Here is a 135,150-nt window from a genome sequence, read left to right on the forward strand (position 1 = left end):
ATTTCTTCAACACCGGACGCATCTACTTTAGTTCTCACCTGCTCTCGTAAGGGTCTGAATTCTGGTACTCAGATTTCCTCACTCCTGTTTAGCCAAGGAGCCTGTCCGAAGGGTTTCTTTTCCTTTAAACAGCATGTCCGAGCAAGCGTAGCCAAATCCACCAGGATCATTTCTTCTTCACGCGAGTTTGACTCAGTGCAACATGGAATGCCCAAAAGCAGATAAAAATTAACTGAAATAATTCAGTGTGAGGTGGGTAACTGAGTCCTGTGTGATAGGAGCTATTTCACTTTTTTATCCATCCACAAAGTCAAGAGGAGATGAGGCTCTCTACCACTGAAATGAGAGGGGGAGCTTTGTTTAGGAGGCTGCTGGTTAAAAGGCCGGTTGCGTTACCCAGCTCTAGCTCGTGCCCAGTGCTCCCAGCCCACAGGACTCCTCCACAGGGACCTTTTCAGAGCTTTCATCTACCACCCTTTAAAAGTTCTCCTGTTCCTTTAGGAGGCTGTCCAATGCTTGGCATTAAATGGGCAGGAGTTTTTGCATGTTTGGCATTTTTAGACCGCCAAAATGTGGCTTAAATCTTAGCACTTCTGCCAGAAATTCAGCCTGGAAATTCTAAGCCTTCTGCCAAAACGACACGCAAAGCCATAGATGAACCCGCTGCTGGCTCAAGTCTCACTGGGTATGAGTTAGCCATGATGGGCATCCTTCCCTCATGTGGGGCCCACCCCGAGCAAGCTTCCCTCTGTTTTTCCTCCGTTTTTCCTCCGATATGCTGAGAGAAAGCATATGTACATGGAACCTGACGGACCGGCTCTGCGTGGTTTGGCGTGGGACCTCTGTGGGCTTTCACCCTGGAGCTGCTGGCTGGTTTTGCAGTACTTGGCGCTGCCTCCTTGCCTTGCCTCTGCTCTATCCCACCTCTCACAAAGTTTCCGCTGCTGATCATCCCCTGCCTCTCCCCACATGCCCTTCCTGGCTACCTTCATCCAAAACCTTGCTCCCCGTTGCCAAATAAAACTGCTCATTCTCACCTGCCCGACATCCACCTCTCCCCTTTCTCTTCCCCACTCAGTGAAGTCTTTTGATCCTGCAGTTCCACCCTAAACTTCCCCTGGTCTCCCTTTCTGCTGGGATGCAGTGAGTGACAGGAGCAACAGCGTTGCGTGCCGGCGGCGCCGTTATACGGAAGGGAAAGATAAATATTGCTGTTGCATGTTCACTCAACTACTTCTGTGCACACGGGTTATTTCCTGTAAGGTTTCTCGCAGATGCTGATCTTGGAGCTCTTGGGTTTGAAAAAACAAACAAACCCCAGCTTTGAAGCCCATAGAAAAATATCACGTGGGCTTTGGGAAAAGGGGGAAAAAAAAAAAAAAAAAAGAAAAAGAAAAGGAAAGAAAAAAAAGAAAGAGGCCAGATGTCGGGCCTGCAGCATCCCTTGCAGTGGGCCTTTCCAGTACTAAAGCGAACGCGTTTGGTTTGGACGGGGGTGGTGGAAGGTGTCCTTGCTGTGACAGCCGCAGGAGCAGGATGGGATAAAGGCTGGCAGGGATGTGCGGGTGTGTGCGAGTGTCACTGCCCTCTGCCGATAGACTCTGGCAGGCACAGACGTGTCTTTAGGGATTTTTCAGGGCGTTTTTTCCCCAGCTGAAGGCACAAGGCACAGACTTGCCTCTCGCTGAGGAAAGCCCCCCCCCCCCCCCCCTCGATCACCACCATGAGGTGGCTCATCTGTCACCTTTCAAAATTCAAAGCTTGAGCCAGCCCTGAACTTCCCTCACCCCGTGTCCCCTGTGTCCCTTCCTCTGCGGGGTAGCCCTGGCACGTCCCTTCTTGGCCGCAGAAGCCAGGCAGACCTTCTGGCTTTGTGTGGTTCCCCACAGGGCTTGCTTCAGTGTGAAAATCCACAGTCCCTGGCTGCCAAAAACGCTTCCCCCAGCTCCTTTCCCTTTGCTCCGTGCATCCGTCTCGGAAACCGCTGAGAAAAAAACATTCTTGGTTTTCCCTGTCTGTCGCTGCCCGTGCTTTGGCCTGTCCCTCCCTCTCCTGCTCTGCATGGCTGGAAGGACAGGGACATCTCAGCCTTTGCTGAAGCTACAGCCTCCTTGTCCCCACCGTCCCGGTCACAGGGCAGCCATTTCTTTTTGATTCCTGCTCTGAATTCTCCCTTACTTCAATCTCACCTCAGGAAAGTCACTTTTTGGATGACTCGCAAGGGTCTGTTGCAATTGTTTTGAGTGTCTTTTCCTTGAGCTAGCACAGCTGCTCGCCATGCTGGGGTCCAGGTTGCCAGAGCCAATATTTGTCCCGTGCACAGGGTGCTGCTCCAGCAGCCCAGGAGGGACGTGCAGCAATCCGGAGCGGAGTCATCCTCTCCTATCCACAGGCCGATCCCAACTCTCATCTATTACACAATGTTAATTTACTCTTTGCTACAGCCGAATCGCTTTACAGCTGGAAAGAAAAGTCTGGAAGTATTTACTTGACTATTCCAGTGACATTCCTTGGGGTATTTTCACAACATATCCCTCCTCTCCTTGCCTTTGGTCAATATTCCACTAACCAGCTCGATCCATTTAAAATGCTCAAGGAGAAAGCACGAGGAAGCAAAGGAGCCTGCACAGGTATTTACCGAATATCAGTGTAAAGTTCAGTGTTTCTTTGCATCTTCGATTACAGAAATACCAGCTCAAGCAAGAGAGATGTCACCTGCCCTACCTGCTAGCCCCACACTCGAAACCCTTCCGTGCAGACTTCAAATATTGACATGTGATGTGTGCTGGAATTGCACGCTGGGGATGATTTCCTGAAGAAACCCACAAATAACTTCTGAATGATGACCAAACCGAGAAAATTGGGATTGGTTCATGGGCAATTCATGAATAGAAAAAGAGATTAAATTAGCTGAATGAAGTGTTCATTATGCATTATTCAGCCAGCTGTACTAATTAGTGCCTTAAGGACTGTTCCTGTTCCCACTGCAGCCAACTCCAAAACTCCTTTTGATTTCAGTGGGAGCAGGACAGAGCGCTCGGAGAATGGGCCTGGTGCCTGCTTCCTCAGCAATGCCTTTTTTTTTTCTTTTACTATTGCTTATTGATTCCAACTTTTTGTGTCTTCTGCTAAAAGGGCTCCTTCTAAAATGTCCTGCGTGATGATCAGTTAATCACAGGAGAAGAGACAGACCATCAGTCCCAGGGTGTGTGGCATATGCCCGATGTGTTCTCCGAAGGGGAAGGTTCTTCATATGTCTTCTTTTGCTTTGCTTTTACCCAGACTAAGTGGTACCAAGGAGCACAGAAGCTCAAAAGCCCTTTGGAAAACAGGGATCAATCCAGAAATGTCGCTAGGGCAGAAGGTGCACGAATTGCATGCTTGCACTCTGAGCCCAGAACTTGCAGCTGGGCATGTATTTTTTTTTGTTGTTTTTCTGCATAAGGATAATGTTTGTGATGTTTCTTTCCCACCAAAAAGTTCTTACAGCACAGTTTTGCTCGGAATGTGGCAATGTTAGAAGAAGACAGCAGTTCCAACCGGTGCACGTGCCTCTGTCAGAGCTGCCTCGTACGAGACTTCACCTCAACAGCAGACTGCTTTGTCCTGCTTTCAGATTTAGAACACGGGATACTGTCTGCATCGGCCTCTCCATCAGACCACTTGTGTTAGTGACCAGAACAACGTGCTTTATGACTTGCTTTTCTTACCATGGGCAAGCCAACACCTTCAGGAGAAACAAAACCTGATCCTGATGTTGCTCATGAGAGACCGCAATGTCATTCTGCTTCCTATTTTACTCTGGGTTGCAAAGCAAATCGATTTGGAGAGGCACAAGTGCAGACCATCACCTACATAACCTTTCTGGGTGGTGGTGAGGCCAGGGAGAACCCAGAGTGACGTCCAGATCCCAGGTTGAACTCGTAGGGATCACATTTAAATGAATTACCCCAGTCTTTCTGCAAAGCCCTTCTGTCCCCCCAGCCCGAGGCAGAGGTGTCTTCACTGGGGACTGTGCAGAGAATTGCTGGCCAGAGAGCAGCTTCCCGTTTACACGTAGACAAGTGTTTTGCCTGGATTTTGCCCAAGCCCATCCCTGTTGCAACAGGCCTCTTTTCTCTCCCAGTTCTTTTGATCCCTCGGCCAGCAGCAGCAATGCAGCTCCACGGTGCTGCTGGTGGGCTTCCGCCGCAACCTGACCCAACCGAGGTGGAGCTGTTGGTGGGTTTCCTTCCCAGCAGCTCGGGGAAATTGCCTGCCGGGGAGAGAGCAGAGGATGTGCCACCAGCTCAGCCTGGAGGAATCTCCACAGCCCCACTCTTTGGGCTTCGCTCCACAGACTGCCTAAAATGGATATAAAGGAGCCTCAGAGTGGAATTTATTTTCTTCCTAAGATATCCTTAAAATAACAAACACCAGAAAGCTGGTGACACGCGGTACATCTGTTTGAATAACATGGACCTTCTGTCTGTAATAGAGGAAACTCCAAATAACTCTTTGATTTGTGTTTCCTTTCTTCTCCTTCCTCATCTCCTCCTCCTCACTACTGTATACAAATCTGTTCTGCAAGCTGAAAACCACCACTTCTCTCTCCCCTGACAAGCTTGTTTTTATGCCATGTGATAGTTATTTAATTTCCTCTTTGCTTCTAACACAGCTAATATTTATCTTTTCCTTATGGGATTGCGTCGTTGTTTATATGCTAATGTCAAGGGGTAAGGACAGCACTTCTTTAGATCCAGCAGACCAAATTCCTGCCCTCTGACTGCATCTCGTGGAATAGCATCTTCCCCTGCCGGCGGTCCCAGAGCAGCCAACGGTCCCAGTTCAGAAAAGCAATTAGGATTAAAATATGTGTTTAAAGTTCGCATGCATACAAGTCCTTTGCTAAACAGGGACGCTCTCCAAAGCGGAGCCACTGGAGTCACTGGGATGGCAGGCAAGGTTCAATATGCAGAAGGCTGTTAAAATCTGGCCCAGCATTAGCTGCTTAATTGCTTCCCCAGAAGCAGCGAGGCTGGGGAACACAATGGCTAATGGCCGTTTCTCCTCCTTTTTTTAAAAGGCGACCGTTTAAACACAGAGTTTAAACACCGGTAAAACGGCGAATGCACCAACGTTTCCAACAACTCCACTGAAATCAATACGACCCTTAGAAAAGGCAGGATCTTACCAGGCGGTGTGGTTTGTCGGTTTTCCTTTGTTCAAAGCTACGCTCTAAACCGAGTTAGGAACCATCTTTTCCTCATTAAATTTGTTTCCTTTCAGCGCTGATCCTTTCACTTCATTACCACATGCAATTTTTTAAAGCCCTCATAGCTAATATCACAACTATAGATCTAGGGTTTATTTATAGCCCTAAACTCCGCAGAGAGCTGTGTGTCTTGTTGCTGTGGAAACTGGGATTCTAAAAGTAAAAGGATTTTAAAGGGATTGTAGAAGGGACCTGCTGAATTTGAGTACTAGCTTTTACTTCCAGAGGTCTGCGTTCAACTTGCGCCTTAAACTTACTGGTAAAATACATCCAAGGGTCTCAGCTAGCCCTCAGGGGATACTGGTCCTCTGGGCTTTTCTATGATCTGGCACTTTGCAGCCTGGTTTTTGCTCTCTGTGGTGAGACAAAAGGTGCACGGGTAGCTACAGGGGTGTTAAACTCTTGGTGTCAGCAGTTTTGCTTTTTTCTTTCACTTTTATTGTTTTTTTGGGAGCCTTTTGCCAAGGGACCGACCACCTTACGCGCTTTGCAGACCTGCTGTGGCTAACCCAGAGCTTTGAGACCGGCATGGATCGGTGTTTCCTGGAAATTAGATTTTACTGTATTAAACAGTTATTTAAATGATTTTATTTTCCTCTGGGTATAGTGTGTCAAGAACGGGAGTGTGGTTGATGGGCTGGGTCCTACTTATACTCTGCATCCTCTGCTGGCAGGTCAGCAATGGGCAGACCCGTCCTTGGCAGAAATGCCACGCTTTACTTGGGGAAAGGCTCTCGCTGAGCCACCCAAGGAAAAGCCAGTCCTTCCCCACGGTCCCTCTAGGGATCCTCAGACCGAAGCCAAGCTCCTGCATGAGATGCCAAGAGCCGGCAAGGTGTCGCCCCCTCCGCCTGGCCGGGGGCTGCGGGAGGCCGCCGGATCATCGCAGGAACGCTGTGCTTGCCACCACCCAGGCTTTTCCCGTGCCTCTAAATGCCAAGTGTCCCCCACCACCCGGGGACAAATCATGGAAGAGCTCTGCCAAGGGGCTGCGTGCAGGACTTCTCTGGCTATGGGTGTCACTTTCTAGCAAGAGCTAAGCTTTAAAAAAAAATGTATAATTCCAGCAGTAATTCTGTTTACGAACTGGGTCCAGAGCCAAGTCTAACCTGGGCAGAGATTTGAGAGGCTTCCAGGCTGCCGAGCTTGGAAAAATATCCCGGAAAATGCCACCCTATCGATGTGGCCAAGGCAGAGGAGAAGGAAAGGGAAGGACAGGCAATGTAACATGGCTAGCCTACTGCCATGTGTCTTAAATTCACGAACAAGGCACAAATGTCAGAGCTGATTAGCTATTGCCTTGCATTTCCATAAGTAAAGCAGCAATCCCTGTGCACGCTGGCTTCCAGGGCCTGGACGGGGGGATTACCAGGCAGCCTCTCCTTCCCCAGAGCAGCCTTGACATTTGTTCAGCACATTCTCCCGGTCGGTGCTGGCACGGGGTGTATCGTGCCTGGCTAGAAGTGATTACCGTGATATTAGATTAAAAATAGAAATGCAGGAGCCAAGATTCACAGGCCTAGGGAATGGTAATTCAGTGACTTATCTTTTCCATTAGAGGGTGCCAGGAACCTACTGTTGCTGCAGACCCCAGAAATCGTGGAAAACGTGACTTTGTCCTGTACATTTTGGGACCAGGCAAATCCATGCCCGTTTTGGGCACCCAATCCTCCTCCTGCCCAACCAGACCAACTAAAGTAACTTCACTGCCGTGCTGAAATGCCGACGGGGAAGAGTTGATGTGGCAGCTGTAAATCAAAAGCACATTGGCAGGTGACAGCCCGCAGCAAACTCGATGAGATGAAGCCCTCCTCACGCTGCTGCGTGTGAACAGGAGCATCGGCCGGGGATGAGAGGGGTCTTTACTGGGCTTCATGTGATCCTGATGGGACTCAGATGAAGTCTGGCGTCCCCCACTTCAAACTGCCCCGATATAGGGTGGACTTGCAAAGAGCTGGCTTTGCTCAGCCTAGAAACAAGGGTTGTTAGGCTCAAAACACAGACCTGCAGGGTTGCGGCGTCACTTCGGATGCTTGTAAGAAAAAGGGGTGACGGACACTTGTCGGGGGTGGCCCCTGCGTCATCAGTCCCTTCTCAGAAAAGGGGAAACCTTCCTGCAGTCCTTCCCAGCCCTTCAACTGTGAAACGTCAGGGGTCTCTCCTGGCTCTCATCTGCACAGTGGGTGTTTTACGGGGCAGAGGTGTGTTTGTGACTGTGGAGAGCGTGGGATCTCGACACTGCCAAGGGATTCTGGGCACTATTTGAATGCGGATAGGAAATCCTCATAAACCCCCCAAGTATTAACCACAAAAAAGTGAAAGGACAGGTGGTACCCAGCAGTATTTTAACCCTTTCGTGGCTGGAGGGGTGTGCACAGCTCTCCAGCTCTCAAAATGCAGTGTGTTTGACCACCGAAACAACCAACGGGACTTGGTCTCCACTTCTCAACACAGGTATTGCTAAATTATTAGCCACTACCGTCTACAGGGTTGAAAAATTACAATCCAAAGAAATCAGGAGATGAGTCTTAACAGCATGAGATTAAAAATACAAGACAAATTTTCAAAAAAGGAAAGCAACTCGGTCCTTCCAATTTAGGCTTTTGAAAAGAAATGCTGACTTTGGGAAAGAGCATGGCAGAGCTGGCTGACAGACTCTTTTTTGGATTTGAACCTTCGGAAAAGCAACTCCAACATCTATAGTCTTGTGGAAGAAGCGCTAGTGAAACTACTCAGATCAGTCGGGCACTCCCAGCAGCGTGGAGGTGCCGGTCACTGATGGAAAGAGCTGAGATGGCCACACATGGCACACTGGTACCTGTGTTTGTGCCTGGTGCAGCTGCAGGGGTGCACAGCGCTGCTAACACACGGAAAAAGCAAAATGAAGCCTTGGATTAGGAGTTATCTTTGTCCTTGACCCGCCTCTGCGTTGATTCATGGTGCAATACTGGGCAGATCCATCCCCGTGCCTCGCTTTCCCCATCTGCCTGTCCAGTGCAGTGCTCTTCTGGAGCATGTGGCTTTCTGGTGGGCAAGTTAACGAGGGGATAGGAACGTTTTTGGGGTCGGTGGCTGGAAAGCGATAGGTAACAGCAGTGAGGGGAAGGGAGAGGTGTCTAGATCCCAAAGCCCAACGCTGCTTGGCTCTGTGTCACACACTGACACGTTTTCCTATGGACTTCACCCAACGTGGCTTAGGGTTTGGAGCCGTGTGCTCCTGTCCCAAGCCACAGTGGGTGACTGGGAGCAGGTGGGATGAAGGGACAACCCTGAGCCCCACCAGCAAGACTGATCTGTGCTTTCCTGCCCAGGATTTCGGCATAAAGCAGGAGCAGCAGTGTCTTGACCAGGTGGGTGAGGGCTACGTCAGCAGTCAGCACACAGCCGGTTTTTCTCCCGAGCTCTGGGAGGAAGCTGGTCCTTCTGGACCCAAAAGTTAGCGTCATGTGCCGGCAATTATTTCTAGCTGACAGACAGAAAAAAACAGGGGTCATAAAGGAGCAAGTGACTTGTCTGAGACAGAAGTTTTGCAGTAAAACCGTGCTTGCCCAAGTGCTGGTGTTTGCTGAGGCCATCCTCTCGGTCGTGGTGGTTTCCCTGGTGTCGCAAGGATGGAAACTGTGGTTCACAGGCGATCCACGTGGAGCTTGGGCAGACCTCCGTGGGCAGCCTGTCTCCGGCTGCTCCCTTGCTGCTGTGGCCAAGGAGCAAGAAGAAACCCCGCACCCAAGTCTCCAGTCCCTCTCGTACCTCTGAAGCACTCTGATTTCATGGGACGGGAATAGCAAATTGCCGGGCTGCAATCACATCCTCGTGGAAAGAGCCGCTGAAGGGTGGTGTCATCTTGCATTGCTGGAGCGTCTTTCTTCCCAAAACGATCCCGAAGCATTTTGTGGAGTAAATATAAACCAGAGGTATTTGGGGAGGAGCATGGGGTGGGACTTGGAGCGGCACAGCTCAGCAGTTTAGGAGAGGAAGGGAAAATACTCACGACATCTGACTACGTCGGAGGGAGCGCAGGCCGGCAGAGTGTACAGTACAGCAATTGGCAAATCTGGGGCTTGGCCAAGAAAATAAACATAGGAAATACTTGAGACTGATGAAAACCATGGGCAGCCTGCTCTTGTTTAAAGAGGTCTTTTTGGGACACCGGAACAGACGCCTGTTGCAGACGGAGCGAGATCCCAGCCCTGTTCAAACTCATGGCGAAACCTTCATTGACTTCAGCTGGGCCAGGATTTCATTTCAGGTGGTTTTGGGTTTTCCCAGGATGTGATTTCCCTTTTTTTTTGGGACACGCCTCTCTGCCACCCTCTGCCCAGCAGAGAAAGCAGGCTGTTGAAATTTTGGAGGTTTGTACACAGATTTAGGGACAGATCCTGTATGGGGCTGAGTGCTGCCAGCAGGTCAGTAGGAGCAAAGGATGCTCTGCAGCCCTCCAGAGCCGTGAGCAAGCCTGTACGATCAATACGTTCAGAGCCGAACACCAAAACTGAGTGCTCAGTGCAGCTCTGGGAATCAGTTGGGTGCCTGCATGTGGCTTGAAAGCCAGTTTCTTCCAAATTTTCACTTTCAACAAATAACTTGGAGGCTTTTCACTCCAGAATTTGACTTGGGCCCCGTACTTTAAAAATTCAGACCCCTGTGTGTGTTCTTCAGTTTCCTAATGAAGATGGCAGGCCCTGGGACGTTCAAGACAAGTGAGAAATCGAAGCAGGTATTCGTTTGGCACCGACTCTCGGTCTGAGACCTTCTCCAGAATTAACCATCCAGAATTCACAGGCTCTTGGAAATCCTGGTGACTTCAATCACGAAGGAAGTTTGGAGGAAAGGGTCAAGTATTAACTGGTAATTATGAGCAGAGGGTAAAGGAGGAGCTTGGGGTGGTGGCGAGAGCAGCATTTCTAGGAGATTGTATTCCTGGCTGAAAATGAAACTGGGTAAGAAGTGAATGAGATGCAGGACAGGGAAGGTAGCATCCAGCTCCGCTCCTTTCGGGAAACCATTCATCCTGTTGTGTCTGGGATGAGCAGTGGAGTTTCAGTCCAAATCCAAACGTTCCCCAACTTCAGAAGAGTTCCCAGCTGGGATTTATCAGCACCGCGTGCTCCTGGGATCCTCTGCTTCGGCCGGACCAAGGTGTGCATTCCATCGCAGTGAAAATTCAAATACCCCTTTTCTTCTTCATCCCTGCTGCCTCCCGTGCTTTGTGCCTGGCGTGCCTCTTGACAGTGACAGCTGAGTTAATCTGGTGGTTTAGAATTCTCGTGGCTTGATTTCTAAACGTCTCGCTGTTCTAGGGTGACGTTCCCTTATCCCTCGCCCTTTCTTTTCCTCCTGGATTATCCCATGTTAATAGGTACCATGTAATACAGTCTGTTGTTAACTACTCCCGAATCCTGCTTACTGATTCCTTAAGCAGATCTTGAAACCCCGTGAATCTGGCTTTGAGTTTTGTGGAGGTTTGTTTCGTGCTTTGCCTTTTTTTTTTTTAATTTTTTTTTTAAACACAACGCATGAAATGTGTAGGATAGCTTTCTATGGCTTTTGGGAAGTAAAGGAGTTTTGTATGTTTAGACAGTCTAGACATGCTGTTCCAGACTGCAGAGCGTATCTGCTTAAATCCCCTACAAAACAGGCTGTAAGAAAGAAACCTTGTTTGAAAAACTACATCAAATATGGAATAAATCCTTCCATAGCTGTTTATCTACTCAGAAAAAAGGATCCTTGAACACCTTTGCATGGCAGTATTTCCTAAGAATATGAGTAATGTCAACTTTCTTACATCTCTGCGTCTTCTTGCTTCAATGAAAGACATTTCTTCTTTGCTATGAATTATAAATCTCTATTGCTACAGTCCAAACAATTCTGGGAACTACTGCTACTGGCTTTCTGAGCACAGGAAAATAGACTGTCCTTAGTATTTCCAGTGCTCAAAGAGTTTCCAAACATTCTTTATTCACACAGAAATTTGTACATCAGCATTGCCATTAAACTGAAAACGTGATCCCTTCTTTCTAATCGGGTGCCAAACTACTTCGTTACTTGGTTGATTCCTGAACATCCACGGTTTTAAGCTTAATGTTTGGCTTCACTGAGGCTGGCAAGTGGCAGGTGATCCTGCGGGGAGATCAACCCTGCCTAAAAATCCCAGGGTCGGAGCTTGCAACAGGAGCGGCTGGGCCGATGCACGACGCGCTGCAGAGCACCGCGAATCTTCTGTCCTCCTGAAAACAAGGAAGGAGCCTTACTTCTTCCATCAATCCCAACCCAGGGCTTCAGAAGTGGCACCTTTTCCAAAGGGGCAGAGCAGAGGAGCGAGTGTTTCTTTCTGACCGTGACTGTGTGACAGCAGTGGTACTGCCTTTCTGTGTCACCTTTCCCAAAATGTGTCGTGGGTCCCTGCCTCAGTTTCCCCATTGGCAAAATCAGATATTGGTGTTCAGTCCGTTGGGAGCTTGAGGGAAAAAAAAAAAAAAAAAGAAAAAAAAAAAGAAAGCCATTTTGGCCAATACTTGCAACCCTCAGCTCCAGAAGTCCTGGAGTTCTTATGGGAGCTTTCCAAATCAAAAAAAAAAAGGTGACTTTCTGTGGCTGTTAAGAAAACCTGGAAAAAAACAAGCTCTTTCCAGAAAACACCCCAGGTGTCCCCAAAACAAACAAAAAAACTCCACTGAGTTGTATATTTTTATAAATCTCACGCAGGTTGAAGCCTGTCTCAAGACTGAGGTGGGACGGCGGGACCAGACGTGGCTTTTGCTTTTAGGTTTGGCAAAGCTTTGGGACGTAACCCCTCCCGGGAGGGCAAGCTGACGAGCCCCGCGTTAGCCCCTCTGGCCCTTTCCAGCATCAGCGGGCAGGAGCAGCCTTGGCACGTGGCAGTGATGAAGATGGCAACCAGCATGCCAAGTCGTTTGCTGAAGCAGGTTTCTTCTCCTCACATTATGTCAGCCGCATTTCCTGACAAAACCAGCAGGAACACGCGGGTGACAGATGTCCCTTAATTATCGGCAGCGTTCCCGCTCCTTGGTCTCAGACATAAAATTCAGAGGCTTGAAATAAAGGCCGTGGTTTGTTTGGTTAAGACGGGCTACCTCGGTTTTATTTACAAGCATCTTTCAGCTCTGGAAAAGGAGTCACCTTGGGTTTTCTGCTGTGCCAAGGGGTACGCCAGCCCTCCGTGAGAGCGGTGGGCAGACTAGCGGGGTGGAAAACACGGGGAGAGGTGGGTGGCTGGGGAAGCCAAGTCCCTTCAAATAAATTCTGTCGTATTGGCGATTGCAGGGGTTTGCCACCTGGGAGGAGAAGGGCAAAGCGGGACCACTCTGCATGGCAGGCTGTGTCTTGCAGAGCGGTGAGCGTGAGAAGGATCTGGGTGTGCTCACGAACAAGCGGCTCGACACACATTTACTGTAGGGCGATCCAGTAAAATAAAAGGGTAAATGAGACATCTTGGGGGGAAATCACATTGTTTTCCCTCGGCTTTATTTTTCAGCTTCCAAGATCGCAGTGGGCAAAAGCTATCTCTGTCCTTCAGCAAACATCACAGAGGGATGGAGGGAGGGAAGGAGGATGAGATGCCACCAACTGCAGAGCCATGTACGGCTCCTTTTCTCCTCATATGGCCTTTGCTTTGCAGGCCTTTGCACAGGATAGCGGGTTGATTTTACTGAAAACCCTTGCTGGGTATGTTCCACAGCACATAGGAACTCAAATCTGGTCATCATCCACCTCCCAATTTAGCTAAACCTGCAGCAACGTGGTTTTGCCCCCAGCCTGAAGGCCAAATGACCTGTATTACCTGCTCATCTCTCATTGTCCCTACTGCAAAATACCTTGTGCACGCCTCTGCCTCCTCTGCACCAGTCTCCACTCGTTTGTCCCTTCCAGCTGACTGCAGCCCTAGTCCTTTGCTCCTGAAAACACACCAAACACCAGTGCTCGGAGAACGTCTCTGCCTGCCTGCCTGCGGTTCCCACACTCCCCAGCTCCTTCCTTCAGGCTGCCTGATGGGTGCTGGGGAGAAGATAGGCCTGGGGGAAAAGATCCATCTGGCCACAAGGAAGAAAACATCCTAACATGTTTCATGCTCCCAGCATTGCGAATCTTCCCTCCCATGTGCTCAGTTGATCAGGATCAGCTTCTTTGCTGCTGTTTTTGTGCCTCTTGATTTCCACACGGAAACTGGCTCTATTTTTACCCAGCTAAAGCTGATTAGATTTGCAGTAATTGGCAGGATAAAGAGACACATACTGTATGCAGCAGGTTAATGCGATACATTCAGTGGCCAGTAAATGCACTTAGCCCATGTGCAGCACAAAGAAGACAATCGAGGTAATTTATTGTACTCATGCCTGTAACATGCCCATTAGCCATCCCCGTCCTTCCTCTCTCTGCAAACCCGTTTCCCCTCCGAGACAATGAGGGTTATTGCAGAATGCAAAACATTTCGTCGTTTTCTCCTAAGCTCTTCACCAACCGGTATTAAGCCCAAGGACACGCAGGAGTTTCTCTTTCTGGTTAACCCAGGTCTTGACTTTTGTTGACCCGTGAGAGCTTATTAGCAGTGAAGCAGCCGCATATTAAAAAAGAAAAATGCTACTTACAACTCGAAGGCTGACCTCCTTCAAGTAACGCAATTTCCAACCATTTCAATCACTTTCATAAGCTACAATCTATCGGAAGATTAGCAGTAGTCCTGCTTGCTGCAATGTCATTCTGTTCGTTAATTGGTTTTTGGGGTAATTTAGCTAGAGACCAAGTAGATAAGAGAAAACTTGGGGACAACATCAGGTGATTGTCTACTCCTGGAATTCAATTAACTGGGGGAGGAAATGAGCGGGAAGTGAAAATGAAAATCATTCCAAAGCTGACGGTTTCAGTCTAACGTCGTTAGACCTCGGCAATACTCTGGCTGCTGTGCTTGGTGGTGGCGGCAAGGTGGTGGCCCTACCACCCGTTCAAGCCCAGGAGAGACACGCAAGGCGAGCCATCCTCAAAAAAGTTACGAGCCAGGGCGGGAGCTGCCCTGTTTATTTAAAAACACCCCTAGCGAGTCTGATCCCAGAGGGCTTCCCATCCTCTCCGGCTGCTGCAGCAGGACCCCACAGCAGCCTGAGGGTTTCGAGCCGCTGACTCCTACCCCTGCGGCCAGAGATGTGTTTTCTGGTGAGCCCTACTGCGCAGAGCTCAGAGTTGGATATAGAGAATAAAACCTTCCTCTTTCTTCTTCTTGCCCAACTCCTGTGATCCCCAGCATTTAGCTCCTCTGCGTATGCTGGTGCCACAGGCGGGATATTCAGACCACCTCAGTCCTTACCAAAGCGGCTCCCCTGCGATGCTTCCGGACACGGGCTTGCCCGACGCTCGCTCGCTGTTTACAGCTTTGAGCCCTCTCAGTTATGCAGTTTTAATCTATTTAATGCAAGCCCTGTTGATTTTGTATTGTTTCCCGATCAATCCGCCGCGTGGGACCCAGCCAAGGGCTGTGCGGAAAGCGAAGGATATTGCATCGCAGTGATTATCTCTCTCTAACACCCTTGTCACCTCATCGGTGAAAGACGGCGAGCTCACCGCGGCCTATTTCCCTCAAACGCCCGTTTGCCATTCATTGCACCACCCTCTTTTAATTCCCTATCAAGTTCAGCGTTAGTGGTTCCGTTAATTGTCCAAGATCCCTCCCCGGCTTAAAGGCTTACGATCAGCGGTGTCCTGTTCACCCCTTCGAGCGTGGGCACGGCGCTGGCTTTTTCCCAGTCCTCCAGTACTTTCAACGACTGTTCCAAGACCTATTGAAAATCACCATCAACTATCCAGACAGCTCCTTGGCCACCTCCTTTACCACTCATGCAAGTGATTCAGATCTGCTGGTTTAAAAATATGGAGCCCCATCAGCTTGCGGTTCAGCATACCTCTTGGAAACTGTTTCATGAGCACGTTGTCTTTTTTCCACCGGATTCCAGGAAGAAACCTGTGCTGAGCGTTGCTGCCTTTTCTATGATACTGATAAACCTCCCATTGCTGTGTAGGATTGGCCCCCTGCTAATGCAAGGCTCCTTTTCTTGAAAATCTTGGAAAATATCCTCCTGTCTTTAATTTCCCCAGCTTCTGAGGTCTATTAATTACAACAAGTTTCCCTTTTCTTCTTTTTGTGTGTTTATATTTTCTGTGTTAGTCTTGGCAGCTCTTTCACTTCCTTTCCAAGCCACGTTGGCTTTTCTAACAAAGATTTCTGTCCGCGTTGCTGCTTTTGGGGTAAAATATGCTTAAAGGCTTCTCCCTTTTCAACACATTTTTCTTGTGAAGCCTTTCTCCAAATTGATCTGACTTGTAATTATTTTCTGCTTTGTGGAACAGGACCTTTTAAAGTGGCAAGTGTATATATATTACTGCTTTGAGCTTTACCTCGTTTGCACGCAACAAATGTAATCAAGCCACGATCGCTTATGCCTAGTACAGTGAGAAATTCATCTTCACCTGCCAGGGAGAGGTTGAATGTGGAATTCCCTCATGTTGGAGGCAATATTTTTCACATTAGGAGATTATATATTTTTTTTTTTTTTTTCCTCCTGAAATTCTAAGGATATTTTAAGACTGGCAGCTCAGGACCTCCAGCATCCATCACTCGGTCTGAAGTCCCCAGTGATCACAAGATTTTTATTAGATATTATGGATGTGGCTGCTTCAAGAAGCAGATTGTGCTGAGTCTCTGCTGCAGCGTGGCAGTCTGCTGCAGACCCTTCTTGCTTCATTATTTCCTGAGATACTGATCCAGAAACACTCTGGATGATTTATTTCTGTGTTGTTAATGACTCGGAAACAGCCTGGGACCACCAGTGCTGGGGAGAAGGAGATACCTGCTCCCAAACCAATCCCAGGGGGATGCCGCTCAGGATCAGCAGATCAAGACCATTTGAGATGGAGGTCAGCTGAGCTCTACAGCTCCACCACGGATGGCCTCACCCTGGGAAAACACACTCCCTACGCCACTTGAACAACCTGGTATTTAGTTCCACATTTAGCTGCCTTTCTCCTTTCTTTCCCTGTGAAACCAGGGGGGATTTCTTTTAAGATCTCCTTGATGTGCTTCCCCTTCAGCACCACTCAGGCATCCCTAGGAGCTGCCTGCAATTTGTGAGGTCCTGCAAAGCCCTGCTGCTAGCGCCAAAAAAACATCCTCCCCCGTGGATGGTGGCCCACTGAGCTGAGGAGCCTTCAGATCACACCTCATGGCTGGGCTCCTCCTCTCCCCAGCCTCTGTTGTGCTTCGCAGGATCCAATTCCCAGAAAAAAAAAAAAAAAAAAAAAAAAAGCTGCCCACCTTCCTGGGATGCTGGAGATGTTTTTCTGGGCAGCTTTATTTTAGAGATACACCCCGCCGTTCTCACGCTGAGGAGGCAGCAGCAGCATGGATTCCTCCAGCAGCATGGATTCCTCCAGCTAATCCTTTCCCTCCCTTTGCTCTGCGGCAGGTGGTTTTCTTTCTTGAGCGTAGCCAAACTCCCCAGCAGGTTTTCTGCGAAGGCTGGATCTCCCCGATGCCCTGCACTTGTCTTTCTGAACCACGTTGTACATCAAAACCCGTTGCCTGCCTCCCCGTCCCTCCCTGACCTGCTCCGCTGGGCTGCATCCTGCTCTTTGCGGGGCCAAGGGCAGGATGGGATCCACTGGAGATCTGCGCCTTTCCACCAGCCCGTTTGTCTGCAATGCGCACCAGGAATAGGCAGGTGCTAATTTTATTCTCTATATTTTGCATCTCTCCCGCTGCCCAATGCTATTTTGTCTTCCCCCATCCCTGCTCAGTTACTTATCATGAGCTGATTTGCTTTTTGTTGTGTTTTTTCATCAATATTCTTTTATCCCAAATGTCGTCTCACTCCCCTCATCCAGGCAGGCGCCACGTTATTCAAAAATAAACTCGACAGCGCTATTTAACGCCGTCTGTACCCTTTGGGGAAGCGTCTCCAGTTAGCCAACTCTACTGGAGCAATCCCGCTGTGGTTTAAGGGAAGGTTTAGGTGTTTAAGGGAAGCCTAGCTCCGGCCCTGGCATGGCAGCATCTGCAGAGGTCAACCTGGCACTCGCCGGCGGGAAGAGCATCCTCCAGGGGGAAAAGCCCACTGGTATTCAGGGTTGCTGTGAAATCTAATCTGGGATTCCCTCTCCCTCAGCCTCTCGCGCATCAGCGTCATCGAGGAAATACGAACTGGTCTGGAAAGGACTCCCCAAGGCAGCAAGGACTGCAGATGATTGGGGCGTGAGTTTTTGTTTTAAACGAAACCCTGACCTTTGGATAAAGTCTGGGAAAACCAGATTTATTCGGGGATGGGCTCGGGGACAGCAGTGTGGCTGTGTCGTGGTCGGCCACTGGGCCACGATCACCTTGGGGTCTGTGGTTGTCCATCCAGCCCATCATCATTCCCACCATCTTCTTTATTTGGCTGCCAACGTGGCTTTTGGCAATTTTCGGAGCCTCCTGAAGCCCATCTAATAACCAAGATGGCCCTTTCTGACCAAACCCTCCACTCGAGCCACGGAGCAGCAAGACAGGCTACGGGCACACCCCGAAACCTAAATCAGGTCATGAACAGAAGAGGGAACACGTGGCTGCATTTGTAGCGTAGAAACTGCCCACTCGTCAAGACACAAAGGTGCTGTTCCCAAATTAATACTCATTTGAAAACCCCGCACCACCCTGCGCTAGCGCTTGTCACTAGTAAATCTCATTCTTCTCTCTGCTTCCTCCACAGATTGTTATTACTGATTGCTTTTTCACTATTTTAAACACTTATTTCGTCAGGGGCAGCATCCCGCCTTGGCCAGAAGTGTATTGCCCCTTGGTGCGTGCACAGGCACTAGCCTCCGGTCTCTGTGCCCCATCAAACCCCACAGAAGGACGAGCTGGCCACTAATTAATGTGCCAATTAACATGTAAAACCAGTGTAACTGTGTAAAGCCACCGAGACAACAACAGAAGGGGGCTGGAATTTCTTTTTTGCTCTGCCAAAATTTTTATCCGTATTTAAGCAACTTCAGTTGTAGTGTTTTTCTTGGAAAGTTTGGGGGTTTCCACCCAAAGTCTCTCTCCGTGAAAAAACAGGAGTTTGCAGTTGCCAAAAAATGCAGTACCTGAAGCGTGGGATTTTTAGGGAAAAAAAGCAACACCACCACCACCCCCCCCCCCGATGTATAATGAGTACAGTTCTTGCCTTCACAAAGAACTTGGTGTAGTTTGAACTGAAATTTTCAACTGAAAAAAATGCTTCAGTGGGAAAATTTCCACCCACTCTAGTTGCATCCCTCCCCTCCTGCTCTGAGAGAGAGGAGGGTTATCTTCCAGACGAGGGTGGTGATGTGTTCCAGTGGATGGACAAGAAAATGCACCGCTACAGAAAAAACACCTGAGTGGGGACATGCAGTCTGAAACTTCCTACTAGGTGGGCAACCGAGGCAGGTACCGAGCGTAACTGTCCCTTCCAGCGGGGATGCACGTCCCTAAATCCCATGGCTTTCCATCGCCAGGGTTTATTCAGCTCATTTTTTCCCTTGGAGTCCCAGCTGAGCCGGGTCTCAAATCCGAGTCGCTAGTCCTGGCTCAAAGGGAGCACTCCAGTAACGCCGGTGGTGATGGCAGGATGCAAACACGAGCTGGTGTGCCCGGAGATTTTCTGGAAGAACTGTGTTTTCATACATTGCCCAGATTTTGCTTTATAGGCACTTGAGAGCATCTTTCGAATTTTCCTTAAACAGAGCTCCTCCTTTAATACTTGTGTATTAATACACTTGTGTGTCAATACGAATATACATACAGATGCGTGCACACAGACCCACACAGACACCCCGATGCTGCAAATATTTGGCACGCTTAGAAACGAGGCCCAGGACCCCGTGTGCTCCGGAGGCACGAAGCGAGCCGTCACCACTGCCTGGGGAGGATTTCACATCTTCAGCAATCCCGGGGGAAAAGAAAACAAAACCAAAACCAACCCCAAATAACAATCTGTGGACAGCACTGGCGAGGGCCTTCTGCTGGTTTGCCCCTTCCCGATGGATAGGAAGGACCGCGGTGAGATGCTGTGTGTTGCAGGGAGGGGACGGAGGTGCGCAGCAGCCCAGCCGGGAGGGGATACAGCCCGGACCGCTGCCATCAACCCCGAGCGACAGCACGGCCTTTTCATGAATAAATAATTTCTGTTGCAGTCGCAGCGTTGCCGGACCCGGCGCGGAGCAAAGATCCGCCCGGAGACTTGGCGTTGGCGGCGCCGAACGAGGCGTTTGGCCCTTTTCCCATCGTTTCCCACCCACCTGCAAAGGGGGACCCCCTGGGTCTGGCAGGGGACGGCCACCCCTCGTCACCTCGAAGAGTGACGGGAGCAGTGGGGGGGGGGGTGGGGGTGGGGTAGTGGTGGGGAGGAGGGAGGAAGGGATAAATAAAAATCGGGGAGCATCCCGGAGCTGCGGCGAGGTGACGGGGGGCTGCGGGGGGCTGCGGCCTTGCTGGGGAGGGAGGTAAAGGCGACGCAGTTCCTGTCTCTTTAAATCCACCCTGAGCCAGGAGCCGGGGAGATGAGGCAGAGCAGAAAGCCCAGGATCATTAATAAGCAGGATTTATCCCCGTAGGGAGCCGGGAAGGAGGGGGGAAGGCCGTGGGGAGAGCGGGGCGAGCCAAGGCCCTCTGTCCCCCCCTCCCCTCCTCCGACCCTCACCCCGGCATCCAACCTCCCTCCGAACATCCTCCGGCCAAGATGCGGGATCCGCTGGGCGAGGCGAGCGGGTCCCCCCGGGAGTGAGGTTTGCTGGGGGCGGAGGAGGAGGAGGAAGAGGAGGAGGAGGAGGGGTGTGTGTGTGTGTGTGTGTGTGTGTGTCTGGGGAGGGGAGGTGAGGGGCGGCGGTGGGGGGCGGGGGGGAGAGAGGATAACGGAGGCGATGGCGCGTTTTTAGGGCCAGGGGTGCGTTGCGCCTTTGCGAGGGCCGGAGCGGGAGAAGCTGAGGGAGCGGAGGGCGGCGGAGGCACCGCATTGCTGCTGAGCCGCCCGTCCTCCCGCCCGCCGCCGCCGCCGCCGCCGCCGCGCCCGGCCCCGCCATGCCGCCGCGCCCGCCGCTCCCCCCGGCCCTGCGCCGGAGCCAGCCCGGGCGGCCGGGCAGCCCCAGCTCGGGGGCGCAGCGGGGGCTCTGAGGCGGCCTCCTCCCCCCGCCGGGCTGCGGAGCGCTGCTTCGCTCTCATTTTTTTTTTTTTTTTTTTTTTTTTTCCCCTTTTCTTGGCATTTGGCCTCTTTCCCCCCCCCCCCCCCCCCCCCCCCCCCCCACCCCCGTTCCCTGCCTTGGATGGTTTTTAGGTGGAGTCGTTTGCACCAAAACCCAATAGCTGCTGCTGTTCTTGCTGCTATTTTTTTTTTTTTTTTTTTTTTTTTTTTTAATGATACTGTTTCCACAGCAGGGGAAGAGAGAACTGATCCTCAACATACTCCCAGAGAATGAATAATCACAAGAAACTGGCTTAAGCAGCTCCCTGGATCTGGTGCATGATACGATTGAGTTCGATTTGATTTGATTTTTGAAATTTTTTTTTTTTTTTTTTTTCCCCAAGTCATCGCTCGCATTTTATTTTCTGCGTTTCTTCTTCTTCTTCTTCTTCTTTTTTTTTTTTTTTTCACCTTTTGGGGGATTTGCAAACCGAATTACATGCATGTCCAGTGGGGGAAGGTTTAATTTTGACGATGGAGGGTCGTACTGTGGAGGCTGGGAGGACGGAAAGGCTCATGGCCACGGAATCTGTACCGGCCCGAAGGGTCAAGGTGAATATTCGGGCTCCTGGAGTCACGGCTTTGAGGTGCTGGGGGTCTACACTTGGCCCAGCGGCAACACTTACCAGGGCACCTGGGCGCAGGGCAAGCGCCATGGCATTGGCATGGAGAGCAAGGGGAAGTGGGTGTACAAAGGAGAGTGGACCCATGGATTTAAGGGACGGTACGGGGTCCGAGAATGCACTGGAAACGGGGCCAAGTATGAAGGCACCTGGAGCAATGGATTACAGGATGGCTACGGGACAGAGACCTACTCGGATGGAGGTAAGTGCTGCATTGATACCTTCCCGGCTGGGGTGGGCGGTGGTATGGGGGGTACAAACCTCTGAACCCTGGTTTTGGGCTGGGGTCTGTGAGTTTGCAACCTGCTGGCTTGGAGCAAGGGATGCTCGTGCCCCGCAGGAGATGAAGAACCAGCCCGGTGTGGCATCAGCCCAGCTCTTTGCCACAGGTAGCCCCATATGTTCAGCGGGTCTCTGAGCACCGGGTCCTCCCCCCCCCCCCCCCTCCCCCCCCCGTTACTGTCCTCGACCAGGCTTTTTGGGGAGGGGAGCCAGCTGCGCTGGTAGGGGGGACGCCCAGCTCTCGCCCAGGGGGGTGGCAGGACGGGGTGGGCCAAGCCCTCGGCAGACGACCCAAGTTGCACATGGGATTCGCAGTTCAGACTGCACCACTGGAACCTGTAGGATTGGCATCGAAGCAACCCGGGGCAGAGGGGAGGCGAGTGTGCTGGGGAGGAGGGGAGCCAGGGCAGATGGGTGCAGCTCTGGCGCTGCAAATGCTCCCAGCGAGGGGCTGGGGTCTTTGCCCGCCCTGCAGCCCCTCCAAACGCAGCCCCGCGCTTAATAATACCAGGGAAAAGACTTTAATTCAGACAAGAGTCTTACATTCCTAGTTTACGGCTTAATGCTTAGCGTAGGGGCTCAGAGGGATCACCAAAGCTATTCTCTGCCGTCAACACGGCTTAACGAGATGTGGAGGGGAAACTGGGATTAAATAAAAAACAAGAAAACCCAATTGGAGCCATCAAAAAAAAAAAAGAAATTGCTGGCCTAACAAGCTTTAAGGCCGAACTAGAAGAAACAGCTGGTGCTGTGCTGTAAGTGGCTGTATCATCCTCCCTCATGTTTTGTGGCTACTTCCATCTCAGTTGCCACCATAATACAAGCCAGGCCTACCTGCCGGCAGCCGGGGGCATTCGGCAGCGCTGCCCCAGTGTTTTGCTGGCAAATATGTCCATCTAAAGCAGGTTCTATTTTTTTGGGGGGGGGGTGGGTGTGTTTTGGTTTGTTTTTTTTGTTATTGTTTTTTTTTTTTTAAGAGGTTATCGTTTTCCAGGACTGCTACGTTAAGGAAATTGCAGCGTTGATGAGCTCCATCACAGCCTTCCTGAAAGGTGCTGCAAGACCTTACTCTAGAAAACCCAGTTTGCTGCTTTGTGATTATACAGGGAGGCAAGATTAAACGTTACCTGCAGCTGCTCTTTTATGCTCTTGAAGGGAGAGGTGGAACGATCTCTTGATTTTTAATGATCATTTTATGCTGGTGGCTTTTTCCTAAAGGAAAATATAGCTGCAACCTTTTGTTTCAGCTGCCTGGAATAATGCTGGGGTCTGAGCTGGAATCTGCCGAGTGTGTGTTTGCAAGCCATCGATAAATCCCAGCAGTCTTTCAGTTGAGAATAAACCTTGGTCAGAGAATAATCACGGTCTCCCATGTTCAAAGTGGTCAGGAGGGGATGTGTGTGTGTGTGGGGGGGGTGTTTTCTGCGTGTTCCCAACGTGGATGCCATCGCCCTGCTCCCCTCCTGGCACTCAGCCCCTGCTGGGGAGCTTTGCAGGAAGGCAGGCAGAAGTCTTGACAAACTACAGGTCTCCGAGGGCTGGGTGTTGCAGGGCTGGCCCTGTCCCCGGGCACGCATGTGCCCCCACCCCGGCACGCTTCCCTGTCCACTGCAGCGCAGCAGCTCTTTGGGAAATCTGGGGAGCATCTCCCAGTCGGGGTGGCTGGTTTTCACCGTTTCTGAGAACCTACCAGAAGGAAAGAGCTTTCTCTTCCATCTTGTCTGGCCAGCCTGGCCGCTCAGGGTTTGAGGGCTGAAAAGCTGTATCGCGTGCTTGGCATTTTAGGAGGAGGTGAGAGGATGAGGAGGAGGCAAGGGCAGGGTTTGGAGCACAACGGTCCCCCCCCCAAGGGACTCTGCAAACTGTCCTAGGAGGAGGGGACGGCCATGGTGGGGGAATGCAGAGTGATGGTACCTGTAGCCAAGCCCATCCCGCTGCCGGGAGCAGGGACAGGCCACGCACACCCCGACCAGGCTCCCCCACACCAGTTTTCCCCCCCTCCCATTTCGGTTGGGCAGTCACCACGGAGTGACTGAACCCACCTGAAATTGTGCTTTCACCAACTGGGTTGCAGGTACCCAAAGGCCGCGGCCCTTTCCCAGTTTACCCGTCTCCATTTTGGGTGAAAACCACCAAAGTTGGGCGTCTCCAGCCTTTTGGACTCCGAACCTTAATGAACTTTGTGCGTTTGGATACAAGGAGCTGGTGTGTGCAGGAGCTCTGCTGGAAGGGTGGCTGCGTAGCTATGGCACAGGGGAGGCAACTGTTGGGAAGGATGTTTCTCATTAATCTATTCAAGTTATTACCTTCATCAAACTGAAGTATCCTAGAATCCTCGCCCCAGCATCTGTCACTTGCCACCCACAGATAAATATTCATCCCTTGCATATTTTTTTTTCTTTTTTAGCACATCAACCAAAGCTAGGGGATGGGTCCCTAAATGCGCAGCGAGGCTCAGGAAGCGAGATGCCCCAGAATTCATGGGTTTCACTCCCGATTTTACCATTTCCTTGCACAACAGCGGGGAAGGGCAAATCTCGACGTTCCACCAACCGCTGCCAGCGCTGTCTGGGGGAGCGATATTTTGCTGGGACTGATGAGCCCGTGTTGATGCGCTGGGCGTAGACGTAGGGTCCACGGCGCCACCAAGCCCCCTGGCTCTGCTCACCACCCCGGGGGTACCGTCCCCTCCTCCCCACGCCGGGTGCTCACGCCCGCCACGCGCACACGCATGCACGCTTCTCCCACATGCAGCTTGCAGATCTCACACCTCCCACGCGGACACACTCATCGCCATGCACACACGCCTCTCCTCCCCACGCCGAGACGCCGCTTCGCCCCTCCGCTCGCATACCCACACGCACGTGGCCTGCCCCCAGCCCGGCGCCAGCGCTCCCTGACCCCTGCGCACGCCGGGTGGATGCAAACTGTGCGCCCCGAGCCGTGCGGATACGTGTCCATCCACGCAAACCGATTGCACGGAGCCCAGAGAAGCATCTACAGCCTCGCTGTTCCCCTAGAAGCCCAAACTTTGCCAAATCTCCCTGGCGTTGCTGCACGCCTGGCCCACGGGTCCTGCACCTGCGGCACGCGCGTGCACTCACTCGGACACCCCCCCCCCCCCCCCCCGACCACGATACTGCTGACATGTCCTTATCTTTCTGCCAAAAATCCCTGCTACCTCCTGCCTCCATCCCGAAGCACCCTGATATTACATAAACCAGGCTGCTGGGGATTGCTACGGTCGGGTGCTGGAGTTGCACCACTCGTTTGCTGGGCCTGATTCAGCCCAGCTCCAGAGCCAGGAGCAGGATCGCTCCCTTGATTCAGGCAAAAGGAGCTGCATCCACCTGGATCAGCACCGGCGTGAGCCGAGGCCGCTGCCGTCGTGGTAGAACCTCTCTGGAGCAGAGGGTTGGAGATCTCCTCTCGTTGGAGACCTCCCGAGCAGGTCTGGACATCAGGAGGCATCTCAGCAGATTCCTGCCTTTCTGTAACTCCTCGGATGCTTTGGAAATACTCCGTGATTTTACCCTGGGGACAGTTTGGGTGGTGACTGCAGGCTTGCCACGGACACCCTAGGGCTGTGCCTTGGGTTTGGGGTTTGCTGCTGAAACCGTGGTTGTGGAGGTGGATGAGATGGGGTGGATGAAGGAAGCCCCAAATCTGCTTTTGCCCCTTCCGTCCTTGCCAAAGCTGTTTTTCTCTTCCCTTCACCTCTCCCCAGCTGAACATTTGGGATCTGAGGCCGGACAATGGCTTGGGGAGGGGATCAGCCCCTCTCCCCAGTCCCCGCTGCCTGGCCAGCCCTTGGGGAATGGCTCGCAGTGGTTCCCTGGGCTGGAGGTGTCCACAGTGCCTTGGGGCCGTGCCAGGTCCCTCCTGCTGTCACCCCCTTGCCCCATCCTGGGTGCCCACGTGCTCCACACAGACTCGTTTCTCAGGAGGGCTACCCCAAAACGGACGGGTGGTCGCATCGCGGTGTTCATCTTGTGTAATCCTCCGTGCCCACTCACCTAAATGAATCATCCCTTTGATAGGTGAGTGAAATATAATTAGTGTTTTCATTGTTAGCACCGTGTGAGTAGGCAAGTGGGTTTTTCTTGGCCCGGGCTGGGAAATTTTTGTGCTTTGCGAGCAATGGCGAGAGGGAAGCGGCGTGGTGGGAGCTGCTGGTGTGGGCTCACTCACAGCCTGTCCTGCCTGGGCAGGAGCCTCGGCAGCTCCGTGCCCCACTTTCCCCACCTCTGTGGTGGCACCGGTGGCACCTCCAGCCGCTCTCTTAGCAGGTGCACCAGGAGCTGCCAACCAACCGGCTTTGAAAGGGTCGAGGAGATGAAAAACGTGAAATATTTTGCAAAAGCAGACCCCTCGCCAGCCTAAAGGGTCGCTCCAGGGGGAAGGACTGGGGATGCTGGGGAGGGGGGGACCTGCCTGCCCTGGAAGGGGCTGCAGCCCCCTCGCCTGAGCTGAGAAGTGGTTTTGGATGAACCACCGCCGGCCAGTGCCGCTGAGGGCAGCGGCGTCGCCGAGGGCTGCCTCGTGCCTCTCTCCACACCGGGGTTTTTCATGGGTTCCTCTACAGCTGCAGGGAACCAGCTAGCGAGGGCAAATTTCCGTGCGATCTATTCATAGCACGGATGTCAGAATTACCTTAAAAGTATCAGCTCTCGTCTTATTTTGCTGCCGGGAAGGAATTGTTGATGCACTTTAAATAGTGGGCGGAAACAAGCAAATGCAAGTGCGCCCTGATCCTCGATCCTCCCGGTTCCTGCAGGATCCAGACACGGCTGTAGCTGGTCCCAACGACCCCCTAAGAACCTGACAATTAAAGAAAAAAGCTGTGAACTTTGTTTATGAAGCATTTCTCTGTTTAGATTCGGTACAGAAGATGCTTGCAGTGCGACAGTGGTTATAGGAGAGCAATGACTGAAACATCAGGACCCAACGGATGTAGAAAAATGAATCAAAATACTAAATGAAGATTCTGACCAGCATCATTAAAAATAAATGATATGAACTCATGGTAATTACTTATCTCCCTGGAACATGCTGCTTAGTTTCAGGTACAGCTCAGGACAGAGGAAGAAGGATTGTGACCCCGGGGAAAAGTGCAAGAGACAGAAATTGCCAGACAGGCTTAGACCCTCGCTCCATCTTCTCGAGTATTTTACCCAGCGCGTGATGCTCCAGGGGACGGTGTAGGGCCCCAACCTTGGGGCGATCTGACCCCCTAACACACCTCTCCCTGACCCATACTAGAGGGTGACCCAAGACCTGAAGCACAGTTTTAATACCCTTTCACTGGGGATGCTGGGGTGCGTTTCTCATGGCTTTTAATGCAAATCTCAGGATATTTGCATGTGATTTGATATCCCATGGGGCTCCTCGTGGTTGGGTGACATCTGCTCCTGTAGCTGAACGTTTTTTTTTTTTTCGTTGAAGCTCCAGCTTGTGGAATCATGTGATTTTGCAAGATTTTCAGCTTCATTTTTGAAGCGAGGTTTCCATCCAGACTATTGCAGAAAAGTCATTCTTACAGGCTCGGAAACCAGCAGACAAGAGCTAAAAATGCCTTCTGTTAAAAAATGCCGTGATTTTAAAATGAACCTGATTAATTTTGAATGCTTTGAGCCAGGTAATGCTGATATAGATGGATGATCTGAACGTAGGCGTGATTTGAAGATACAGAAGCCAGGCAAGGAGGGGTTGGTGATGGTCTTATAGGGGGCAACACTGTGGTTTAGCATCTGCCTTGTGAGGTTGGGCAGGTTGTGCCTGTTTGGGGTCTGGCTCTGGCATTGATGGAAATCCTGACCAAGAAAGGATTTTTTTTTGCAGGAGTTTGCAATAGTTACAGGAGACTCTTGATGCTAGTTTGCCCCTGCAATAAGCTGTTTAATTTACAATTAAAGTATTTGTCAACAAAAAGGGGGAGCGTGGAGAAAAAAAAACGAGACTTGAATGGCAAGTGTTTATATTTTGGGGTTTGATATTGGCTTTTCAAAGACAGATTCTGGCCTTTGAATCAAAAATCCTTAAAAATGGCAATGGATGCATGAGCACTCCCTTAGAACAGCCACTCCATTCCCAAAATTATTCCCTGAAGAGGTTCCACTTACTCTTTGCATACAGCAGAGCATCATGAATTTTCATGAATGAGTGAACAGCCAGAGCGAGGTCCCTAAGTCTGCAGATATTTGCACCAAGGTGGTCACCATAAAGATACGATTTCCCACTCAGGGCATCACTTTGGGTCTGCGAGATGTTTCCCTGGCCTGAATAAGGGACTGATCATTCGTTTCACAGGGAAGAAATAAACGCTGCTCTCGCCTCGTCCCATCCTGTGCCATCCCTGCTGCTGCTGCAGCTTCGTATCCCAAATCCACGGTGAGCTCAGCCTCATCCCATGCAGCTCAGCATCTCCCACACCTCGCGAGGGATGCGCCCCACTCCCCCCTACCCCAAAACCCAGCGCCGTTTGTGAGCGCTGCAGAGCGAGCCCTTACTCTCATGAGCTCTGCTGAGAAATGGGGTGAGATCAGAGAGTTTGTGATGAGGATTAGAGCGCCGGAGGATTAACGGGCTAAGCATTAGCCCGATTTCACTCTGCTTTGTGAGAGGAGCACATTAGCCGTAATAAAGGTGCTGAGCCACACGTTAATGTGTTTCGCACCCCTTGTGCTAAACCTCGTCCCGGTTTTGGCCCCAGGCGGGGGCTGAACCTGCAGGGATTCAGCTGCCCTGGGCAAAACTATGGGCCCTGTTTCGCCAGGGGATGGTGCTCCCTTGACTTTCCCTGGCTCCGGTGAGCCCAGCGCTTCCCACCCCCAGAAATTTCTTTCTTTGGTTCTTTCCTTTTGAAAAACTGCACTTCCCCTGACTCCAGGACCTGGCGCTTTAGGAAAAATCGGGACTGGCTGGAGACGCATTACGAGCCCCATCAGAATTAGCGGTGCTGAGATTTGGTTGTCGTTACAACGGTTTGAAGCATTTCTCCGAATGCTGGCTGGAAAAGGCAATTACTCAATTACTAACGAACGCCAACAGGCTCGGGGGAGCAGGAGGTACAGGAGCGATGAGAGAGAAGAGGGAGGGGATGCTCAGGATGGACTTGCGCAGGATTTTCCTGCACGCAGTGGCGAGCAAATTGAGCTTTTCCCCCCCCCTCGGAAGCCATTGTCAGGAGAGCCCAAACCGAGTCGTGGTTCTGGGGGGATGGTGCTCTCCCAGATGTGATCCGAGCTGAATTGCTGTATGTGATTTTTCTGGAGTGGCTTCTGCTTAATATTATGAGGACAGATATTGATCACTGGCCAGTCCCTGTGGAAAATGGCTTAATTCCTGCAGCTGGGGTTATCTTCAGCAGTAGGACATCAGCTTCGGGGCTTTGCCCCGGGCCCTGCCCTGCCGTAGGTTTGCTGAAGGCCGTGCAAAGCCGCTTCGTGCCCGCGGCACAAGGAGGCACGCCCCTCGTTTTGTTGGAGGAGCTCTTCCTCCATCTCGCTCCGTGCCTCGGTTTCCCATCTCTGAAGTGCAAATATCAGCAGTCTTTGTGATACCATGACGCACATCAGTGTTTGCCGGCGAGGGACGTAGCTTCATTCTGCTGCTCTCCCGATTGCAAAGCATCTTTGGGGCAGGCACGGCGGCGATGAGAATGTAAAGGACTCCCCATGTTTTGGGTGGAGCTCGTATCCCCAGGATGAGCCTTCTCCCCACGTGTGACCCTGCCTTTCAGATGATTTTTCCCTATGGAGAACGGCTGAGCAACCTCTGTTCTGTGGTATTTCAGCCAGAGTTACTGTATGTTGTTATTTGCAGAGGAGGAGGCAGATTTCCCTGGCTGTGGCGTGAGGCTGTGTAAATCCGTCTCCTCTCTCCAGCCCCCACCTCTTGCTCCTGCAGAGGTGCTCAGCGAGGCGCTGGCTCTGCCGGGGCCAGCCCTGCGCCCATCTCTGCCTGCTTGCAGAGTGATCTCCTACGGTATATCATCCAAACCCAACCACCCCACTGTTTTGTTTCCTTAGAGGGAAGGTCCCTGCCGTTTAGCTTTAAAAAGTGCGAGCTAACCATGCTCAGATGAGCTGCAGACTCGGGATGATGTATTATTTGTTGAGCCCCAGCAACAGACCTAATGCTACCCAGCACCCAGGCAGTAGCAAAGCAGCCGGTGACAGCCCTGCTCTAGTCCTCTCCTTCTTCCCTCTCCTCTCTGCTCTGCCTTTCTCCCTTCTCCTTTCCCTCTTCCCCTTCTCTCCTCCATGGATGCCTAGACCTCACTGTGCCCATCGTGTATGCATGTATCCAGCCTCTCATTAGGCAATATGACTAACATCCATCACGTGTTCGTGCCTGCAGATTGTATTTGCATACTCAGAAATCCATACTTTCTTTCTTCCCCTGTGTAAGCAGTTACCAGAGCATATTTTTGGCAAATTAGCAGCCCCAGCAGAAGCCTCTGACTGTGTTTTTAGCCTGACTTGCTGGTGGTCGGAGGCACGGAGAGCCTTGGCAGGGCTGCGGGGAGGTAATTTGCCGCCGATTGCACACATGCACCATCACCGATTCCCAGCTTTCACAGTGGGCAGTGCAGGGGGCAAGTCCTAGCCCTCCGTATCAGGCCTGTGTGGGATTTAGGTGAGCGTTTGGGGGGTGACTGCTGCTCTCCAGCCGGCAGCTGGGGACAGGGCAGGGGATGCAAGTCACCGAGCGCAACGCCTTGTCCTGCTGCCAGGAGTGGTAGTGCAGGAAGGACGGCTCGGGGGATGTCTTGGCGGCAAACGTGCACCCATGTGCATGCTCGAGAGGGCACATACATGCAGGCAGCGTGTTTGGGGGGCACGTTTTTACCAGCAAGGTCTCCTAGTTGCTGGACATCAGCCGGGGTGGCCAACGAGGATGTCCCCATCATCACACCGTCAGGGCTGAGGCTGAATCTGCATCCTCCAGTCCTCTCTTTTCTCTCACACATCCTCTGTTTGGGATAGATGCTTCTGAGGTGCCCAACATGATTTGTGCATGAATCCTCCCTGGGCCTTTGATATCGAATAGCTGGAAAGTGATGTCTGTAAAACTTGCTCCTTCTGTTGTAATTCAAGAGACTGGCCTAATTATTGCCACTGGACGTCTTTAATTCATACGCTGCAGAGTTCGGAGATAAGAGGGGGAGACAGAGCAGACCAGGAAGGATCCTTTGCAAGATAAACTAGCAATTTGCGAGGCCTAATTACTTCAGCTTGGTTTGGAAAAGTGGATGGGCACTTCGGGCAACTCGGACCTCCTTCCCAAATTTCGCTGAGTGGCGAAAGCGAGCTGGGAGGTTTGGATCACTGCCGCGGCCGAGCGCAGTCGCCGTAACAGGTGGATCTGGCTGTGCTTCAAGGATGGGACAGAGGCTACAGAGAAACCTGCCCTTTGAAGCCTGCTGCTCCCATGTTCTGTGAAAGCCTGGGCAGCTGCGCCCGTGTCGCTGATTATTTTAGCTAACCTGGAAATACCTTGTATTGACCCGTGACGTTGGGTTATCTGTGGGGGTTTTTTTAACTCAGTGTTAGTGATGGGTAAGGAATATTTTTCTAAGCATTTGACTTTTTCCAAGGTCACGTTGTGATAATAACAACGTATGTGTCCACGGGCCTCAAAATGCTTTACAACATCCTAAATAACGGCTTGAATTTCTCCGTACGAGAAACTGAAGCGGAGCAAGGCGGGGCAGGTCTGTGCAGACCTCCCTGTGTGCTTTACCCTGTGTGCCTGCCAAGGGCTTCGTCCTGCAGGACACGGAACCAGCTGTCTCGGTTCGGGAAAAGCCCGTGAGCAGCCTTCGGTCCATAAAGCTTGCGCTTAATGGTGTTCCTGGACTGGAGCCAGAGGGCTCAGCAGCCTGCAAAATGCCAAATCCTTGGGTTCGGGGAGATGGAGGAAAGAAATGCAGCCATTCCAACCCAAAAATCCTGACTTCTGTCTTCTTCCAACACCATGGTGAAGAGCAACCGGGTTTATATCCAAGTGCGTGATCCCACCTTGGGCCAAGGAAACCCCCACGTGCGTTGCTGGGCTGTGAGCACCCTTGGGGCTTCCCCCCAGTATCGTTCAAAATCCACCTATTGCTCCGGCGTGCCCTAAGGGAACTCCTGGTGCCGTGTATTTGTCTGAAAGCTGGACTCCCCTGGGCATCCTTGTTGGTCTTTGCCATCTCGCCGTAAGCAGGAGAGGACTGTGGGCGCCAGGCAGCCCCTCAGCTCGGGGCAGCTTTCCACCCTCTGGCATTTCTCACCTTCCCCTGCTGACTGCAATGCTGTAGGCCACCTGTGTCTGGGCCAGAAAGCCCATTTTCTAGATGTTTCAGGTCTTCTTTCCCTCTCCATCGCTCTCTTATGTGCAAAAGGCACGTGGTATGGAGCCAAATGCCGTCAATGAAGTGACTCTTCTTCTTGACCAAGGTTTCAGCCCGGTGTGCGGCGTGTGGGGAGAGCAAGCCATGAGCTGGTTGCCTCTTCCCAGCCGTGGTGAAGACCTCATCTGCAAGAGCGAGCGGCTCCCTCCGTGGTCCTGGGGCCTGCAAGCACCCACGCGAGCCCCACCACAGCAGCTGTACCCTGGGGAGATGAGCTGGAGATGGAGCTGGGTCTCCTCCTTCCCTGCTCCCCAGGAAAATCCCCAAAAACCCTTTGGCAAAGCCAAGGAGATGAACGGAAACCCGTCAGTCTTCCTGGTGTCTGCAATGCCTCAGATCCTCCTGGAGCACTTCACAAGTAGGAGCTAATTAGTCTGCCCGACACCCGGCTGAATTGCTGGAGTGCCGCTGCGTTGTCCCTGTTTCCAGCACCGTGTCACCGCCAGCTTTGCACAGGGTCCCGCTCACCTCCACGTTCCTGCAAGGTGCGAACCAGGGCGACCCCTGATTTCGGGGATTTTGGCATTATGAGGACAACAGGAGCGTCCCTGCAGACTCTCTGCTCCCTTCCCAGAATGAATTTTAGCTTCCTGAGCCAAATGCTGAGAAAGCGCTGAATAACTGCAACAAATTAGATTACTTTTTTGGTGCTTGTCGTTTCTCAAAACATATGATCTTCTGCTGGAGCATCAGGAACGATGCTTTGGAAGCCAGTGCTTTCTGCACTGCTTTCCCGCTTTCTGCTTTCAGCCTGGCTGGCTCCGGCCAAGGATGGGGCTCCGCACGGTCCTCAAGGCAATGGCAATTCCTGCAGGAATTTTAAAAGCCATTTGGAAACCACCCAGCTTTGCTCCAAGGGGAGCGAGCCAAAAAAAACCCCACCCTGGGCTTAAGAACACAAGTGAAAGTGGCCAACAACCACCTTGCCCATTTTCTTCTCTCCGTCCTCCCATCCCATCCCAGCTTTCCTCATCTTTCTCGCCAGCCCGTTCCCTTTCTCAGTCTCCATCTGCTGTTTCCGAAAGAGGAATATTCTCGCCAATCCATCTCTCAGGATGACTTCAGTTATTTTCTCCCAGCCTCAGGTTATGCCCTTTCCTTATCTCTGCTCCGTACATGTGCACGTGTGTGGCCACATCCCCACCCTTCTTGGCATCACCTTTATCTTGGCCAAATCCTGCTGGAGCGATTATACCAGGAGTCAAGAAATCTCCCCCAGAGTGAGAGCACAACATGCTTATGACTTTGCTGTAAAATTCCCATTCCCAGGGCAGAATCAGTCCCTCTTTTCAGCAGGATCGTGGTGGTGGCCGAGGTTTCTTGGCTTGGGTGTCCAGTGCTCTCCTATCATGCATCTGCTCTTGTCCACGGCTTCCACCCAGCCCTAGCCCTGGCTGCACAGCTCGGCTGCCTGCACGATGCTGCCCTGACCGCGTAATGGATGCTGCGTTTTTCCCGATGCAATCACTCCATTAATCTCATGCAATTAATGCTTCGGGAAGCATTTTGCAAATATTGATAGTAAGGAAAGAGCTACAACGCAGAAATGGCTCCTGCTTCGGTTATATTACCATGGTAAGTCACAAATTACCTAGCTCGGGAGGGTTTTCTTTCCGTGTCCCAGACTTTCTCGGCTGCTCTTCGTCCTATTTGCCCGGTGCAAAAGGATCGCATAGAAGTGGAATGGATATTTGTGGCATCTCGCAGGCATTTGTAAGAGTGACCTGCATGGCTGCAGGGAAGAGGTTGACACGTTTTCCTCCCCAGCTATTCTCCTCCATCGCGGTGGCTTTGTCTCTTTTCCACCGAGGTCCTTGGCTCGGGCAACGCAATAAGCGTGTGGTCAGGATTGCAGCAGCGTTGGCTTGCTCCCCGCTTCCCAGCGGAGGCGTGTTCCCCTCTTGCACACAGTTGAAGAGGGCATCTGCTCTTCTGCCCTGACCCTGGGAGGTGCTCAGCTCTCTGCAGCTGCGCTGGAGTCCTTGAGGATCTCCGTTCAGCACCTCAGCAGAGCAGCCTGGGGGCCTTTTGCGTCAGACCTGCTCGTCCTGTTACACCCAGCCCCATCCTGAAGTCCCCACGGCACGGGCTGCGCATTGCACGCTCCCTTTCCAGCTCCCTGAATCCAAGAAAACTCCCTAACACCTCAGTGTTATCCAGCAGGGATCCTTTATCGCGGCGCCGGGCAGCACGGGGGGTGGCTCCTTCCATCCCTGCGCGCCCAAGCGTCGGGATTCTTGCCTGATATTTACAGCTTTCATGTTTATTCATTACATTTCTAAGAAAAGGCTGGGTTATTCTAATTATTTCCAGGAATTCATGAACATAAGTTCCTCCCATAGTCCTGCCTCAGTCCGCCCAAGTTACGCCCCCATCGGGGGTCCTTGGTGGTCGTTGGGGATGAAGGTCTGAGTCTTCCTCAGGGTTGAACTTTTGAACTTGTCCTGTGGCTCATGCCCTGCACCATCCTGGGGCTTTTCCAGTTCACAGAACCAGCTCTTGCTCGCTGCCCTCCCTGTCTCTCCTGCTCAATCCTGTGTGTTCCTTGAGCCCCACAGCCTGACTGGAGGATCCCACCTGGTGACCTTCGCTTGCCGGATTCTGCTGCATTCTTATCTTCAAAGCGTGTGTTAGGCAGCAATGGAGAGATGCATAAGGGTTGGTACAAATCAGCCTTCCTCCTTATCTCTAAGGGCTGGTCAGCAGTTCTTTTCTAAAATCTAGTTTTCTAAAATCTAGTTTTCTAAAGGCTAGTTAGCCATTCTTTATTACATCCCTAGCTCTGAAACAGCTAGAGCCGGTCCATCCTGGCACGTAAAGCGGAAAATCATAAAATCCTTTTTCCTCTGCAGGGAGGAAGAGTCTCCTGGCTCCTGGTGAGATTAAACTTTGTGTGTGTATCTGCAAATGTTAGGGGGCAGAGGTTAAGCTGAGCAGTGCAAGGGGAGGAGGTGACAGTGCTTAGCAATGCAGATCAGATGGCTCTGAGACCTTCCAGTACTCGTGGCCAAATCCTGGGATATTTAGGGGTTTAAAACGTAATGAAGTCAGACGAAGGAAGGAGCGCTCTTTGGGTGAGGAAGGATGGATGAACTCAGCTCCTTGGAAGGAAGCTCTTTGATCTACTGGAGGCCGTGAAGGTGGCCAGGTGTCTTGGTGGCCACCAAGGGGAGGTGACCGTGCCCTCCTAGGCAATCCCCAGAGGCAACCCACGCTGCTGCCTCCAGCAGGGAAGCCATCAGGAGAGAAACAACACCCATGAAAGCAGACTCGAGGTTTGGGGTTTAGTCTCTGCTGGGAGTCGCTCCCTGACGCTGGGAGGGGAGAAGCAGGGTGAGCTGGGTGAGCTCCTCAAGTCCTTGCGTCCTCCGCCTAGAAAAATCAGCCTTGCCAAGGAGATGCAGAGATTGTTCCTGGCAGCCGTGCAATTCTAGGAGTAGGTTTTAAGGCCACGCCAAGATGACAGCTTCCCGGGCACCTCTGCCTTGCCGGAGACACGCACAGGCGCTCGCTGCAGCTGTAACCTGCTGTGACCGATTTGCCGCCTCTGCTCCGGCTGAGGCGCGCTGTCACGCCTGCTCCGAGAGCGCTTTGTTCTGCTCTTTGCCGCTGCCTCTGGTTTTCAGCAAAGGGCCGCGCTTGCTTGACGGTGCTTCGGTTTAATCTGCTTGGGGTTGGGTTGGTTTTGGTTTGTTTTTTTTTTCCAGCTGCAGATTTGCTAGGAGACGGGGAGGTCAAGGGACCAGGGAATGAGTCAAGGGATTCAGCCAAGGGAAAGGGAGTCCAGGACTTGGGCAGGGCAGGCTCTGATGGATCTCATGCAGGACTTTTTTCTCCCTGCCCCCTTGCCCACACTGCCATCTTTCCCCGAAACCCATTGAATCCATCCCTAGGGGATAACAGGAGGCTGAACACGGAGCGAGGACACCCCAAGCCATCTTGGAAATCCCTCTCACCCAGCTGCTGCCCATCAGCCCCAGTAGGTTGTCCTGCCAGGACGCTCTGGGAAGGAGCCAGAACAAGGAGCAAGATGGTGCCAGGGGGTGGACGGGTGGCTTGGTGGGCTCTCCCCTGCCACAGGCACCATTCCGTTGTGCCACTGGGCACGGCGAGGGGAGCCGTGGGTGCACAGCGTCGGTTGTTGCCTGTTCTTGGAGACCCCAAAGTGGGCTGCAGCGGGGCAAGCCAGGCTCACGGCCCAAACCCAACCACAGGACAGGTCTGATGTCTCCTCTGAGCTATTTGCCAGCCATCTTGGTGGTTGTCCCCCATTCTTCTCCCCACTGGCGCTGCCACCACCTCCTCTCCCTGCCCCGCCGGTGCCTGCCGTAATCTCGGCGCTCTGCCTCCCTCCCTGCTGCTAATCCTCTAAACCCTCGGTAAAGCCTGCCCGCCTGACCCTGCCTCTACGTGTCCCTTCTCCAAGGCAGTCTTCGGGGGGTCCCCCAGCTTGGGGCTGGCATTTTTTGGGGGTGCACAAGGCTGTCACCCAGATCATGTAGCACCTCTAGGGGTTGCTTGCGTTGGAGCGCCAGGAAGGATGCCCGAGCCCTGGGGTATTTGTGCAAAGCGCTGGCAGCTGTTAGATAAGACAGCTGACCCAATACACCCCAAAATGTGCCCAGGTGCTGGTTTCACGCTCTCGGGAAGCAGTTTCCGTGCTCAGTGCGAGCTGCTTCAGCCCGTCCCCATCTCCAGGGCTGCCACTGAGCCCCAGGAACTGGGCGGTGGAAACCCCCAAGGGATTCCTGGGGGTAGGATCGGGAGGAGGAGTGAAACAGAGCAAAAGGATGCGTGGCTGTAGGGTTGGCATCGCTCCTTGCAGCGTGAGCGGGGTTTATCTGGGCTGGGGCTGGCCAGCACGGCCCATTTTAATAATCCTTTCCGCTGGGCTGTTGGAAAATGTTGAGAGGGAAAGCGCCGCAGCGAGACGGGTAGGTCTCAGGGAATTTTTGCAGCCGAAAGGTGGACCCGGCAGGTTGCTCATGTCTACGAATCACGGCCTGGTTGCTAAGGGCGAAGAGCATCTTGTGCAGAGCGGGGCTGGAAAGTCTCTGTCAGCCTGAGCCGGCGGTAACCATCCGGGCTGTCTTCACCGGGGCCGTTTCGTTTGATTCTCGCAGGGTTCAGTGTTTCAGCAAGTCTATTTTAAGCCTCCCTTTGGCGTGCGGGAGCGGGGCTGGCACAAAGGGAGGCCCCGATGCTGCAAGGTGCTGCCTGCGCCCCTCCCAGTGTGCAGCCCTGCTCTTTGCATCGCTGACCTGGGACGGGAGGCAGCAGGGGCAGCCCGGGACTGGGACCAACCGCAGCATCCCAGCAGCACCAGTGCCAGGCAAGGAGCCGTCCTCAGGCTCATCAGTCCGCCCCGTGAGGGCTTAGGCGGGTGGTGAATCACTGCATCTCGAGCTAGTCCAGAAAAGATTAAGCCGACCTAAGAATAAAAACAAGCCCTGCAGTTCAACCGGCTGGGATAAAACGCAGAAGCGTGCCAATCACCGAGCTGCAGGAGGGGAAGGGATTACAAACCCCGGGCAGATTACCGCCGCGCGTTTCGGTGCACGGGTCAGGCGTTACGCTCCGGTTGTGCTTCCCGGGCTGGATGGGTTTCTTGTGCCTCCGTTCCCAGTGCTGTGGCGAGGTCCTGTATGTGTTTTGTCCCACTAACGACCAGTGAGGCAACTCCAGTAAGTGCCCACACCAATGCAGGAGTTCAAACAGGGGCACAGACGAGAATAACCAAATGGATCTCTCCCCCGTGAGGCCTTTATTTCTATAGAGCCGCTCCCTTCCGCTACGCGCCGGATGAAAGGCGCTGTGTACATAAATAAATGCCTTGTGATATACCATCCGCTTTGATGGCTGCCAGCAGCACGGACGGGATCCGAGTCTGCTCCCGGATAACGATTCCCCTACCCCGTCACCCTCCTCCCTTCCCTTTCAAATTAGGGGTTGTTCAAAGGGGCAGTTCCTCGAAGCATCGCTCCCCGCGCACGGGTGCCTTGGCCGGTTTCTGATATTTCCGTGCCACAGCTGGAGTGCATGCCTGCAATCCAACCAAGGGGTTATTTTTTCCTCCCATGACGTGACGTTACAATCCTTGTCACCGAGATGGGACTGGGATCCAGCGCTGCGTTTTGCTGTTCCCGCTAACGAAGGGCTCGCGAAGGAGCCCGATGCTCTTAACGGTCCACAGGATGCCGTGCCCTGAAACCCCTCTTTGCTTTTGTCTCCTCTTCCCAGGGACGTACCAGGGCCAGTGGGTCGGAGGGATGCGCCAGGGTTACGGCGTCCGGCAGAGCGTTCCCTACGGCATGGCTGCGGTTATCAGGTCACCCCTGAGGACGTCCATCAACTCCCTGCGCAGCGAGCACACCAACGGCACGGCGCTGCACCCCGACTCCTCGCCGGCGGTGGCCAGCAGCCCCGCCGTCTCCCGGGGTGGCTTCGTCCTCATGGCCCACAGCGACGCCGAGATCCTCAAGAGCAAGAAGAAGGGCATCTTCCGGCGGTCGCTGCTGAGCGGGCTCAAGCTCCGTAAGTCCGAGTCCAAGAGCTCCTTGGCCAGCCAGCGGAGCAAGCAGAGCTCTTTCCGGAGCGAAGCCGGGATGAGCACGGTCAGCTCCACCGCCAGCGACATCAACTCCACCATCAGCCTGGGCGAGGGCGAAGCCGAGCTCTCCGTCATCGAAGACGACATCGACGCCACCACCACCGAGATCTACGTCGGCGAGTGGAAGAACGACAAGCGGTCGGGCTTCGGGGTGAGCCAGCGCTCGGATGGACTGAAGTACGAGGGAGAATGGGCCAACAACAAGCGCCACGGCTATGGCTGCATGACCTTCCCCGACGGCACCAAGGAGGAGGGCAAGTACAAGCAGAACATCCTGGTCAGCGGCAAGAGGAAGAACCTCATCCCGCTGCGGGCCAGCAAGATCCGCGAGAAGGTGGATCGGGCCGTGGAGGCGGCCGAGCGGGCGGCCACCATCGCCAAGCAGAAAGCGGAGATCGCGGCGTCCAGGTAAGGTGGTCCCCGTCCCGACGTGGCACCTCGGCGGGGGTCCCCGATGGCTGCGGTTTGGTGGGAAGAGTGGGGTGAGACTTCTGTGTGGTAGCAGGTGCTCGAGGGGGTGGTTGTTTCAGGGAAGCTGCTGGAGTCAGGCAAGCGCTGCGGTGGGTGTCAGCCGTTGGTGCTATCTGGACCCCAACGCAGGAGTGGGCAGCATCCTGGAAAGCCAAGCCACTGGGCTTGCCCAAGCCTCATGGGTGGTGTTCAAAATGGGGTGGATCCGAGCTGAATTGGCCCTCTGCTAACTCCGAGGGGGCTGTGGGTGCACGGCCTTCCCGAAACCAGCCAGCGAGGCCATGCAGGGTCACCCAGAGTGGAGCATTCGCTGCAGCCTGGGCGGGGGGTGTGGTTGCACCGTGGTGGGACTACGCTTGTGGGTCATGGTGTGGGGCTCACGGGCTGATAGCTGTCACTTAGGAGGTACTGGGTTATCTACCCTGTTTCTCTCTAGCTTCTTTGAGGAGCAGGATGATACCCTTAGCAGAAGAGGTCCTGAGATGCTGTTTGCCCGTATCCTCTGTCTGACTTATAGCCAAGAGGAACCATCCCAGGGTTGGCCTGTGCTGGGAGGATTCCCAGCTATTTCTGTTCCCAAAAGAGGTTTTGAGTGGAAAAGCAGTCGAATCGCTGGCTGCAGCTGATGCTCGGGGAGGGTTTGCCCTGCCTGAGGCTTTCCTAGAAAGCAGCAGATCTGGGTACCCAAATAATCCCTACAAGCCTCAAGAAGCCCCCACTCCCCGAGCTGGCTGTGGCCATCATGGAACTGCTCAGTGATGTAGAGCAGGGACCTGGTCAGGCTGAAAACCAGCAGGAGGGAGCAGGGGGAAAGGGGTCATGTCTAATTTAGGTTGAAATAGGGTCCAGCTCCCAGCTCAAAGCCAGGCCCAACTCAAACCTCCTTGTAGCTGGCTCCCAAAATGTGCCTGGAGCTTCATGGCTTGCAGCGAGCCCCCAGACAAGAGGTGAGCTGAGGAGGAAAGGCTCCTCTGCTGAATTTGGGGCTCTTCGTATCACTTTTTAGGGTTGGTTTAATAGAGCATGGTCATTCCTTTCTGGTTTCTGAGCAAGCGCCACAGATAGCGGCCAGGCTGGGGGAAAAGGGCTGGGGTTAGGAGAAAAACCCAGGTACCTCCTCAGTCGCCTGTGCTGGATTAATTGCTGGGTCTGGATCATTTGTATGCAGAGTCACACTTGAAATCTTTATCAGCACGTCTGCCGATGACTTACCTGCAATGTGAATGAGACTCCCAGGCCTGCTTTGGGAGCATATTTGGGCTTGATGATGTTTTTGAGCTGATGTTGTACCAAGTTGTTGTCAAAGCTCGGGGGAAAAAAAAAAAATTAAAAAAAATCCCGCTGGATTGCCAGGTAGGAAACAGACTGCAGAGCGGCGGAAAGACCAGATCTTTCCCTGTGATCTGGGGATGTGAATGCCTCGATACAAAGGCCTCAGTCTTGGAAATGTGGAGCTCTAGTCTGGGTCTGAGAACATGAGCATCCTCTGTCCCCCTGTTATAATGGTCCTGGGAAGCCATGAGAGTGGGAGTTGGAAGAGATATGACCCCCTCACGTTGGAAATGCTTAATGAGCTCTTGGCATATAATGTTCCACCTTCTAATTATGAGAGAGGAGAAGGAAAAAAATCAAATCAGATGGGAATGCCAGGGCATGAATACCTTCCTCCCCTGTACTGGCTGGAGTAACGCGGTCCCGAGCTCTGCTGGAGAGCAGCAGCAGTGCCGGGAGGAGGATGCAGCCCGTGGCCATGCGTGTGCATGGAGGAGGAGAAAAGCTGTGGGATTTGGGGACCACCCTGAGGACCCCTTTAATCATCAGGGAAGGTGCAAATGAATAGGAGTGCGTGGCTTCGAGGTTACTCCATCAGAGACCGAACCTGGTCCCGCCAGAAAATGCTCCGGGAGCAGCCTGACATCTCCATCCTACAGCTCAGCTTCCTCCATTTGTGCTCGGTCTTGACTAGGCTGTTCTGGACAAGACACACGGGGAAGAAAGCAAGCGCCGGGAACGAGGGGCTTATGGCACAGCCATTGCCTCCGGTGCACGAGGGCTCTGGGGCGTTGAAAAGCCCGTTATCGATCGGCTGCACAGCCCGTCTCTCACCGCCTCAGCCGGGGGCAGGCAGGCTCCGACGTGCCGCGCGCTGCGCATTAGCGCCGGGTTACCAACCGCCAGCGACAACCGTCCCGGCAGTGTTTGCTGCCCGTGTTAATGGTTTATGTGGAGATGCCAAAACCCCTCAACGAAGAGCCAAACTGTTCGGCTGCGGCTGGGCGGGAGCGCCGGATTTAGGCTTTGCTGGAGACGCGGGGCGGGTGGGATTAGGCGGGCGGAGAGGCTCAGCGCCGAGGTCTTGGAGGGTGTCTTGGGTTTGTAATTCGGCTGTGCGCAGGAGAGGCCCCAGGACCTCTTCATGCAAGCAGGGAGAGCTGCTTTGTCTGAAACCCGTGACCCTTCAGCTCGAGCTTTTCCCCTTTGCGAGGGTTTTTTGCCGAGACAGCCTCCCCAGCGTGCAGAACCGGAGGAGAGCAAGGTTTTGCAAACTTAGAACCGCCTAGAAAGGCTTTCATACAGCCCGGTTAGTTTTAAAGCTTCTGAATAAATAAACACTCCCCTGCAGTGCCCACACCAAATTGCAGCGTCCAAACGGAAAGAAACGCACGAAATAGGCGGTGGGTGCCTTGGCAGAGGAATCCTGATGCTCATTTCGGTGGCTTTGGGGCTCGGGGGTGCAATATCCCCCATCTAATACCAACGTGAGCTCTGGCTTACCAGCACGTGGGGATTTTATAACAGCACTGGGGTGGGGGGGTGTGTGTGTGTGTGTGTGTGTATTCTCTTCTGTCTAATAATACGGCTGAGTTCACTCTGCAGCCTTTCCCTTGGTGGGGGAAAATATGTGCCCACCCACGTATTTCATTAAATTTGTAAGAATTCAGTATTTTTGAAAACTCTACCGCTCTGTCAGATTTGGTTGGAATTGGCCAACACGTTCAAAAGTTATTAGTGTGGGAGTGATGGCATATAGATATATAAACAGCACAATCACATAAGTAAGCCCCATTTCCTGAGGAAAGTAGGCTAAAAACATAGTGTACTGAAGACAAGTAAATTGGATTCTTAAAGTTGTTTTAGTCTGAACAGAGTACAATGTTATCAGTGACACGGAAAAGTAAGCTCATTTAAGGAATACTTTTTAGATTCAGTAGATCATTCTCCTAAATTTTCTTTGATGCAATTAAAATGAATAACACTTTCTTTCCTCTTATACCTCCTGCTCGCTGAAGTAGTTTGGTTAGAGTCAGTGGGCGAGCAGGGCTACGAATCAGGTCGGAAAAACGGCTGTTGGTATCAACTATCGGTTTTCCGAGGTAGCCAGGGAGCGAGCCCTTTTTCAGCCTGTTTAAAATGAAGGTGCTGAGTGTCCTCTTTGTGCTGTGGGGAGCTTCGTTCCCCTCTTGTGTCAGCCAAGAGCCATCACTCTTTCTGCTGCTACCCCAGAAGGATGAAGGATGCCCCGGAGACACCGGCTCCCGTCTCGTTAGTGATAACGTTCATACCTGAGGCAAATTGTCCATGAGCGCTGGTGTGTCATGGTCAACTGAAATATAATAGCCAGGCAAGAGACCTGGGCCAGAAAGCTCTTCCTCACCCCTTGGCTTTCGGCACAGCCGCTGGCCATGGAGGATAGATGCACGTGGAGCATCACGGGGAGCTCAGGACCAACTCCAGCTCTCAGCGAGGGTTGGTGGTAGCTTTAATGCCAGGCAGACAGACCCCAGTTCTCTCCAGAGTTTCCTTCTGCTACCACAATTCAAGGTTTTGTAATTAGTGGCTGGACTACTTATGAGAGGAGAGGCCATCACCGGTGCGAGGGATACGAGTCCCAGAGACGGGCGGCGTTTGGCCAGCACTCGGCTCCTCTCCAGCGCAAGCTTCGTGGGGCCCCCTTGTTCAGCACCTTAAATAACAGCTCCTCGGAGCAGCCGATCCCTAGCACCCCGGAGGGGATGCTGTTCTCAGGTTAGTCCTAAGTAATGCACTTCCAGGCTTAATTATACCCAAGCCATTCACCAGCGATGAGAAAAATATAATTAAGCTCAGTAGTCTCAGGAGGAGTCGGGCTACGAATTAGCACAGTGTCATTCCACTTCAGAGGGGGAAACTGGAGGAAAAAAATAAGGAAAAAAAGGAAGGAAATAACAACAACCTGGCAGCGGGGACGGGTAAAGGAAGATGTTTGGACTCCGCACGGATGCTCCTCCAGGATGCTGCAGTGAGGGCGAAGCATCCGTCCGCGTTTGACGTACAACGGGGAGCAGGAAAGCAAGAAAAGCCCCGGAGAGCTGACCAGCAAAGTGCAAAAGGTTGCTTGAACCAAACAGGTATTTTCTTCAGAAAAAATGGAAACGCAGCCCAGGCAAAAACCCCGCAGAAAAGAATAGATTCTGCAGTTCTGATCCCAAACATTTGAAGTTGCGGTAATGTCACTACCGGCAGTACGCCGAGCCATGATAATGCTGCTTAATGCTCGCTCAGGCCTGTGCCTGCAGCTTTGCAATTGTACTGAGCTGCGTTTGATTTAAGGTTTCTGCTGCCTTTTCTGACGCCGGGGGGAGGTGGCTGCGGGGCTCCTGCATTAGTCTCGCCCTAATCCCCGCCTCGTGCTGCCGGCGGGGCTTTCGCTGCGGATGGAGAGCAGGGAGGAGGAGGAGGAGGAGGAGGAGGGATGTGGGTTAAGGGGAACGCTGTGGCCCCCAAAGGGTTGTGTGTGCGTCCCCTTCCTCGGGTCGGGATGAGCGGGCAGCGGATTGAAGCCAAAACGGGGTCACAGCTGAACTGGCCGCGGGGATGGGGCTGAGCGAATGCATCAGGGATCAGCCCACGCGTGTCGGGGCCTCCCGCCGCCTCGTCCAGCCCCAATTTGGGCACCTCTGGGTCCGGGGAGGGTGCACCTACTTATGGCCCCTTGGAGAAGCGCTGCCTCTTTCCCCGCTGAGGCCATGCAAGGCAGCTGGAGGTTGGGGCTGTGCAGGAGTCCCCTCTGCCCATTAGGGGGGGGACTGGTGGGGGTTCGCTGACGGCATCACCTGGTACCCGCTGGGTCTGGTGCGGGGAGAGCGTGCACCCTCCATCCCAGCCTTTCCATCCTTTCCATGAGGGGAGCAAAGAGACAGGGTGGAAAACACAGAGGGGAGGGATGGAGGTGACTCAAAGGCTGAGATCAGCTTGGGGCAGGGGGTCATCCTCTTTACGGCAGCATTTTCTTTTTCCTCCCTGCCCTCTTTCCCCTCAAACAGCCCCTGCGCAACGCAGCGAGGAGCAAAGCCCGGGGGCTGGCAGCCTCCAACAGGCTTTACCATGGACGGGGAGCTGAGCTGCGCTGCGGCAGGACTTTCCCTCCTGCCAGCTCCTTCCCTCTGCCCCCTCCCTCCCTCCCCTCCTCCTGCCCGGGCACAAGCTCCTGCGTGTTGACAGGGGTCAGGCGATACCGCAGTGGCAGAGATTAGGATCGGCTTTTATTCCTCCCGTTCGTGTGTCACTGTCAGCCGGGATGACACGGGTACCTCTGACTCACAGCCAGCACCATTTCCACCTCTAGTCCAGGACACTCCGGGAGGAGCAGGTCCCCGGATGGCAGCCCAGAGCATCGCATCCTTGCCGGCTCTGGCGGGATCTGCCGTCTGCACCGTGACTGTTTAAGTCCTCTTCCAATTTAATAACTTCCTGCTCAGACAGGACTTACAGCCTTAAGCCCTTTTGCGGCCGTGTCAAAAGTCAGCGCTCGCTGGCACGCTCGCGCAGGGCCAGCTCGGCGTGTCCCCAACTGCCACCGGGCTGCGGTGGTGGAAGGGCGCATCCGTGCCCGGTCATGAACGGGCTGGAAAATTAAGTGCCTTTCATAGGAATGGTGCTTTACAAAGTCATCCAACTGGAAAAAAAAAAAACCTCAGCAGGGTCTTCTTTAGCTTCTAGGAGAGCAGCTCAGCGTGGGTTTCACCAGCCCCTCTCCGTTCATTGCTCTCCCAACCTTCCACCGCAACTGCCGGTCCCGTCTCAGCAGCTCCCACTGCCTTCCCTCTCCGCTGAGCCAAATATGAGCTAAAACACCCCAGTTCCGTGGCCTAGGTGCACCATCGATGTACCATCGTTTCCAACATTGCAAGGTCATGATGAAATAACATGGGCAGAGCGGAGATGTTGGATTTGCCGTGCTCCCAGCCGGCTCTGTCCTCCTCCCCACGCTCCTTGGAGAAGATCTCCGAAATCCGTGCGGTCCTGGCAGACACGGTTTGTGTCACGGCCGTCCCACAGCTGAAGGGGACGGTTTTGCCGTAGAGTGAAGCAGGAGAGGGGTCTTGGGATGTGGGAGGAAGCCAAACCCCCAGCGGCAGAGCCGGGATGGGAGAGCTTTGCCGGTGCCGGAGCGCGATGTGCCGGTGCCTGCTCCGCGGTCGCTTTTGCAGCGGGACCAGATGGAAACGGGCAGGGATGGCACCGGCTGGCAGCGAGGCAGGAAGGATGGGAGGGTGATTCACGCCTGGCAGCCGCCACTTCCACGGGAAGGGGCTGCCCCGGAGAGCTGGGCAGGAGGTGGGGAGCAGCGCGGGGGGCTGAAGAGGAGCCTGCCTCCTCCTCCTCCTCCTCTCTGGCGTCACACAGCAGCCCGTTGCAGCCCAGATCATCTGCCTGGTTTCTAATCCAAGCCTTTTACCAGCTCAGTGCATGGGCTGAGCGGCCGGCACTGCTGTCCTGCTGGGGCTGGCCCCGCTGCAGACCCAGCCCTGCTCGGGAGATGATTTCAGCCCCCCCCGCCTGAGCTGTGTTAGATCCCCCCAACTAACACAGCAACCTCCTGCCTGCCCTGACCGCCTGCCAGCCCCCGGGCTTTGCTCCTCGCTGCGTTGCGCAGGGGCTGTTTGAGGGGAAAGAGGGCAGGGAGGAAAAAGAAAATGCTGCCGTAAAGAGGATGACCCCCTGCCCCAAGCTGATCTCAGCCTTTGAGTCACCTCCATCCCTCCCCTCTGTGTTTTCCACCCTGTCTCTTTGCTCCCCTCATGGAAAGGATGGAAAGGCTGGGATGGAGGGTGCACGCTCTCCCCGCACCAGACCCAGCGGGTGCCGTCAGCGAACCCCCTTCAGTCCCCCCCTAATGGGCAGGGGGGACTCCTGCACAGCCCCAACCTCCAGCTGCCTTGCATGGCCTCAGCGGGGAAAGGGGCAGCGCTTCTCCAAGGGGAAGAGGGAATGACGTGAAGAAGAGGATGGTGAAGCCTCTTTATCTCCGTGCTACAGCCAGCGGGGAGGTGGGGAATCGGGGTGCTGTCGCCCGCTAGCTTTTGGGTGGGGAAGTTTCATCGGGGCGGGAGGGGGAAAGAAAAAAGCCAACAACAGCAACCAAAAGCCGGCCCCTGATTTTTCTTTCTGCTGCTTTTCCTATTCAACGAGCAGAAACTGCAGCGTTGCTTTTCTCAGCGATCTCCGGGAGGGAAGGGAGAGATCCTCCCCCAGCCTGCGCAGCTGCCTGGCAGGCGGGCTGGCTCGCAGCCCCGTCGCTCTCCTCCATCCTCATCCTCACCCTCCGCAGGGTACAAGGAGGTTGGTGGGGGTACAGACAAACTGGCAGCCAGGCCCAAGGCCTAGGTGTGGGGGATGCCGACTGTAGCATCCCAGCCCCCTGCCACCTTGTCCCGCCACCCTAACCCCCCCGCCCCCTCCGGCTGTGTTGGTGGGCGCTGCGGTGCTGGGTCCCTGCCCGCTCCGGTGCTGCATTCCAGTGATGCTGCCCACCAAAGCTTTGATAGCAGAGGGGAGCCAAGAGGAAGGTTGGGGGTCCCTACGCTATGGCTACGCTGCTTTCCCATCTCGGGAGAGAGGCCTGACTGCTTTTTTCCTCTCCCAGCTCCCGTTTTGGGTTTCCTGGCACGCGTTCCTCCGGCTGCTCTGCTCCCGCCCCAGCCACCCACCCCCCCGCTTCCCTCCAACAATACCCCCAACACCCCCATACTCCTATTCCCCCCCACCCCTTGAAGCCCCTTTCTCCCTGGAGAGAGGCAAAAGCGATATCAGGAGCCCAAATGAGATGAAAACGCAGAGCTGGGCAAAAATATCGAGTATTTTCCTTGCTGATGTTCATGAGCATCGCGTCCCCCCCCGCAGCTGGAGATTGGGATGCTGCTGGGGGGGGGACTGGCACTGCTGTGGGGGGGAGCGCAGCGGCTGGGCTGGGGTCTCCTGGTCCCTCGGTTCTCTTGCAGGCGGTTTGAAAAGCCTCAAGCAATGAGGTTTCTGTTGCCTCCTCCACGCAGGACAAATGACAAGCTGTCCTGGCTTCCTAATCCAGGAAATTAAAGGATTTGACCATAGACCCTGCTAAGCGAATTTCCCCCCTGAAAATCCCAGGGGGATTTAACCCATGGATCCGACCGATTATCCCTTTAAAGTTGTGACTAAGAAAGGTCCCAATTCTTCAGGGTGCTGAGCACCCTAAAATCTCGTCGCGGCAGCGGTGTGGCCATGCCTGGTGTTCGGGCAAGACCTCCTTTGCCATTTTATCCCACCTCCGCCGCCCCTTTTCGCTGCCAGCTGGCACAGCAGAGCCTTGCTGCAACCGTGGCCCGAATCCGCCCCGTCCCATCCCCGTGGGTCACCCTCCAGGGACGTGGCACGTTGTTTGGGGACTGTTGGTCTTCCTGGTTCGGCGTCGGGAGCAGCCCACATGGGAGACAGGCTGGATGCACCCCTGTGGGAGCCGGGTGGGCTCCGTGCCGGCAGCGCCGATGCCCGTTTGTGGATGGGATGGCGGAAGGGAGCAGGGGACCAGGCCCTATAGCTTTGCTGAATTCATCCTGCCGAATTAAAGCCCGTCTGGTATCCCTCTCCGAAGCGAAACCTGCTGGCAATGGTGATCCCAAGCAAGGCTGGGTCAGTGGCACCCTGCCTTGAGGCGTCCTCCTCAGCCTCGACGGCTCGATGATGCCGCCCTGCACCCTGAGCAGCAGTTCCTCGGGGTCAGACTCCCTTATGGAGAAGAAATCGGTTTGTGGGCTCAAAGCTGGACACGGGGGTTGTCCCACCGCCCCTCCGCTGCCAGGCGGCCACGGCCGGTCCCCACCCAACATGATGAGATACCTGGGGAGCTTCAAACAGCCGTGGTAGATGGCAGCTCTTCCCCAACTCTTTGGTCCAGGGGACAAACCCTCCGGGAAAGCAGTGGCAGAGATGAGAGCCAGGGATGAGGCGCTTTTCCAAGGGGAGAGGCAGGACTGGGGCAGGGGCTGGTAGCCCACCTGAGTCATATAAATGGCCTCTCTGGGGAAACAGGCTGCAGCCTTCTCTCCGCTCTCTGGCTGTGTCTCTCTGTCTGATCTGTCTCTCATCACCATAGCATGGAGGTGAAGCATAAATAATTAAAAGCCCAAATTCTCTCTTGGCAGAGCTGGCCTCTGAGTCCCTTCCCCTGTTGTGCTGCTGGCTGCTTAAGTGGAAATTTTCACGGGCTTTGCCTCGGAGGCAGCAAACCCGGGGCTGTCTGCTGGCCTCGGGCACGTCAGCGTTTGGGGACCAGAAAGGGCACCCACTGCCCCAGCGGGTCCCCAGCGGCAGCATCCCATCCGGGGTTTCCCGTGGGATGCTTGGGGTGCGCTGGGACAAGCTGGGTGCAGGCAGGCAGTGGGGCTGAGCGGGCAAACCCCACTGCAGACCCAGCAGCTCCTGCGTGGCCCTCCCCACCTTGAGAATGCCTCATGAGCAGTGGGGCTGTTTGGGGGCGCAGGCTGGCTTTTGGGCTCCTGGGTGCTCAAAACCCCCCAGGCGACAGGGAGGAGAAAGCCATGCAGGCTGCGGGGATGGGGAAAGTGGCTCCTTCTGATGGGGGGGGAGCTCTGAAGTTTGAAGCAGGCAGGAGCTGCTCGGTGATGCGGCAACTGGGGTGATACGTATTTTTTTCCCTCCCTGTCCCCACAGTCAGCAGGGCTGCGGCCAGCACCGGCACCACAGAGGGGTCTGCGCACCCCTGTTTGGCCACCCAGGGCTGAGCACAGCTCTGGAGGTACCCCCAGCCCCTACGGGAGCTGCGGAGGGTGTGGGGAACCGGGTGACATGTGCCACAGGGCCGGGTCAGCCCCAGGCAGCACTCAAAATGATGAGAAATTTCACCAAACCCTCCTGTCCCTTCCATCCCCCCACCATGGGGACCGGAGCTGCCGAGACCGGTGGCAGCAGCCTGGCACTAAACACGTTTCTGCAGCATTTTAGCGTCTGATATTGTTTTCAGTAGGGCTGATTTGGTGGGTACTGAGATTTCTGTGCGGGTCTACGTCCAACCAAACTCTGTGCTCAGTGGCAGTCGGGGATGGCGGTACCCTGAGGCTGGGGCACAGCCAAGCAAGGTCCTCGTCCCCACTCGGCACCTTCCGGGATGGCGCTGAGCAATGGGGTTAAGGGGGTGCTCTCAGTGACACGCTTTCCTCGGGGAGCATTTTTGCTCTGGGTTGGCATTTTCTCGTCATTCCTGGGGGTTGCTGGTGTGCAGACGCGGGAGCTGGATGAGGCACTGGGGGATGGAGACGCTGCTGCTGTGTCCCGCCCGTGGCTGTCTCCAACCAGCTGTGCTGGGTCCAGTCGCCCCTCGCAGCAGAAAGAAGCTTCCCCATTATCCTTACTAGGTCCATCCTGGCAAGAGGTGCACAGAGCAGTGCCCACCTCCAGCCTCTTGCTCCGCGTGGGGAACCAGCCTCCTCCCAGCTGTGTGGAGCAAGACACTTGCTTTCCAAGCATCTCTTAGGGCCCTGGTGGTAGAAGTGCATTTTTCCATCACTCAGAGGATCAGACCGTTTTAACCCACCCTTTAGACCCCTGTCACGTCACCCAGAAGAGAGTCCTCTCTTCTACCCCGCAGGGCTGGAGGTGGCAGAGAAGTCCCAGAGGGTGAGGCTGGATATCAACCACCTCTCCTCTGACAGCTGGAGAGCATCCGTCAGTGCTCCTCAGGCCATTTCAGCTCCGTGTCTTGGCCTGAGTCCAGACTGTGCTGGAACTAAAATATTAAGTTCAGTTAAAGGAGTTTGTCGTTGACTCCGGATGAGGGTTTTCTGCAGTTTGCTCTGAACCGGGGTGGGTTTTGCTGGTGGGTGTTGGGTGGTTCAAACGGTGCGTGGCCAGAGGTACGTCATGGATCGTTCCTGTCCATCACCAGGGGAAAGGAGGACCGTGAGCTCAACGTTACGCTGCCTCTTTTGGGATTTTGTGGCTCCAACAGGAGGAAAAAAGAAAAAAAAAAAAAAAAAAGAGCCTGGAAAGTTCACTTGCCAAATATCTGTTTTGCTTGAGGTGACCAAAACTTGTGAAACTGCCAGAGCGTTTCGGCCAAAACCTGAACAGGGTGAAGGGTCAGGAAAGGAAAAAAAAAAAAAAAGACTTTTCCTTGCGGTTCTGTTGTGTTTTGCTGCAGAATTTGGTTTGACTTCTTCTTTTTTAGGCATCGAAATAAAAATCAAATGGACAGATCTCCTTTGCTTGCCTGCCACCGCCTCCCTCACCTAGAGGTTTTTTTGCTTGAACTCCTCCAAGTCTCTTATTCTGAGCACTTTTCCCAAGGCTGTAGGGGAAAGCCCCTAACGATTCCCAAAGGGCTGGGCTGGGCCAACGGCTTCTCAAAGGGATTTGAGGGCTTCCCTGGAGGCAGACCGGAGGCTCCCTCAGCTCCCTCTGCCCATGGCCTGCTTGAGTTTTTCTCTCTGTGCTGCATTTTGCACCTTTGGCGTTGAGGTTTCCACCCTACTCTTCGTCCCGTGCGTGGCATCAGCCAAGCGAGGAGGTCAGTGTGAAGGACGGGGGGAAATGGGCTGTTTTGGGGAGCCTCCTGGTGATTAAGGCCAGGGTGGGATGCTGACGGTCCACCGAATCCTCTCCCTTTTGACCTCCAGCCTGGGGCAGGTCACGGCAGGAGCTGGTGTTGACACCAACCCAGGCTTTTTCTCACAACCTTCATCCATCCTGCAGAGGCTGCTCCAAATTTGCAGTTGGAGCGGGGGTGATCGTATCCCAACCACATCTCTCCCCTCCTCTCCTCGCTAAATCCAGGAGGATGGGCAGAGTTACACCAAGCCACTTATCCAGACCCACCATGGTCAAGCCTCCCACCAAAAAACTACCGTTTTCTCCTGGCCTAACGAACAGCGACGGGCTCGCGAGGGCGGCTCGGTGCTGCCTTCGGAGCCAGCTTTGCCCGGCAACAGGGCGATGCAACCGGAATGCAGGATCCAGCCTGGAGTCATTACCGTCAGCAGCATGTACAGCCAAACTCAACGCTACACATGTCCAAGCAGGCTGAGTTATGGCTGCTCGGGGAGCTGTAACTTGGCCTGTTGTGCATTTCAAAATCTCCACCCGAATGCGGCATTGATGTCGGGCTTCGCTGCCGCTCTGGTTTCTGCATTTCATACAGCCAGTACAGCTCTGCAGTGTGCGGATGATCCAGCGCTGCCCGGGTTCCTCGGAGATTTTGCGCCTTCGCTGGCTTTTTCTTGGGTTTTTTTTCTTCTTCTTTTTGTTTTTTTTTGGGTTTTGGTTTTTTTTTTGATTTGCCGAGGGTTGTGAATGATTTCTTCCAACCCGTTTCGCCTCCTGCCTGGAAGTGGCAGGCTCGTTGGTAACGCGCTATTTCTTTTTCCACGGGGTTAGAGGAGCGTTTGTGGCGTGGTGGCGCCTTTGGGACACGCGCGTGGAGGGCTGTCTGCTGGCGCTCTGCGAGAGCGGGGGATGAAGAGCGGGGCGTCAGCGTTTCCCATTCCCTTCGTGTACGTTTTCCATTATGTACATGACGATTATCCAATAAAACCATGGAAACCTGCCCCGTCCGAAGCACGACGGCTGGGAAGCAGGCAGCATCCCCCCTGCTCACTCCTTTCCCTTCCTTGAAGCTCACTCATCCCAAACCCTGCTCCGGACGGGTTCCTGCAGGTTTTGCATCACCGCCCATCGCTTTCCCGAAGATGCCAACGCTCCCGGCCTCGCTGCAATCCTCTCGTGCCTTCCCCAGTTTAGAACAAAAAGGGAAACTCCATCCCCGGAGCTAGAGTTCGTTCTTGCCGCCTCCGTGTCCGATTTGGGAGAGGGGACTGCCCCGAGCTCAGCTACCCCCCAGGGGCAGCTCCCTGCCCAAACGCTGCCCGTCGCTGCCGTGTTTGACCCAGCAAAGTGCCAGCTCTGGAATGAGACCAAACCTGTCTCCCTTGGGCAGTTGGGCTGGGACAGCGGTGGGGATGATGGCATCGAAGCTGTTCTTCTTCCTCGGCCAAGCCCGGCTCCAGCGCGCGGGTCTGGGCTGGCAGGCGCCGGAGCACCGGGACGGGCAGGTGCCGCCTGGCCGCGTCGCTCACCCGCATCCTCCGTAGCTTCGTTCCGAGTGACAGATGGCAGGAGATGAGCCTCCCTCTCCAGATGTTAATTATCTCGTGAGCTGTAAATAACATCTCGGGGCAGCTCGCGCATCGTCTCCGCTGCGAAAGACCCATCAGTTTGGGGCAAAAACATTAAAAGGGAAGAAACCCACCGGGAGGGAAATACGCGGGTCTGCCTGGCTTGGCCTATTCTGCGTGTCCCTTGGCCGGAGGGAGATGCTGGCAGCGTCCTGGCTAAGGGTGGTGGATGTGCCTCTGGGTACCAGCTCCACCTGGCCCAGCCCTTTGAAGTCGATGGGGTTTGATTTTCGTGTGGCAGGGCTGGCACTGGATAAAAATAAACAAATCCGAGCAGCTCCATGACCGATTTGGGCTGACGGCAACAAGGCGAGCTGGAGAGGATCGTGGTGTTACGGCCCTTTGGCTGCTCTCATCCTTCTCCACCCCAGCTCAGGGTCCCGGGGGACACACGGGGATGGGAGACGGTCACGATGCAACTCGCTGCCTGCTGTGGGCTGTGGTTTGGGCCATGTTTCTCCCAGGATTTTGGGGATGTGACATTGGATCGGGGCCCATCCGTGTCCCCCAGCTCACCTGTTCCATGTTGTGAATTCGGTTCGCCAGCAAAACCCATTTTGTCTACTCAAAGGCAAGGCACAGGACAGAAGGACGCAGCCTGGGATATTTTTTTTTTCCCCCTTACTCGGATGAAAAAAAGGTATTTCAGTGGAAAATGGCAAATGACGCCTTGGTGAATTCTCTCTCCGTTTGTAAGCTCCAAAAATATGAAGGTAGAGAAGAATCTGGCACAGGTGCCTGGAGCAACGAGCTAAACGGGAACTGGCTCCATCCCCGTTTCCATGAATTTCGGAGACCTCATGCATGCCATGCCCCAGCCAGGACACGGGCGCCTGCTCTCGGCAAGGTCTCCCAGCTGGCTTGGGAATGGTTTCCCCCGGTAACGTTACATTTCCCAGTGTAAAACCACAGGGAAACTCAAATTGAGGCTTTTCACCACAACATTTTCCACACTTCTCTGTGTTTTACTTCCTTGGGCAATAACGAGCACATGCATCGAGGTATTTTTTTTTCGGGATTAAAGGGTTTGACTATTTTATTCTTTTAAATTCAGAACTTTTCTCTTGAAATGTGACTTTCAGAGTGATTTTTTTCAGGGTCTGCCATAACCATTCTCTGCCCTCCCAGCCACCCCCAACCCTTCCCTCTTGCTGTCTCACTGATGGGAGGTTTCCTGCTCCTCCGCCCGGTGCTCATTGCTCCCTGCCGGTGCGCAGAGCTCAGGCAGGGGTGGTCCATCCTCCCACCCCAAAATCTCCATCCAGAGTCTGGCAGCGGGCGCGGGGAAGCCAGGCTTTCTTTTTGCTATGCACAGCACCTGCTTTCTGTCTGGCTGCAGAGAGCCAGAGCAGACGGTTTTGGCTGCATTACGTCATGTCAGAGGTCACATTAGCGGCTTTTTTTTTGATTAAGAATTCCAGCGGGGGGGGGGGGGGGGAGGGGGGAGGAAAAAGCAGACGGAGGAAGCGGGCAAGGCAAATAGGCTGGTGATAAGCAGGTAAATGGGAATTTATGCACAGATAGCTAATTGGTGTGTCTAATATTCCACCCCCTGAGTACTAGCACTGTATTACTGCCTTCACAAATCACTCAAGGCAAGCCTAGTGCAATAACAACCAAGCCAGGAGAGCTGTGAAAAGAGTCGAGCTGGAATTAAGAGTGGGTTTTACCGGGGCAATAAATGCCAGATAGGGAAAATAACAAACAGGTTGTTAATTGCTGCCATCTCCCCGCTCCCTGAAGGAAACGTCTAGACAGAGCCCGGCCCTGGGTCGCGCCTACCCCGGCCCTCGCAGTCAGGTTATTGCGCCGGTCTCTTGGGGCCAGAGGGATGCTGGGTGCGGGATGCTGTGCCCGGCGAAGGCTGCCCAGCCCGCAGCCCGTGCCAGGGGCAAAGGGAGGCAGGACAGGCGCTGCAGCCTTCCCCGGCTCTGCCCGACATCAGAGATGCTCCCGCAGAGGTAGAAGCCAGACAGTCTGCAGCGGCTATTAATAATTCAGGCCCAATTTGTCCCATCTAGGAGAGCATGAAGACCAGCCAAGCCTCCCCTCCTTGCAGGCAGGGTTTGAGACGCTGCCCTGAGCAGGCAGAGCCTTTTTCCACCTCCCCGTCCCTCCCCGGTGCTGGTTGCAGCTATCGATCCCACGCCGGCAGGGTCGGGAGCTGGAAATGCCTCTCCCTCGCTGCGGGGTGTGGAGCGATCGGATGGCCTCGGGGGAGGCTTGCGTCAGCGCTCCCCTTCTCCCCTCGGCTCTGGGGTCCCGTTACCGGCATCGATCACTCGGGGACTTTTGCTTTGTGTTTCTTGGTGCATCTCAGCTTGATGCAATGAGGGCCGGATCCTGCTCTCCACGGTGCCAGCGGGAGCGTAAAATAACCCCCGGTGAGTCGACACAGTTGAGGGACTCATGCTCATGCAAGCCTGGTTTTTGCACGTGGGGTGGTTGGACTGAAAAGCTCATTTTCCCTGCCCCGTCCGGCCACCCCTTCCCAGGACAGGGAGCAGCAAAGAGCTCCGCCAGCCAGAGAGCCAAGCGCCGAGTCTTAAATGCTCCCTCTGAAATTCTTCCCCAAGTATTTTCTTGCAGCTAGGGTATGTTTTAATTGAGTTTTGCCATTTGAAAAATACATGAACCTCTGTAATGGAGGGAGATAACGTTCCTCCTATAGGAAGATAAAGATGCATTTAAAAAAATTAAAAAAAAAAAAAAACCAACCCAAAAAGCTGCCTGATTACATATTGACCCGCGAGACAAAGTGAATCCGATGGAGCCAGCCTGGCCCCTTAGGAAAACTTGAGGCTGTTCATTATGCCCCAGGATGAGCTCACTGGCTGGTTAACTCCATCCTGGCCACTCGTGAGTGCCTGCGAGCCGGCAGCGCTCCTCTGCTGAAGTGGGGCCCTCAGCGAAGACGGCACGTGGCGGGATTGCGTGTTTGCCACGAAAATATGGACCGCAGGGTTTTAGCCTCTCATACGGTAGGAGGAATTTAAAAAGCTGCACGGAAGAAGCCTTTAATAATAGTTTTAATAATTTTCTTTTGATCTCGGCTTTCTGACTTCATTTCTAAGCTCCATTTCTAAGTGTCCATCACTCCAGCCCCTCCATCTGAGCTAAGAAATGGAAAACAAGCGGGAGAAGACAGCAAACCCCTTTGTAGTTACCAGGAGCTTGGGGTTTTTTTGAGCCCCCTTGCAAGAGGGTTGATTTGTAAGGTGTACAAACAAGGCAGAAAAGATTAAACCCTGGTAGACCTGTTGAAATCAGCCCGGTACTGAGCAAAGTTGTTAGGGCTTGTTGGAATCTTGTGTGCGCTCCTGTCGAGGACTATCTGGAGAGCTCAGGAGAGGTTTCCATCAGCTCTCGGCGTGGGATGGAGGAGGGCTGGGGATCTCCATCCCTGCTGCAGGATCCTGACAATAAAGCAGCAGTTTCATACTTCCCTGTCCAGCCTAAATTCCGCTGAGGAGGGGCTCCTTCGGCCAAGCTTTGAGTTCACAGGAGCATCCGAGGAGCAAGGAGTTTGCTTGCCAAAGAACAGAAATCCCCCAGCAAGAGTTGCCATGTGGATTCTGGAAAACAGACCTTCTTTTCCGGAAATCTTGCCTGTATGATGCTTTTTTTTTTTCACGTTTAAACCGTGAATAATGCGGATTTCCCCCTGCATCCAGCACACAGCTTCCTTGGGCCCCAGACATACTTTTGGTCAAAGAGTCTGTTACCTCTTTTTATGGAAGAAGAGCCTGTTTCTCCTACGGGAGTGCAAGAAGAACAGGGAACAAGGATAGCGAGTCCCTCATCTGGTTCCACCTCCCCCTTTGCACTACCACTGCGCTCAGAGAAACTTGGACGGAGGTGAAGGACTCAGAAACGAAACAGGTTTCTTACGGCACCGGGTGCCATCACTGCAATTCCAGGGTTGGTGCTTACGACTCCCGAACAGACCCGTCTCCATCCAGGAATGTTTCTGGTGGTCTGTAAACTTGCTCTGATTTCCAGCCTAATTTTTAAGCAGTTTGTCCCCCTTGTTCTCCTGCCAAAGCAGTCCGTTAACCTAAACGTCACTCAAGCCTTGCTTGCTTTTAATTTTGCTTCGTTTCTTCCTGAGATCATCGGGTGCCACAGATTTTGCTGAGAGTTCACCCCAGTTTTGGCTAAACTGTCCCCAGGCATCGGATTTACTGCAGAAGCTCCTTGCACAAGCAAAGCCAGCCCAGAGTCGCTGTTGGCATTCCTAAAAAGCCAAGTTCTTCCTTTCCAATCAGTTTATTCCTGCTTCTTATAGATTAACCGGAGCTGATAAACTTGGCATTACGAACCACTCGCAGGTATTATCCCTTCTCCTGTCAGTCCTGGCCAAATCACAAGAGATCTGCAAAGATTTACAGAAATCTGTCGGGTTGCGATTTTTCCCTGCCTCCTGCCAGCTCTTCTTGCCAGTTTGACCACTTGCCCAGTCATCCTCCGAGAAGAGTGAGTCAGCTTGGCAAAAAAATTAATAAATAAAATATCCCAAGCCCGTCCCAGCGTGGACTCCCCGCCCCAACCCAACCCAGACCCTTGAGTCTCACGAGCTGTAGACCACCTCCACCGTCACCCTTGTGGCACTTCCCAGTCCCGTGCTTGCCGAAACACCCTCCCGTTGAACACCAGTTGAACACCAGTTCAACTTGGATGGTGAAATGCGATTTAGAGGCTGTAGCCATCCTCAGAACTCGCTCTGCACTTGGGTGTGCTCGTGTTCAGAGAGCTCCGGCTGTCTCCATCACCCCGCGATGTGTCGCTCCTTCCCTGCTCGTCCATCGATGGCAGGAGAAGCCCAGCTGAGCACCTTCCAGCAGATGTGCCACTTTGAATCAGCTCAGACAAGACGAGAGGGGCACCGTGCTCTCGCGAACAACAGCTTTTGTCCAGTGGGCTCGTTACGGGATGGGGGACACCACGGGAGGTAACGAAGGAGAGACGCAGGGGGATCTGTTTGATTCCTCCGACCCCTGAGCATCCCCAACCTCCTCCTCCAGCTGGGATGAACCCACAGCGAAGGATCCAGCCTTATTTTGACTGTAGTTTCCAGGATGGCACCTCCATCTGGGAAAGATCTATGGCAGCGCTTACACGAGGAGGAGAAGAGGGGTTAGATCGGGCCCCATCTATGTGTCGGGGAGAAAGACCCACTTTGCAAGGAAATAAACTCAAGCAATTAACGGGGGAATTAGCGCACGCTACGAGCAGCAGGCATGTATAGAGGAGACAGCTGTTAAATTTAGTATGTGACAAAGTCATGCGAACACTAACAGGATTACTTGCATTTATTTGGGAATACTTATGTATTTTATTATGCAACGTATAGATCACCATAATTCTGCTTTTCACTCCGACGGCGCCGCTCCTCCAAGCATCTTAGAGAGCATTACAAACAATTAAGCCTGCCTGCGCCTCTGCGCCGCGCTCGGCGTTAGATCCGCTTTGCGGGCATTGAGTATATTTTAGATCGGAGGTGGCTTAATTAATGTGATTGATTGATTGATTTTTAACTCTTCCTGGGCCAAAGCCCCGAGCCGCTGCTCTTCCTCGGCTAATCGTGGAGCCCACGGGGATGAACTAGTCCGCAAGTCGCTGGAGGGAGTTTTCCAGGGATGGAAATCCATCCGTCCCCCAGCGATGGTGATTTCGACCCATCTGGGTGAAAAAAAGGGGAGGGTGGTGAATACTGGAGAGGAAAGTACGGCTTGGGTGGTGGCTCCACGTATGCTCTTCCAGCGTAATGTCCCGCTCTGCAGACGCCTTCCCGTGTCCCCAGGACCCTTGGAAGTGGCACAAGCTGCTTTTCAGCGCTTCCAGCCTCCTTCCCTGGCAAGAAGTGACGGATAACTGCCTCCAGTTGCATCTCCAGGGAGGAGTTTAGGGAGGCAGCGCGTAATCCTGCCTGCTGAGTGTGGTCCAGACACTCTCAGACATTATTAATCCTCTGTATCAGGCCAGCGGGGACACAGCCTGCGCTATAAATGCGCTGCAGTGTGGGAGGGACAGTCCCTTCCCCAAACAGTTTTCAGTCCAAGGAGATGACGGAGGAATAGATGGATGGAGGATGTTTGGGAGCCGACATCCAGACCAGTGAGAAGCTCCCGTGGAAGATGCCAGCCGTTTTAACAACCTCAGAGAGTCAGCGTCTTCATTTTAAGCCTCAGGTGGCACCGTCCTTGGCACTGGGGGGGGGGTGTTTAATCGGCGGGTCTGACGCCCCAGCCTTTCCCACTGACCACCTTTGTGCCGAAGAGGGGGGCAGTTTGCGCCTCCTCCCCCAGCAGTTTGCTGCGGCTCCTGCTAAGAGCATCGCTGCTCCTCCCAAAAGAGCTGAAAACTGGGAATACCTGCCAGGGGATGGGACTGTAACATGCTTGTCCACTCCTCCGACCCTGCTTGAGTGTTGAGCAGAGTGAGCACTGGTCCCAGGGCGGGTAAAAAACCATTTAAAACCAATTTTTGGCTGCGTCGGTCATGGAGGACCTGCGGGACCTGCAAGAGCATCGCGGCAGCCCCTCCACCACCTTCGATAGCGCCGGGAGAACAGGTCGTATCCGCTGCCTTGGCTACTCCAAAGCAGCCAATTTACATAAATAAAGCACTGATTAGAGCAAAGACGACTCGTCAGCACTTGAAAACAAGTGACAGGTCGGCTCCAGGAGCGGGGACCAGGCGTCTCGCCGGGGCTCAAGGAGGTGACAGCACACAGACGCACGCGCACCCGCTTTCGTATCCCCGGGTTGTGCTGCACGATGCAACGCCAGGCACATTACTAGCCCTATTTTCCATTTATAGGAGCCTGTCAGCAATGGCACTCCTCTCCGAGCAGATGTCGAAAAATTAGAGGGAATTCAGAGAGCGGCAGGAAAAAAAAAAAAAAAAGATTAAAGGAGATGGAGGGCCTGATTTTGGAGGGAAAAGAAATCAGCTGAGCTATTTATAACGCTGCCTGCACCGGGGTGGGGAGGAACAGGCATTCTGTTTTTTTTTAAAGAAGTGCCTCGATAGCTCGGGAAAGGGGAAGGGGGCAACCAGCCTCCGGGGGATGCTCGCAGGGGCGCTGCGGAGGGGCTGTGTGAGCGGGTGTAAGGCCTGAGCGATGGGGTGAAATACCACAAAAACCCCCAATTGTTTGGGGAGTCGCTGGTAACGGGTGAGTGCAGGGGACAGACGCTCATCCAGCGTGACATTAAAAAAGCCCCGATGAAGGTGCGTTGAGGGGTGGTACCGATGGCCAGACCCCGCTCCTACCTCTGCTCTCGGTGGCAAACCGTGCTGGTATTTACAGCCAGCGTTTTAGGCAAAACGTGGTGGCAGGGGTGGAAATCTTCCCTTTTTCATCCAAAAGCAAATGGTTTTGGTTTAAAAAAAAAAAAAATCCCACCGGCTTTAAACTCCGGCCTTCAGCCCCAGAGGCTCGGGGGAGATGCACGCAGAGGTTGCTGCAGCCTTCTGCTGGGCTGGGGTCCCCCGCAGAGGGATGCGTGATGGAGGGGACCAGCCTGCTTCGGGGTGATGCACCCCCAGGGGAACAAAGCATCCTGCCTCTATTTCCAAATTGCCTCGGTGATTTGAAAGCAGTTCATGACCCTGTTGTCAATATAACACCCCCCCCCCCCCCCATTCCCCAACGAGCCGCACCTCCCGGCGGCGGCTCCTCCGTCGCAGCCGAAGCGGGGGGGTCAGAGCAAAGGGGTTCCGTGGAGGCAATTTGGGTTTCTCCGTGCCTTGGTCTGCCGGGGGGGAAGCTGCCTAACGCCGCCCTTGTCTCTCTGGTTGCCTTGCAGGACCTCTCACTCCAGGGCCAAGGCGGAGGCGGCTGTGACGGCGGCGCAGAAAGCTCAGGAGGAAGCGCGGATCGCCAGGATCACTGCCAAAGAGTTTTCGCCTTCCTTCCAGCACAGGGAAAACGGTCAGTGCGTGCCGCCGTGCCGGCCGGCCCCGCGGACACAGCTGTCACCCCCTGCCACTCTCTGCCCCGCTCAGACCCGCAGAGACCCACAACTGCCAAAAATGAGCCCCGTGGCGAGGCTCGGTCTGTGCCCGCAGCTCCTGGTCCTCACCGGGACTCTTGGGGTGGGAAACTGCCCCGTAACACCAGTTTTCGGGGGTTGTAGTGCAAGGCTTTCGATATTCAACGCTTCCACCCTGTGCTGTCCTGTCCTTACAGGGATCTCCTCTTTTCACACCAAAACACCCCCTTTTTTTTTAATTCGTAGTCCCTGATGGTTGCACAGAAAAAACCCAAGAAGAGCTCTGGAAGCAGAATGCAAGCACAAGTGATCCCAGAGGCAATCACTGGTTTCGTTCCCATGGCTTTTGTGGTTCAGGATTTCTTTTGAACGCTCAGGCTCGCTGAGCTGGGGCAGCGCGCGTTGGTACCTCACCCTTCACCTGGGCGTGCAAATCCGTCGCGTGTGCGTGCAGAGGTGTGGGGGGAAATGCACGTTTGAGGTTTGCTCTTCCTTCTCTCCATCATCTTCGACGTTTCTTGCTGGTTTGGCCAAATTTTGTGCTCGTTGACAAGAGGCTTAGGCTCAAGGGAGGAGAAAGCCGAAGCGAAGCCGCAGTTGGGCAGGGGGCTGCAGCCGGTGGGCACACGGGGAGGGTTCTCCCCACGAAGGCTGCGCCTGTCCAGGAGCGAGAGGGGCTGCTGTGAGTGGGAGTGGAAAGCTCCAGGTCCTCACAGCGATAATTAACATAGTAATTAATATATGTGAACGGTTTTATTCAAAAGTTTTCCTGCGCCGAACCCTCATTAGGAGGCATCTATCATTATTTTCTCCCCCTTCCAGCTCTCTAACTGAAGATTACTCATTCGGCTTAATTGCTCCAGGCGCTGGTGCCGGTGACTCACGTCGCCGGTGCCATTCCCCAAGGCCAGGGAAAAGGGATCGTTGCATCTTTTGGACCAGCCAGCCCATGCCCGAGTCCTCACTGAACCACGGCGCGGAGGCTGCGGGGGCAGCCGGGAGCAGCCGGGGGCATCCCACGGCTCGGCAGCCATGAGCCAGACGGGGTTTGAGGTCTGGCCCCAGCCGTGACCCTGCCCGAGCTGGGGTGGGGCACGTCGCAACCCCCCCGTCCGAGACACGGCCGCGTGCCGGTGGGCATTTTGGGGGCCGGAGCATGCCGAGCCCCTCGCAGCCGAGCCCTGCGCAGCTCCCCGCTCGCTGGAAGAAGGCAACAGCCCCGTTCAAACACCCCTCAGCATTTCTCCTCCTGCAGAGGTCCAATTTGTATGTCAGAGATCTGAGCTTTTTCGCAGGGCTGCGTGGTCCCAGGGGCTTCTTCAGCCCTGAGATATTCCTCATCTCCATTTCCTCTTGCCAAGAGACTTTGCTGTTTTAAATCACCCCTTGAAAAGATATTTTTAGGTAATGCATTTTTTACTAGCTCTAGACGGGGACATGGTGCTTGACTTGTGTTGGGGCTTGTGTTTCTGGTGCTCACGTCTGGGTGGGTTGTGTGTGAGTGAAGGGCGGGGAGGGGGGGAAGGAGTTTCCACTTAGAGCACATTAAAAAACAAACACACCATCCGAGATGTGTCGGGAAACCTGGGAGCGCCCGCGGACCAAGTCAGGCAGATAATAGCTGCGAGCAGCTACGTCACCCCACAGAGCCCGTCACCTCAGGCCAGGGGGGGCGGCGGGCTGGGGCAAGCGGCAGCAGGGACGGGGCGAGCTGTTGCCACGCTGCAGGGCATCGCAGGGGCTGTACGGGCCCACCTTGCACAGCGCTGCAGGCGCTGCGTGCTGCCCCCCCTTGCACGGCGTCGTGGGTGCTGGGTGTGCCCCCCGTGCACGGCGTCGTGGGTGCTGGGTGTGCTCCCCTTGCACAGTGTTGTGGGTGCTGGGTGTGCTCCCCTTGCACAGCGTTGTGGGTGCTGGGTGTGCTCCCCTTGCACAGCATTGTGGGTGCTGGGTGTGCCCCCTTTGCACAGCGTCGTGGATGCTGGACGTGCCCCCCTTGCACAGCATCGTGGGTGCTGGATGTGCCCCCCTTGCACAGTGTTGTGGGTGCTGGGTATGTGTCCCTTGCACAGCGTCATGGGTGCTGGATGTGCTCCCCTTGCACAGCATCGTGGGTGCTGGGTGTGCCCCCCTTGCACGGCGTCATGGGTGCTGGATGTGCCCCCCTTGCACAGCATCGTGGGTGCTGGGTGTGCCCCCCTTGCACGGCGTCGTGGGTGCTGGGTGTGCCCCCTTTGCACAGCGTCGTGGATGCTGGACGTGCCCCCCTTGCACAGCATCGTGGGTGCTGGATGTGCCCCCCTTGCACGGTGTTGTGGGTGCTGGGTGTGCCCCCCTTGCACAGCGTCATGGGTGCTGGATGTGCCCCCCTTGCACGGTGTTGTGGGTGCTGGGTATGTGTCCCTTGCACAGCGCCGTGGGTGCTGGGTGTGCCCCCCTTGCACAGTGTTATGGGTGCTGGGTGTGCCCCCCTTGCACAGCATCGTGGGTGCTGGACGTGCCCCCCTTGCACAGCATCATGGGTGCTGGATGTGCCCCCCTTGCACAGCGTCATGGGTGCTGGATGTGCCCCCCTTGCAAGGTTTGTGACTGCTGGGTGTGCCCCCCCCCCCTTGCACAGCATCATGGGGGCTGGATGTGCCCCCCCTTGCAAGGTCTGTGGATGCTGGGTACCACCCACCTTCACAGCACCACAGGGGGGTTCATGCCCACCTCACCATCAGCCCCACAAGCATCCTGGCCCCCCAGATCACCCCCGCAGCACAGCCCCTCTTCCAACAGACAGAGGCTCCAGCAACCCCAGGCACACCGTAGCAGTGCTGCAATTTACCTGGAAAAACCCCAAATTATCCCGACTCCGTGCCCTGCATCACCCTTTCCACTGTGGTTTTCCATCTCTGTCTGCTGGGGGGGATCTTCCACGTCCCCTGCAGTTGTGCCTCCCCGGTTCCTGGCTCTGGCCATGGCTACCAGTGGGATCGTGGACGGTGCCCACGGGCTGGACGCGGTGCCGGTGAAGTGACTGCTCCAAGGTGACGGCAGCGCTTTGGTGGCACAGGCAGGAGCTCAGCACCGCTGCCGAATCCCGTCCGTGGGGGTCCTCAGGGGCTCCGCAGCGCCCGGGGCCACACGTTTGGCTTTGAAGATGCCGCGACTGCGCACGGCTGCCTCAATCCCGCTGGAAATCCAGATTTGGTGCTCCGCATCCTCCTTCGCGCTCTCACAACCGTTCTTCCAGGAACATCACGTGCTCCCCAACTAATTTTAGCTCAAAATAATTGTTGCACATCCTCGGGTATCGAAAGCCGGCAAGACGGCACCGTGCATCTGTCGAGTTCCTCCGCAAGGAAATGCCTGCGTCCCCACGGGGGAACAGGGCTGGAGGGCAGCTGTGCCCCAGCACCGCTGGCCCCTGCTCCTCCGTGAGCCCCAACCAGGGGCTGCCAAACTCAGGGGATTAACCCATGGAGAGGCAGAATCAGCTCCGCTTGTTGTAGGTCTGGGTGGGGAAGATTGAGGACGAGAGGGTGCTTAATAACGGGGTCCCTGGTGTGGGTCTCCAGGGTGAGGATGCTGGAGCATCACTGGGCTTTCTTGCCTCCGCCGTGGGGCTCGAGGGAGCAGGGCAGGTTGGGGTTGGTGCCGAGGTGCAGGAGCAGCGGGTGGAGTGAGGCTGTGGCTGGTTGTGCCGTTGGGGATCGGCTTCAGGGTCGTCGGAGCTGGTGGGAAGCTCTCAAATCCCTTCAACTCCGGGAAGAGCCCTGGAGACCTAAATCGGGGAAGATTGGTCAAAGCCTGAGACAAACAGGGACACCCCAAGTCTTGGCTTGACAGCTTTCTCATACGAAGCCATTTGTTCCCTCCCTGCCTCAGTTTCCCATCTGTGACATATGAGGGTGTCTGGAATGGGAACGTCAGAACAACAGCCACAAAAGTCAGTCTGTGTTCTTCCCCAGAGACAGTTATTCTGTGTGAAAACGGAGGGGGTGAACTCCACCTTTCTCCTTCACAACAATTTCCCACCAACACGAGGATTGCTCGGGGGGCCCCCGATAAAGCCCAGGAGGTTCAGTCTCTCATAGACAAACAGGGACACAGGGAACGAACTAAGACTGAACTATCTGAGCACTGTCCCCAAACATAAACGGAATTTTCTGTGGCAAATCATACCAAAAAAAAAAATTGACGGTCATTAGAAGATAATTTCCCATCGAGAAATTGCTTCGGTAGGAAATTTCCAAGCAGCCTCGTTACTGTTTACCTCCCCTGCAAGTGCCTCGTTGGGGACGTCCGTCCCCACACTCCCGGCATCCTCCACGTGTCTCCAGACCACGGCGCGGTGGGACGCGGGGACGGCTGCGGGCGAAGGCAAATCCCGGCGGCAGCAGCTCCCCAAGAAGATGCGATAGAGAAAATTACTCAGCAGAAGTGGCGAGATTAGAGCAGGCGCTTCAGAGCATTTATTTTTAAAGCACGGTAAGAAATTGAGTTCTTCCTTTTTGAGGCTCGTTTCTTGTCTAGCCATAGCAATTGCAATTAGATGCGTTTCAGGGGCATTAGGCAGTTAATATATTTATCAAATTATTCACGTAATTTAGCATGGCTTTAGCTGGGAACAACTGTGCCTTGAGAGGGTAAAATGAGAATTAACCACTATTAGCTTGCACCCCCTTGAAGTAATTTGGCGTTTCATCAGTGATTAATAAGTTGCAGGTTTGTCTAAATGTCCCGACGTGTTTTCCTTGCCGGCTGGTCCCCTCCAGCAGAAGACACTCAGCCATTCTTGGAGTCGCTGTCCCCAGGGAGACGCTGTCCGGGGTGTGCTCTGGGCTCGGAGGGAATGGAGTGCGTTCAGCACGATGGAATACGGGTGGTGGTGTGTGTTGTGCCCACGGAACCCCGAACATGGTACCTTGCTCCTGCCTAAACGCGTGAGGCACGACCACCCATCTGCTCTCCACCGTGTCCAGCGAGGGAGGGCCGAGTGGGGACGTGCCCGTGCCCTCCTCGTCTCTGCAGGGCAGGAAAGCGATTCCAGAGGTGGTTTGGGGGGGGGGGGGGGGGTGTGTGTTTTCTTAACAGGAGGCTTGCACATCTGCCCAAACGAGACCATCTCCCTGTGAAAAGGGGGGATTCCCCTTCTGTACCGCGCAGCCGCAAAGCCAAAGCGTTTCCCATCCAGGGAGGGGTGCGAAGGGTGTCGGGCGTGAGCACAGGGCACGGGCTGCAGCTCGGGTTTCCCCTCTCACGCTTGCAGGCCGGGAACCGCTGGAAAAAGGTGGGCAGAGGGATGCCCCAATGTCCACGGACTGGGACATAACCCCCCCCACTGTGCAGGAACGGTGCCGGGGAGCGAGGCAGGCTGCTTTCGAGCGGGCAGGGCAAGCGGGGCCGCAGGCAGAGCGCAGGCAGGGCCCCAGCGCCCCCTCCCCTGCCTGCACGGGGCTCCCGGCAGCTCTGGGTCAGAAGTGGCTTCCCCGCATCGCTGGGGCTGCAAAACTACCGCAAGTCCTTTTCCTCCATGTCCTCCAGGCGTGTCGCCAAGCAAGCAGGGTGCCCGCCGGCGGCAGAGCCGGGTGCTAAAGGAGCAGCTGCCCTTGAGCCTGTGGAAATGAGAGCCACGGTGGTGCCGGGTGGTTTCTACAAGGGTTGGTAGCCCTTTGGGCGAACAGCAGCGGGGAAGCACAAGCCTCGCGCAGGATGCCTCGGTCTTGACAACGCCGGCAGCTGATGCCAAACCATTGCTCGTGCTGGGCTGCTCTGGGGCTTCTGGGGGTGATAGCAGGTCTGGTGTAAAACCAACGATGCCTTTTCTCTTGCTCTGGCAGCAGAAGCTGTTTGTTGTGCCACGCTGCCCTGATCGTGCCCCGTGATTCCCCTGCAGCCCAACGCTCTCAGCCCCGTTCTTTGACGTGAAAAACCTGGTGGGTGCCCACAGAATGGAAATAATCCTGTTGCCTTTCTCTCTCCCTCTCTCTTTTTCTCTTAACAACTCCACAAAAAAAAGGGCTCGAATGCCAGAGACCGAAGCGCCAGAACTCGAGCGACGACATTGAGGTCCTCTCCACCGGGACACCTCTCCAACAAGAGAGCCCCGAGCTGTACCGCAAAGGGACCACCCCGTCCGACCTGACTCCCGACGACAGCCCCCTGCAGAGCTTCCCTGCCAGTCCCTCCTCCACGCCGCCCCTGGGTCCTTCCTGCAGGAACAAGAGCGCTCACTTCTCCAGGCAGGTCTCGGTGGACGAAGAGAGGGGTGGGGAGATCCAGATGTTGCTGGAGGGACGCGGTGGGGATTACTTGCGACCCAACAGCTGGAGCGAAGAGAAGGTCGGCGGGACTCGCGGCGTGAGAAGCGGGACGCTGCGCAGCGGTCAGCTGGGGTCAGCCTCCATCCCTGAAGACTACAGAGGTCGGAGCGGAGGACACAAACATTCGGCCTCCAACCACAAGCAAAGAGAGAGGTGGACAGATTCCCCAGCCACGGTTTCATGGACTTCCCACCACAGGTCCCACAACCACAGCTCAGGGAGCTCCAAACTGCTTGAGCTAGACGAGGAGAAGATGAGCAACTACGAGATGGAGATGAAGCCCCTCATGAGGATGGATTCTTATATGCAAGAGATTCACACCCAAAAAAGACACTATAGCAAAGGAGGACCCTGCAGGAGCATGGCTGACGACCACCGCGGGGAAGACCGGGGCTTCGGGGTTCAGAGACTGAGGTCTAAGTCCCAGAACAAAGAGAATTTCAGGCCAGCTTCCTCTGCCGAGCCCACGGTGCAGAAACTGGAAAACCTGAGATTCGGGGACAAAGCTGAACCTCGGCTACTAAGGTGGGACTTAACCTTCTCCCCGCCACAGAAATCCTTACCTGTTGCACTAGAATCTGAAGAGGACAATGGGGATGCGCTCAAATCCAGTACGGTAAGTAGGCGAAATGGTGTGTTGAAATCTGGCCCAGACACCCGGTGCAGAGCTCTTGGGGTGCCGCAGCGGAGCGGAAAGGGGGGGGGGCGCTCTGCCAGCAGAGGTGACCCCCGAATTACCGCGGCTTTGGGCCTTGAGTTCCTCCCTTCTCCCATCCTGCGTAACGGCACGTGCTGGAAGTCGGTGGGGGGTTTTCCCTGCAGGGAGAACGGCGGGTTTTTCGCTGGAGGATGGGAGCAGCACGTTGGAGTTTGCTTTGCGACCCAGGCCCGGGGCCAGCGATAAAAATCCGTTCTTGCTGGGATTTTGAGCGTTCACCTGGTGGAAGAAGGTGCGGGAGCAGGCAAGGTGCTGGTGACGCTGGCTTGTGGTTCGGTTGTGGCGGGGCCCATCAGCGCTTGCCTCATCGGGGCGTTGGCGTCACCCCGCTGCGTGATGGCGCTGGAGCGGTGGCCTCGTCACCACGTTGAGCCGGGTGGAGGAGGGAACCGTGGTCACGGAGCAGGGGACGTCACGAAGGGGTTGCGCTCCTGAGGTGACCGCTGCCCAGGTTTTCCCGACGCGATGCGGCTCGGCTGTCGCGGTGCGTGGGTGCCGCTGAGCCAGGAGGGGGTACGAGCACTTCGGGGGGGGGTGGGATGCGATGCAAAAGGGTCTTCACGAACTGCAGACAAGGGGATGCAATTCAGGAAGGTTGCCCAGGCAGGGAAAGGAATGGGCGAGTACGGCAGCGGCAGTGGGCCAGCCGGGAGCTTCGCAGCTCGGGGTGGTACAGCAGATGACAGCCGAGCATCAGGCAGTACTACTGTGAAGAGCACAAGCATCTTGCAAAGCTTGTGGGACTGGGAGGATAACCCCTCGTGAGATATCCAGTCCCGGGCTCCTCGTTTTGGGAGAGACAAGGACACGTTGGGCGTTAGTAACTGGCTGCTGGGAAGAGCTGGAGGTGTTCAGGCTAGAGGAGAGGGGACAGAGCGATCTTCAAACACATAAACCAGCTGCTGCAAAGTGGAAGGGAATAATCTGGTCTCGATGAACAGAATTAAGGGGCTTAAATTCAAGCATTAGAGGCAGTGGTTAGCCATTAGCCGTTACTGGTGAGTCGAGGGCTGGAGTAAATTGCTTGGGGAGGCCGCCGTGGCTGGGAGGGAGGAGGTTGTGTAAGACCTGGTTGGACATCTGCAGCTCAGCTGTAACTTGGACAGAGCTGAACCGGCTTTGGGAAAAGGCTGAGCTGTCTCATTTCCCAGGTCCTTTCCAGCCCTGGTTTTTATCATTCACAGACTTGCCACTGAGAGCAGCTCCCTCACTTGTTCTCCCCGTTGGTTTGGCATGGCTAGGACAGGTGATGGGGGTCTGACGGGAGCAGCGGGGAAGCCACTAAAGCCCCAAATTGCCCCTTGTCGGGTCAGGGCCAAACACAGGGCAAGGCTGGAGGGGTCCCATGCTGCTGGATGTCCCACAGCCAGAGAAACCGAACATCTGTAACTCTCAGGTGGCGACATTTCAAGCTGTGGCAGAAGAAAAGAGCTAAATCTCCCTGTCAGGGCAGCAGGAGAGGATGCTTGGTTGGTTGGGATCGTGAAACTGAAACGACGTTTGTCAGTCGCACCGAAAGTTTGGGCTAGAGGCATCGTGGTGTGTAACGTGCGATTACCGCTGCCAAACCTCCAGCATCCCCGCTCCCCCAGCCGCCTGCCGACAGCTCTGCCGGGACAGCGAAGGTGTCGGCACCTGCGGCCATGGGGTGAGAGCGAAGGGGCGGGAGAGAGGAGGGAGCGGTGGCCCCTGCAGCCCATGAGCAGCCGGGATGCAGGAAGGACGAAACGACAGCTCTGCCACCGTTTCCCCGCGGTGGCTGGGGAGAGATCACCCCCCCCACACACACACACACACACACACACAGAGCCCTGTAGCTTTCTGGCTTCCTCGTCATCTCGTAAGCTCCGGCGCAGGCTCGAAAGCACCCACGCGGAGTTTAGGAAGAGCTGAACGCAGGGTGTTTGCTGGTGGACGGCACCGTAGGACACATCTTGCCAGTCCAGAATAAAAAAAAAAAAAAGAAAAGAAAGAGAGCGAGCCCCAAGCGAAGCCAGCCCCGAGCACGCAGCACTGAGCAAACAAGCGGGCGCCGAGGCCGGACGGGGCTGTCCGTACCTGCTAGCGCGGATGCCGGTGAAGCGCTAGAGACATGACAGGCAGCATTAGGGGCCTGACAGGCTTTCAGAGAGGAAGAGCAGCAGCAGTAATCGCACGGACATCAACCCTGTTGAAGTCTGTGGCGCTCGCAGATGGTCCGGCACCTCTGAGAACGTGACCTCCCGCGGCGGCGGGGAGCTGGGAGAGACGCGGGTCGCAGAGGAGGAACGAAACCACCGTTTCTCCCCCCCCCCCCCCGGCCCTTGCCGTTCCTCAGGGAGGTCGCCGGCGTCTCTTCCCCCACCCAGCCCGAGCCAGACGCGCTGCCGAGGCTCCCACCGCGCAGGCAGACCCAAGCCTGCACGTCAGGGCCGTCGCACGTCAACCTCCCGCCCGGGGAGGAGGGCTTGAGCTGCAGCGCTGGGGGTAAACAGCCACTCATGCAACGCAGCGTCAACGGCTGCTTCGAGGGCATCCTGGGCGATAAGGAAGGGGCGCAGCCTGCAGGGAGAGGCGCACAGCCGAGCCATTAGGATGCACATCCTACTTTTTAAGCGCCGTAGCTGTGAAGCAGCATGTTCGGTTTTCTCACATTCATAACCGAGGGTGGAACAGATGGCGAAGGTTTGGGAGGAAGCTAATGTAATACAGAGGAAGAGATAATATGTGGATTTAAATAACCTACGATGCCAGCAACAATTTGTTCTAGCAAGAATTGCACTGTGCTAGCAGGGTTTTGTTCCAGTGGCCTGGCAGGGAGGGGGGCGGTCGGGCAGCAGCAGGGGAAGGAGGTGTAGGAGAGGCACGGGAGGTGCAGCGGTTTGTGTCCCAGCCTCCCGCCTAACGCCGTGACCTTGCCTGCGCCGGCCCTCGGGGATCTCAAAGCCTTTTGAACTTCGGCGAGCATAGCGAGTCCCCGAGGAAGAGGAGGGGAAGGCCAAGGGGGAAGGATTTATCCCACCGTCCCCACGGCCACCTCCCTCTGCGCACAAGGCACTCGCACTGCTTAGTCCTGCAAAAAAAAAAAACCCACCCAACCCCTGCTGCGTCCTGCTCAGGCTCCCGAGGTTTTCACACAGAATTAAGGCTCCGGCTCACGCCAGCCTGAAACCCCCCTCACCCTCCCGAGGCCCAGCAGCTCGCCTCCGGCGCGCAGGCGAACCGCAGCTCCCGGGAAAGGCCGGCGGCGGCGGCGCACGCGTGGTGCGTGCCCACGCCGTTTGGGCTGGCGTGCCAGCCTGCTTCCCTGGGATCCACAGCGCTGCCATCTGTGAGGCTGCTCCCTGCAAAGGGCATTTCTCATCTCCCAGGCAGCTGGGCTCTTTCGGAAAGGTGCCTGCCGATGAACGGGGAAGGATGCCGTGAGCCGAGTAGGGCTGTTTTCGCCCTACCCGGCGTACCCCTGCGCGGAACTGAGGTCACCCTCGCAGGTTAGCTTGGTTTAAAAATAATCTGCCATCAGCCAGCTCTGCGCAGGCCATCAGCGAGCCCGGTGGGTTGGCTCTGCGTCCGAGTGCCAGCTCCAGCTTTGAGAGCAAGCGCACCTCTGGCAGCGCTCGCCGGAATGCGATGGGGATGCAGGTCTTGCAAAAACGCAGTCTTAAAATTATCACTTCTCTCCCCACACCTCTTGATTTCTGCCTTAGAAATGAGGCTGGAACAGCTCCAGGGAGCGGGGGGGGGTCCCTTGGTGTCCAACCTCTTGCTGTGTGTGCCCGGGTGGGGATGCAGACCTCTGTCGAGGAGTCAGACGGAGAGGTTGCTCTGTGAGCTGCAGGAACTTTGGTCTTCTCAGTCATTTTTCACCAGTCCTTTAGAAAGAGGCTCCCAGAACCCCCCTTCATCGGGGCTGCACATTAGCAATTGAAAGTTGCTCTTGTAAAGGTCATTTCTTGAGGCCACCGCTCAATAACATTGATGAAATTCGGCGCTGCTTGGTGTTCGCTATCAGGGGACTTTGGGGTTTCAGGGTCATCGAGCTGGCACTACAGTCATACAAACGCTTTAAAATTACATTTAAAGCCACCTGATCTTTCTGTGTCTCTGTGTGCACTGACCCCTGCCCGCACAGAACAAACTCCCATCAATTGTCATCATTCGGGCAGATGAAAACGGAAGCCAACGCACCAGGACGGGTGTCGGTGTTGTCAGATTAAGGGACTTTCATGAACGTCACCAGCCTTTCTGGCCTTAAAGGCCCACGAGGCACAAAGCTCAAGCCTGTGCCTGAACGCTTCACAGGTTCCTAGAGCCTTTGAGAAGGTCTAAAACAGGAAAGGAAAAAAGGAATTGTTGAGACACTGGAAAGGGAAAGAGGGTTTCTAAAATGCCAGCAACGCTTTTATCCGTCAGCACAAAACACATCACATTTTTAGGGTTGGGGGGAAAAAAAAGAATACATCTCCTTTTCTGCAGGTGCCGAACATCTGCAGCTTCTAAAAGGGAAAAGAAGTGGTCTAGGCACAGAGGTCCCCAGCATGCCTGCGAGGAGGGCCAGTGTTCAGGCACGAACGGAGCCTGATTCATCTGCCTGTCCTCATTTAGCAGGAGCAATCACGGACATTTAGAGGAAGACTTCTAGGGACACGTCGTGGTGTCACTGAAGGCACCCTGGAGATGTGAGTAGGCTCAAGACGCGGCCCTTTAAAATCAGCTCATCCCGAAAGCCTGACAGGAGGGCAGCAGCCAAAAAAAAACCCGCCCCAGCCACCCCTGACATTTTCTTCCATTGTCACGTCTGTCGGATAAAATCGCAGTGGTCGCCGCCGTTGGCTAACGGTACTGCAAACAAAGCAGGGGAAAACCGTTGCGGCAAACGGAGTTTGCAAGGCATCTGCTGGGCGAGGGGTCTCAGAGAGACCCCCCTGGCACCCCCCCCGGGGAGGCAGGGAGGGATTCCAGCCGCTGCAGCATCTTCCTCGCCTGCTTTCTGCGCGAGGGGCGTAGTTGCCATCAAGATATTCTGAGCAGGTTGCTGCTGTCGCTGGGGAAAGCGAGGAGGAGGCAGCCAATCTGCAGGCAGCGCCGGGCTCTGCCGGAGCGTGCCGTGCCGCCGGAGCTGGGGCTGAAGGAGGGGACCAGGGCAGGGGGGCTTAGCCCAGGCTCCCATGGAGGGGGGGCTGGAGAGCGGCGACTTGCCCCAGAAAGGGCACCTCCCTGCCCATGTGGGCGATGGATGCTCCTTTTTTCCAGCAGCTGTGGGGTTATTCTTGAAGGGATTGACCTGGAGGTGGAGAGTTTTCACACGCCTTTATCTCCTAAAAGGAGGTAAAAATAACAGCTGGCCCTTTCTGCTGTCCCAAACGGGCACCCACTGTTTGGTGAAGCTTCACCTGCATCTCAGACCGGGCTCGAGGCCGTGCACGGAGATGCTCCCATCCATCTGGGGGCTTCTCTGTCGTCAGCCTCCTTGGGACTAAACCCTGTGGCTTATCCCTGTGGTTCTCTCAGTCTTCCCCCTTCAGCTTTTCCCATTATTTTCTTTTCCCCGTCGGGAGCCTTCTCCACGTCTCCCTACACAGGCGTGTCTGGGTTTTCCTTCTTTCTCTCATCTCAGGTTCAAATCCCAAGCAAACAGTTTGGGGGTTGTCTCTTTAAAAAACAAATAATAATCGGAAACTGTTCTTCTTCTCATCTCTTTCATGTGCTGACATCACAGGCATGACTTGTAACAACGGGAGGTAAATAACGTTCAGAGAGAAACGTGGTGTTTAACTCGACAGGGTCCTTTTAAAAGCCTTTTACTCTCAGGGGCCCTTTGATGTACCCAAAGAGAGCACCTCGCTGGCTTGGCTCCTGTCAGCCTGGATTCATTTTAGGGTTTTGAGCCCAACTCCACATCTTCTTCTAGCTTTGCAAAAGTTGGGGTCAGACGCTGGCTTTTGACCGCACGAGAACCAAAAATTCTTAAAAACACCCATAGAGCTCCAAACCTGCAGCTCACTCCCGGCTACGCAGGCACCTGTAACGTGAGGCCTGAACCAGAGGCGACAAAACAGTTCATGAAGAGCCACCATCGCGGGATAAACCCCCCGCCGTCGCTTTAGCCACGTTTTTTTTCTGCAGAAGCAGGTTTTTCCATACCACCCCGCTCAGCTGCAGGCTGGTGCCGGTTCCTCTCACACGGGGCACGTTCAGCATCTCCTGGGCTCCCTTCCTGGAGTCGCGGGAGATGCTGTAATCCGCTGGAGAAAGCAAAGCGAATCCCTTACGTTTCTTTTGCTAAATGCTCCTTAACCGTTTCACAGCAGCCTGTTCCTGGCAATTATGTGACAATTCAGCACAAATGTCACGGAGCTGCTAAGTTTTCAGCACTTTCCGCAGTGCTGAGGCTGGAAAACAATGCATATATATTTTTTGCTGAGCCAAGTCCTTAGTAATTACAGTTAATAGATCCCAGGGGGATTCCTAGGTAACCTGCACTATGGTTTCCATGGCAGAGAGGCCGCGCTTGTGCCCTGCGATAACAGATAATAATGGATTGTTAATGCTTAAATTAATTATGCTACAATCGTATTTGTAAACCAGCTGCCCCCTGTATTCCCAGTAAGACTCTTGAGTTGCTACACAACAGTTAGGGGATAAAAACAAACAAGACGGAGGGGGAGAAATGGCGGCGCTCGGCTGCAGTGTGCCAAAACCCACGGGCTGGAAGAAACCTTCCCTCGTTACAGCTGCCATTACCCCTGTGCCACAACAAGGGTTTATTCACAGTTCCGTGTTCCCATGGGTTTGGGGTTCCAGCTCTCCAGGCTTTGGAGGAAATCTTAAAAGTCCCTGGAGACTCTCCACGTTGACACAGAAGGGCCCTTTCGCCTAGCTCACCCCGGTGTACGTTGCCCATCCTTGGCAGATGTTTTCCTCTCCTGTGAAGGAGCCCAGGGACCTTATTATAAAAGAAATAAAACCAAAAATCCCAGCCCCAGAGCGGCCGTGTTTTGCTGATGAAATTTGCCATCACCCAGCGTGCGGGATGATGCTCAGAGCTTGATTTCATTTTTTCCTTTCCTGGAGCCAGGCTGGTAACCGTTCCGGGTGGAATTCATCTCACGTCACTCGGTCTACAGACAGCCTAGGTGGTTAGCGCAGGCTAGATGTCTAACGTTTAGACAGCTAAAATTGGGTGAGAGGACGCTGCCAACTGGCGTCTGCTTCCCAGTAAAGCAGGTTCTGGACTTGCGGGCCCTGTGCTGGGAGGCAGCACGGCATTTCGCAGCGGAGCCCCGTCTCCTGAATGACAGGCAGGGTAGCTGAAACAAATCTCCGCAGTTCCTCATGGCCTGCTTGAGCACTACTATTTCAGGGCTAAAGAGAGTGTTGTAGCTTTAAAAAAAAAGATAAAAAAGCAAAGCTTTGCGGGCTGCTTCTTGCTGTCTTTGCCACGCAAACCTCAGGCTCGGGAAATCAGCTCGACTTCTGGCTTTCTAGCACCCCAGAGCCTGCGATGCCGCTGGCCTCGGGGATTTCTTTGGGCTTTTCTAAGTCTCAAGAGGGCCAAAGATGAGATAAAGCCCCATTGAGCTACTACAGCAACCTGCGAAGTTGCAAATCAAGGGCTACGTCTCTTCTTCCGAAAGGTGGGTGGCTCGCGATAGAGGGCCAGCACGTGGCGTGAGGAGTTGTAAGAGCCGCTTGTTCCAAAATGCTGGCTGTGGCTGCACTAAAAGGGAGTTCACTGCCCTATTGCCAGGCTGGGGTCAGCAAAACATCTCTTCCAAAGCACAAACCCAGAAGTGATTCATCTTCTGCCTGGGCACCGAGCAGGAATCATTTCTTAGAAACAGATGAGACATATCCCCAGACATCCTTGCTATCAAAGGGGAGCGGGGCAAGTGTCTCCTCTGAGCAGGGGTTAAGGCACAAAGACCTTACAAGTCAGAAATAAGCCAGACTTGCGTTTAGAAGTGCAGCAGGATTCGTAATTGGAGCTAAACCAGAAGCTTCAGCGTCGCAAAGCTGCTTATCCGCCAGCTGCCGCAGGCAGGACTCCAGCCCCTGCCAAGATACGCCGGCGTCTCACCAGGGGGGGAGAGCGGTACCTGCACTTGCTGCGTGGAGAGCCCTGCCTGGAGTTCGCACAGGGAAGAGGGCGTTCAAAAGAGGGAACTGTAAAAAGGAAGTAGAATTTATAGGTCGTCAGACAGTCGGATTTGAGCTGTTCAGCTTGCGGAGCCCCCTCCCCTCCTCGGTCACCCTATTTCTGGGATGCTTTTGCTGGCAAACGTGGAAGACCCCGCATCTGCCCGTGGCAAAGGAAGCATTTTCTCCTGCCTCTGCGTGGAAGAGGGGATGCAAGGCGCAGAGAGGCGCAGACTGAACTGGGGAGCTGAGCAAAACATTCGTGCACGGGAATCCAGTCGCTGCTGATGCAAGCGGGTAGAGGCACGTTGACACCCCCCCGCCCCACCCCACCCCCATTTTTCAAGATGAGGGCACGACTTTGACGCACTGGTGTGTAAATGAAGGGTGCGCTCCCTCCCTGGACACCATCCCCCCAGCATCCTTTGAACCCAAGTCCCAAAGGGTTGTGATTTCAGTCAGTCCAACAGGTCCATCCCAAAGCGTTCGTGTCTGTGAGGGTAAAGCTCAAACTCCAGGGAATTAAGAGGCAGCCAGGCCTGCTCTGTGCCTTTTGTCGGGGAGGTGAAAGCAGCCTCCAGCTTGTCCTGGGCTCACATCAGCTGGCGTACAACTTTGCCTCCTTCGTGGTAGCAGAGCGATCGAGTAGTCTGAGCAGAGCAGGGCCAGAAATGGTGGCTGCTGCTTCGGCAGGGGCCATCAAACGGCGAGTGGACCGAGGCTAATGCGGTTAAGTCCTCCCCTGGCTGCGAGGTGGAGGGAACCAAATGGATTTTGTGTCTCTGTGGTGCCCTGCCAACAGAAACAATGACAGTGATAATCACTTGCAATCTGTTATTATATTAACACGAGCTCAAAAATCGTAAAACCCAGTAATCTTTTGAAATGAAGCTAAACCCCCCCCCCCCCCCCAATGTAAATAACACACCGCACCGCAGCGCTTGGCAGCGGCGAGGCCGGAGGAGTGGCAGCGGGGGGGGTGGGGGTGGGTTGTTGGGGTTTGGGGTTTTTTTTTTTGCTTTTGAAAGGCTTTGCGTGGTGCAGGCGGAGAGATTTTCTGGAAGCAGTCAGGCGTGGATACCTGCCTGCCAGGAGAGGCTCTCCGCAATCCCTCCGTTTGGTTGGCTTCCTTTGACCCTGTTGCTAAGCTACAAATATGCCTTTCCAGCAAGCTCCAGCATCCTCGCTCCCACCCACTCCCAAATGCGAACTGAATCAGCCTGCTCCGAAGAGAAACGATCTCTGGCCAGCAAGGAGCTTTTTTCCCCCCCCCCTTTTTTTTACCCTTTTTTTCTTTCTTTTTTTTTATTCCCAGCAGCTCTGCAGAAGGGCTTGCTTAGAAAGGGCACCCACCCCTGCCCCATGCCAACCCAACAGCCCTGGGAGCTTTGTTACGGGGACAGGAGCGCAGAGAAAAGCATTTGTACCATTCCAGGCGATTAAAGCTGGCACAGCTCCGTTGCAGCAAGAATAGACGAGGGTACCAGCTCCTCCGAGAAATAGCTACCACCTACCTGCACACACGCTTGCTCACCCTGATGCCAGCCACGTTAACACTTTAGGACAGCAAACGCTTTACGGCAGGGAGGAGGAGGCAGGGTGGATGGTTTTGTGACCGGTCTTCTGCAGAAAGAGGCGTCGGAGGGTTGTCCGCAGCCCCGACGCCGAGTGGCCTCTTCTTGTCATTCCTGGGATGCTAAAAGGGTCCAGCAGCCACATCCTCATCGGGTCCCACACAAGTCACCCGGGGGCTGCCTGTGGGCTCAGGGCTGGATGCTTCTGGGCAGCGCTTCAACCCAGCCTCCGGTGGGTGTCTGACACGGGCCAGCTGCGACGTGGGTTGCTGCGATGGTTTCCAGAGAGTCCCCAGGAGCTTAATTTGGTCCGTACAAACCTCAGGAAAGGTTGTTAGAGCTTTCCCAAAATGGTGCCTTAACACAGACCGCCATACGCTGGCCTGCCGTGTGCCGTTACCAGAATACCTGTACAAGCAACCATGTTGATTAGGGAATGGCCTTTGAAGACTCCTCCAAACCATCCCCCAACAACTCTATGACCCAATACAACGGTTTTTGGGGTTTTTTTGGGGTGTTTTTTTCCTTTTCATTGACCACCTCAGGTAAGCCACCGGTTGTAGTTATTCTTTTAGGGCCAGATTTCCCATATGCACGACACGGGAGAGTCCATGGGCAACGGCTACCTTGATCGATGGGCCCCGTGGGTGTGCAGCCGGGTGCCTGCTTGGCAGACGCTGGGTCCAGAGCTCGCCTTGGGACTTATTCAGGCTAATTTGTGCCATTTGTGCTCCTGCAGGGCAGTAAACGGGCTCTGCCCCAAGACTTGCAGGTATACGTGTCTATTGAGGCAAACAGATGGGAAGTAAGTGTGGAAGTGGCTCAGAAAAGCAGGGGTCCAGCAGCTTTGCTCTCACCCAGGTGTAAGAAGGACAGTGCTACTAGGGATGCTGTGGACTCCAAGAATGCCTTGGGCTATGGGTCGGTGTGGGGAGGGAGCAAAGGGGCTCCTGGCAGCGCCCAGTTCATTTCTGTCGGTGAAACAGGAGGAGGAGGATTTTGGCTGCCTTGCCAGAATCAAGCGGTGGCCTTAGGAGGACATTGTGCTTCGATGAAAGACCTAGGGGGGACCTGCTTATTGCCACAGGGGCGGAGGCGAGAGCATCATAGAATCATAGCGTGGTTTGGGTGGGAAGGGAGCTCACAGAGCACCTAGTCCAACCCCCCTGCCATGGGCAGGGACACCTCTCACCAGACCAGGTTGCTCAAGGCTCCATCCACCCTGGTCTTGAGCACTGCCAGGGATGGAGCATCCACAGCTCCCTTAGGCAACCTGTTCCAGTGTCTCACCACCCTCAGGGTGAAGAGCTTCTTCCTTGTATCTAGTCTAAACCCGCCCTCTCCCAGCTTCCAGCCATCACCCCTCGTCCTGTCACTGCAGACCCTTGTAAAACCAGATAGATCTGGCTTTAGCCCCTGCTTCGGCTGTTTGCTCACCTCCAAGGGGGAGATCTTTATTCCCACCTGCCTCACGAAGGCAGCAGCCTGCAAAAGCTCAGCGAGGGTTGCCAGGCGCTTTGGGATCGTTTGCTGGAGGGTGTAAATCTGCTCTCTGGGGTCGGCAGAGCTGCCAGCCCTGAGGCATCCCGGAGCCAGCGCAGCACCCGACCCCTGCACGAGGCAACCTTAGACAGACTTCTAACGCACCTTCTAACTCCTCTCCTTCTCTTTCTCTTCCAGGGCTCAGCTCCTATCCTCGTAGTCATGGTGATCTTACTAAATATTGGAGTCGCCATTTTGTTTATTAACTTTTTCATCTAATTCAAGACTGTCTTGTTTGCAAAAATAACAGTTACATGTATGAATGGGGGGAAAAAAAAAAAACAACAACCAACCAAACAACAACAACAAAAAGGGAAAAAAAAAAATCATAACTCGAACTGTCCTACGACAATTTCCAAGTCTTTTCACAGAAGAACAACAAACGATCGAGTCTCACTCACAGTTTGCCTTTTTTCCTGGGTAATGTTTTTTGGATTTTAGCCAAAATTCTTTGCTTGTATAACACTATGCTGTGTGGCATGGCAAAATGCTATCAACACTCTGCCCCCCCAACACTGGAAAGGATGAGAAGGAATCCCAACAAAATAAAAACCTCATTTTCCCTTCCCCTCACCCCCCCCAAAATATATTCGTAACGACAGTAATGAACCCCAAAATGGAGACGAGATGAGGGGACCGTGGGGAGATTTTGTTTGAAGTATGTACGGGTCCTGGGATGCTCCAGGCTGAGTTTCCCAGGGAAATCCACAACAGCTTTAATGATAAAGTAAATGGGAGAGAAAAGCAAAATCAGGCTTTGCTTCCTTCTCCTTTTGCAAACGGAGAAACGTTGCTGTAAGAAGAAGGAGAGGAGGAGCGCGGGGAAGGCATGAACCCTGTCTAGAGGGGAAAGGTGGGAGAAGGGCAACGGGCCCCGTTTTGTTATTTGTTTTTACAACAAACCAACGATTGGTGTTTTGCTAAATTTCTTGGGGCGGCAGTGGGGGGGAGGAATCGGGAACACAAGGTGTGAGCAGCAGCCCCACCACCCTCCTGCCTTCACTCCTCCTCCCCAGGCTGCTCCCCAACGTGGCAAGGCTGGAAAACCCACCCAGTGCTACTTTAAATGCACAGCCCGTTTCTCCTGGGTAAAAATGGGTACCCGGATTGCCCCCCCCCCAAAAAAAAAACTCGCAGGCACCTTCAGCCACACAAATCGAGTAGCTGCTGGTCATCGTGCCGCGCTCGCCAACGCACGAGGAGCATCCCATCCCAAACGCGCGCGCCGGGGAGCAGACTGGTGGGGAGGGACCGGGGCGGGGGGGGGGGGGGGGGGGGGGAGAGGGCTCAATTCTGATCCATTTAGGGTAACAATAAAACAAAAATCAAGGAAAATAAGCTAAAACTGGTTTTCAAAGGCATCTGGGGAGGAGCGCTGGAGCATGTCCCAGAGAGGAGGGAGAGGGTGGTGGGTTTGTCTCTTACATCTTGCTGTGGACTGTTTCAGACATCATGCTTGGGCTCTGAGCATGTAGTATTTTGCACTTTGTAATGCAGGATGTATATTCCAGCTTCCAACATGTCCCTGTAAAAAAAGAAAAAAAAAAAAAAAAAAAAAAAAAGGAAAAAAAAGGAAAAAAAAAAAAAGAAAAACAAAAAACCAAACATCGTTGGCAATGGCAGCCTCTAAGGATGTATTCTTTTCTTTTCTTTTTTTTTAAATGTCACTTGATTTGTTGGTTTCTACCATCTTTGTAATATGCCTGCCTCGATTTTCTCCCCTCCCCTGTCCCCACGGATAATATGCATACTCATTAAAGATGCCGTATCCCTGTTCTGAGCTGTTATGGTCCCAATCACGAGAGCGTGGTCGTAGCGCAATGGCTTGGAAATGGCTGACGTTCCCCTCGCTTTCCCGAACTGACGGGACCGTTTCCTCCCCTTCCCCCGCCGCCTTTCCCCGCGGTGGAGATCGGCTTTGCCGGTGATCCACCACCGCCAGGTTACGGTTCAAGTGGCTTCGTTGGGATTTGGTACGTCCAAGGGACCAAATTCCACCCTCAGTTCTACCCGCTGCAGCGCCGTTCAACAGGAGAAGGGGTGCGAGTGTGGCAGCACCCCGAGGGTGGGATGAACCCCGTATACAGGTATATTTGGGGTGGGGGGGTGGGGGGGGGAAGGAGGGGAAAAAAAAATCTTCCTGAACATTTCACATACAGAGTTGTTGGGTACAGCCCTGACTTGTGGACTCAGCTTTGCTTTGCTTCTGTTTTAGCTGTCTCTCTGCTACCTTTTCAGCAGATTTCTTATTACACTGCACTGGATTGCTATATTTTTAACCAGAAATAAACTAAGGATTAGAGCATGTGCCAGTTAAATTCAGTTCTTTTCCTTACATGGTCTTATTCCCTCCTGTCGCAGTTTTTCTTCCTCTTTTTCTTCCTTTCCCTTTTCAGGCAGAGGGCTATGGGTGGACAGGGTAAATGATAACTGAAGGCAGCGAGACCCCAGCAACTTTTAATTTCAGTTTCCGCAGGAACTGTCCATCGTCTTCGTACCTCTTCCCTTTTTTTTTTGGTTTCGTTTCTCCTTTGGGGTCCTTAGTCATCTTTTTCTTTTTTTTTTTTTTCACTCTTGAATGCCTGCTGCATACTTGAAATGAACCAAATAACGACACGCCGTGATTGCGGCCCTCGGAACTCATCCACGTGGTTTGGCATTCTGGTTGCAACCCTTTGTAAAGGCTCTCAAGGGGTGGTTTTTTTTTTTTTTTTTGGACATTCAAGTGGGTGACACAAAGGTCACGCCAGGAGCAGGTTAAACAGTCACGTGCAAACACGGTACGATATTTGGATATATATCAAAGAGCACAAAAATGCCTCTCGTTATCCATCAAATAAAAGCAGTAGTGATTTCGTGACTAGCTTTTTCACACTGCTGACCGACTAGTTATTCCTGCCCTTGCCCACCTACCAGCAGCTATGTATAAACACAAATGCAACTCGGATTTTGCACCTCTTTGTTCCACGGGACAAAACCTCAGTCAAGCTGAGGTTTGTTCAGTATGGAAGATACCCGGAGACTGATACTAATTGGCTCCCAAACCACGTGTTTCAAAATAACGATACCTTTATTAATCACAGGGAGCTGAGCGATTTGTCTTAGTTCTGGGCTTTTCACATTTGCCCAGGGCCAGAAATATTCTTGAGAAGTAGCCCAGAGAGAGAGGTAATTCAGTATATTTTCCTGTCTTATGGGCCCAACATTCATGCCTATCTACCTAAGGCACATTAAAATGTCTGTCACCGTGGCATATAAATCTATGTAAATTGTCTGTACCTGCTGTTTTATGTCCACGCTGACAGATGCATGGGAACAGCTGAAGGTCTGGATCATTTTTTTTAAGGCTGCAATGGTGTTTTGATGTTCCTACAGTGGAACAAGCAGCACCTAAAACCCAGGGAGGGGCTGGGGCTCGAGGAACCAGCCCACCACCTCCTGCCATCGCAGCAAAGCCATTGGGAAAAGGGGCACGGGTCCCTCCCCGGGGATACCCAGCTCCTCCGGCCGGACCCCACCTGTACGAGGGATGGGCTGGGTTGCCATCACAAGGGAGGAACACAAAAATCCTCCGCCTGCTCGTGCCACGTCAGCTTCTCACCAGCCCATCTGGCGTCTGGTTTGCTTGTACCCGAGACCCAGATTCTCCAGGCGGGCTGGGACTCTCCAGGGCGTGATCTTTCAGAGATACTGAGCTGTTGCAGCATCAATTTACCTTGTGCGGAGTTATGAAGTACGGCTGGGGGAAAAAAAAAATATTAAAAAAAAATCCAGACTGCAACAGAAGGGGAGGGGCGAGAGGAGAAACAATGTCATCTCGCTGATGAAGGTCTTAATTGAAACCCAAGGACTAATTGCATGGCCTGACAGGCTTTGGCAAGTGAAGGGAGGATTGAAAAGTAGGAATTTTTAAGAACTGTCGTAGGGTGAGGTTGGCTCCAGAGCTTGGTGCTAAAGCAGAACGGAGCAGAGGCCGGGCTGGATCTCCTGCCCGTGCTGCGCAGCTTTGCTGCACCGGGGGGGCAAGCGTTCGCACAGAAGACAGGCCTTGCAGACTCTTGACGTGGTGGCAAGCTTTTCCTGGCGTAGGGAGAGGGGTCAACTCCTGGCACAGCCCTTAAATGACCTGCATCAGTCGTGCTGTTGCCTATCACCGACCTTCACCTCAAGGCTTCTTGCCCAGCTCTGCGCTGAGCCCAAGGCTTGCGCCGCTGCTGCAGCCAGCCCCAAGCACAGCAAGCACTAGATAACAAGCCTTTGAATAACAGATCCCCCCAGGACTATGCTTCCCTCAGAGGCATTTCAAGCTCTTGAGTTCCTTTTATTGGTCTGTTGCAACTAATATTAACCCGCAGGCACTTAGCTCCAGCGCTACCACCAACCTGTTTTTCCAGGGTATGCGTAATCACCTCATTACCATGCCAAGCGAGGGAGTTTCAACAGGCAGCGAAGCCCCATGGCTACTAATCAGTGCCCAAAGGTCGGAATACGTAACTCAGAGCCGGGTCCCTTCACTCCAGGCACCTCAGAGTGCTCCGTAACGCTAAAGGGAACTTCACTCTCTAGACGTTGAGGGATGCTGAGCGTTGCCCGGAAGTTTTTGTCGGATGGACGGCTTCGAAATGCTGTGGTGGGCTGCATGTTCCCCATCTAGAGGTGCTGATGGGAAGATTAAAGTTTAGAGAGACTCACACTCATGCACAGGAGTTAGTTGCTCCACTACACTGCCACCCACTAGACTCACAGTCCTTATCATCTGCCTATTTCCTCGCACCCCCAAAGCGGGTACGCTGCTGACAGCCTAGCAAGGCTCAAGCCCTCTAACGCGGTAAGAACACCAACATCCAGCCCCTTCCCTCCCCCATAAGAGCAGCCGCTCCCACCCCAGCAATGGGATCTTGTCGGAGAGCTGCGAGCATGACTCCTGCAAGCAGCAGGAGCACTGCTCCCCAAGCAGTGGAGCACGTTTCAAAGCTCTTCTCTTGTCATCGGTGATGTGAAGTCACTGCGGGTTGGTGGCGGAGGGTGCTGCAGCGGTTTGGCCAACAGCTGCTTCCCAACAGAAGCTAAAGCATTTGATACGCTCCCATTCCCACTCCCCCCCTTCCCTCAGAGACCTCCGTTTGTAAGAGCATGTGTGTCTTTAGCCTTTCTGTCTCACTGACAGACACAACGTGGCTCAGTACTGGTTGGATCCCCCCACGCTATCGCCGGAGCAAGAAAGCAGAAGTTTTGCCGATACAAAACCGACAGAGAACGAACCCGGATTCTCTCCAAGACGAACGAGGAGGGATGAGATCAGCCCAGCGTGTGCAGAGCGCGACACACAAGGGATTTGCCAGCAGAAGAGTTTAGGGCCCGTTCATCTCCATCAGCCACCGCAGCAGGCCGGCAGCGCTGCGAGGAGACCAGCAGCTCAGGGGGGACCGCACCGAGTCTGTGCTGTTAGCAAGACCCCACGAGCTGAGGTGCTAGAAACGGCCTGGCCCTCCACAAACAGCATTTATCTCTGGGTCAGCCCAACTGCTCGCGGATAAACGCCGCGGCAAGGTTCAGTCGCTTCCACGCTCGTCACACACGCTGACGTGGGGGAGAAACAAGCCCACGCGTTACAAGCTAAGCTTGGGTTCGACGGGAAAGCACCGACCTGCTGTGGCCTTTTTTGTGCAGCCCCTGAAGTAAAACACACTTCAGCTGGCACTCGCCTTTATTTGCCTTTCCCCCTTCCTAGCTGTGCATGTAAACGTAACAGAAAAACCAAGTTTCACTCTGTTACTTACAGTGCAATTACAGTATGTGCGTGGCCCAAAAGAAAAGGGATTCCTGAATACGTTTTCCTCAAAAAGTAACCAAAAAAACGTTACTTTCAGCCTTGTCTTTAGCTGAAAAAAAAAAAACCCCAATAGCTTGATTGTTTCCAGATATAATAATAATAAACTCTGGTCTCTTTCTCCTATGTAAATGTTTATACATTCGTCCCTTTACAATGAGATGGGCACCAGCAATGGTCTGATGGATGCCAAAGGAATAATTGAATTTTATCTGGGCGTTCATACATTAAAAAAGGAACATGCTGTTCTTTGTGCGTGTCAGACAAGAATAACTAACGACAGACACTCCTGGAGTTTCTTGGTTCCTGGTTTTTCACCGAGGTGTAGCCCCGGCCCTTCTCTTGGGTATCGTTTTAGGCAAGCCACTTCACCAGTGTGTCTGCCTGCGAAATACTTGCCCTCCTCCCTAAGGTACTTTTGGACCCCACACAAGAAAACCAACCCAGTATCTGTCCAGCAACCCTCAAGAGTCTTCAGCAGACTGTCAGCCAACGCTCAGAGAACCGAGGTGCCATCACAGTTTGGTATCAAAGCGTCATAGCTGGCATTTCTTAAGGCCACGGCAGAGCCCATCACGTTCTGACCTCCTCTGTAATAATGCAGTAGTAATAATCAGCAATCCCTGCTTAGGTGGGAAGTTTTACCTTTTCTCAGAGGTTTCATTCGCTCAACCAACACGTGACAGCTTCCAAGGCTTCCACGGTCACGCCAGCAAGAGATGGGCCAGGGTGGCCAGACAGATCCTTGGCTGCAGGGCTCAAGGAGCGCTGCATTTGCCTTGTTCATTCTGCCGAGCAGCGGCTGCAGATGCACCACCATTCATTTCTGTCTCAAGTCCAAGGGCTGCAAACGCTCTGGTGCGAAGGGAGGCCGTCTGGGTGTCAGTCCCCACGCACGCTGTTCGTTCCAGCGCTACGGCCTCGTTTGGTCACAGCTGACAGCCAAGACTCAACTTTCAGGCCAGGCCGGTTTGCCGTGGCAGCACCCTCCCATCACACAACCCAAGGACGGCTGCCAGAGCCTCCTGAACCAAAGCTGTACGACCAACCGCAGCCTCTGCTGGCTCATCCAAAACCCCGGCTCTGGGAAGAAGCGAACCAAGCTGCGTGCCCAGGTCAGCCCATCCTCCCAGCAGAGCAATGACAGCCCTGGGAAGTCAACATCTCCCCTGCAACCCGCTCCCAAAGCCTCCTCTCCCTCAGCTCTGCGAGGCAGGCAGCGTGCTGCCCGCAGGAGGCTGCACGAACACGCTGCTGGGCGCTCGCAGGAGCGGGACAGTTGGCCCATCCCGACTCACAGGTTCCTTGGAAGCACGTCTCTTCCAGTCAATGCCTTCTCCAGTCACACTTAGCTTGGCACAGAGCACCACCGGGACTGCGTTCCAGAGCCCTTGAGGAAAAGGTGAAAGGAAAAAAAAAAAAAACCTCGGATTATCGCTGCACACACTCCAGCTCGTCTGATGTATCTCGTTCCCTGATCCAAGTCTCTCTACCAGAGAAGGGAGAGAATCTTCTCCTGTGGCTGCGGCAGCACTGTACAAAGCTATCCTTCATCCTCGGCACTGCTGCAACCCGGCTTCAGCTCGGGGAGAGGATTCTTTCAGGGTGTGTATCTGTATTTGGAAAGGCAAAAAAAAAAAAAGGATAAAGTGCATCCAGCAAAAAGCGTGTCTTCCCCTGCCGGGTTGGGCCTTTGGAATCGTGCACGGGTTTTTCAAACCCGCTATTTTTCAAACGAAAAATAAATAAATAAAAATAGTAATGAAACCAAAATCTGCAAACGCAACCCGGCGGCAGACAGATTCCCCAAAACTCTGCACAGGAAAGCCAGGGACATCATACAGACACAAAGGATCAGATGTCCACGAGATCAAGGTATGGTAAACTAACCCCAGCGACAGGACAACAGGGCAACCGATGCCATCAGCCAAGGAAGCACCACGGATTCTTTCCTAGGTTATCCATAAAGGGTTTGTGTCCACCTCTCGCCTGTTGTTTTGCATGGAAGGTCCCTCCCTATCAAACAGGTTTTTATCTTGGCAATTAAATCACACTGGCAGCCTGCTCTATTTAATCTTTATTACATTCCAATTAGCCTCGCAGAACTTCGCGCTGCTCTCCTGAGAGCTGGTTCCCCGGTGATGCTCCTGCCAGAACAATACCCACGGCACCCCGGATTTCTCTGCACAAGGACAGCCAGTGCCTTCTGGTGTCAAGTCATCACTTGTTTGCTGCAACAGACACACTTGTATCCCATCTGTTGTCCCTACGGACCGCAGCGCTGCTCTGCTGGAAAGAAAGCGATGCCTTGAAGAGGGGCTGAGGCAGCGAGGAGGGGTAAAAATACCCTTTGAGAGCTTCAGACATCTTCCTCCCGTCCTCAACACGCCATCAGGTCATAGGGTAGGACGTTTCATGGGTCATAAAGAGTTCATTTGTAGGACAAGTGCTTTTCTTGGCCAACATGGGAGAAACTGAACTGGGAGATTCCACAACAAAGGCAAAACCGGCTGCAGCTAACATAACAGGAGAACTCTCTTCCTTTTTAATCAGGGGTTACAGTGGCTCTCATACAGACAAGGTATGAAAGGATTCCCAGGTTTTTCCAGGCAGTGCAGCCACATCTCAGGGCTGTTTGTGCATCTTGTGACCACTACCGACATACTTCACAGCAGGAAGAGCAACCCCTCTTCCACAGCAGGAGAAAGAGAAGCAGAACAGCTAGGATGGGATTAACCGAGAAAACCAAGATGATGTAACCAAAGAAGTTTATTGTAGAAACCCTTGGAAACACATTCTGGCCCCAGTCAGGGTAGGGAATTTGGGACCAGTGAACCATGGTGATGTGCAGTTTGTCTTGACAGACTCAAAACAACGTTTGAACAAAAACATGACAGTATTGTATAAGCCAGCCTCAGCAGAACAAGTGCTTGGACAGCAATCCTGTTCCTCCAGGCCCTCCCACAACCTCCAGGGGAGTAACAGCACATCCAGAGCATTCATCAAGCAGGCGTATGGAGACTGGGCAGCCCAGAGGCACTCAGAGTAGGCAAAAGCTGGAGTGCCAGGACACCTTCCAGACCCGCTGACTGCCTGCCGCATCAGGCTGGATTCAGTGGGGCTAACCACTGCTCCCAGCCTGCTTCTTCACTCCCAGAACAGCCCCAACAACCACAACAACTAGACTGAATCTTCGTAGAAAGTCTTTGCCATGGCATGTGCCACTTTTACCACCTTCTTCTCCTTGGCATCCGGGCCCATGTTGCTGCGGGCCAGTTTAATCCAATACTGCTCCGTCCTGGCCAGATAGTCTGCGTGCTTCTCATCAGGCTGAACAGATGGGTGTTGCTCCTCTCCTAGCACACGACGGGAGGGAGAGAGAAAGAGAGGTCACAGGCAGCTAATGAAGGCAATCTGCTCTTCCACGTGTCAACCCGGCCAAGACTACTCTTCAGCTAATGTGTCTCAACGTAATAGCCTAAAAACCCACCAGTAACCAACGAAAACTTCTCTTCTACCCTGAGAACAGTGTACTAAAACTTTCCTTTTGCTGGAAAACTCAGCTGGATGACGGTGAGGCCGTCCAGGCTGGCAGCAAAACCAGCAGGCAGTGTACTAAAACCCACTTTACGTTAGCATGAAGACAACATTCATCTTAATCATTACCTCCCTCATCTTCACTCTCCTCTTCAGAGCTCTCCTCTTCCTCTTCGCCTCCCTCCGCACCTTCCATGTCATCATCCTCTTCATCCGACTCTGACTCCTCCAGCCATTCCTGTGCTTCTTTGGTGAGAAAGAAAATAGAAGAAATACATAAGGAGCTGTTTCCTGCTCCTACACACAGAGCTGTCACGGAGGATGCCAGGGCGAGGTGAGACAGATGGGCTCCTGAAGAGCCCTGCTGCATTCCTTGCCCTCGCAGATCCACTGGCTGTACCGGGCCTGGCTCTGATGGGGAGCAGTGGGAAGAGATGAAATCGGAAGGAGTGAACAGCACAGGACAGCTGTGGAAGAACAGCTGGTCAGTGCCAACGCTGACAAGAGTCAACGCTCCTCCCCAGCACTTCACGGTTCCGCAATCACGAGCAAGACCCCCTCCTCTCTGCCCTCTGCCCATGGCGCACGCGCAGACTGCGAGGTTCCACAGCAGGGCCACCCTCTTTTCATCTCTCTCTACAGTGCCTAGCACACGACCTGGGATGAATCACTTAGCCAGTACCCTAAGAGACAGGTTGCTCTAAGATAGACCCACAGTTTCTTCCAATAACGAGCAGAAAACCCATCAAATCCATCTTTGCTGAGGTCTCTCAGGTCATGCTTTCTGCAACGCTACTGAACGCTCACGTAATGACCATGTCACCAGGCATTCAGGGAACTGACTTCTACGCTTGCCACAGCCCCCAAGGCAGCCTTCCCAGCTTGGGAACAGCCCAGCAGGGCACGCAGAGTATGCACCAAACACACTACTCATTTAAGGTGCCAAGAGCTAACCCTACCTAATGCCCACGTGCTTTGCAGTATCCAAGACCCTCACTGCCCCAAAATGGTGAGGACAGACCTCCCTGTCCTCTGCTGAGTGGACAAGCATGGCACAGCAGGACCTCCCAGGCCAGAACTTGCCACCAGTGAACACAGACTGTTTATGGGTCTTGGTTTTCCGAGCAGACAGACCAGAGCTCACTCTGGACAGTGATCGCAAAGCTCTAAACCAGACACGTTCCTGCAGCGACGGTGACCACAAGACACTGCGTATCACATACTCCCAAGTTTTTTCCCATCCAGGAAAAAAAACACTACTCAAAGGCTCATCACCACTCCCTGAAGAAGCTTCATAGTTGGGGTTTTTCCCCCCCTATCTCTCTGTAAAAGCAGAGAGAGATCCCACCACCAGAACTTACTTGGATCCATCTCCACTAGCACCTTCCATTCTTCCATCTTGTGTAGGTCGATGCTGTAGAGGTCACTGAGGGTGAACTGGCGATCACCCACCTCAAACATTCCCCCGTACACGTAGAGAACTCCATGCTTCACAGCCAACATGGCATTCGAACGTGGGCATGGCTCAACTTGCTGGCCCAAGGCTCCCTCTTCCTCCTCCTCCTCCTCCGATGCAGACCTTTCCTTCTCTTCTGCAGGTCCAGAGATCACCTGCTTGATTGTCATGACAGTCCCATCTTCTGCCACCACCTCTTTGACTATCTCCACCGGCCCTTGTGGAGGTTGCTTCTCCAACTCCTCATCTCCAGCACCTTCTGCCTCAGCTTGTTTGCCGCGCCTTCGCTTCCTCTTCTCCGATTTCGGTCCCTGTTAACAGGAACAGGGAGCAGAAGGAGACGGTGTGTGAATTGTGCGCACCTAATAGCACGTACAGCAGCGAACACAAATACTATGGCTCCTGCTGGGAGGGAGGGGGGAGAATTCAGTTATTTTTCACTACAACTACAAGTCTCCAGCGATAGGTGGAACCTCCCACTTGGCATGAATTTCTCCCAGCCATAAAACAAGGAGCCTGGAGAACCCATGGTGTGGAGGTGCTTCCTCTATTAATGGCAGCACGTGCTGAAGAGACAAAACAGCTCTTTTGCTCTCCGGCTTGCAGGAGACACACAAAGAATCCACTAGTCTGTGACAGGAGGAAGAGAAAAATCACAGAATCACGTATCAAATAACACACCATTTTGTGAAAACAATTGCTGGGTGCTAAATTACAGTGCATTACCAGGAAGCACTCCAGGTCTTCCAAGTAGTGTATGAAAGGGCTGGAAAACAGTCAGCTAGGAAGGCAGAAGCAAACATCTGAGTGCGTGTTTGCCTGTTATTATGTGATTGACTTCTCCTTTTTGAGAACAAAGCTAGAAACAGTGGGGGTGGAAAGAAGGGAGTTCAACCAGTCCATTTGCACCTCACTTCTCCCTTGAGAGTGGTTCAAACAAAATCAAAGATCTGAGCTGAGGGCCACATTTCTGAAGTTCTTAGGAGCCAAGGTTAAGATTTCATCTCTTCTAGCAGCTCATCAATGCTGGGGAAAAGAGGGAGGTTTTTTGATCCCAATGCAACACAAGATCTTTTCACGGTAGCTTTTACCGAACCATCTCATGTCAGACTTACACACCTGACCTGGAGCTGGCCTCCAGTAAAACACCGTACCTATGTTTTCATGGTGCTTTGTTTCGTTTCGCATTACACAACAAGGGTGCACATCCAGCCCGACTCCTGGAGGAGCGGCATCGCCTCCCGAACCACCCTCGCTTTGTGCTCAACCATCAGGGCTCAGGGGCTTCCTCTCTCCCCAGAAGGGTGACGGTCTGCCTGACACTGCGGAAGCAGGGCACGGAGGGAACAAGGAGCTATGTGGCAGGGAAGGAGAGGGGCAGCATAGAGAAAACTCAGTTGGTTTGGTAGCAAAAACCTGCTAGAACTGCGCATCCCCAGCTTCATTTCTACAGCCTCTCCCTCCCTTCACAATCAGCGGGTCACAGACCAAGGCAGCTGCCACACCTCGTGGCTCAGCTTCTGGAGCACCCTTAGAAATAGAGCCTGGCTCCATACTGCAAGAAAGCTATAAGAGGTAAAAAAAGGCCCAAAGGACACGTGTCAGATGATCAAGGAGAAAGAACTTAATATATCTGTGTTATTTTTAAAACGAAACCTTTAGCTGTCCAGGAAACCAGCGGTTTTTCCCAATGTCATAGAAATAAATATCGTTGAAGAAGTCTCCTTCAATGCTCTCTTCCTCTTCTTCATCATGCACGCCTCCAAACAGAAGGGAGCGGTTGTTGGGACCAATTGCCACGGAGAAGCCAGACCTGGGAGTGGGTTTCACTCCGGAGGGGCTGAGCCGACTCCACGCCCACTTGTCTGCTAATAGATAAAAGCAAATACAGGCATCAGCAAAGGAGAATCCCGATCGGTTTTGTACCTTCCAAGGCCCTTGAGTAATCCAGCAAGTAACTCAACGACCCATTTTGGACAGTCTCAGAACTGCAGAGCGTGCCCTCCACAACAGCCCTGATCAGAACCACTTGCGCTTCCACTTCTATCACATGCTAAACCGCACGTCGCTTCTACGCTTAGAAAGCTGTTGGCTCTTCAGTAAAAGCAAATGCAGAGAGCCGCCTTTAGGGTGTGCTCTCTGGGGCAAGGAGCCTCTTGAAAGGTGTATACACCTTTACAGGAGGGTGGAGTTCAAACAAGGACTGATTATATACAGCCTTCAAGCACCACGGAGGTGTACCTCAGTTATCCCCCGGAGCCCACCCCATCAATTCTCTCCATCTCACCCTTCTACCACAGCACCTCCTCTGCCAACCTGCACCGCTGCCTTAACCCCCCAAATAAGGACAAGTACAGTTCATTGCAGGGAGAGCCAACCACACTTTAAAAAAAAGGGCTCAGCAGCAGGAGAAGGCTTGTGCTCTAAACCCTCTGCTTTTGCTCCAATCCTTTCTACTCTGGATTTAGAGCAAATCCCGACAATGCAGGCTGGGAGAAGCAGATGCACTGCCTAGGCACTGTGTTTCTGAAGGAACCGCAATTTCAACGAGATGAACTATAAATAGGGCATAATGCAAGCAGGGTCTGGAACCCAGACAACATATGTGACCAACCCTCCTCCCCAAATACCACTTTAAGATGGTCAGGTTGAAAGAAATGAATCACAACTTTAACATTTTAGGAGTTCAGCTCAAAGAATATCGTCCCATTCCCCGAGCCAAGGACAAAATACACTCTCTCCTAAGGAAAGTGATGGAATTCCTATTTCTGGGGACATGCACAGATAAAACAACCAACCAACCAACAACCACTCTTGCTAATGTCCCTGCACCAAATAATCTGATGAGATCACACCTCGACCTTCTTTCTTAAGAGTCTCTGTGAGACATCACTACAAAAAGAGTTTGTCAAAACTGGAATTTCCAGCGTGGAGAATTCTGGAATCCTCAAAATTTTCTGTTGTGAAACAGAAAAGCCGTGATCAAAATGCCCCACAGAACAGGAATTTCAAAATGTTGTTTTAATTCCCTCCCACATACAAACCAAAAAAATCCCTAAAATACTTTTTCTTCTAGTTTTTCCTGAAGCTGCCTGTGCAGGCCAGAGCTTCTCACATAGTTACGCAAGGAGCCTGCAGACCCTCCACTCCGTCTCAGACTATTCCAGGACCAACTGGGAGGTGTCAAGATAGGCAACGCTGTGAGCTAGAAGTGATTCTCTGACAAAAAGCATACCCCAACCTTCCTTCAGAGCTCTGCCCGTTTCTCCACCAGCTCCAATCCCCCACAGTGTGTCAGAGCTACCACTCACCTTGGCTCTGAAACCAAGTCACCTGGAGCGGAGAACCACGACTCCTCACAGCCTTTGGCTGACCAGAAAGCTCGGCTCAGCAAAGCACACACAGCCTCCTCTTTTCAGGCTGTACCATGAGGTGTGAGAGGGGACAGAACGGCTGTGCAGAGCGCAGTCTGCAGCAGCAACAACCACCTGCTTCCCATTTCCCTTCAGGGAGCACAGCGGCGAGGAATTCTGCCTGTTCTGATGATGGCCTGTCCTCCTCCTCCAGCACACACGAAGAAAAAAGGAACAGAATTCCTCCAAGATCCCCCTGCAACTGCTGTTTCCTTCACTCTAGCCCCTTTCTTTTTAACCTAGAGTCGCAGTACACAAACGCACTGAGCTACTCCTGGGAAGAAGAAACATTTAAATCAACTCCTCTGCTGTGTTTAGCCCCAAAGCAAACACTGGGGCATAGTGCTTTTCATTACAAGAGAAATTTTGTTCTAGGCTTGGGGTTTTTCGGTCTGTTATTCAGAGGAAGAGAGAAGATTTACATTCACAGTCCTGCAGCGTCCCTTCCAGCGCAGCCCTCCTAGCTACAGCAGTAGCTTACCTTCCTCCTTGCCTGCACCTTCAGACTTCAGCAGGAACATATCTGTATGCAAGGTGCCTTTGTCAACATCTTTCTTAATTCTCTGCAGAGAAAGGAAAGACAGGGATGCTCAGTGAAAGAGTTTCAGCGGCCCAAAACACAGGAAGCCCAACTTTTCAAGGCCTAGGAAGTCACCCACGCCAGAACAGCGGTATGTGCCGTCCTGAACTCACGACCCCAGAGATAACCCTCATCACAGCCCCAATCTGTCCATTCCCAACCTGAAAATGCAAACACTGCGACTGGGCAAGGAGAAGCCACACAGGTAGGCACCCTGTGGCTCTGGAGCATCAGGCAGCTCGCAACCATAGCGGTCAAACCAGCGCTACATTCTGGGATGAGCCACAACCAACTTCTGCCTGCGACAGCCAGGCAGGGCTCTCCAGGCTGCCACGCAGATCCTGAGACTCGTGGCCGTACGAAGACTACAGGATGCAATTTAAAGGGAGGAATTTTGGCACACAGAGAAGAGAAATCAATTGTCAGGAGGGATTAAAACTGATTGTTTTGCGGAAGGAAGGAAGGAAGGAAGGATGGGCAGCACCATGGAAACAGGAGACCCAAGGTCCTGCCTTTTACTCTGCCACAGACAGGATCAGGCGCTCTCTAGGGACTAATTTGACATCTGTGCCTCTGCTTCTCCAGCTGTAAAAGACAGCAAATACTCACTCCACCAAAGTGGCACACACGACAACTTTCCACAGGGCTCGCAAGGCCCTCTGGGACTCTGCCCTTGAATGCTGAGCAGAAGCTCAGAGCGTCCGTGCCGAACCCGACTGCAAGGCCCAAGTTTAAGCACAGATCTGTGACTAGCACACAGGCTTCCAGCCCCTGCCACCCCCCCATCTCCATCCCACTCCAAGGCAAGCAGAGGTGACGGCCCGCTCTCTGCGCCACAGCCCGACTCCAGCTGTCATTTTTTAGCATTCAGGGCCCCACAGAGCCTTGAGCAACAGTTTTCTCCTCAACAGGAACAGAGCAGAAGCCCCACTTCCACCCCTACTAAAGGCAACAGCAAGACACCAGCAAGAACAGGATCAAGTCTCGGTTAAGGCAATTAAATGCATCATTTTAAATGCGATTTTCCCTTCCTCCTTTCACTGTAAGCCCCTGTACTCCAGCGCTCACAGCGACATGCAGCATTTGAAAGCAGCACTGTTCACCACCACTGCAGGAGGTCTTTTACTGATGTCATTATCCACCCATCCTTCACACAGAGCTCCCACTTCCTCGTAATTCCCTTCCTCCTGGGGGCAATGGGAGCTGCTTCCAGCCTGCAGGCAGTGCATCCCAGCAGAAGCCGAGAGGGTTTGGTCCAGTTCCGAGGAAGATGAGCAGGGCTTGGGCACACCCGAGAGCACAACAGCACAGCGCTGTCCTGTTCTTCCTGCACATCTGCACCCAACCCTGTGCCTTGCACCTGACAGCTTTTGTTGCTGCAGGGTCTGCTGTGCTGGTACTGCATCGTACCCAATTTGTAGGAACGGTATTCAAGTCCCAGAAAGTCAGAAGAGAGGAAAAGTGTGTTTGAGGCATTGTACGACAACGCTGTAACTTGGACGATGCGGAGACGCCCCAGGGAAGGCCGATAACGAAGTGCCGGAGGAAACAGGAGAACTCTGCTCGCCGTTGCGGCAAAAAGGAAGCTTCAAGTTAAGGGCCGGGGTCTGCCTGTAGGGCTGCCTTAGGAAATCTGCACGTTTGGGGCTGCGGCTCGCTCGTCTTCCTGCTCTCCACATACACCTAAGCACTCTCATTAGCAAACTGAAAGGCACACACTCTTCAAGACAGGATGTCTACGCTGGAGAGACCATCTTCTGTGCAACCACTTCAACGCAGTCAACAACTGCACTATTCCACCTGCTGTCCTCAAGCAGCAGAACATCAGGCACGCAAGGGCCAGGAAGCTTGTAGGAACAAGTACCACTGACAGTCCTGTTTCCTGAATAAGAGGTTATACGGCGACGACTCCTTCAGCCACTGCCAGTTCTCCAGCACATGGAAAACAAGCAAGACAAGTTTTTGCATTTGTGAGAGGTTCTGAGGCACGGCTAGAGGACCTCTGGTGTCTAGGAGGAGCTGAGAGCTTCCCACTTTGAACTAGACCCTCAAGAGAGAGCTATCAGGGCAGGAAGGGAAAGAAATGCCTTCTAGGAAAAGTGCTGTTAAGTCTCAAGTGCACCAATTCACAGCCTGGCAGTGCATGTATTGTGGCACCTACAGCAGCAGCTCTCAAGTTCAAAGGGCTGCGAGTTACTGTGCGGAGCAAGTGCCACCCTCTGTCAACGTCACACTTCCCTGTCTCTGTCACACAGGTCTAGAGCAGCAGCAGTCACCAAGGAGCTGCAGGCTGCGGACAGCTGAGATACAGCAGCCTTTTTGGTCTGTCCCCCACCTTAATCGAACCCCGCTCCAAGCCTCACCTGAACCAAGGGCTGTCAGGGATGGATGGGCAGAGGAGAGGGAGGGAGGAAGAGAGAGAGAGAGAGGGGCAGGAGCCTTCACACCTCACAGTGCTGAAGTGCCTGCTCATGATAACAGAAAGGGTGGTTATTTCCTCCCCAGTCCCAGGCAGGCTGCAGTTTGTCCTTAAATGCTAGACAGAGCACACATTCCTGCGTGCAGGGGACACACAGGCTGAAGCGTGCAGAGGCACAGCTCGATGTGCACTGTCTGCACGAAAGGAGGGGAAACAGCAAACACTGAAAGCGCAGTTGGCTTTGCTGTCACACAAGCTGTGTAGAATAACTGCATTATTTTTCTCCCGAAAACCACATGGCTCCCTGTAGTAAACACACTGCGTATGCAACGTGACAAAGCTTCTTGGGCTGAGAAAACCCCAATGAGGTGGAGTGGGAGTTAGTTATTTGTTGTCAAAGAGATGCCTGTTTTCCCCAACTCAAAGGCAGACGCTTCACCAGCAAGCAGCACACCGTGACTGGAGGGACGCCTGCTTGCCCTGAGCAAATCGCTCCATCAGTCACAAGAGGCTCCTGTTCTCCTGCTGTCCTTCTTGCCTTGAAGTTCCAGGTGTTTGCTTCCAAACACAAAACTGGTTTGGATACCCACAGCCTATTGCTACATGTACAGGTACTTTAGCAAGTTACAGGAGCTTTACATGCATTAGCTAAAAAACCCAACACCCAGCTCCACTGACAGACAGCAAGACGCCTGTTTATCCCCCTGCAAAGAGCAAGGAAACTGAGGCACGGAGAGCTGCTCCTGAGAAGAAGGGGAGTCAGGATTCCCCCTCTATAACATGCTAAACGTGTCTGATGGATGTATTTTGCCACTGTTGATCTCTTCTAATTAGCAGAAGCCCTCAGCAGGCAGAACAACAAAGGGAACCAGTGCCACCAGACCTTGCAATTCAGGCAAACACTTCAGCCCTGCCACAAGCAATCTCCTGGCAGAATCCAGTTCAGATTTGCAAAGCTTGCCACTAAAAAAAAAAAAACCCACACCAAAAAACCCACTCCAAAACCCAAAAAAACCCCCACATGCCAGTCGTCTTTGGCATCCCAAGGCCTGGCACACACCTAACACCAGCCCTCCCATGGCTTGTAGGCTGCTTGCACCTGCAAGGTAGAGCAGTGTCAGCCTCCAACACCTCCCGGCTGCATTCGTCGTGCCAGTCAGGCACAGTGTGCTCATGTTGCCTAGCAATAGGGAGGTCTCATTGCTTTACACGGCCAAAAACGCAGCTTGCTGCAGCAAGCCCCATCCCCAGCGTGAGAAATGGGTGAGGACATCTTTAAGATCAGCAGGAGAGCAAGCCTGAGCTCCTTGCGGGATTTTGAGGTACATTTTAGGCACAGCTGACAATGCCCCGATCTGTAAGGGATCGTAGAAATTCCCTTTATCATTTCTAGGCTGAAGATGAAACAGATGAACACGATTATTCCAAGAATAATGCATTTTAAAATATCAGGCACGCTCTTGTCAATCTGCACACCAGCATCTGAAGTTAGCTGCACTCAGGGCTGTAAAGTTCCTTTTTCACCATTTGCATCCTGGTTGTTCAGCACTTGATCATCAAAATCTAGCGGCTGGCACAGGCAAAGTCATGGCTGGGTACCAAAGTTCTTGTCCTGGCTCTGCATACAAGCACTGGAGTGCCCTGGACAAGTCACTTGATCTCTTCTGCCTCTGTTTCCCCAGCCATGAAAGACACTTTCTTACTTGGGTCCCATGAAGGGAATTCAGCAACACAGCCCGGACTGACAGACCGTACTGAAAACCGACCCTCCACGCTCAGTTCCGCATGCAAGTGCAGAAAAATCAAAGCAGGGACGAAATCTCTCTGCTTCTGCCTTCCCAGCTCATGATGCCTCCCGACCAGACTGAGGACAGACAGATTGATCACTCCATCAGGGGAACTGCAAGCTGACAGTGTTGCTCAGGCTTTACAGAGCCCCAAAAGCCAGCTGGCTACGAAGATGCCTACAGTTCTACCCATAACCATGAATCTCATGGGCTTACATCTCTTTTTGCCCGAGGCAACACGCATTATACCACACCGCACAGCTACTTGGGAGTACTTCAAAGAAGATTTACAAGGGCTAAGGGGACCGCAGGATGTAAAGGATCAGAGCTGCCCATCACAGGAAAGCAGCCTTGCCACACCACAACTCTCCTCCAGCAACGTGACAGCCATATCATGTTGATCCTAAATAAAGGAGTTAGGAGGATTTTCACTCCTCTTCCCTCCAAACCAATTCAAACCGTACACATGCTTGGTAGCAGCTCTGGCCTCAGGAGGCCTCCACACCAATCTGCCCCTTTTTTTTTTTTTTTACAGCACATGTGCAACTCGGTCCTGCCTCTTACTAGAAGAGAAGTCTCCACATGACTTGGTGAATGGCGCTTTGCTTGGACACATGCCTGGTTTCATATGCAAAGATGTCTTCATGTGCCCCAAAATGTTGTCATAGCACTCCTGAAGGTAGTACCTGCCTCTCTAATTGGAGAGAAGGAATAGGTTCTTCTCCTGTGCCTGCCCAGCTCCAATTAAGTATTGTGTCCTCCACTGCCCACCTCTTATTTCTCCCAAGAGTACTGCAGCCAGTGACTCCGGGAGGAGTACACACGCCAAACACGCTTTCTCCACTTTGAAGTAAACCCAGCGAGGCTCAACTCCACAACAACAGGCTATAAGCAAAGATACAACAAGAATTAAATAGCCACACATTAATGAAGTTGTGTTTCTCCTACGGGGGCCTAAATCCTGCTGGACTGAGTTTTCAGGAGCCTGTTAAAAGGTTTGTTGCTTCTGCATCTCAAGAAAAGCTGCAAAAAAATATTCTGTCCGGTGCTTTGGTCAGTTTGTAGCTTGACTGCACCTTTCCTGCCTGACGGTTCAGTGGTGCTACCAAATACACAAGCAAGTCTCTGTGAGGAATGGCACATGGGAGAGAAGCAGACTTAGGTCTCTATATTCTAAAGGAAGTAGATTCATACCAGGAGTGGTTGTTTTAATCTAAAAGCTGCTCTTCAAGCTGGAGAGGAACCGTACCCAGCTCTTATCCTTGCTCAGCACCTTGCAAAAAGGCTAAGGGCAGCTTTGCGTTCCCCCATCCCTTCTACTTCATTTGTATTAGCTCAGAACAACCCAGAGCAGTGCAACAAAGCCCACCCTCAACGTGGAATAGAACAAACTGCAAACATGCATTGACTTTTGTATTTCCACAGGGCTCAGCGTGCACTTGAAACCCAACTGCTTTCAGTAGCCACGAGAGATCTGCATCTAGCATGGCTCACGCTTCCTTCCCACCCTTAAGAGTGAGGAAACAGGACAGAGAAAGGAAGAGGACAAAGCCCTTTTGGGTAGAAAATGCCTCCGTATTGTTACTGCTATTTAATCAAATGCGCATCTGATGAGGTAGAGCCCGAAGCGCAGGCCGTGAGGAGGCACAAATGCTTCTAAATATATAGACAGACTATCTTCTCTCCCCTTTCCCTGCTTTTCTCCTTTGTTCATTTATTCACTTCAGAAGAACAACGCGTCCTCCTCCCCCAGCGACACGCTGCTGGAAGCGATGCCTTTCCACGGAGACAGTAGCAGCAGGATTCGGGTCTTCTGTCTGCATTTGCAACATGAAAAGCTTTTGCAGGAGCCTTTTGCTCAATGAAATATTTACCTCCTCCCACCCAGCATGGAGACAGGGATACTTGGTCAATGAGGACATACGGTCTAAAGGGCTAGCTAGTATAAATTACCCTGATTAACAAAGCTGGGAGCAGAGCAGAGGAAGCCTGGTGCTCATCAGAAGTCTTCTTTGGCTTATTGAGTTTGCTAACTGGTGCTGCTCCCTTAACCCTTTCACTGATGGAAGAAAATACAAGTCTTCTGGCGGCTGCTGCTTTTAACCTGCAAGTGTTGGAATACGGATGAGGACCACCTGAGAATGCTTTAAGTTGGCAGGAACCACCACTGGTTACTGTTCCCCAAAAATGACATTTCTCCCGGTTGCTTATTCCTACCTCCTTATATTGGATTAGATCAGCAGGAAAAATAGAAAATTCATTTTAATCAAGGTAAGCTCCTTGATCAGCGCACAACTGCATGAAGAAAGGCACTATTAAAGGACAAGATGCCTCTTTTGGAAGAAGTAGTGGTTCACAGCAGCCTGAACCATCCTGTGCGTGAACAGCCCAAGGGCACAACTTCACCTTCCCTCCGAGCTGGCACAACCACAGGCTAACACACACCCTTGTTACCAGCGGTTTTTGGGACATCTGGCAGCTGCCTGCCATGCAGGAACGTCACCAGTGAGAGCAGCGGGCGGTTGTGGGATGACACCACGAGCGCTGGAGACAAGGCTTGCGGAACTCAGCAGAGGGGAGCAGCAGTACAGAGATCCCCATTTTGCTCTCCCAAGCTCTAAGCCCACTGCCCTCTCCAAGCAGTCAGAACACTTGGGCTCCACAGCCAACTCAGGTCAAGACCATCGCAGCAGCCCCACTTGGGCAACCTCAGTTCGTCACAGTTTAGTTTTCACTCTAGCCCCTTAGTTCTTCCATTAACTATTCAGTTCAGAATCCAGGGAATACTGTGCTGGCTTTCCAGAAAGTCTCTCCTACCTGTTTGGAGTAGCCTCCGTAGATGACTATGCTGCCCTCAGGAGTGGTGGCCATTTGACACCCGGATCTTGGAGCAGGCCCAATCCCCGATGGAGCCAGCCTGCTCCAGGTGAAGGAGTCCAGGTTGAAGGCGTACACGTCGTTGTAATAGATGTAATCTCTAGGGAGAGCAAATTGGCACAGCACAGGTTTTATAATGGTCACGATTTAGGACAGGATAAAATATCACTTCAGGAACAGCACCAGGAACCTCTGAAGAGGTGCAACACCTTACTTAACTTCTGGCATTTATGGCTTTTCTCCTTCTGCAGCCGTAACAATGTACAAAAGATTCGTTCCGGTGAAGGTTACTGTTCCAGTGCAACAGTTTGCATTTGACAAAGCTCCTTGAAGCAAGACCTCTCTGGGTTCTTTTTTTACCGATGTCATTCCTTACTACAATAGAGGTTTCATCAACTCTTCCCAGTTAACTCAGCCCAAGGTAACTTAAACCAGGACACAAAAGATCAAAACAGATTAGAGCTACGTCTGTCTGCGGGGATGGGAAAAATAAACATATGCCCCCTTCTCTTTCTACTAGCCAGCTCACATACTGCTAGTGGAAAATTCTCGGCACAGGTCAAACTCCCAAGGACACAGCCAAGTCCAGCGTGGGCTTTGCGACTTGCTCTGTGCTCCCAGGGACTGTGGTTACGCTGCTTACTGTCTCTGAGACAACAGGTAGCTCAGCTCTCTTCACAGTCCCCATGACAGTGTAGCTGTGACCTTACATAGTATGGGAGAGCCTACTGGAGAAGATGTTTCCAGAAGACAAGGCTCTTTGACAAGATTCAGAGGCCGAAAGTGATGTATTGAGCTTTAGCTACAAGGATGAGTAGCTACTTCAGTGATTAGCTAAGTGGTATAACGGTTTCTCAAACACTTAAAATCAAGACCACTTGTATTTCTGACACAAAAGTCTAGTTCAGTAACAGTACTGCTGAGGATAATCCCTCCACTAAAGCCCAGATTTCTGTTCCTGGCAAAATTCTGGTGTCTTTTTTTACAGAGGATTCAATACCACCAGCCATCCTGCAGTAACCCACCTTGCGCTCTCATGGAAACCTCCAAAGATGATCAGCTGTCTTTTGCAAGCAACCATTCGATGCCCACTTCGTCCAGAGGGACCTCCTGATGCCCTGAAACACAAAGAAATTCCACTTATCAGCAAAATTCCCTTTCCTGTTAGTGTGCCAGTCCATTTTTATCAGGTCACTGGCAGCCAGGCTGGTCGAGTTCAGCTTCTGTCCTCCTGGAATGGGAAAGCATGGGGAGCTTTGTTGCCCTAATATATATGTATGCTCTTCTCCAGAGCAGTACTCTTCCTGTAACTCTTGGTATTTGCAACACAGGCATTTTGCAGTAACAATTTTATTCCTAGCGATAAGCCATTTCGTCTCTAACACCACCCAAAGTCTTGAAGTCTTTTCTGCTATGACTCAGGAGCTAATTTTTCAGGAGAGTTTAATGAATAGCAGTTAACTCCCACAATTGCAAGAAAGGCACTCCAGATGGAGAGGTCTTCTCCAAGTACCAAGGTAAGAGTCAGAGCCTGGCTTTGACATCCACTCTCCTTCAGTGCCTTAGGAAATCACATACCCATCCTGTCTTCACTCACCGACCGGCAGTTAGGCTACAACATCAAACTAGTGAGAAGACTCCGTAAATTACTTGGATTTCCTCAAGCACAAAGGCACTGTAATCGTTATCATCTTGCACATTAAAAAGCAGCTACGCATCACTGCTCTGCTCTTTCGAGCCTTCCTGACCTTTCAGTTAAATGTGGCACTTCCATTTCCAGGAACAAGCAACAACAGCCCACCTGTCACATCCAAAAGCTTCACGCGAAGCCAAGCAGCTGGCAACGACATTCCTGAGAGGCAATGAAGATGCACCTTCCTTCATGTTCACCCACAGACCGAGCATCATAGGAGAGAGAACAAAGAGACTTCAAGAACTCTCAAAAACAAACAAAGGCAACTTCAGGCCAAACCGCAGAGAAATCGGGGTTTTGCTTTGTGTGCTCTCTGCCCCCATGGATGAATCGATGCCGTTTTCACTCTCGCTGAGGAGGCTCCCAAAGTGCACACAGTGGGCACCACGGAACTCGGCAGGGCTTCTCAAACAGGCAGCGTTAACGTGCCTTAAGTGGTTGCAGAATCGAGGCCTAAATAAATAAGAAACCTGCTCACTGTTGAAAACAACAGCAAAACCTAAACCCACCATCCTACTGCTACACTTGAACTGGCAGCAGGTAGCTGTAAAGTGCAGTGATAGATTTCTGTGGAGAGAGAAAATGAGGGCCCTTAGTCACCATCAAAAATGACAATCTCACACCGGTGATAATGAAAAACTCCGAGGAGAACAGCAGCGTTTGGGTAAGACTGCATTAATATTGATTGCTTGGACTTCTTATTCTAACAGAGAGTAGGGTTTTCTAGGCATTTACTGGATTTTCAATACCGCCCTGCAGAACAGCACCTCTAGCATTAATTTCGTCAAGATGTGAAATCATTATTTTCTCTTCTGTAAGAAAGCTCCCATGTTATTATACCAAAGGATGGCACATTTTAAAACAGTTTTTAAAGGAAAGAAGGAATTAAAAAGCAACAACAGTAAAATCCTCTTCTCAGAGAACATCTTCTGCCTTGCTTCTCGAGCGGATTTCCTCCGAGTCAAAAATCAATTCTGAACAATTAAAAATGTATTCATTGATGTGTGTGTTTTAATAAACAAGTTCCCACAAGCGTACAATTCACTCAAAGTCACGAACAAAACCATCCAGTCTGGGGCCTGATCCCAATTCGGGGAAGTCTCGCTGGCATCAGCGCCACTCGCTCTCCATCACAAGGCTGCTCTCCCCTTTCTTTAGGCTGGCGATGCAAGCTACCAGAACAGCTGCTGAAACACAGCTCCAGGAGGCCTCACCCTGCGCAGTATTCTCTCACCTCAGCTTCCTCAGCGTTACACACTGCAGGAATCAGCTATAAAGGGAAGTTTATAGCCTTTGATGTAAGCACATGCCCTCCTAAAACAGCAACAACTGCTCTTCGAAAGTGTTTTTACATAGAGCTAGTCATACAGCCAAGGCCCTTCGTCCCCAGTCTCCAAACACAACACTGGAAAAGCCACATGGCATCGTCAAGCTGGACTGGCAGCAACATATAACCATGCTGCCGCTCCAGAAGGCCCTTGCTGCAAGCTCAAAGACCTGCTTCTCAAATGCAAACTGCCTCCTTTTACCTGTGTCATTCCTCATGGTCCAAAACAAGCATTTTGGAAATGGTTTCACAGACTTTATGATTAATACTCCACTTCATGGGGTTGACACCAGAAAGCAGACATGTGGGAGGGAGCTGTAAATTCTCCAGACTTTTTTTAAAAATAGATTAAAAGATAAGTCTGGATAAGGACTGGCTCTACACACGTACAGCATGAGTCTGATCAGAACCGCTCCATAAGGAATTTGCTTTGCCTTGTGGAGCTACTCTGGGACTTATAGTAACATAACAGACCTGAATTCAGCCCCCAGATTCAAGAACTAAAGATTTACATGTTGCAGTGGCTACAGACTGCGTGAGTGAGTTACCTTTTCATTCACTCCTTAACTCAGAGGATGCTCAGATGAATCTCGGAACCTTTCTGTAATAATAATAAAAGTGATGATGCACAGAACATCCCGTCAAAGGGGCACAGAACATCCCGTCAAAGGGGCATTTCAGGCCAAAGCACTTTTCTCCTCCAGTACTTGAGGCAGCTGAAGCCCAGGACTTCAGAGCTGAGTTTTACATCTCACCCTGGTGCAGGCCAACGAGCGATCTGTTCCATGGCCCACACAGGCAGCGCACCCCTGTGTCTGCGCGCTCGGTTAGGAGCCACCCAAGCGAATACACAATTGCCACAAGGCTCCAAATCCTCCAACCGATCCTTTGCAAAGTCCATCAACTGTTGTACATTTGGATCCTGATCTGCCCAAGACCCAGCTCCCAAGGCTCACTGCTGGGCTGGCAGAGGAAGTCTACGCAGCGCTACACCAAAATACCCTTCTTTTCTTTAAGCACCAACGCAGCTCTCTGCCTTGTGTTGCAGGACTCGATCTTTGCAGTGGCAGGTCGCACGTGAGCAAGACGAGCAGTCTATCAGAAACAAAGCCAGGCTGAAAGGCATCCTGCACTGCAGTGACTGCTCCAGTTCTCTCTGGAAACACCGTTAAACATACGCTTGTGAAACGCCACCCTGAAATATTTATAGCACCACATCTCACCAAACTGTGATGGGAAGTATCATCAACACTCCAGTACTAAAGGGAAGGGAGCTATACAGGCTCAAAGGCAAGACAGAGAGATACACGAAGCAGGGATCTGCCAGTTCGCAAGGACAAGCCCAAAGCGTGATGCTCCCTGTCTCTTTTTGAGGGACTGCACTGGGCCACATAGAGCTGAATAACTACGTTCTCTCTAGGAAGGAATGAGGCAATTAGGTTAAAATATTGCTTAGCTCTCAGGCAGAGTAACAAACAGCTCGTGCTCGGAGACAGCCTTGTGCCTCACACACACGATAAGGTGGCTCCAATAAGTCAAAGTCGGTTGCTGGCAAGTCTTCTAAGGGGCTGGGATTTGTTACGTTTGGACCACCTTTGTGCACACAAAATGCAAGTAAATATAGCTAAATATAGCAATTTTAAACTCTGTCAAGCAGACTGGCACCACTGTACTCTGTGCTGGGAGATAACGGAGATCCACTGCCCCAGCAGCCTTTGCAGACACAGCACAGGGATGTTATTCACAGCAATGAGTTACTCAAGGTTTTCTCTTCTAAAGTGTGTTACAGCCAAGCCTCTGATGACACCAAGATGGTCTGTGGCATGAACTGTAGGCCAGGAAGGACAATGAAATTGTCTGAAATCTAAGCTGTGGGGCTGGAATAACTAGATTTCCTAGAACTGTAAGTTCAGACCACAGCAGGGTCATCTGAGCTATTCAATCCACTCAAACCAATGCATTCAAACCCGCCTGAACAGGGCACACGTGATTCTTCCCCTGTGGAAGAGAAACAGAAACTTTTGTCTCTCTTGTCCAGACGTTTCTTAACGAATCATTATGTTATTCTATTGTTCGTGCTCAAACGATGTCTTCCAAACCCAAACGAGTTTACTCAGTACCGGTCTGCACCCCAAATGTCTATCACCAGGCGTTTATTCAGGTCCCACTGCTACCACATTGGACACGCGGAATGATCGCTTGGCCTGTGAACGTTTGTCGTACCAGGGCTGGTGCCCCACCATGATCCAACCAACCTACACAATCTGCCCCCTCCCTTTAGTCTTCCCAAACCTACTCACTCTCCCAATACCACCAGCCCCCAAGCTGACCCCCACTGTCACCAGTCATCCCAGCTGGTTCATGGCAATCCAAAATAAGCAAGTGCTTCTCTTCCGACAGACATGAGAAATCTATGTGGAAAAATGACAGCAGCAGTGGGGTTCCCCGGCAAGAAAAGCAAAACGCTGAAGGAAGTGAATGAAATGCAGCACGTGTTATGATCATAGTTTTTTTTAAAAAGCAGGAAAAAAGAAATCCCTCATACAACTCAACAATCATCCCTGCCCTTTCCTCTTCCCCTTTCCAAGCAGACTGTAATCAAGATGCCATATGGAAAAGCAAAGAGGCAGCAGAAACTTGATTTTCACACTCAGTCAGGTTAGCATTAAAACAAAGACATCCCCTCCCAGCCTCCTCCGCCAGATGCCTCATTAATGCAGCTCCTGGAGCTCTGCCCAAGGATGGGGAGGAGATGCACTTTGTTTTATTCGAATAGTGGGACCAGGGCACAGGCATTTTCAAAATTCCAGCAAGGCTGAAAGACAGACGTCCACCCAAACACACAGCAGGAAGCTCAAAAGGTGTAGATCCTGCGTGGGGCAAGGAGAGAGAAAAAGATCATCTCTCCAGGTCACCTTCACCCATATAATTTATGAGGCTCACTTAGAAAATGCCTATCCTTTTATCTACCACAAAACAATAAGTAGCAATGTCGCCAAAGGCATCCTCCCGCTGTGGCATGGCAGCCAAGGTCCAGCTCCTGGGGATGGAGGGTCGCTCTGGACAGCTTGAAGCATGTGGTACCTCGAACTTGGTCCCTAGGCGGGACTAGGAACTCACCTTGCCAATCCGGCCCCCTCCTCACTAACTGCAGTGACCCATCACAACAAAATCCCTTGCCGTGGTTTTAGTCCACTTGGGGCCTGGGACTGCTGGGGGTACCCTGCAACTCGCAGCACATACAAACTTCACGCTCAGCTCCAGGGAGGGAACAGGCACTTTCACAGTACAGGTTACAGGCAGCACCCCCGAGGCCGCTCTCCCACGTGGGATAAGACACAGAATGAGCAGAGCCTCATAACCACCTCATTTCCTCTTCCCGGGCAGGTCAGCTACTGCAGCGTTTGTTTTGGGAGTGGAAAACCCTCGTTCAGCTCTGCAAATCCATGAGAGAACAACTTGTGCCATCGGTGGTGGAGCTAACGAAGCCTCCTCTGGATTCTCCGACGGCTCACAGAACACAAACCTCCTGCCCTCGCTCTCCCTGCAGCTGGGTATCAACACTGCTCCCCGGTGAGGAATTTTTTCAACCCAACAGTTTGGTTGAAATGTCAACCCTTTCTCTCAGCATGGCGAGCATCACCTCCTCCCCCCCACCTGCTTACATGAAACCAGCAGGGACGCAACGCATTTGAGTTCATCCCCTTTATTTGGCTGAGACTGAGCAAGGGATTCAGAAGTTATTTTGGGGCGGCTGGGAGGGGTACAGTCAGTCATTACGTCAGCTCCTGCCTAACAACAATAGGCAGATCAGCCTGCACAGCGACAGGTCTTTTTAAGCCTTGCACCTCTTAAAGAGCCCTCCATCGTTTTGGAGGGTTTCTCTCAGGCCCACTTCTCAAAGACAAGCAGGGCTCACCAGAGGGAACCTGTAACACGACAAGTTACAGCCGTTATTAGATTAACACTGCCAGGTCTGGAGCCAAGAACCACACCGATGGACAGGAACCAGCCGCTTATGAATCGAACAGTTTTCCCTCAGCCTCCCAGAGCCACTCAAAAGGACGATCCCTGGATTCTGGCAGAGTTGGCTGTCAGGATCCCATGCTGTGAAGCACCCTTCTAACCCAGCCTGTCTTGGACTCCTTGGGACTTCTGCCCCCCTGCACCTTCCATAGCAGAGTCTCTTCAGTGCTATATTAACATCAGTAATTAACTTCCAAATTTACCCCTTGTCAGGCAGTATCAATGCTAACATTTTGCAGGGAGGGGGGGCAAAAAAAAAGGCAGACCAGCAGGATGACTCACTGTGTGGCCTCAGGCATGGGCCAAGGCACAGCCAGGGTTTCCATCTCTGCACAGCTCAGTCCTAAACCACCCTCTCAATTACTGTGCAAGAGACAGACACAGACAGCAGGCACCCCCACTCCATAAGCGGGGCAAAAAGTGATCAACCCAGGCAGATTTAGGGCTTCCCACCTGAAGGAAGGGCATGGAGCTCATAACCAGGATCTCGACAGATCAAACATCAGCTGAGCAAGCGTTCAAAAGTTGCTGCTTTCCCCAGCGCCAGCTCAAGCTGCACAGGAGTTCCAGCCCACCCAACGCTGACTAATCCCTCAGCAAAGACATTCCCCAAGTGCAAAAGAAAGTCAGAACCAAAGCCACACCTCTTGCCTCTCAGTCCTCTGGATGACCCGCCAGACCTCTTCTTCTCTCATGCAAATATAAACATGAGCAGCAAAATTGAGAAGCCAAAGGTTAAGGAAACATTAGCGGAGAACTTTAGCCTAGATCCACAGAATATATTTAGACACCTTAACTCCTGTCAAAAACTACCAGGGCTTTTGGCACCTATTTACTTTGACAGGTCTGAATTATTGGCTTGTTTACCTCAAGGAATCCTGAGGCAGCAAATGCCGGTTATCAGGAGGGAAGTTGGCTCTGTGAAGAGACATAAGCTGTCTTCTCAAGCAACGGCAAATCTGGGGGATCTTTGAACTGGTCTTGTACAGCCCAGCCAGGAGAAGCCCAGGCAGATGGAGCAACAACCGTTGTTTTGAGTTGGACATCTACACCTGCCACGGTTGGGAGAACAGTGTGCTGTTCATGATGCTCTTTCCTTCAGTTAAGTAACACCCAAGCACACTCGTATTCCAAAAATCACATATTAAAACGAAATAGCTTTGGCCTCAATAGACTTGGAACACATCTCTCATTTCCACTTCTTTCTGGAGGCTGTCCTCTCCACCATTTCTAGGTTGGGCACCTCTGTACTCAAGGGAGAGACAAGCAGACAGCTTGGAAATCACAGCACTATACCAGGAGTCAAACTCAGATCACGCTGGTACAGTTCCTCACGAGGTCAACATCATTGACTTCAGAACACATCACCATCACAGAATACCAGGTTGGAAGGGACCTCAAGGATCATCTGGTCCAACCTTTCTTGGCAAAAGCACAGTCTAGACAAGACGGCCCATCACTTACTTGATCTGCTCCCAGGTCTTGGTAGCCAAATGCAGGACCCAGAGATCCTTGTAATGATAGAACTGTTCCCCGTTGGGAGAGGCAAACTCCCCGCCAAATACCCACAGCTGCCCGCCCGCTGTGGGCACCACTGCTGCCTGCCAGGAGAAGAAGGAAGAGCCAGATCAGACAAGGGTTCAGGAATCAGGGACAGAAGAACTTTATCAGTCAAATGTGCAGCTGCCTCCAAATACCAGAGAGCAGAAAAGCGGCAGCGCCTGCTGCTGCCTTGCTTGACAACAGCAGCTCTCTGGGGCTGAAGGAAAGGGAATTTTAAATGCAAGTTACTCATTGTTCAGCACACCTTCCCTATAGCAAAGGAAAGCTGGTCAAGGAGCTGGGCTGTTCCCACCTCCTAGCATCTTGAGTTCCAGTTCATTAAATTCAACGTTCCCTGGGAAGCATCTTAGGATTTAGCTGAACAACAACCGTTCAAATCTTTCTGGTCACCAAAAGGAAACCTCTCCACAGCATCCTTTAGTCACATAAACGGTATCCTGCAGAAGGCATACTGGGGCTGATGAACCACGGGAGGAACAGGGGCAATTCCTGCCTCCAAGGCACATCTGACATCCCAGCACCAGACAGGCAGGGTAACGCAGGGAAAAGTCTTTTGGAAGGGGCCGTCAGCGGTGCACAATTGCCCTTTGCAGGTTTTGTAGATTAATAAAACAACCAACAGTAAAGAAGTCAAGCTGCAGCACGAGTCCAAACCTGACGCTTCCCAAGACCTGGAAAGCATTACTGCTCCCTCTGAAGAAAAAGAAAAAATCCAACTGAAAAAATCCCCAAACACAGAAGGAAATTGCACCATCTGAACCAGAGCAGACTGTTACTGCTTTGATTAGGGCAGGTAGCAGAGAGGAGAGTACCAAAGGGGGGGGGTTAATTATTTTTTTTTTGCACAGAGCAGCACCAAAACACTGTGGTGATGCAAGCTGACAGTTAAAAGCAGGGAGACAAAAGCAAGACTCTACTTCATTAAAATTATCTGCTAAGGACTAAGGAAGAAGGAAGGAATCCCAAAAAGGATACTATGCAACTGTGCAAATTTCTTCCTTGACCAGGACCTCTTGGGTTTTTTACACCATTAAAAAAAAAAAATCTTCCACACGTGTTTTTTCCAGGGTACCCATCACAGATAAACATTGGGAGAACAATCTCTTTCTTCAGGAGGGCTTCACTACCTGCCCATCTTTCCCAGCAAACCGCAAAGAAGATTTTTAGCGTCAGACCCATGACCATGCCCTGACATAAACGAGCCTATACATGCAACGATTAAACACAGGAGAAAATATGGGGTGTGTTTGCAAGCAGGATTTGTGGGAACATGAAGTTACCTAAACAAAGGGGATAAGTGCCTGATTTTCCTGGGTATGTAGTGCTTAAAAGCTTAAGGGGAAGGTACATAAAACAGCCTGCTCATACTTGTGTCTGACCTTTTGAAAAGCTGGCTCCAAAGTCATTACATAGCCAAGCTTTTTCCTTAAACAACTGACAACACTCATCCATAGCTATTCTCACCTCTGCTCCGTTGAACTAATGTAATGAAGCCAGCGTAACTCAAACAGAAAATGGTGTGTCAGAGACCAGAGATGACAAATAACACCGAAAACATGCACATACAAACCCACAGACGTGCTCCTGACTACCTTTAAGCTAACGCAGAATATGCATTAAAAATAAAGTCACAAAGAAGAGGACAAACCAGCCAACTAATGAGGCTGAACTGTCTCCCGTGCGACTGTAATTACCAGCCAGAAAACTTATTGTTGAAGCAGGACTCCTCAAGATAGGTTTCTCAATTTTATTTCTGTTCTAATCCAGTTGCGGCTCCCTGATGCACAGCCTGACTGCTCAGTTCAGCTTCAGCTGCTAGACAGCCACCTGCTGGCTACCAACACCCAACCAGCCACCTCTCAACTCCACACCCACAAAGCAACCAACCTCCTTTTCACCTAGGGAAAGCGGTGTTTGAATCTCCTCACGGAATCTGGCTGCTGAAATCAAGTTCTATTTTAAGCACCACAAAGTAGCCCAAAAATCAAGTCAGAACCTTTCAATTCAAGAAAGGACACACAGCTCAGAGCACGACTGGCATTTAGGCGTAGCAGAACAAGGGTATATGAACCTAACTGGGATGTTGGATCTTACCAGGAAGCTCTAAAGAGCTTTGGCCATGGGTAGGAAAATTCCTGTATGGCAGCTTTTGAAATGTACCAGTCCCCCAGCCACTTGCTGCAACAGGAAAGAGAATCTATCAGACAGCTGGCGAGGGCCAAAGACCTGCAAAAAATACAAGTCTTTGGTCCAGGTTCTAACGCGCAGGTGTTCACATAAAGCAAACAAACCCAACTCCTTCACCACCACTACCAGCCAGTGAGGTTAATGACACAGGCACCAGAGAGGTGAACTCTAGTGGAGCGTCACGATATCCCAGAGAAAATTTAGACAACGTTGTCTATTGCGTTCGCAGACAAAAGAAGAACAGCCCATCTGCCAAGGAAGAAAAAAAAAATAAATCACAGCTCGAAGGCAGTCCGTGCTAGTGGTCCATTGTGGGGTACAGCTGGGACACCTGGCAAAGCCCAACTGCAATGTGCTACCAGGGAAACCCTACAGCACCGGGTCCTTCCCACTGCTGGAGCGGCATTATCTGTAAGGCCCACAGATGCAGGCCTGTGGGCGTTAAGGAAACGACCGTGCACAGCAGCTCTGCCACTCGTAGCACTTTGGTCAAGTTCAAAGTTATACCCTGAGCAGCATTTTGAAAATTCAGTGCCATTCTGGGAGCACGGATGGTTGAGCTGGTCCCCATATAATGCAGCAAGGAGAGGTCATCTTCAAAAGAGTCCTCCCCACGAGTCCTGCTGACCCAACGGATGCAACCTCAAATCTTCATTCCACATCTAACGTTTCCAGAGGCCACCCAGTGATCAGAGAGCACAAGCACCTTGGACAAGCTTGTACAGGCCCCCTCAGCAAAAGAGGTGAAGCGACACCATTGGCAGCCCAGTACAAGGAGAATGAAGAGAAGCCAGAAACCCTCAGGGAAAAATAAAAATAATAATAATAATAATAAAAAAAAAAATCAACTCCCATCCATCTTTAGCACAGCATTAAAACAATTCCCACTGCTGCTCTGGCACCCAGTACTGTACCTGGTGAGCACATCGCCTTGGTGGCGGGTTGGGGATCTCCACTTTAGACCAGCTGTTCTTCCGGATGTTGTAAACGTACAGTTCGTTATACAGGTACGTCTGTTGGAGAGGAAGAGAAAACACACATCACCGCAGCTCTCCACTGGACAGGAGCCTACCAAGCACAGGCACCCCTGAGGGTTATCTGTGAGTTTGGGGGAGAAGGAGCACAGCATCAGCTCTGCAAAGCAAGAGCTCACTTGCCCCATCAGGCAGGGAAAGCGGACAACCACCTGACTGCCAGTCAGTAACTTTTTCAGTGCTCCACTGGACTGGACTGTTCTTGACCAAACCCTCGGTTAAGCCTGCGATAGCTCAAGATACGAGGACTAAAGAAGTTGGAGCTTAACAGAGATGTGCAGGTGAAAGATGCCCAAACTGCTGCTCAACTCCAGAGACAGGAACAGCTTAAGGCAGCGAAGCAAGCAGAATTAGTTTAGCACAGCACACCGGGTGATCTAAGGCAGCCAAGTATCGCTGGCAGGCTTGAGCTTTCAAGCTACAGCATGTACAACTTCTCAGGGTCATTAAGACCCGCTTGTCTCCAGGAGCATAATAAAACTTGCAATTTGCAGAAATTCAGTAACAAGAGGGCTCGCTTGCAAATATTTGCTACTGTACACACCTCCAAGGCAGGCAATGCTCTGCCAGCAGCAAAACTGCAGAAGTGTCTTGTTTTGAAAAGTGGAGGATAAGAGATTCTTCAATAGTTATCAAAAATGAGGGGCAGACATGGCTACAAGTAAGTCTGGAGAAATTATGAAGGCCTGAAATATTGATGCTGAGACAATCACTCTGACTCCTTAATGGGTTCTAGCATGTCTCCTTCCTGCCAACTGCTCAGGCATGAGACAGTATCACGGCAGAATTAAAAGGCTATTTTGCTCTCATTCAGGGACAAATACATATTTTATGACTGCTGCCTTGAATTTCACTTCAAATGAGACTCATGCAAATTACAGTCAAAGGCAGGGACAGGGTAGAATAAAGAAGAAAAAAATGGAAGTATACGTTACTTTTTGGCCATTGAAATATTCACCTCCAAAAAGGATCAATTCGTCTTTCTCGGGGTGAGCAGAGAGCGAGCCGTTCAGCCTGCAAAAGAAAGAGGAGTAACCAAAAAAAAAGAAAGAGGAATGACCAAAAAAAAAGAAAGAGGAATGACCAAAAAAAAAGAAAGAGGAATGACCAAAAAAAAGAAAGAGGAATGACCAAAACAGTAGATGTGTAGGAGTCTTCTACAACGCAGAAGCTCGCAGCCTTTAGCTCAGCTAGCACTAGCACCTCTGCCCTCTAGCCACAAAGGTCTCTCCATCATCTGCCAAACTACTAGGCTCTGATACTCACCCCAGGGCTAAAAACTTCTCAAAGAAATTACCTTCTTAAAAACTTCCAGCAAGATTAATTTGACACTGTCTGAAATCTTCTCCTATTTTAGGAGCACACGTTACACTGTCATTTAACATGCCTTTTGACGTGAGCTCTTGAATTTTAATGCTGGCGTGTCAAGAACAAAAATTAAGTTTTATGAGGGCACATAACTATGGGTGGAACTGGGCTGTCTCATATCAACTTATCTGCGTCACTATTCTGCAGTCACCACTGGTCACTGCTCATCTACGTACCAAAGTGTTCTGCACCATGTGGGGACAGATCCAGACCCCTACCACTCCCAAGGAGCAGTAACTGACCACTGCACCACCCCTGCGAGATTAACAGCAGTGTACTGACCCGTCCCACTACACAGAGAGGAAAACAGAGAAAAACATTTAACTAACAAGCCACAAGCAACAAAAAAATACAGAACCTAGAACTACATGGACCCCAAGCTACACTTGATAAAGTGTCTTGTATCTCATGACACATCCTTTTGCCTCTTAAGTCCTTTCAGCTTTCACGTCCCAATCCAAAACTTCCTCTTAACTTTTGTTCTTCCTCAAAGCCCTATAATCTAACACTGCTTTGCCTCCTTTGTGCTGACGGGATGGTAAAAAAGTGATTTTAAGGCCACAAAAAAAAAGGCTTTTGGTCCCTTTTTTAACCAGGCATTCAATACACCAGGTATTTTTTAACTCCAGGTATCAGTTATGCCAGATACGCTGCCTTCCACTCCCAGGAAAGAACTTCACATAAATAAATTTTATTAAAAGCACCATCAACCACTGTATAAGTGATGGCCAAAGCCTCATACAATCTGTTACCTGGGTGACGGCGGTGGGCAGGATGACTCAATTACTTGAGTCTTTTTAGCATCTAAACTCTGGAATTCTGCTATCAGGGCTTCAAGATCCTCCTGAAAATAAAAAGCCAGACATGAGTTCCTTGACATGCGCAGAGCCACCTGCACACCAGATGAAACCGGCACTCACCTCCACAAATTCTCTTTTTCAAAAAGAATTGTCTGCCTAGGCTCCCTTCATTCAACCCCAAGAGATGGACGCCGAGTAACTCCCACATAGGCTTTAAAGACTGGTCTCCACTAGAACACTAACAAGTTGCTCAGAAGAGTCCTAAGAGGAGGGTACGTGAAGTGCATTTAGCGCACACCTGCTACTCCTGCAGCAGAAACACTGCACAAATCAGCAAGTAAACGCAAATCGTTTCAGCCCTAACAAAGTGACGAGCAACTCTATGCTGCAATCCAGCTAGTCCTCTTCTTTGTCTGAAACGAAAAAATGCCTCAGTGGAACGGGAAACTCTTTTCTATTCCCAGTTCATACTTGATCTGGAGAGAAACCTGCAGGTATCTGTACTCCCTTCCAAATCCTGTCAATTCAAAACAAAGTCTGCCTCCAAAACTGCAGATACACCGATTTTGTAAGGGCAGAAGCAGGACTGCAGCTAGGGGGAGTTTCTGATCCACGGTCTCTCCTACAACCTCCAATGGTCACCACCTCTCTTCAGTTAACCTTTCTGAAGGCGTGGTCCAGGCAGAGATTTCCAAAATCTGGGAATTCTGCCTCTGCAGCGCAGCATCAGCTCTCCCTATGGCCAGGACACATGTCCAGCGGCATCTTCTATGTCTCAAGTTTTGCATTATGCAATTGCAATACCCTGTTTTAACCAGGGAAGGGTAGCTGTTTTGAGGCCTAAATACAAACACCCACTCTAGCAGCGAAAGAAACACTTTCATTTGCTTTTAGAGCAGAAGGAGGGGGGAGATGGAAGGCAAGAAGGACCCTTAAACTGCATTTTCTTGTCTTCCCTTTACACGTGCTGCCACACGCTGCACCCAGCTCCTCAGCGACAAGGCAAAAGTCTTCCTGGTAGCACACTTCATTTCACCCCTCACCCTCTTTCCTGGTAGCACACTTTATTTCACCCCTCACCCTCTTCTCTCCTTTCCCTCGCCCACAGGCGCCGGTGGCTCCGCAGCCCCAGCCACACGCTGACCCCGCAGGCCTGAGCACAAGCGCCGCTTTCCCACCAGGACCGCCCTAACACCAACCCTAAAAGTTTCAGGACATGGGTGCCGGCCTCCAAACCCCTCCGCCCGCACATCTTCTACCCGGCCGATGACCCGCGGGCACCCAAGGGACTTCACCCAAGTTGTAGCCGCTTGCGTTGGGATCGACTCCTTTACTTTCAGCTTGAAATACCCCCGATCCTAACCCACTCCTCCAACTTCCCCGTGCCTCCTCCTCCATCGCCGGTTTTCCCTTCAGGCCCCGTTTCATAAAACACCCCGGAGACCCGCCGAGCAACGCCCCAGGGGATGCCCAGGCCCCGCGGGCTGGGACCACCGGAGCCCCCCGCGCCCGCTCCTCACCTCCTCCTTCTTGGCTCTGCGGGACACCTTCTTCTCCATCTTCGCCGCCGTCTTCTCAGCCCCTTTCCCCTTCTTCTCCCGCTTCCCCTTCTTCCCCATGGCTGAAAACGCGGGCTAGGCCGCGCGGGGAGCACCGCGCTCGCCGCTCAGCGCTGCCCGCCCCAGGCTCACCGCGGGCCGGGCAACGGCGCCCGCTTGGGCCCGGCGCTTCCAGAGAGCGGCCCGCCTCCTGCCCGAGCGGCGTAGCCGCGGGGTCCCTCTGCAGGGACGGCGGACTCGGTGCGGCCGGCATCGACCCGCCGCCTTGCCTTGCTTTTCCTTCCCTCCCCCGGCTCTCCTGCTCCGGGCCGGGGCTGAGGGAACGCTGCGGGTAGGGGCTGCCCTGGCCCGGCCCTGTGAGCCCCGCCGGGCCGGGGAGAGGCCTTAAGGCGGCTCCACACAGCGCCTGTCAGCCACTCTCAGAGCCCAGGTTCCCGTTTGACACACGTTCCTATTTATTTGTGCCCTGAGGAGACCGTTGAACCCACAAAATGGCCCCCCTGCCCTCACACAAAATGGCCCCTCCCCGGGAAGCGAAGGGCCTAGGGGTTATCTGAAAGCGTGAGCCAGGCCTGGGGGAAGCTCTGTGCAGAAATAAAAATAAACTACGGGCTAAATACCTCAGGGATTTGGGGGGGGGGGCTGTGCAAGCATTTTCATTGTCATGTCCAAAGTTCTGGAAATGGGGTTTATCTGGGCCAGTCTCAGAGACTTGAGGTGTTGTAGAGCTGAAGGAAACAGCAGTGCGAGGCGATGCCAGGCAGCTGCTTTTTTCCCTTGATGGTGGGGAAGGAATAATGATAATAATAATGGGTTTTTTTACATGTTATTTCACGCAGATGCTGAGCCCAGGTAAAATTTCTGGGAGAATGCCTGCTTCGAACACCTGACCAGCACTCACACTGTAAATACATCTGAGCTGTGAGTTTCCTTTTGTCCTCCTGCACTTCAAAATTGCCTTTGTGATTGTTTCTTAGTGCCAGGGAAGGAGTACGATCACTATGGTTTTTAGTGAATTCCCAGAAGAAACCACACTTGCCTGGAAGCAGGGCGATTTTCATCTCTGTCCAACTCACTGCCTAACCCCAAACCAGCAAGGGCATCCACTGAAGGTACAGCTCAACGCCCACCAAGTTAACCCAAACACCCGTACGTGCTGTGGAAATTGCAGGATGGATCCTATGCTTTGAACGTCCGCCTACACTTGAACCTCAGATCTTGGAAACACAGCCCAAAAGCATGAAGGGAAGAGCTGGGAAAATATTTTGAGGTTGCAGACAATGTACATGCCGACCAGCATTTTTGTTGTCTGGTTATTCTGAAAACACTGAGGTTACAACTAAAGGCACAGCGTGTCAATGTTTATGCACAGGAAGCAAACAGAAAGCTACAGAGAAACCAGGGCACGTGAATAGGGCAATTTCTCAGCCGACATACGATGCAGGAGCTTTGCTGATTTTCCTGGCGCTATACACAGCCTAGGAAGTCTCCCTGCTGCTTCTTGGTCTTTAACCTCAAAGAGACACCAGTGTGTGAAAACGCATCCCCTCCTGATGTCAACAGGAGTTTGGTCGCCGGTTCCTCTGGGGCCAGACCTTCTTCTAACTCTTTTTGGGGGGGGACACGCTTTGAAATGAAAAAGTCTGCATCTTAGTGAAACCTGCCCTTGAAGTCTTCACCAGGCATTGGTTTACTGGGGGAGCAAGGAGTCTCTCAGCTCCTGCACGCCCTGCTGCACCTGCCCCCCATCGTCCTTTTCGGGGCTGCATCATTCGTGGTTGTTTCCATAACTGAGCGTGCAGAGATCCTCAGCTCTGTGAGCTCAAATTGCATTCTCAAAACTTGATTTTCCATATTTCTAAGTGTAGTTTCAGATGTTCGGGGTCATCTGGAGCTAGCCACCACGTGGGGAACTGCGTGGGGTAGAACATTCTTGGTGTGAGTTCTCTGATCTCTTGAACTCTATAGTCTAGTTTCTCATGGATTATGTGAAAAAAAAAGCGGATGAAAGGACAAAGAAAACTTTGCACTGCACTTTGAAAACACAAAGCGCAATATAAGCATGAAACAGGGCAGGAACTTCTCAGGGATAAATATACCCCTGCTCCACCATGGTGACAAATCCTGCTGTAGCAATGATGGTCATGTTATGAGATGTGTCTTGCTTGACGGGATCTGATGGACACCTTGCCTGTATAGATAAAAGGTTGTGACATGAGAGCACCAATGCCCCAAAACATGAATTTTAAGACTCCAAAACTCACGTAGGTGAGCTCTTTTCACAGGCTTCCCATCACCCTGAACGGGAAAGGCCAGTCCACGTTCCCCCCGTGACACGCACGGATGTACTCCTGCGTGCTCACACAAACATCTTCACGCAGCTGGCGGACAGATGTGCGCTCCCGACCACGGCCGCGCTCAGGCACACGCGCACGTGCTCCCACGCACGGATGTCCTCACGCTCTCGTTTCTGTCAGGCCGCAGGTTTTGTTTCCGCTTCGCTTCGAGGAGCATGAGCGTAAGCTCGGCTTTGCCTGTGTTTGCACATTTCGTTCTACTGCTATGAAGTTGTCCTGTGCTGTTATATCTGGCAGCCCATCTCCAGTTCGGACCTATACAAAGAGCACGTGGTTTTACTTTGTTGTTTTTTTATAGTCTGGAATATGCTCATTCAACAGGATGGTAAATCCAGCTGTATCAGCAAAGTAAAGAATAACAGGCATGAAAGCTTCAGAAAAGACTCAAAAGCTTTTTCCCACAAGTCTTCTTTGTGCTCTAACACTTGATTTATTTTTCCCTTGTTAATGCTTTCTGAAGCCAGTAGCAAGGAAGGAATTAATGACACAGATTAAGCGGGAGGACATGCTGACAGCACAGTAACTAAATCAACCGAAAATGCCTTGCAATTGTAGGAAGGGCTGGTGGGTTAGAGTATTCTGATGCTGTCTGTATAGAAGGATGAGAAGGAAGATAAGCCCTGCAAACAGAGAGAACTGTGGGGCTGCTGAGCGGGGACCGCTTCGGCCGTGCCGGTAGGCTCCACCGCGCTGGGATCTTGGTGTGGGCCTGCAGAGCAAGAGGAGAGCGCTGCAGGGGAACGCAAAATCCTGCCTGCGTTAACACCCAGAACACCCAGTGTGTTAGAGAAGGTTTTGGAAGTTTGTTGGGAGGAGGGACAGCTGGACTCAGCAGGCTGAGAGCTCTGAGTGCTGCATGTGCCCTGGGACACGTCAGGACGCCCAGGACAAGTTATCTTCTGTAAGTGCTCTGTGGTGTGTAACTCACGCAGGAGCGCTTCACGTAACAAGTCAATATACAGGTCCCTCGTCTCCTCCAGGCTCAGGCTGCAATTTTCCTCCTCTGCACGTGTGAAACGGGAAGGAGAAAATCACCAAAATCGTAAGAAAATGCCCCCCTAGGCTCTGGTGGCAGCATTTCAAAGGCACTTCTCTCCGAAGGCAAATGCAGCTGAGGGTCAAGGAAGGGTGCATGCGTAGCCGAGGCTCGTTTTGGAAAAAGTCCCTCGTAACAGAAAGTCTGGGGTTCTCCCCTGGCCGTGCTCGCAGTCCAGCAGAAGCCCCTCGGCCCCTGAAACTGGATTCGGAGCAGGCAGGCGGCTGCTGCAAGTCAGCGATGGTACTTTGCTCTCGTTCAAGGCTCATTTGTAACCAGCAGCTGATAATATCTCATGGCCATTCAATTGGCTTCCTGAATTTTCTGTTTTGAAACTGATGCTTTAATATCTTGAAAACAGAGGAAGCAGAGGAAGGCAGAGGCTTCCCTGGAGGGAAGTACAAAGTGTGGCTTTATTCAGATACACATCCCAAGGGACACCAGCCTAAATCCATCAGCAAATGGTCGGGCTTGAAGCCACAAATTCTCAGTGAATCTCTGAAAGCCCTTACTTTTGCCATTCTGGTGGGACTTCGTTGGGTTTTCCTTTGCTTTTGGAAAGAAAACTGCAGCGAGAGTATTAAAAAGCAAGGCAGAGGAGAAGAGTGGTTTAGAAGTTCACATTTCTGATCATGAATAATGATGCATCAGTCTTATTCTAGACGAGGATGTTATAGCACTGTGGTGTTACAGCACTATTAGCATCAGCACCAGTAATAAGGAAGATGGCAGCTCCAGTTAACATACAGAAAACACCCAGAGGAAAAAACAAACCCACAGAGATGGTAAAATACTCACCTGAATCCACCACTGATCTACAGCGAATAAGTAAGAATATGTCCACCACTGAGCCAGCATGCCTCTGCCCTCCCTGAGCTCTGGTTCTCAATGCAGATGCTTCCATTTCAGCACCAAAATGAACCGCTGGTGCCTGAAATAGTGAGTTTGGTTTCTAACCTCAAACGGAGGCCCTCCACACCGTATTCCTGCACGTGTGAAGCTTGCCCAGCCTGGCTGCGCTGGCTTCGTTCTCAAAGAATTTACTCACAAAGTGCCGGGAGGGGAAGCGTCGCGACGGAGCAGGAGGCATCGATAGGTATTTCCTGCTGCAATGCTTCCTTCAGCCAGGCTTCCATCTGTGGGAGGTGGCTCTAGGTCTGAACACAAGGTTCGTTCTGCTCAAGCAAGTTCTAACCTTGAAGGTGAAACAGAGGAGCCTTCTCAGGGTGGTAGAACACTCGGCTCGGGGATAAGGCCGATCAGCATTTTAAGGGTGGCCGTGTAGCGGGAGAACCGTGTACAGATTTGTGTCAACAAATGCCTACACGGGTGAGGAGGGAGTGCTGTTCACCTCGCACTGCCAAGGGTTCCTGCTCGCGGGGCCAGCTGCTGAATTCCTGCAGCTCTTCGCCGTGAACGGCTGCCCCGTGAGGCAGCTCTGCTCCCGCCGGTGCCTGAACGCGGCCTTCCCGTGTACCACCGCGCTCGTAAGCGCCAGAATCCAGAAATTCTTTTCAAAGAAAGGTTTTGCTCCCTTAATACAAGCACACGTGCGTGCCCGCGTGCGGAGACGGGAGTTGGAGAATCCACAAAAGACTCAATATGAGTTCTATCAGGAAACTCGTTTTATTGTGCAGGTGCACTTTCTTATATAGCATAATTTTCCACAGTCATCATGACTTACAGGTTTTCATAAACTCCAGTTGTGCTATACATACATCAGTCATCTGCTTCTACCTATCACTTTACTATTAATACTAACGCGTTCCGCCTCGTACGGATGTTAGCTTCTAATCCTTCTATTCTGACCCTCAAGGCCGAAGCGTCCTTGAGGCCTACTATGTTAGCTTAGACAAACTGTTCAACAGAGTTTTCCCTGTGCAGGCCCTCTAGCATTCCATGCCTGTTTTCAGCGAGCTACGCTCCCACACCCGCGTGCGTGGCTAAGCACGGGACTCCTGGAGGAGCTAACGTGGTCGCGCTATTCGAGTTAGCCTTCGCCAACTTCCTCGTCGAGCAGCCGAATTCTCCTGCACGTGTCGCTGCCTCCCTCTGCTTGTCCTTCTTTCAGACGTCACGGATGGCTGCGGGGACTGCTCTTTGCTTCCGCTGTTTCGTCAGAGCAGCTTTGATGGTGGCGTTTGGAGGGTGTAGGGTGTCCGCGGTGTCACTGAGCCGTGGCAGTGGTTACCAGCCCAGCCTTGAAGCTGCTCCTGATTAAAATGCTCCAGTGGCTGCACAGGAAAAAATCTCTGTCCAGCTATTGTCACGGCTGTGTGTGACATTGGCCCCCATCAATCTCCTCGAGTCAGCCTGCCAGTTCCCAGAATGGAGATGAGAAAGTAGAAATCTCAGACTGCCTTTATGTCTGGCCTGGATCTTCATTAATTAGGCTAGTGAACCACTAATTAGGCTACCTAAGCTTCTTTAGAGATGCTTAATCTCCACCGTGTAAGGCAGCGGGGTTCACAGGGATGGAGTCTGGCTGATACCAGCTGAAACTCTTTTCCCTTACCTGTCATCAGGCTCGTTTTTCTCTATTCCCGTTTTACTTATGGACACGTTTTGATGTTTTCCCACTCATTTTATGTACCGAGGTGGCGCAGAGGCACTGCTTTTAAATGCCAGTGTCACTGCACAGGTCGCTGGCTCACCTCGTCCTGGGGTCAGGGGTTTGTAGAGAGATTGGGTCCAGGTGCACAGTTTGGGGCTCAGCCCCAGTCACAGCACCCTGGGTATCTTTGAATCCACTTGGTCGTTTCGAAAGAGAAGTATAAACGATTGGGTGGACTAGGTAGAAAAGAAGTGAGTAAAAGGAAACCCCAGAAAGCCTGAGGTGAGAAGTGAGCTCTGGACAGGAAAGGCCACGTTGCTCATAAGAGCAAAGCAGCCAAAACCACCTAAAAATCCCCTGCCCTTATGTACACAACCATTTTTTTCCCCTCCATTATTCAAATTCTAAGTCTGATGCAACCCAGGCTGGAATGTAGTAAGACTTGTAATGGCTTTCGTGTCCCACCAGGTGTCAGCTCCTCTGCAGAGAAGGGCCCTCAGCCGGCTCCCACCGCACCGTGGTGCAAGAATTGCTGAGACGTTGCATCATCTGCGGAGGTGCAGAGCTCTCGCTGGTGACAAAGGGGTAACCAAGCCCAGGGCCAGGCTTCAGGATGCGAGGAGAAAAGCAGCGCAGTGTGCTCAAGTGAACGGAGGTTGGTCAGGTGGAGAAATCCTCTTGTGTTTCAGTTTCTCCACCTCTCACTGACGCCTCCCTCTTCTTAAATCCTCACACATCGGGTGCGAAAGCGGTTCCAGCGGGGACTCAGTGTTAATCCAAGGTTTTTGCTTGCCCAAGAACAAGTCCAAGCACATTTGTTTCACCGAGGGAGACTTGCTTTGCTGTGAGGTGCCTGAACAGCCCACGCTTGGCTATGGAGCCACACCGCCTCCGGCGCTGGGGCGTGCAGTGGGTTTGCAGGTGCTGCTTTCTCTTGGACGCAAGGGACTGGCCGCTGCGCACGGTTATCGGCCCTGTTCTCCCTCGGTCAGCAGAGACAAGCTCCCTTCAAAATCTTCAGTGCACTGTTAACACCTAGCCAACACGCAGTTGCCATTACAAACCCCTTCATCACGGGATCTCGGAAAATTTTAGAGTGTTCCGCTTTAATGGAGAAGGAAATCCTGGGGGCAAATGGTACCCCAGTGCCGAGGAAGCAGGCTGTGGCAGAGCGGGGTTTAGCATCTCACCTGGCTTTTGTTGCAGTCGCCAGGCTAGGTACAGTGCTGTCATTCAAGTGCTCTCCAGCTCACCAATTCTCCTCCCTCGGTTTGGGAGGGAGGTCTCGGTGGCTCACCCGGCTTGCTTCCGAGGGGGGAGAACTTGTGGTAATCTCATGGCAGGTCCGGTGAGGAGGCTGGCGTATGTATTAGCAAAGAAAGGTTTAATGGAGATGTTAGAGGAAACTTCCTGACTGCCAGGCAAGGGAGATGTGACGAGAGCGGCTGTGAAATTTCCAAAGACATGTCCAAGACCCTGCGAGGCCAACGTCAGCCAAAGATGGCTGGAGCGAGCCAACCTGCCCCGTGGCAAGAGTGGACGTGGGTCGTTCCTCACTGTTCTCCCATGCCCAACTTTTACAACTTTTTACAGCTGAGGAGGTAAAAGGCAGGGACTGACCCTTAGTGTTTGATCTTTACCTGCCTCAGCCCTGATAACAGCGGCAGGGATGAAATTAAGTCTGTTTTATCTTCACAAAAAGCCACTGACCCAGCCCTGACGGGTGAGTAGGTTTTTCCACAACCGATGGGCATTTGTTTTTCCTGGTAGTGCTGTGACAGCTATTGGGATCAGATTATCTACTTACAGCCGTGCCTGCTGCTGTCACCTTGAGTTGACAAGGCTTTACCAGTCTGAGCAACGCGCTGCGGAGGGATTTGGTATGTTCTGCTCTGGTTCAGTCTGGTTTTGTCAGCCCTTCGGTAAAGATACATCCCTTATCATGCTAAACATTTACCCTCAGGAAACGATGACCCTGGCAAGATTCCTCGTGGTTTTGCAAAAGAAAAGAAAATATTTGTTCATTCTCCGTGGCTTAAAAAGATAGGCTTGGGTATGTTGACTGCTCTTGTGAGCAGAAGTGTTCTCCTCAAGCATCAGCCTTTAGCAGAAGCAGCTGCTGTAGCGGGGGCTGCGCTTTGTGCTTTGGTTTGACTGTGGTGGGTATGAGAAGCCGTGCATGGAGCAGGAGACGCGGGAGACGCGTGCTCCGTGGTTGCAATTGTATCGAGTTGCCTCTTTCTCAGTCTCCCCTGTGAACTCCCAGAAGCTCAGCAGACCCTCCAGGGATGGTCAGCGATTTAGGCACCGTGAAACATAGACAAAACTTTCTTCTTTTCCTTCCAGCAGAACATCATGTGTCATCTACAAAGCCCACCGCCTCATCGCAATGCTGTTCTCCTGCACTGACATAGCAATTAGTACGATTTAGTTTTTAAAAGATGACATCACATCCACTTCTGAACACGTGTCGGGGTGTTTTTACAGACACGACGTGGTAGGTGATTGATTGTCCCACATCTACTCTAGGTGGTCCTGCTCTGGCAGGGAGGTTGCACTGGATGATCTTTCGAGGTCCCTTCCAACCCCTAGCGTTCTGTGATTCTGTGATCTGTCTATCTATCACTGACTCATTTTTTGAAGAAAAGGTTTAATTTTAACCTCAAGCTGCAAACTCAGTGAAAATAATATCCCTTAACAGTTTTTCTATCACTATGTACTGTGAACTGTTTTCTCTCGGACACGACCGTCTCGGTTTCCTGACCGGTGATGTCATTTCTGTTACTAGAAAAGAAAGAGTCACACAAGAAGGCAAACCCCAGATCTTGGTGATAACTCACAGTGGGCTTTTTTTCTGTGCTGCTTGAATGGAAAGCATGGCTTCATTATTAAGAGAACCACGTGAAAACCAACCTGACGCGCCACACATGACCCATTCTGCTGATGAAGCAGATGGGAATGAGGTCCCGTTGGAAAACCAATATTTACTCTGATACCTGCTGCGCGGTCTGGCGAGGCTCGGGAGCGTAAACCGGGTTTCTAGGGTGGCTGTTGACACTCGGGCCAGCTTCACGCTTTCCCACAAGATAAACTGCCACATTAGGGGACCGAGGTGAGAAGCACCCCAACCGCACACGGGAGGGAGCGGGATCGTGGCCGGGTGCCCATCCTGGTGCTGTTCCTCTTGCCCAGCCTGTCCGCACACCAGCCAGCGGGAGCGGTGGGTCGTACTCCCATGCTGAAGGGCCAGCTCGGATTGAATAAACCCCTCTGCCCTGCTCTCCAGGGACCAAGTGAGAGACCAGGACGGGCGCCAGGAGGAAGAAAAGGGACACAGAGGATGTGTTTGTGCAACACCAGCTGCAGAAGCTGCCCGCTCCCCTCTGCTGCCTTCATGGACAGGCTCCTCCTGCTCACTTGTGGCGCTGGGGGAAGCCTGTCCGCTAACAAGAGTACGGATACTTCAAGACACCATGAAGAAAAAGGTGCTGCGCGGCCCACACCGGGCAGTGAGTCCTTCTGCACGAAACCGCTGGCATGGGACACCCAACGGGAAGGTCGTTCCTTCTGCACGGAGCTGCTAGCTCGCGTCAGCTGCGTCACGGCTTTTTTATCGGTGGGCATCGGTCCAGATCAGCCAAACACGCGGCCAAGCGGTCTGGCGACGCCCCGAACTGCACGACAGCTACCAGGAGAGGCTGGCGGCTCTCCCCGGGCGCCGACTTGCCTGGCGAAAGGCCCAGTTGGAGGCAGGCGTGGGCTGGCGCTGGGGTTCCTCATTCCTCCCAAATCCCTCACCTTTATCCGCTGCACCTGGAGGCCAGCGGGGTTTGAACAAGCCGGTGGTTATTTGTTGGGGAGAGGCAGCGAGCCGAGCACTGGGAGGGGAACCTCACCCAACCCAGTTGGGGGAAAATCCTTTCGCTCCGGGCGGTGACTCCCATCAGCCTGAAAACACGGGGAACTTCACCCAAACGGCGCAGGGAGTTTGGGGTTGGCCTTTGAGCAGCAGCAGCATCCAAAGCCCTTCCCTTGCCGCGGCGCTGCAATCCAAACGGAGAGGTTCTGGCCCAGTTCCTCCTGCCACCCCTTTGGAGTTGTTTGTACAGGGGAGGATTGCCAGCGCCTTCCCGCTCCCTGCCAGCGCTCCTCCGCCTGCCCCGCCACCGCGCCGTGCACCCGGCAGGGAAGCTCTTCCCGACGTGCCTTTTGCTCTTTGATCTCGCGCAGGATCAAGATCGCTTTTTTTCATTCCAGGTCAATTTTCCTCTTTGTTTCCAAATCCCCATCTCTTCCCAAGCCCTGGTTCCATCACACCTGGTTGGCATTAACCAGCCTTGAGATTAATTTTGTCCTTTCATCTCCATCCTGTTTTCTCAGAGATGGGTGGGAGAGCAGTTTCCCCCATGCCTGTGGTTTCCTTCCACCGAGGGGTTGAACGTGCAGCCGCCGCGGGTTGCAGCTCCCCATCCCCGGCAGCGTTTCGGCGCTGGGGATGCAGCAGGTCAACCCTCGTGGCGCTGGCGTCGACGCTCGGAGCAAACCACCCCGAAACACCAACGCAGCGCTCGCCCCACCGTGATTTGCACCGGGACTGGCGCCTGGGAGGCTGTGGCACACGAAGCAGGGGGTGCAGCTCCCCAGAAAGGCTGGAATTCATTCAATAAGGGCAAGGAAAATCAAAAGAAAGCATCCTTCCCCGCCTAACCCCCTGCGTGAATCAACAGCAGCCAAAAGCTGTCAGGCTTCAGCGCACGGGCGAGAACAGGCCACAACAAGAAGGAGGTTAAATCGCCAAGAGGGGCAAGAAATTGTGTTTCTGCCGGGGATCTTGTTCTGGAGCAAACCAGCCCGTTCCTGGGACACCGTTACGGCTCCGGGTTGAGCATAAAGCTCCTTTCCTGCCACAAAGAGCCGTCCTGCGAGGCAGGAAGCAGAGCCCCGGGGTTCGGGGGAGGACGGGGCAGCGCTGTGCCTCTGCGGGCGCTTTTCCAACCCCGCGGGCTGCGAAACGGCTCTTGCTGTTTTCCTCGGATGCGACGGCCCTCGGTAGGGTCTTGTGTCAGACCCTGGAGAGGCCGCAAGCCCACGGCCAGAACGAGGCGGGTCTGAAAGTGGTTTTGCAGAAATCCAGATGGTATTTGGCCCACACAGCGAGAAGAAAATCCCGTAGAGAGTATTTTGCAAGATTTGGGGGTTTATCTCGTTTGACTTGGGTGCAGGAGGTTCTCTCAGATTTAATTTGATGAATAAGACAGACCAAACCTGCCCAGGCTTTGCTCAGCAGTGAGAGCCCCTGCTCAGAAACTCCACGGGGCGCTAGAAATAAAAAAAAAAGACAGACTTATTTTTGCTGATGTTTGAATTTAAAGTATTAATTTTAATTGAGCATGGAAATGAAAGAAAAGCTAGAGGTTTGAGGCTTGCAAGTTTTCTAGCTAGCTAAGGCCAGGCTTCTGCCTTTTTCTAGAAAATAGTGGGGGTATATGAAGAAAACAATCATGAACAAGTGACAAAAGGATTTTTCCATCCCCAAATGTTGCTTCTGAAGACAAAACGTGACCAGCAATAGCAATTTGCGGTTACGCAGAGGGTCTGATCTACACTGGGATTATCGTGGCTTTAAATGGCTTTCTCCTAGGAACCGGCGTTTTCATTTTGAAGCAATTATTTTCTCCACCAGAGGAAGGGCCGTCCAATTAGCAGCTCATCAGCCCCAGACCTTTTCCTTCGGCTGCTTCCTCAGGTTCCTGCTCCCCCCCTGTGACGGCCGACGCTGATTTCTGCAGTAATTGCACAACCCGACGTGTCATGTGAGAGCTTAAACTCTGTGAGAGCTTAAACTCTTTACATTGCGGAAAGCCAACGCCTCTTTGAAAAGACTGTTTCAAGCAACTTTGTCAAGTTGGATTGTTTTTTATTCTCTGTTTTTCCCCCCCCCCTAGTGCAAACACAGCGTTGGCAAATGGCTGAATACCATCCAGCAGGAGCAAGGCTGCAGTCGGACGGACAGGAGACTGCAGTTAACGGCAGGGAGCTCGCCCTGCCCTGAGCATTCCCAGCCCTCCCAACTCCTCCAGTTCACCGAGACGGCTGGAAAAATCTTTTAAAGACCTGCCCGACCCAGCTGACTTCCAACAAATAGTGCAGCCGTGAAAGGGTGGTAGCGCCCGGCACGTGGGGCAGCTTGCGGTCACCAAAGCGTGTTCCCTTTGGGTCCCGGTGGCACACGGTGGCTTTTCCCTCCATCCAGCCAGCTCTCCCGCAGCGGCGCCCACCTCCCGGTGACTTGCAGGCAGCTTTCACGGCTGCCAGGGCCTGGCAGAGGGGCAGGGCAGGGCCGAGTGCCGAGGCCGGGCATCCTTTGCGGTCGGGGCTGCAAGCGGAGCGCCTCCTCGCACGGCTTCGGCTCGCACGAGGGTCTCCCCTGTGGCCACACATCTGCGTCCCCAACTGCTGTTGATAAACCCCAGCACGTTCCGCTTGGTTTGCTCAAGACTCGGTGCAGAAAGGTGACTGGTGCTCTTGTTTTCATTAGCCGCATGCCGTTGGCCTGCTGACTTTTTGTTGCCTGAAAGCCAGGGCCAGCAGCAACCTCATTTCAAGTCCCTGCAGGCCCAAATGTGTTTTGCTTGGTTTTTTATCACACGGAGACTTGCAGGGCTTTAACACCTATCCGCTGAGCAGGGCTTCTCCTGGCAGAGGGAACACATCCCCTCCAGACATTGGGGTTTTTTTCCCTTTTAACTGGTCCGGGGTCTTTGCAGCAACGCCGCTCTCGGGTACAAGAACATGCACCGGCACCTCCGTGCAGCTCGTTACACCCCAAAACCTCCCGAATACCTGAGGTGCCCAGACCTGGTTTATGAGCTCTGCAGCTCTACGCAGGACGAGCTCTCCCGCCTCTGCGGCTCGCGGAGGTTACGCAAGGCGAGGAGCTGCACGGGGAGAGGGGGGAGCCCGTGCTTTTCCCGGGCAAGTTCGAGCAGCGATGACCTCAGTGAAATCCGGAGCCAGGCTCCTGGCGATGTTGACCAAACCAGCCCGAAAAACAGTCCAAAGCGAAGAACACGCTCGTGTTCCCACCGTGTAGTTACGCTTTTAGGGTTTGTCCAGGCGTACGGCCACAGCCCGGGGATTTGCTCGTGGCGCTTAGCGCGCATGGAGCTCTGCGCCTTCTACTTTTATTACTCATTTTTGTGATAACGCTGTTGACGCCTCTGGAGGCTACGAGATTCACGCCTCAATGCCGTTACAGATGGTGCCTCATTTTCAGAAGTCTGGCGGGGTCTGCGGCGGTTCCCTGCCCAAAGCTTGCTCTGAATCGTGCCGAGAGCCCGGCAGAACGCGGAGGTGGAAAATGAGGCGGCAGAGCAGAACCAAAGACCTTCCCCTGGTCCGCTCGGGGGCAGCCATGGGCCGACACGTTCCCTACCCACCGCGGCTGCTTTGTAACCTGTGCGTGTCCCCGCTGCTGCCGGCCTCCAGCTCCGAGGGACACGGTGACAAGTGATGACAACGCAGGCAGAGAGGCTGGGAGAGCCGGGTAGGATCCTCGAGCTGGATCGTTTTCAGGGCTTATTGCCCTGGCTGCAGAGGGGAAGCAGGGAAGCAGTCCCAAAAGGAGGTGTTGAAAAGAGCTCTTAATACAAAGAAAGAATTATTTTTCTTACATAATCTGTCATCCTGCCCGTTCCCGTTGTCTCAGGCACTGTCCCTCACTCCGGCATCCCCCCCCTACCCCGCTCAGCGCCTTGCCAGCTCCATCCAAACCGGCTCTTTGCCGGCCAACGCCGCTGCCGCAGCTCCTGACGCGCACGGTGGGTGAGTGGATGGTGCTGAAAGCGCTTCGAGCCAGCCCAAACCCGGGGCCCAGCTCCCCAAGGCGCGTGTTTAACTAAAGACTGAGGCAACAGGTACATTGTTCTGCAACCCTTGACTGCCAGCTGACTTTTGGGGACAGGGTGCTGGCAGAGCTCTTCACCTGAACACAAGGTGCCTTGCCCGGTGGCCCCAGAGGGGCAGCGTCTGAAGGACAAGTTAGGTAAATTTGGAAAGAGAGGCTCAGGCAGAAGGAATTGTCATTTCTCACTTCCCTGGTCTCCGATTCGATGTAGGGATTAAAATGTGGATTTATTGCTCGCATTGTGCAGCTTGGATGAAGGCCAGGGGAATTTCCAGCACTTACTGCCCCACCTGATTCAGCGAGGAGGGGAGTTCATCTCTTCTCGGCGGGTGGGCACGGTCGTTCTCAGCTGGGGAAACTGAGGCCCAGCCAGGCACAACGGGGGTTGGCTGGAGGAGAGCCCAGATTTTCAGGTCCTCACCACCATCTCCTGTGCCATCCGTCCCCAGGCTGAGATAGGCAGAAAACGTGTGTTTTCTGGGAAAAACCCCTTATAGACATCTGTAAAAATACCTGTTGTAGATCAGGGTGTGGAACTCGGGGGGTCGGAGGCATACGTTCGTTAAGGGCCCACAGCACCCTCTCTTCTCTAAATCCTGGGCTGCTGAGCTCTGACACCTGAAGTGTGTCTCCGGCAAAATTGGGACAGACGGGGATGTTCTGAAGACGCTCTTTTATTTCTTGGCTTTTGCACAACGGGTGAAATGTTAGCAACTCCTTTTAAAAACAACAAAAAAAAAGAACTTCCCTTGCTTCAAAATTAAGGGGGAAATTTTGTTGTCGGGTGTATTTTGCTGCAAGGAAGTTTGTCAACGTCAATTCTCCTTTTATTAAATTCCCTCATACCTGTATCTCATCTTCGGTGTATTAATTCATCTGCCTCAGAGAATCCCTTTATTAGTTCTATCCACAATTCCTCGTCAGCTCCTTGCGCTCGTTTCTGTTTGCATCCTTGAAGCGGTTCCCAGCCCGTGTCACACCCCACCCTCAGTGGTTTCTTCCCAACCCAAACATATTTAGTGCCTTTCATCTTTCACACGAATCTTCAAATAAACAACGGGTTTATTGCTTTTTTGCTGGGCTTGCCTCCAGTTTGCAGAGGCATTTCTACCTGCTGCTCCGAGGGCTCACCCTTCATTGGTGGCAGACCCCCATGCCTCCCTCCGTGTCGCTCAAACACGCAGCCGGCTCCTGGCTTTGCGGGGGAAAATGTCATGGTTTTGGTTCAAGGGTGGAAAAGCAGCAGTCTCGCTGCTTGTGTGTCCTCCAGAAGGGCTGCGTTCCCACGCCTGCCCCCTCCCAGCGCCGCTGCAACCTCCAGCCGTCAGGACATGACCAGCAGCCACAAGACCAAAGCTGGGGAGATGCATCGAGACAGCTCGGTGCTGCCTGGGGACCGCGCTGGGGCCATATGTGGCTCCCATGCAGTGAGCCCTTCCCGGGAAAAGCCCAGCACGGGGCTTCCTCTACCACCACGGGGCTTCTTCTGCCACCACGGGGCTTCTTCTGCTACCGTTGATGAACTGACGTTCACCCTCCGGGCATGAAGGCACGGCTGCTGCCACAAAAAGGACAACTGGAGGGGAGCCAAGAGTCAAGCCATGGCCAAAGGACCGCGTCTCCAGCAGCCATCAGTAGTGACCTTCCAGGGAAACCCCATATGAAACAGAATCACAGAACGGTGGGGGGTGGAAGGGACCTCTGGAGACCATCTAGTCCAACCCCCCTGCTAAAGCAGGGTCACCCCGAGCGGGTCACACAGGACGGCATCCAGGCGGGTTTTGAATATCTCCAGGGAAGGAGACTCCGCAGCCTCCCTGGGCAGCCTGTCCCAGTGCTCTGCCACCCTCTGAGTAAAGAAGTTTTTCCTCACGTTGAGGCGGAACCTCCTGTGTTCCAGTTTGTGCCTTGTCCTGTCACTGGGCACCACTGAAAAGAGCCTGGCCCTGTCCTCTTGATCCCCACCCTCCAGAGATTGGTAAGTGTTGATAAGGTCCCCTCTCAGTCTTCTCTTCTCCAGGCTGAAGAGCCCCAGGTCCCTCAGCCTTTCCTCATAGGAGAGATGCTCCAGCCCCCTCATCATCTTAGCAGCCCTCCGCTGGACTCTCTCCAGCAGTTCCCTGTCCCTCTTGAACTGGGGGGCCCAGAACTGGACACAGCACTCCAGATAAGGCTTCACCAGAGCGGAGTAGAGAGGGAGAATAACCTCCCTCCACCTGCTGGCCACGCTCATCCTCGTGCACCCACGCAGGGCCTGCCTTTGTCTCGGGCCGTCCGCCCGAGCGCTCGCCCGGTGCTCACGCGATGGCGAGTCCCAGCCCTCTCCCACTCCCCCCCCCGCCGTAGCCCCCAGCCCTGGTGGGGCGACGGGACGAGCTCAGCCTCAGGGGGGGCACACGGGGGGAGGATACACAGCAGCGCTGCCATTTGTCTTCTGCGTTGGGACTTCCTCCTCGCCTGCAGTTTTATCGCCCTGTCAGGACATCCCTCGTTGCGATCAACATTATATTTGATGAGCCTGAAAAATGCTCGTTCCCCAGGAGACTCTGCCACCCGCGTCTACCCCTTTGTCCAGACCGTGTGTGCTGAACTGGCCTGAACCAAGAAAGGATCCACACACAAGCTCTGCAAACCACCTCCCTCCACTATTAACTACTTTGGCCAGTGTTTTCGCTCTCCCCAACAATTACCACTGAAATGAATTCCTCCTTTCAAAGCCCGTGGGAAGCTCAGTGAGAGCCGAGCCTGCTGAAAACCCACGGACATGTGGCACTGGAAGCTCGGTGGTCTGCTGAGGACGGACCCCCCTGTATGAAAGCCGCGTGTTTCTCCCCAGGATGCTCTTCTCCGTCTCTCTGCTCGCTGTATCCTCTACAACAGCTTCTTGCAACAGGTCTGGGCTACTCCTGGACTCGTACTGGCATCCCGTTTGCCACCTCCCATACCACGGGCATCGCTGCTGTGCTGTGCGGTGGGGCGCCTGCGGGTAGCGCTTGATCCAAGCCGCGACCCTTCGCAGCTCTGGACGGCCTCTGAGTCCCAGAGCTCCGCGACGCGATGCTTTATCTGGCAGCAATTCCTCGGGCTCGCTCCCTGCGAAGACAGGCTCCAGCACGGGAACTTCTCCAAGCAAGCCCGCAGCAAACACGGATGCAAATAACTCATTTCGTTTCTGTGCTACCGCCTTATCTGCCCGCTAAGGCGCCTTGCAGCACAGCACGGGGCCCGCCGTGTCCCTGGCAGGCTTCCTTCTCCTCCTCGCGCCGTCAGCGTCCCACTTGTGAACGTCCTGTTGACTTCTCTGATTGAGGTTTTATATTGCATTTGCCAGAGTTTATTGTCTCCTCTGTTTTCCTTCTTTGGCCACAACTGTCACTTTTGGAACGATCTCTCTCAAATCGCCAGCGGCACAGGCTATTCTGCTGCTCAGCCACGCTGGCTTCCAGAGATGTTTTTCTTAGATTACTCTAATTCCTCCACTAACAGCCTCTCATGCCGTATCAGAGCCTCCGTGCCCTTTGTCACACACATTATCCTCCTAACTGCATTCTCATTTCTGCACCTCCGCCCTCTTCCGTGTGACATGGAAGTACAGACGTGATGTTACCGCGGCAGCGGGGTTTGGTTTTACGTGGAAGTTGGGCTTGAGCGTGTAACGCTGCGGATTTTCTCTCTTCCAGCGTTGCTTTCTGAAACAGCCACAATGCTCGAGAGAAAACCAAGAATTGCCTTTTTTCTTGTGAATTCTCTCATTGTTCAAGCCGTGGGTTGACCGCAGCACCTGAAATTCAGTGTGAAACCTGGGTAGGGACGTCTGTTCAGCCCCGATGTCTCCCTTTACTGCTGGGGTTTCGTCGCAGCCCTTCTAAGCTCCATCAGCACTTCATGCCCATTTCTTCCTCTCGGGGGGTGCGTGCCCACAACGGCCTGAGCGCCATCCTGCCCCTTAGGAAGGAAAACTTCCGAGCTCTGCCATCTGCACATCCCCTCCCTTCCCGCCCGCCAGGGCCCCTGCAGACAGAGCGTCTCTCTGGCGTGGAAGGACACGGGGAAGAGGGACTGCGGCAGAGGATCGCTTGTCCCGCAGAAAGCTCGATACCTGCCTGCGGTGCAGACACTGGTTTTGGCTGCAAGCTGTCCCCAGCGGCACACACCCCCTCTGTCACACACCCACGCAGATACACCCGGGGAACGAGGACATCTGTCATCACCTCTTCCCCAAAGCCCACCCACGTTCCCATCCCCTCGGTTTTAAGAGGTGCCAAACCAGAAATGGTAACTAGAACTTCCCAGACCCGCCTGCGAGGGGAACGCTCGGCAAGCCGGGGCTCAGGCGGACGTGGGATGAGCGAGGCAGCCTTTGGCAAAATAAAAGGTTTCTCGAGGCAAAGACCAGCAACAAGCGAGTTGTAATTCAGCTTTCTTTGTTAAAAAAACACAACAACAACCTGAAACATAGAACAACCCAAACGTTTTAACAGGTTTGTTAACCACAGACATAAAAGAATCAAGAAATACTAGAAAAAATACATTGCAGGAGACATCTTGTTGTACAAGGCAATTTGATTAAGTTACTACAGGCTGAGCAGCACTCGGTCAGCCGTGGAATAGCTGTGTTGACAGGAACACAAACGTTGTAAATCGACAGCGCTTACTGTAGAAGTATTAAGACTAAAAGATATTTACCCCTTAAAATAAATAGAATTTCATCTACAGCAACATTTAAATTAGTAAAATATTTTTAAAGCAACCAAATATAACAAAATTGTAAATCAGATCTAGAATTTCTTCTGTATGTTAAGAGCCTTTTTTTTCCTGTATTTTTTTTTAAAAAAAAAACAAAACAAACAACAAAAATACAAACTTTAGAAGAAAGGTATCTCTGGAAAGTCAGATTATTCACTAGACGGGACTTTCACCCTCGTTTTGTTCTGCGGGCCAGCGCAAGGGCTGGGTACCACTTAAAATTCTTCCTCTGTAAGGACTGAGGTGGGACCCGGACCTCGCCCCGGCCTCGGAACAAATAAGGCTTTTTTCCCTCCGTGTGGGATTCGTCCCGGCGCAGGAGGCGGCCAGAGCCCGCAGCGCCGCGTCCCGCAGCTGGGATGCGGGAGAGCATCCGAGCGCTTGCAGAGCCCCTGCGCCGAGGCCAACGTCACCCGAGGGGAATAATTTAGGTGTAGATATAAAGTCTCTTTTAGGCCACTTAAAAA

General features: G+C 52.8%; 2 protein-coding genes across 2 annotated transcripts; one reads left to right on the forward strand and one right to left on the reverse strand.

The window, feature by feature from the left end:
- The first annotated feature begins 20,939 nt into the window (after nt 1–20,939).
- JPH3 (junctophilin 3) lies at nt 20,940–78,847 on the forward strand. Its single transcript, XM_086469257.1, has 5 exons — nt 20,940–21,321; nt 38,041–38,818; nt 60,180–60,304; nt 66,373–67,292; nt 78,767–78,847. Exons 1-5 carry the CDS (start codon nt 20,940–20,942, stop codon nt 78,845–78,847), a joined length of 2,286 nt encoding a protein of 761 aa, XP_086325383.1.
- An 8,362-nt stretch (nt 78,848–87,209) lies between these two features.
- Nucleotides 87,210–116,184, reverse strand: KLHDC4 (kelch domain containing 4). The gene is made up of 12 exons (XM_086468966.1): nt 116,046–116,184; nt 114,478–114,569; nt 113,293–113,371; nt 112,238–112,336; nt 109,038–109,174; nt 101,553–101,645; nt 100,468–100,627; nt 93,346–93,427; nt 91,108–91,316; nt 89,357–89,762; nt 88,125–88,241; nt 87,210–87,814 (listed from the first exon to the last, which is right to left on the reverse strand). The coding sequence occupies exons 1-12, from the start codon at nt 116,142–116,144 to the stop codon at nt 87,639–87,641; spliced, it is 1,749 nt and encodes a 582-aa protein (XP_086325092.1). The 5' UTR covers nt 116,145–116,184; the 3' UTR covers nt 87,210–87,638.
- Between the last annotated feature and the right edge of the window lie 18,966 nt (nt 116,185–135,150).

Source organism: Leptosomus discolor, chromosome 8 (genome assembly GCF_034619465.1).
Source record: "Leptosomus discolor isolate bLepDis1 chromosome 8, bLepDis1.hap2, whole genome shotgun sequence".
Classification (NCBI taxonomy): domain Eukaryota; kingdom Metazoa; phylum Chordata; class Aves; order Leptosomiformes; family Leptosomidae; genus Leptosomus; species Leptosomus discolor.

Bases quoted from the DNA above. Each gene is read 5' to 3' on its own strand.
- JPH3 (XM_086469257.1), top strand. From the start codon at position 20,940: ATGTCCAGTGGGGGAAGGTTTAATTTTGACGATGGAGGGTCGTACTGT. The intron at 38,819-60,179 runs GTAAGGTGGTCC...GTTGCCTTGCAG, and splicing joins GCGGAGATCGCGGCGTCCAG to GACCTCTCACTCCAGGGCCA. The intron at 60,305-66,372 runs GTCAGTGCGTGC...CACAAAAAAAAG, and splicing joins CTTCCAGCACAGGGAAAACG to GGCTCGAATGCCAGAGACCG.
- KLHDC4 (XM_086468966.1), bottom strand. From the start codon at position 116,144: ATGGGGAAGAAGGGGAAGCGGGAGAAGAAGGGGAAAGGGGCTGAGAAG. The intron at 101,646-109,037 runs GTAAGTGATGGG...TTTGTGTTTCAG, and splicing joins AAGACCTGGGAGCAGATCAA to GGCATCAGGAGGTCCCTCTG. The intron at 93,428-100,467 runs GTAGGAGAGACT...CTTTCTCTGCAG, and splicing joins ACGGAGGCTACTCCAAACAG to AGAATTAAGAAAGATGTTGA.